The 144,179-nt window shown below is 39.3% G+C and overlaps 3 protein-coding genes across 5 annotated transcripts; 1 reads left to right on the forward strand and 2 right to left on the reverse strand.

The window, feature by feature from the left end:
- Window positions 1–247: 247 nt before the first annotated feature.
- Window positions 248–28,680, reverse strand: MRPL42 (mitochondrial ribosomal protein L42). 2 transcript variants are annotated; one of them, XM_087814494.1, is made up of 6 exons: window positions 28,661–28,680; window positions 27,158–27,241; window positions 24,391–24,454; window positions 22,160–22,244; window positions 16,623–16,786; window positions 248–421 (listed from the first exon to the last, which is right to left on the reverse strand). In XM_087814494.1, the coding sequence occupies exons 2-6, from the start codon at window positions 27,225–27,227 to the stop codon at window positions 376–378; spliced, it is 429 nt and encodes a 142-aa protein (XP_087670620.1). In that variant the 5' UTR covers window positions 27,228–27,241; window positions 28,661–28,680; the 3' UTR covers window positions 248–375. The 2 variants fall into 2 exon arrangements, with proteins under 2 accessions (XP_087670620.1, XP_016070763.1); XM_016215277.2 differs by lacking the exon at window positions 28,661–28,680 and having other exon boundaries at window positions 27,158–27,325.
- An 18,473-nt stretch (window positions 28,681–47,153) lies between these two features.
- On the forward strand, window positions 47,154–89,534 carry UBE2N (ubiquitin conjugating enzyme E2 N). The gene is made up of 4 exons (XM_016215261.2): window positions 47,154–47,257; window positions 86,561–86,807; window positions 86,996–87,136; window positions 87,831–89,534. The coding sequence occupies exons 1-4, from the start codon at window positions 47,228–47,230 to the stop codon at window positions 87,869–87,871; spliced, it is 459 nt and encodes a 152-aa protein (XP_016070747.1). The 5' UTR covers window positions 47,154–47,227; the 3' UTR covers window positions 87,872–89,534.
- A 5,260-nt stretch (window positions 89,535–94,794) lies between these two features.
- NUDT4 (nudix hydrolase 4) lies at window positions 94,795–111,655 on the reverse strand. 2 transcript variants are annotated; one of them, XM_087814496.1, is made up of 5 exons: window positions 111,501–111,655; window positions 102,305–102,415; window positions 101,053–101,097; window positions 97,861–97,945; window positions 94,795–97,600 (listed from the first exon to the last, which is right to left on the reverse strand). In XM_087814496.1, the coding sequence occupies exons 1-5, from the start codon at window positions 111,597–111,599 to the stop codon at window positions 97,398–97,400; spliced, it is 543 nt and encodes a 180-aa protein (XP_087670622.1). In that variant the 5' UTR covers window positions 111,600–111,655; the 3' UTR covers window positions 94,795–97,397. The 2 variants fall into 2 exon arrangements, with proteins under 2 accessions (XP_087670622.1, XP_087670621.1); XM_087814495.1 differs by having other exon boundaries at window positions 97,861–97,948.
- Between the last annotated feature and the right edge of the window lie 32,524 nt (window positions 111,656–144,179).

Consider the following 144,179-nt stretch of genomic DNA (forward strand, 5'->3'; position numbering starts at 1 on the left):
TGAGCCCCACTGCCCAGGGCCTGAGTTTCTTTTTAAAGGCAATTTTAAAATCTCCAGAAGGAGAACCATGCACATTTTTAATCATATTTGCACTACTAACAATATGTGGCTGATAATGTAGAATACTTAACCATATTAGTAACATAAAAATAGATGGAAGACTAAGATTTCAAAGGGAAAATAAATAGGTTTCTCTAAATAAGAACGTCAAATCCAGAATTACTTAATACATATAAAGAAATACACATTCTATAGATGAAAAGACTTTTATTATTACTTTACTAGATAACACAGTAGTGAATATACCTGATTGCATTTTCTTAAATGGCAAATGAGACACAGGACAGCATTTCTCTTTGAAATGAAACCTCAGTATCATCTGTCTTTTGGAGGATTCAGTTTCTTACGGCGTCTATGATACCTTGAAAAGAGGAAAATATTTAAGATGAGATAACTTATTTTAATAAAAGATAACTGTTTTTGATAGAAGTATCAAATTTATATGCTTACTTTGCCATTTATTAGTACTCAATGAAATCAATCAAACTATATACGTATGCTGTTAGATATATCTCAGATAGTTCTTAATAAGCCACATTTCCCCAGAGTGAAATTTGTTTTATATTAACATTCTGGAAAATCTTTATTCAGATCTTGATTTCGATACGATAACCTGGATGGTTGTTAAAAACTAATAATTAACTAATAACTGTCTTTATAATAAAGAAACAACACATTGTCAACATGCTCTATTAAAGTTTTATTTAAAGGGGGATATTTTCTTCTAAAAGGAGGACTCGAGCTGCAAAAGCATGTTTTAATGCACACTAGGATACAGTTAGTAAGATGTTCGGGGTTTTTATTTTGTTTTTTTTAAATCCTCACCCAAGGATATTTTTTCCATTGCTTTTCAGAGAAAGTGCAAGGAAGAGAGAGAGACACATCAATTGGTTGCCTCCCGCACACACTCCGACTGGGGTCAGGGATCAAGCCTGCAACTGAGGTACATGCCCTTGGCCAGAATCGAACCTGGGACCCTTCAGTCCATGGGCCAACGCTCTAACCACTGAGCCAAACCAGCTAGGGCTCCTCACTATTTTAATTTCTTCCATTTTTTGTTACATTGCACATTTTTCCATAAACATATTACTAACTGGCCCGCAGACTGAAGGGTCCCAGGTTCGATTCTGGCCAAGGGCATGTATCTCAGTTGCAGGCTCGATCCCTGACCCCAGTAGGAGTGTGTGCGGGAGGCAACCAATCGATGTGTCTCTCTCTCTTCCTTGCACTTTCTCTGAAAAGCAATGGAAAAAATACCCTCGGGTGAGGATTAGAACAAAACAAAAAAATCAGTGAGGAAATTTTTACTTGTTTTTGCAGTTACAAATATTTTTAAAGTCAAAATGCCCAATCTAAGCACAGGTGTGGTGAGATAAGCAATTTATCACCTGACTGGTTAAAGTATTAATTGGTACAATACTTATGAAAAGCAGTATTAGCGATTTATGCCAAAAAAATTTTTAAATAATCATAACTTTTGATCTGGTAATTCCTCTTCTGGAAATCTATCCTAAGGCAATACAGAAAAATGGCTAAAATTTTAATTGGGGGGGAGAGATATAGGATGCAAATTTAAATTAAAGTATAAATAAAACCATATAAAAATAAGCAAACTAACACAACTTATGTATAAATACAAAGAGAAATAAAATGCATTGGTTTTATTTGAGATTGTAAATGTTATATATTTTATTATTTTATTACAATAGCATAGAATACCTTGAACATATATGCCATTAAAACACACACACACACACACACACACAAAACCTCCTAGTACTTACGCGCTGTTTGAAAATTTTGCAATTTCCCACAGGGAAAAAAAATGGCAAGACTGTGTTGTTACAAGAGGTGGGAAAAAAACACTGTAAATATCAGTTAGGAATTACTAGTTGTTGATGGCCATAGTTTGGAAGTGCATATCTAATCAAATGTGTTCATTTCCAGAGTATCACACTCTTCAGAATGATGTCAATCAATCTGATGAAGACTGAGGCTGTATCCTGACTTCCATTATTAACTAGAGTCATCTCTAAATAAAATGCATTGTTAGCAGTGATCATCTTTGAGTAATTTCACCATGAATAATTTTTCTTTTTGCTTCTCTGCGTTGCCTTATTTTCTTCATTGATTTAAGAAAATTTCTACACAGAGTACATGTGGTTTTTTCAGTGATGAGTTTTCTTCAAAAAATTCCCCTAAGGCCAGATTTTGGCAAGGTGATCTGAGTTAATTTTTTTTTTTAACTTTTTTGCTAATATGGAAAAATATAACTTAAGGATTTCTATACCACAAATGATAATACATGTTATCTTATGCTCTTTAGTTGTTATGATTAAGATATCAAAAGGAGCCCTAGCCAGTTTGGCTCAGTGATTAGAGCATCAGCCTGCAGACCAAAGGGTTGCAGGTTCAATTCCCAGTCAAGGGGCACCAACCTGGGTTGCAGGTTCAAACCCCAGCCCAGCCCAGCCCAGGTCTGAGCATGTGCAGGAAACAACCAATCAATGTGACTCACGTGTCTCTCTAACATCGACGTTTTTTTTCTCTCTCTCTCTCCCCCCACTCCCTCCCTCCCTCCCTCCCACTCTCTCTAAAAAGCAATGGAAAAGTATCTTCAGGTGAGGAATAACAAAAACAACAACAAAAAGATATCAAAAGTATTTTTTGCTTATTTTAAGGCTTCATACAGGCAACTTTCCTATACATTATTTTTTCTGATGTTGATTTTTTAAAAATTTGTGAAATATATCCCTAGCTGGTATAGCTCAGTTGCTGGACGTCATCTGTGCAACAAAAGTTTCCTGATTTGATTCCTGGTCAGGGCACAGGCACGGGTTTCAGGCTCGATCCCCAGGAGGGGGAGTGCAGGAGGTTGTCAACAGATCAATGCTACACTCTCACATTAAAGTTTCTCTCTCTCTCCCCCCTCCCTTCCTCTCTCTCTAAAAGTCAATAAACTATTTTAACAAACTAAAAAATTTTGAAATATAGAAATTAAGTTGAAAAGAAGTGAGTACATCTTTATATACTAATATGGAACACTAAGTTGTAGAATAATACATACTGCATATCTGTGACAACATGGACGGATCTAGAGGGTATTATGCCAAGTGAAATAAGTCAGTCAGAGAAAGACAAATATCATATGATTTCACTTATATGTGGAATTTAAAAAACAAAATAAACAAAACAGAAACACACTCACAGAGAAGAAATGGATGGTTGCCAGATGGGAGGGGGGTTGGGGAGCTGGGTAAAAAACGTGAAGGGATGAAGAAATACAAATTGGCAGTTACAAAATAGTCACAGAGATGTAAAGTACAGCATAGGGAATACAGTAGGTTGAGTACTGCACTTATTGGGAGGAATCACTCTGTAAATTATATAAATGTCAAACCGCTATGCTGTACACCTGAAACTAAAATAATATTGAATGTCAAGAGAAAAAAAATTTTTTTAAATACATATAGCAAATCACTTATGTAAACATTTCTACATGTACTTATATTGGCACAGTACTAGTACAATAGTATCCCCGAAAGGTGTTTGTTCGATGCAGGGGGTTGGGAAGTCATTAACTTTCTGAGATTATTTATAAACTTTAGAATATGTATTTTTCTGAGAAATTGATTCACATATTTCATCAAATTCTCTCAATGAAGTCTGTGGCCCTAAAAATGATAAGAACTATCCTATAAAAATGAGATTTAGCTTTTACATTTTTCAACTGTTTTCATTATTCAAGAGTGACTTCAAAATGCTTGAGAACTTGATAGCCCTAAACCTAACAAAGTCAAGTTCTAAAATATGCTCAATAAATGTCAAATAGCCAAATAGCATTTATAAATGCCTTATTATTCATGGATTTCCAGTATGTGCTACAATCACTAACCAGACGTAAGCACATTGATTTTAGAGTACCTTTATAATTTATCATCCAGAGTAGGACCCTTTAGAGAATAAAACCCACCCTATTAATAACTAACAAAAGAGTTAAACTGAGACTGCTCCTGGCAAACCAATAGATATATCATTACCTTTCTTAAATTACATAATGACTCAGTGGTCTCTGAAATATCTGTCCACAATTTTTAATCCAGAGTAGAACTTTACCTCCTAATTCACATTGCAGCTAATTCCCAAAATGTTTCCTACTGATGATACTAGCTAATTTTTGTTACCTCCATGGGAAAATATTAAGAAGTTCTTTAAATAAAGTTGTTCCTTAAATAAAGTAATACTGCTATTTATACATTTATAGGATTGCTCTACATTTCAGAAATTCAGAATTACCTTCCAGATCCTTCTTATCTTCCATCTAGCCTTCTTTCAATCCTTTCTTTCAACATAACTTTACATTTAGTGGAGCTATGTTCACTTACTACTTTACTTATGAGCACACATGGAGTATACAGTTGTATTATAAAGTACACATGAAATTTATATGTTATTTACCGTTACCTCAATAAATTTAATTTTTAAAAAAGAATCAGGATCATTCATTCATTCATCTGTTCATTCATTTTAAAATATAAGTATCTACTATGTGCCAGGTACTATTTCTAGGTGCTAAGGATTCTGTAGTCTACAAAATAAGACACCGCCCCCCCCATGAAGATTATGTTCCAATGCAGAAAACAGGAAAACAAGATAAATAAGTTGGCCAGGGAAGGCTACAGTGAGTAAAAACCTAAAGGAAGTGAGAGCAAGCTTTGCTGATATCAGCAGGAAAAGCATTCTATACAGAGTGAACATCAAGTACAATGGCTCTGAAGTGAAAGGAAGGACATGTTAAAGGACAGCAAAGAGGCCATGTGGCTGGAACAGAGTAAATAAGGAAGAGACCAGTAGGAAATAAAAGTAGAAAGGTAATGGGGTCAGATGATGTAGGTTCTTGTAGGTAATAGTTAAGGCCTATAGCTTTTCTCTGAGTGAGATGGGAAGCAGTTGGGGGGCTTTCAAGAGAAAAATTATAAGAACTAACAAATTATAACAGGGTTGCTCTGGCTGTGTACTAAGACTCCAAGGAAGCAAAAGCAGAAGCAGGAGAACCAGTAAGGAAGCACTATAATAAGCAGGCAAAAGATGGTAGCATGGACCAGAATGGTGGCAGAGGAAGTGATGATAAATGGTCAAATTGGGATACATTTTGGAGACAGAGCTAACAGGGTTTGCTGATAAACCAGAGATGTGTGAGACAGGGGACAGTCAAGAGTGGCACCAAGGTTTCTGGCCCAAGCAACTAGAAGAATGGAGCTGGCATTAACAATAGATAGGGAAGGCTGCAGAAGCTAGTTTGTGGGGGACCACCAGTAGCTCAGTTAGAGACACATTAAGTTAGGGATGTCTATTAGACATACCGAGTAGACAGCTGATAAACAGGATCAGGGGAGAGGTGACCAGAGATAGATCTAGGAGCCATTAGCATGCTGACGTATCTTAAAAGCCAGAAGTCTGGGTAAGATCATTGTCTTAAAGAATGGGACAGAAAAGAGGAAAGATCCAAGGACTGATCCTTGGGGCACTCAAAAATTTAGATAGGGCAGATGAAAAGGAATCGGCAAGAAAAACTAAGGTAATATATGAACATTAGAAATGTAATAAGAAATGTAATAAATTTAGATAGGGGAGATGAAAAGGAATCAGCAAGAAAAACTAAGGTAGTATATGAACTTTAGAAATGTAACAAAGTTTTTAAGGTTGAATTAATGAGAAAAATAAGAGATAACTCAAATACAATCATCAGGAACTGTGTAACATTGCTAAAATGATGTATTCTGGAAATACTTATATTGGAAGGAATGCTCCATCACTTTTGATTTCTTTCATGCCAACTGAAGAAGACTCTTTGAAGAAATGAAGAACTTGTGCACAAATGATGGCAACACTAAAGGCTAACAAATATCTCAGGGGCAGTTGTGAAGAGCTGTGAAGAGCAAAGAAACTCAGAATCATGTTCTCAAAAACTATTTACAGAGTGGCGATCAAATGCAAATTACTGCAGGGAGTACGAAACAAATGGACTTACATAACTGGTACCTTTCAAAGAATATGTTCATGTTCGAAGTTCCATGACTTCAGGTAAATATAATGTGACAGTTAAGCTACTTTAATCTGTTTTCATTATCTACAATATCAGCAAACAGGAAGCAGCAGGAGCCTCATGGATATATATCCTATTTTTGAAATTAACCTTTGCAGAAGTGAATTAAAAAGAGTAATTCAGGCAAAGGCAGAGAGTAGGAAAGTTAAAGTTCAATTTAACCTCAAACCCAATGTCCTGGGTTTCTTCATTACCCATCTGCCACACTAAGAATTCAAACAGTTCTAGCACTCAGTCTCGGTATAAAGCCCAAATAAATTTATTCTGAATTGCCATCCTAAAATAAATCACTAGAATTAGGAAAAGGCAAAATCCAATTCACAGATTTAGCAGTAACAATTTTAACTTCAGGTAATCTAATCGCCAATGTTTACTGGCCACTATTTCAACATCAATTCTGTACAGTCAATCATACTACTTATACTCCCAGCCCACTCATCTTGGGTGAGGCCACTAACTAGATGCAGATATTTTATGACTGTATAAGGTGGGGCAACCCCTTGGGATTACAAATCTTTTGCTGACCTTGATTAAGAATCTGATAATAAGGAACACCTTTGTGACCTAAATCAAATGGAAATTAGATGAACCCACATAACTTTATAGCTGAACTCTGCAAATAAAACTTCCAAAAATCACTGGGAAATTTACCAGTGGAACAGCCAAAAGACTATCGTAAATAAACTACCATTTCAAAGAGAAACTGAACAACTTCAAGAAGGTGTGAAGATAATTAGGTGAAATAATATTCCATCAGATAGTAACTTAGCACCCACACATTTTATTAAAAACATTGTATTAGAGGCCTCATGGAAAATCACAAAACAATATACATTCCTGATGATGAGAAAATAATCTAGAGCAGAAGTCAGGAACAAGACAACGATGTCCACCTTCACCACTTTTATTCAACATAGTACTGGTAGTAGTAGCCATAGCAATCAGACAAGAAAAATAAATAAAAGGAATCCAAACTGGGAAGGAAGAAGTAAAAGTGTCATTATTTACAGATGACATGATACTGTACATAGAGAACCCTAAAGATTCCATCAAAAAACTATTAGAACTGATAAATTCAGTAAAGTACCAGGATACAAAACTAATATTCAGAAATCGGTTGCATTTTTATACACCAATAACAAACTATCAGAAAGAGAAATAAAGAAAATAATCCCTAAATTTAAAAAATTTTAAATAAAATCAATTAGAAAAAAGGAAACAATCCTACTTACAATTGCACCAAAAAATAAAAAAATACCTAGGAATAAATTTAACCAAGGTGGTAAAAGACTGTACTTAGAAAATTATAAGACACTGAAGAAAGAAAATGAAGATTTTTTTTAAATTGATTTTCTTTTTTTTTTTAGAGAGAGAGGAAGGAAGAGGGAAAGAGAGAAACATTGATGCAAGACAGTTAAGCATCAAATGGCTGCCTCCTACATGTCCTCTACCAGGGATCGAGCTGGAAACCTGGGCATGTGTCCTGGCTGGGAATCAAACCAGCAACCTTTCAGTGCATGGAACGACGCACAACCAACTGAGCCACACCAGCCAGGGCAGAAATTGAAAAAGATTTAAATAGAAACATATACCATGCTCACAGATGGAAGAATTAACATCATTAAAATGTTTGTACTACCCAAAGTAATCTATAGATTCAATGTAATCCCTTCCAAAATACCAATGGCATTTTTCACAGATCTAGAACAAATAATCCAAAATTTATATGGAGCTTCTAAAGAAGAACAAAGTTGGTGGCATCATGCTACCTGACATCAAACAAGGCTATAGTAATAAAAAAAAAGCATGGTATTGGCATAAAAAAAGGCACATAAGATCAATGAAACAAAATAGAGAGCCCAGAAATAAACCCATGTCTATATGATCAATTAATATTTGATAAAGGAGTCAAGAATATACAGTGGGGTAAAGACAGTTTACTCAAAAAATGGTGTTGGGAAAACTGAACAGACACATGCCAAAAAAATAAAAACTAGACCACCTTCTTAATCCACACACAGGAAAATGGATTAAAAACTTAAAACATAAGACTCAAAATCATAAAACTCCTAAAAGGAAACATAGGCAGTAAACTCTGACATTGCCCTTAGTAATATTTTTTTTCTGATATATCTGCTCAGGCAAGGGAAACAAAAGAAAAACTAAACAAATGGAACTATAACAAACTACAAAATTTATGCACAGCAAAGGAAATCATCAACAAAATGAAAAGACAACCCACTGAATGGAAGAATATATTTGCCAATGATACATCTGATAAGGGGTTAATACTCAAAATTTATAAAGAACTCAATACATCTTAACATCAAAAAAACAAACAATACAATTAAAAAATGGGCAGAGGACCTAAATAGACAATTCTCCAAAGAGGACATACAGATGGTCAAACAGACATATGAAAGGATGCTCAAGGTCACTAATCATCAGAAAAATGCAAATCTAAACCACAAAGAGATATCACCTCACATCTGTTAGAATAGCTATCATCAAGAAATCAACAAACAAGTGTTGTCAAGGATGTGGAGAAAACAAAACCCCCTTGTTGTTTGGATTGCAAATTGGTGCAGGCACTATGAAAAACAGTATGGAAATTCCTCAAATACTTAAAAACAGAACTACCTATCAATTCCATTTCTTGATATACCCAAAGAAATCCAACACACTAATTCAAAAAGATATATGCTCACTGAAATATATGTTCACTGAAATATATATGCAGCCCTGGCAGGTTTGGCTCAGTGGTTAGAGCATTGGCCCAAGCACCAAAGAGTCGTGGGCTCGATTCCCGGTCAGGGGCATGTACCTTGGTTGTGGGTTCACTCTTTGCCCCAGGTTGGGGTATGTGCAGGAGGCAACCAGTCAATGTGTCTCACATTGATGTGTCTCTCTCTCAGCCACTCCTCCCTCCCTTCCTTCTACTCTCTCTGAAAAGCAATGGAAAAAATATCTTCGGGTGAAAAGTAACTAAAAAAGCCCACAAAATTCATTGAATTGTATACTTTTAAAAACTGATGAATTTTTCTGTGTGTCAATTATACCTCACAAAAGACTATTTAAGAAAAAATTCTTCAAAAAGAGTTGGGAAGAAACCTATGAGTAGGAGAAAATATGAGTCATTATCACTTCATATTATTATCATTATTAATTTATCTTTATTGTTGAAAGTATTACAGGTGTCTCATTTTCCCCCCCATTGACCCCCTTCACGTCGCTCCCACCCCCTCCCCAGGACTTCACCCCGTTATTGACTGTGTCCATGGGTTATGCATATATGCATATAACTTCTTTGGTTAATGTCTTCCCACCCTCCACCCCCTTCCCTCCTTCCTCTGAAATATGATCGTCTCTTGCATGCGTCAATGTCTCTGGATCTATTTAGTTCATCAAATTCTTTTGTTCATTAACTTCTTCTTAAAAAAGATCCTTTAACATTTCCTGTAGTGCTGGTCTGGTGGTGGTGAACTCCTTGAGCTTTTTCTTATCTGTGAAGCTCTTTATCTGACCTTCAATTCTCAATGATAGCTTTGCTGGGTAGAGCAATCTTGGTTGTAGTTCCACGTTTTTCATCACTCTGAATATTTCTTGCCACTCCCTTCTGCCCTGCAAGGTTTCTGTTGAGAAATCAGCTGACAGTCGTATGGGGGCTCCCTTGTAGGTAACTACCTGCTTTTCTCTCGCTGCTTTTAAGATTCTCTCTTTGTCTTTAACCTTTGGCATTTTAATTATGATGTGTCTTGCTGTGGGTCTCTTTGGGTTCCTCTGTGCTTCCTGGATTTGTAAGTTGATTTCTTTCCCCAGGTAGGGCAAGTTTTCTGTATTTTTTCAAATAGGTTTTTAATTTCTTGCTCTCTTTCTTCCCCTCTGGCACCCAAATAATACAAATGTTGGGCCTCTTGAAGTTGTCCCAGAGGTTCCTCATACTATCTTCATATTTCTGGATTCTTTTTCCTTTTTGCTCTTCTGGTTGGGTGTTTTTTGTTTTCTCATGTTCCAAAATGCTGATTTGATTCTCAGCGTCTTCTACTCTACTGTTGATTTCCTGTAAATTATTCTTCATTTCATTTCCTGTAGCCTTCATTTCAAATTGGTACTTTATTATGTTATCAATTTTTTTGAATAATCTATATTGATATTTAAAAATAAAATCAAAATCAATTATTATTTTTGTAATAATATGCTTGAGCATCCTTATAAACAAAATTCTGAACCCTGTATCTGTTAGCTTGCTTGGATCTATTTCATTTAGTTCCTCTTCTAGAGATTTCTTCTGTTCTTTCCTTTGTGACCTGTCTCTTTGCCTCCACATTTTGGCTACTTCCAGGTGTTTGTTTCTATGTATTAGGTAGAGTTGCTATGTCTCCTGGAATTGGTAGAGTGGCTTTGTGTAGTAGGTGTCCTGTAGGGTCCAGTGGCTCAGCCTCCCCAGTCACCTGAGCTGGGCCTTCTAGGTGCTCCCCTGTGTGGGCTGTGTGCACTGTCCTGTTGTAGTTGAGCCTTGGTTGCTATTGGCCTCATTGGAAGGAATTCACCCCCAGACAAATCAGCTGTGAGGACCAGCTGCAACTACAGCCAAAGGCTGCTGTGCTGGAGACAGCCCTATGGATCAGGACTTACTTCAGTGGGGCTTTGGTGTTCACCAAGTGTGCCCTTTGAGTGTGTCACTAGTGGATGTGGTAGGGTTGTAATCCAGCGTGGTCGAGTCTGACCACCAGGTGCACTGTGTCTGGGGCCTCCTGGGAGGTGCAAAGTCAGCCTCTGGCAGTGGCTTGCCCAGGGCCACCCAGCATGAGCTATACAGCAAACCGTAGTTGGCTGCTATGTGCTGGGCTTGGAGGTGTCCAGGAGAGGCCACGCTATGAGCCAATGCAGGCTGCCGCTAGTGCCAGGCCTGGGGCCACTTATCAAGCCATGCTGCTTGTTTGAGAGACTTTAGGAAAGTCCTAAGCACAAGGCTCGAGAAGCCACTTGCATAGAAAAGCCACTGGAAATGCCCTAGATGAGCTTGCAAGTAGGGAGGGGCAGGGCCAAAGGTGTGAGTCAGGTGCTGGAGATTCAAATATGGTGCCTGCCTGCCATGTGGGGGGAGGACTTGCCAAAGGAGCAATGACCCCTGCCAGTTCTTCTGCCTAGGAGAAAGCTACCCCTTCACCTCTCCCCCAGATTTCAGGCAGGTTAGTTTCTCCCCAAGTGTCCCAGGTTCCTTTCAAGCTGCTGCCAGGCACTGAGGCTCAGAGGGAGCGTGTCTGAGTGAGTCCGTGTGCAGGCCCTTTAAGAGGAGCTGCTGGGGCTCCCGCAGCCTCGGAGACCCTCAGCCACAGTCCCTGCTAGTTTTCACAGCCCGAAGTTGTGGAGATTTCTCTTCCTGGCCCTGAAGCCCTGGAGCCCTGGGCTGGGACCCCTCATTCCTCCGGGAAACCCCCACCGCTGAGATATCCCTCCCGCGTTTCACCTGTGGCACTGGGTGTGGGCCCTCGGCAGTGCCTCCGAGATTCAGCCCCAATCAGCCTGTGTCTCTGCCGCTAGCAGTCTCGGTGCCGCTTCAGTTCCCTGGCTGTAGGGCTTGTGTTCAGCTGGATTTCAGGAGGTTCTTAGTGACAGTGGTTCTGTATTTTAGTTGTAATTTTTAAGTGGTTGCGGGAGGCAGCGGGTACAGCTGTTACCTAAGCCGCCACCTTGATTCCTCTCTCTACATATTATTATTGAACATATATCATAAGCAGGTGCTTAACCTATGTGATTGAAAATAGAAATAACAATGCCTAATTTGCCCATTAGGCATTGTTATTTCTATTTTCATTAACAGATAACAAGATTGAATAACTAGCTAGTAAGTAGTAGACGCAAGATGATTTGAGTCAACCCAAGCCTCATTAACACAAAGTTGTACTCTTTTCTAGTTTTAGTTGACTGGAGTTCAAAAAGCACAAAAGTTATATATCTGTATATACCTGAGGTATGAGTATAATGAGGTAGGGCTACTCATCTAGGGAGAGTTTAATAGTGTTTTTCTATGGGGAACAAGGTATGAGTAGGTATAGAGAAGATTCCTATTTTATTACTTTAAACCCTTGTACATTATTTAAAGTCAGTTTTTTAAAAAACAAGCATTTTATACCTTTTAATAAATAAGTATTTAAAAAGATGTCCTGCCCTGCTGGGTGGCTCAGTTGGTTGGAGAGTTGTCCCATACATCAAAAGGCTTCGGGTTCAATCCTGGGTCAGGGCGTGTACGGGAGGCAACTGATGAATGTTTCTCTCTCACATCGATGTTTCTCTCTCCCTCTATCTCAAATCAATAAACATATCCTTGGGTAAAGATAAAAAAAAGAAAGCTTTTAAAAAATGTCTTATGTCGTCCGGCCGGGCGTGGCTCAGTGGTTGAGCGTCGACCTAGGATCCAGGCGATCGGGGTTCGATTCCCGGTCAGGGCACGTGCCCGGGTTGCGGGCTGCAGCTGATCAATGACTCTCTCATCATTGGTGTTTCTGTCTGTCTGTCTCTCCCTCTCCTTTCCTCTCTCTGAAATCAATAAAGATATATTTAAAAAAAAAAAAATGTCCTATGTCTCCAATTATTAAGTTTATAATGGCTCCATCCTTTTGATTGCCGTAACATAAAAATGATGAAATATTTAGTAAAACAACCTTCTATATACTGCTTGATGTTTTAGGAGAAGAGGTCTTTGACATCTAGACACCAAAACCTGAAAATGGTTTACATAAATCCAAAATATACGTAGATGCTAAATAAATACTTGTTGAACAATCAGTGATCACATATTGCCTTATTTAAAATTCTGAGACATTACGATATATCACAAGAACAATATCTACAGGTAAATATTTTCTTTATATACATGAGGCAGTATCTGGGGTTTTTCTGCTGAGCTCTGTATTAGGATAGATACTGGGACAATTAATTGCATTTAATTAAAGTGTGCTTACAACTGAAAAAGCCTAGTAATCCTGATGGGACAAGACATACCAAGAGATTAAATTAATTAGCAGTCAAAGGATAATTAGCAGTAATAAGATCAAATAAGTAAATAAGATTAAACATAGGTGGGGTGCAATACATAAAATTCTGAAGATAACAGGCTTGGTTTCAAGGCTCCCTAATGGTCTTCTTGTCCTCAGTCTTGCCACCTTCAAGTTAGACACCTTTAGAGGATTTTCATAACTTCAATGATTTGGTTATGAATAAAAGATGACAAAAGATTGCAGCAATATGGAACACACAGGGAGGAAACAGGTATTGAAAGCCACTATAGAAAAACTTCCAGGTGGGGTTTGAACTAAAATAGTTAAATAATGACAAGAAATAAAAGATAAACATGAGAAATTTTATAAATCATGGAAAGAATCTTAGAATACAGTAATGATTTAGATTTGGGGCTATGAAATAGCTTACTAATTTGTTTTCACATACCCTAACTTACAATTACCAAAGTAGGAAAAAGCCAGAGAACATGCATAAACAAAGTAGGTACTAAATAAGAAAGAAAAATCGAGAAAGGGGGCATAAAATAAAAGCAGGAATTGAAAGATACCATGGCGCCCACAAAAATCTCAGATTTTTTACTTGGGAAATTGACACAGAAGTATCACTTTTATTACAGAAAGATTAGTGGAGGGGCTTTTTAAGACAGGAAAAGAAGAGCTGTGTTTTGTTACAAATTTAAAACTGAACAGATATCTAGTTGGAAACATTCTAAAGACAATGATATTGGGAATAATACCAAGAAAATAAAAAAACCCACAGTGTTAACAAAGCAGGTTGCATGTCCTCTATGTAACAAATGTAATTAAAACTCTCAGAATGAATTTCAGCAAAACACAGAATATGAGGTATAGCCCTGAGGAATCTCTATTAGAACTAAGGTTAAGGAAGAAAATAAATACCTTCTAAAGAGAAACAAAAAAAATAAACTGAGCTTCAGATCTATACATCAACCTGCTTTCAGAATTGCCCCCGCCAGATGACCCACAGACCCTTCAGACTTAATGTAACCAACAATGGGTTCATCTTTCTCACTCCTAAACCTGTTTCCCCACTTGTATGAATGGCAGCACCATCCACCCAAACACCTGTCAAAAATGTAAGGTGTCCTATCTCTTCCTTCTCCCTCTACCCACACCCAGTCGAGTCATCTACTGCTGCTAATTAAAGTTCTTAAAGACAGTCTTCTCTTTTATTTTCCCCCTTTCTATTCCCACTGCTGGTCCTTCCACTTAGATCTTCAACATTTTTTACCTGGTCTATTATAATAATTTCCTAACAGGTCTCTCTGACTCCAACCTTTCCACATATCGCCTTATCCCAAATAGAGCCCACTTAATGTATTTTCTAATGTATAAAAGTTGAGCATGTCAGTTTGTGTCTTAAAATTTGGCAATGAAAATATGATATAAGTTCCTCAGCACAACATACAATCCTTCATAAGACCCTTCCTACATTCCTTCCTCATATTCTAGATCCTATCCAAGCAGAACTACTTGCAAATTCCCGAGTACACTCTAATACATGCTGTTCTCTCTGCCTGTGGAGACTTTTTCCCATTCCCCATGGCTCAATTTAAGACTCACTCACTCAGTTTTTACTCTATGTTTCCTCCTTGCCAATAAACAACTTCAAAATAAGAATTGTGTTTCTGGCCCGGCCAGTGTGGCTCAGTGGTTGAGCGTTGACCTAGGACCCAGGTGATCGGGGTTCGATTTCCGGTCAGGGCACATGCCTCGGTTGCAGGCTTGATCCCCAGTCGGGCGCGTGCAGGAGGCAGCCGATCAATGACTCTCTCTCATCATTGATGTTTCTAGCTCTCCCTTCCTCTCTCTGAAATCAATAAAGACATGTTTAAAAAATAAATGATAATATTCTAGATAGGTTAAATAAAATGTTAATAATTTTTTAAAAAAGAAAAAAGAATTGTGTTTCTGATTATCCAGCACTTAAATGTGTATTCACTAATCCCACAGCATGTCCAGCCATAAATGTGCCATGCCAGTTACTGGGGGACAGTGAATGGAACAAATGGTGTTCCATAAACAATGAAAAAAGCAACCTCATAGTTTTGGTAGGAGAGACAGAAAGAGGGAAAATGAAAGAGAAGAAAACATTAAAGCTAGAGTCAGATGGGAGTTAGAATCAATGTAATAAAATGTTAACACTTACAGAGGGGCAATTGTAAACTACTAAAGGAATTGAGAACAATATATACTGCCCGATTATTTGCAGTGTACCCTAGTTTTATTTTTTTGTAATAACAAAATCTGTTAAAAAAATGGACTAAAGGATGAAATCAAGATCAATTTTCAGGAAGATAAACAATATGTTAAATGACTATCACAGAACAAAAAACATTTTTTTCCCCAAATATGTTTTTATTGGTCTTTACAGAGAGAGGAAGGGAGAGGCATAGATAGAAAGAAACATCGACCGGCTGTCTCCTGCACACCCCCTACTGAGGATCAAGCCCGAAACCAGGGCATGTGCCCTGACAGGGAATTGAACTGATGACTTCTTGGTTCATTGATTAATGCTCAACTACTGAGCCACACCAGTGGGGCAAAAAAATTTTTTTTAATCCTCATCTGAGGACATATTCATTGATTTTTAGACAGAGGGGACAGGGGGAGAGGGAGAGGGAGAGGGAGAGAAACAGACATCGCTGTGAGAAAGGAACATTGATCAGTTGCCTCCCGTACTCGCCCTGACTGGAAATCAAACCCACAACCTAGGTATGTGCCCTGATCAGGAATCAAACCTGAGACCTTTCTGTATATGGGACAAAACTCCAACCAAGCCACACTGGCCAGGGCCGAAAGGAAAAATTTTTAAGAATTCTTGCAAAATTCACTGAATGCTTTGGTTAAATTCTTCCATTAAAATAAAGGAAAAAAGAAGTACTATTTAATTTTAGCTACAGTATATGTAGACTTAAAAATATAGCATAGTAAGTGATCTAGTGGGAATGTAAATTGGTGTAACCACTATAGAAAACAGTATAGAGGTCCTCCCAAAACTAACAAGAGATCCTCCCAAAACTAACAAGAGAACTACCGTATGATCCAGCAATTCTACTTCTGGATATTTATCAAAAGAAAACAAAAGCACTAATTCGAAAAGATATATGCACCTATGTTCCCTGCAGCATTATTTTTATTTATAATAGCCAAGACATGAAAATAGCCTAAGTATCCAGCCATGAATGAATGGATAAAGAAAACATGATATATATAAATATCAAATCACTATGCTATATCCCTTACCTAATATAATGTTATATGTCAATTATACCTCAACAACAACAAAAAATATATAGTAGGTACTCTTACTGCATGTTAATTTCCTCATGCAGAAGTTTCTTAATGCAAGGTAAGTTACATGTTCTTTCAGTGTGTCCTGTGTGAGTTGAAGAAAAGAAAATAGAACTTACTGTCCATGAGGATACCAACGGTGCTTAGTAGTAAAGAACATTTTGCTAAGTTGTTCTATCATGGGTCCTTGTTCAAAGTGTCCATCTTTTTCTTCTAATCTGGTTTTTAGTACTTGATCCTGTGTTTCTTCATAATTATGCACAGGATCTGGCCGAGGGATAGGCTACAAAATAATCAGTAATAAACAGCAAAGAAATAGGAATGTTAGCCAGCATTTGATTAAGTTTATGATAAAATAATTACCATTCTCAAGAATTCATTACAGTACCTCAAGGCTGGTAGGTAAGTTATCAGAACAGAGCTTCACTTAGTTGCATTACTCATTAAAGAATAAGAAATATCTTTCTTCTTACATCAAGTTTTGGGTTTCTTTTCTAATAATAAAGTTCTTATTTAAAGTTCTGTTTCCCTCTCAATAATAAGACTTATTACATTAGTTTTTATTTCTCAAAACTATAAATTGTGCCTATTATTTTTTTTAATTAAAAGTTTACAGTCTCTACCTTGAATAAAATTAAAGTGAGATACAATGAAAAATCTTTCATTGAAAAGGACATTTCTGGAGACTTGTCTTGGGGTGAACACACAATACAGATGATGTATTATAGAACTATACACCTGAAACCTATATAGTTTTATTAACCAATGTCACCCCTATAAATTCAATTTTAAAAAAAGAAATGCCAGTAAAAAGAATGGAAAAGGGGTGGGTTTGAAGACTGATTTAGTAAAGATTAAATTTCTTAGGTGGGGAGAGATAGTCTGGACAAGGTGAGTATATACTTGATTTCCTTATGTTGAATAAAAAGAAAATTGTTTTAAAAAAAAATGAAAAATTCTTACATACAATAGAAGCAGGAAAAATTTCAATGTGTTTATTTTAAATGACTGAAATGCCAAAAATGATGCTTTATGGTAATCTGAGTATGTTTTAGCATACAGTTATATTTACTTAGTTTATGTACATGAAACAATAAGACCTCTTTAAAAGGCAATATATAAGTCCATGAAGGTGGCACAAGTACATCAGAAACGCAAAGTAACAAAGATATCAATCAGTGAGAAGTAGAATGGGAGCCAAGTCAGAGACTTGTCAGAGGGCAGAATGTATTCTACAAGGGATAACAAACCTTATGGGTAAAGGAACGCAGGCAAGAACACACGATAAAGAGGTAAGAAATGGTTCTCAGGAAACCAAATTATGAACAGCCTTCAAAGTTAGATTTTGAAGTGAGGAAACATGTAGTGTGGGAGGGAACAAGGAGGAAATATAGTGAAAAGGTTAAGAACTTGGGCTTCAGCCTCTGTGTCTATGACCTTGGGCAAGTTATTTAAGCTCTTAATTTCCCTTTCTGTAAAATCAGAGAAGTAACAGCTCCCTAATAGAGGCTTTATGAGGATTAAGTGAAATAATGATAGTATGCTTAGCTGTCTCTCATTCTCTAAGGTAGCTATTAACATTTCTTTTACATCCTCAAACAGAAAAGTGATATAAATTTATTTTAAAGAAAAAGTGTTCCTTAGGCACTTAAAGTAATATTAAAATATTGTCTCTTATTTGTAAAGTGAAATATTAATAAGTGTCTTTGCAAGTTACTATTAGACCATGAGGGGTACCAGCAAATATGGGATTGGAACCTACAGTTTTCTCTCTTTTAGGTTATTTAAACTTGTTGCTAAAGATTAAATGTTTTAAATATTATCAAAAAGTTAAGCGATTTTCAAGTGTTAATAAATGTTAACGGTCTATGACCCTATTCCCAAGCAGGCTCATTTCTAAAATGTCACAAATTCTCTCTGCTTTGTATGATTAAAAACATTTTGTTTTCTAGGCATATAGATAAAAGACATCGGAATTAATGGATTCTTCGAAGTCTATACCAAGAGCCTCTGGCAGACTCAGAATTGATTATTAGGCAGTATTTGATCTTCTTGATCAACTTCAAAGAAAGAGTACATGAATGTTTCAGTAAAAAGGAAAAACTAAAATAAAACTGAATATCAACTTCATAAAACATTCATAACTGTCATCCTAAATTTTCTGCTTTTCTTAAGAATTGTAAAAACTTGACGTTCAAAATTTTCCACTAAATCAATCACCAAAAAGAATTGCTTAGTAGTTATATTTTTACTTTATTTTTCCAATCATTATTATTTTTGTTTCTGGTGAAATACCTTTACTTTCCTAAATTAGAAATCATAAATTTGGAAAGCATTTTGAGAATATTAGCACTTTTAATAAAACATATACCAGGCAGAAGCAGAAAAGAAGGATCTTTTTACCTGGATCTATGGAAGATAATCAACATGCTTCAGACTCAAATATAAATTCCAGAAAACCAAAGATGCAAATCATCTTAACTTTCTTAGAGCCAGTTTTAGTTGCTATTTCTACATATGACTAGGTTCTTTGTACACAATATGCTTTCCAGGGCCTGAAGAATCAAAGGGCCCACTAGAACTGTAATCCTACTTCCTGGAGAAAAGAGGAAAGTCAAATCTAAATTTTAAGTCATGTTTGAGAATTTTTATTTAATGTTATATACTATCATCATGAGATTTGTAATCTGGATTCAGAAGGAACATACTTTACTCTAACAGTAACATGTTTTCAAGAATGTTTCTTATCGTGGAGCCCAATCTACAATTTATTAGCTGAAAAACAAAAAAAATCCATGCTTCCTCATGTGAATGTTTCTTAGCCCTAAAACAGAAAACCCATAAGCATGGTGAGAGAAAAACAAATTTATTCATTTAATCAATAAACATTCACTGTGAAGCTACCAAGCAGAAGCTGTGATTCTGGTGCTGAGGATACAGCAGGGAACAAAACAGACAAGGCCCTGTCCTCATGGAGCTTACATTTTAGTGGTGTAGAACAGACAGAAAAGTAAGAAAATATCCAGTGTGCAAGAAATGATAAATGCTACTGAGAAAAGTAAAGCAAAGAAAGACAACAGGGGGTCCAGGGGCAGGAGTACTACTTCAAATGCAGTAGTTAAGGAAGGCCTCACTAGGTAATAAATAAGGAAAGATCTAAAGGAAAGGAAATAAACTATGAGAATATCTGGGATAAAAGCATTACAGGCAGAGGAAGCAAGAACTACAGAGGCCCTGAGGCAGGAGCTTGCCTAATATACTTGAAAAACAGCAAGGAGGCCAGTGTGGTAGCAGAGGAGTGATTATATATAAACTGATATGAGTGATCTTCCAGAGACTAGAGAGAGGAATGCTGATGATGTGGGAGAGATGACAAATGTTAAAACAAAGGGAGTGCAACAAAAAAAGAGAAAGCAGGGAGCTGGGCATGCATGCAAGGGAGTGATTATAATGATGTTTCATGAAATCTATTCTGGGTTAGAGAACAGAGAAGTGAGAATGTGTGAGGTACATGAGGGACTGTGAAAAAGTGGTTCAATCCATTGATATAGGTCTCATTGTGGAGATGAATAATTCTTGGACCTAAAAGACTAGGGGCAGTTGGTGGTAAGCTAATAGAATTCTTGACATTGAGACTGGGGGAAAGGAGAACCAGTTATTTGTGATTAGAATATCTCTAGGGTACAACCATGGGAGTAGGGGCTGAGAGATAGAAAAGAGAAGAAGTGAAAAGCAGAAGTCTATTAGATCATCTACATGGATATTGAAGCAACAAAGAATTAGGACAGAAACAGTGTTGGAGAGTGTGAAAGTACATCTAAATCTTCAAAGAACAGTGGAAGGATGGAGGGAGAGAAGTAAACTGCGGGTTGGTAGATGACAGCAACAAAAAAAGGTAGTAGATGGTACAGTTCAGTGATATATATAACAAAGCTAGAAATTGTTAGGGAGAAGGAAAAATGGTTTGAATATGACAATGAGGAACTACAGAGACACCTACCCCACCTCTAGGCCCAGTAATAAAAGGATATAGGAGAGAAAACAGCAACTACTTAAAAAGACTGTTGAGGAAGCACTGGCCCCAGGGTATAACCTGGTTTCTGTTAAGCCAGATGTGAAGGCAACCTTCTGAAATAAGTTTCTGAGAGATTTTGTTGATGATAGTAAGTTTTAAGAGTAGAGTGGAAAAGTTTTGAGAGTTGGGAGGGATAGGAGAAGGGTCAGATTCAGAGATGTAAAGAGCTATATGTGGATGAGAGTCTGGATGCTGAGAAATAACTCAGAGTCTTGGGCATTTTGGTATTACTACTAAAACAGGAGAAAGCATAAACCAGAAATATACCACAAAATAAAAATGGAAGAGAGCACAAAACAGTGTCAGCTGGAAGGTTTATAGGCTGAAAGTCATTAACTTAGGTCTATTTTCTGCATACTGCTCAAAGAAATGAAACGAAAGAGGTATTGAATTATTGACTCTGATATGTGGCTAGAATTCAAAGCAGTCAGACAAAATGGTGAGGTTAAAAAGGGAGTAAAAATTAACAAAATAACAACTTATTTTGTCAAATCAACCAGTACTCTAGACCCTAATGGTAATCTTTAAAAATAGGTACCACTAGATGCATTATGTGATGACTTGAGTTATCTATTTTTTCAAAAAGCAAATCAAACATTACCAAATATAGTAGAAGGCTTAAAGAAAAAGAAGAGACCGGCTGGGCATGGCTCAGCAGTTGAGCATCAACCTAGGATCCAGGAGACTGAGGTATGATTCCTTGTCAGGGCACATGCCCGGGTTGCGGGCTCAATCCCCAGTTGTAAGAGGCAGCCCATCAATGATTCTCTCTCATCACTGATGTTTCAACTCTCTCTCTCCCTCTCCCTTCCTCTCTCTGAAGTTAATAAAAGATATATTTTAAAAAAAGGAAAAAGAAGAAAGCCTTTCAAATATAAAATAATAAAAAGATTTGGGCCAAGCGAAAATAAACTATTAAAAATAAAACAATGCCCTGGCCCATGTGGCTCAGTTGGTTTGGCATCATCCCATGCATCAAAAGGTTCCCCGAAAGGGGACATGCAGGAGGCAGCCAACTGATGGTTCACTCTCATATCGATGTTTCTCTCTCTCCCTCTTCCTTCCTCTCTCTCTTAAAAAATCTTTAAAAACAAAACAAAATCTCTTCTAGCTAGTGCCTGGCATTTAAAGAAATATGAAAAAAAATTAAACAAGGTGACTTAAAACATATGCCCTTGTTGGCCAATTAGAAAAAACTAACAAAAAATTCAACAAACATTAAAAGGATTATCAGACCCAATACAATATAAAAATTATGAACCAGCACTCTAAAATACAAGGTTTTCATAATTTACCAGTTATAATATGGGACAATGTGTTCTGTAAGTTTATATCAGGTGTGTTGACACGTAGTCAGAAATCTACCAAATTTTTTACCAGAAAACTGATGCCATAATTGTGTTTAAATGGTTCGCTTTGTATACTGAAAATAGCCTTTAAAGAAAGATGAAACAGAACTAAGAGAAAAATCAAAACAATAAAATTAAAAAGCCAAAAGGAAATTCTTCTCTTTAGATACTCTAAGGAAGTGTGAATATTTCTAACAGCAAATTAAAAATTCTATGATTTTCTCATACATACTTTGGTGTGTTCATATGGAATATCCACAGAAGGATGGTAGCAAACTATTGTCCTGCCATCAGATGTCAAAGCAAGTTCTACTTTGCTGAAAAAGAATGTTTCAAAAACAAAATTATACTATATTCAAGGCAGAATGATTACTCTTAGAGCTAAAATTAATTAATCATGAATCCCTGAAGAATAGATGCCCTGTCACTGGACTGGCAAACCTGATATGGTACCCCTATCATAGAGAACAACTCAGACCATCCCACAAAATATGTCAGTTTAACTACCACAACAAACCCTTAATGCATTACCCACTATTACATCTAAATTATTTTTTAAATTATTTGTTTTTTAGACTATCCAGATCTTTGGAAGAGGACTTCATGCTTGTCATTATTATTATAACTTCTTTTTCATATCCAAAAACTGCCTTCAAAAAGTAGTAAGGACATTACTTGGTTGAATTATTAAAGCTGAAGATCAGCAAAGTACATAATCTTCCAGGTAAAAGATCACCTGAATTTCTAATCATAAAGATGGAAGCTGAGCACACTGTTTAGATCAGAATTTCAAGTGCCTTTGGCAAAACAGTACAACTATAAAAAGCTTCCCATAAAAAAGGATTCTACGGTCAAACAAATTTGGGAACTACTGAATATTTTCCTTTCCTTCCATCAATTCCCTCAGAAGGAAACATTTTGGGCAATATTCCTCTAAACACTTCCAGGGATGCTCTGACTAGATTTCATTCTTTCAGGTATCAAGTTACCAAGTCTGTTTTTCAAAGACTCTGACAACTAATATTGTACTTAGATCCATATACATTCAAAGGAGCACAGCTTTCAGCTTTTATTAAATGTATGTGTTCTCTAATGTCTATAAACTTAAGTTTCTAGGATTTCAACACCAACCAGATTTGAGCTAGACCAGCAATTAAACTATAAAGTGTATTTTAGCTAACACAGGATAAAGTTAAATACCATAACAAGGCTATAATGAACATTTAATCTATCAAATGATTTTGATGAAGGATAGAGTTTTACATATGCACCTACAAGATTCATTCTTTTCAGGATCAAATTAGACTTTGTCTAATTTCACCACTATCTTAACACTTACTAAATATACCATTAAAACTCAAATTAAAACTACATAGTGTCTCCCTCGCTGGTGTGCTAAGTGATTAGAACATCGGCCCATACACCAAAGGGGTCTCCGGTTCAAGTCCTGGTCAAGAGCATTTATCAGGGTTGCAGATTTGCTCCCCACTCCTTGGCAGGGCACATGCAGGAGGCAATGGATCCATCAAAGTTTCTCTCTCTCTCTCTCTCTCCCTCTCCCTCCCTTCCACTCTCTCTAAAAAGCAATAGAAAAAAAATATCCTCAGGTAAAGATTAACAAAAAAACAAAACTACATAGTGCCAAGAGGGAAAAAAATATATTTTTACTAAAATTTGCAATAAAAAATGTAGCTTAAGAAAATATGTTGGTTTCTGCACATCAGACTCTGCTATAGAGGAAAAAGGCATCTTATTCATATGTTATTCCCAGTTCTTAGAGTAGTGACTAGAATTGAAGAAGTACCAAATAAATTATATGGTTGGATTAAATATTTTTATTTAGGATTATTCAATGTCAAATAAAAGATAAGATAAATAACTGCATAAGCTAAAAGATATAAACCCTAAGAGAAAACTATAAAAACTAATTAAGTTTTTCAAGAAGCTAAAGAATGCTTCAGGAAGAAAAGATAGCATTTGTAACAGCATGCCTATCTTATAACAAATTAAGTATTCACTGAAATATAATGATAATGATTTTTTTTTAAATCCTCAAAGATATTTTTTCCATTGCTTTTCAGAGAGAGTGGAAGGGGGGGGAGAGAGAGAGATAGAAACACTGATGTGAGACACATCAACTGGTTGCCTCCCGCATGTGCCCCAGCCTGGCCAGGGATCAAGCCTGCAACCAAGGTACGTGCCCTTCACCGGAACTGAACCGGAGACCCTTCAGTCCTCAGGCTAACACTCTAACCATGAGCCAAACCGGTTAGGGCATGATTTTTATTTAAAATGTTTCTAAGCCCAGATACTGGGTAAATAAGATCACTGAAATCATTTTTAAAAACAAAACTAAAGAAAGAATAATAAAAAAGCAGAACAATCTCAAACAATAAATAAAATTACATCATTTCAGGTACAGCTAATAGACAGCTATTTTTCCAACTGAATTTTAATACATACCAATTATAGTCATCTGGAAGAGAAGAATATGTAGATTTATGACAAACACAATATAAAGCTCCATCTGGAAAAAACCCAAAAAGTAAAATGGATTTAGTTAATTTGAGGATATGTTCTCATATAAATGTAAAGCTAGTTTCACTCATTCAACTAATATCTACTGTTTACTACGGAAGGGGCATGTAACCAAGGGCCAGGGATTCAACAAGTAAGATCCAGCCCCTGCCCTCAGAAAGGGTTTAAGTCTGGTGAGAGATAGACAAGTGAACAAACAATTCCAATATAAAAGATCAGCCCTGTTAGGTTGGGTTAAAGATCAGAAAAGAGAAGAGGGCACAGAAGAGTTATAAAACAAAACTGTACAACACTGGCCCGGGCTCAGTTGGTTGTAGCATCATCCTGTACACCAAAAGGTTGTGGGTTCGACTCTAGTCAGGGCACATACCCAGGTTGCAGGTTCAATCCCCGGTCGGGGAGTATATGGGAGGCAACTGATGTTTCACTCACATCCATGTTTCTGTCCCTCTCTACCTCCCTCCCTCCTTCCCTTCCTCTCTCTCTAAAAAAAAAAAAAAATCAATAAAAACATACCCTTGGGTGAGGATTAAAAAAACAAAAACAAAACAAAACAGAACTGTACAGGTTCAAGAATTCCTTTCCAGTGGAGATGACGTCTCCACCACAGCACTATATTCCTCCCTATTAAAAAAATACCACATGTGGGTGTCAGACCATCCCATTCCGAGCCTCTGCCCCTCCTATCCCTCTCAGTGTGGCTTCTTTAAGATTCACCCAGATTTCAGGCAGTTCTGAATGATGGTTGTTCTGTGGTTTAGTTGTAATTTTGATATGGTTGTGGGAGGATGCAAGTACTGCGTTTACGTTCGCCACCATCTTGACTGGAATCTCTAAGAACTTACATTAGTTCACTAGATATTTTGACAACTCCCATCCATTCACATTAGTTCAAAACTTATTACTTACCATGTATGAGAGGCACTGAGGAAACCAAAATAAATTAGACACTGTACAAATTTACAATCTAGTGGGTAATGTATACATAGACAATTTTTACTTATCCTAGGGCACATTAACCTGAGTAAGGACTAATTGCTGTTTCAGGACATGAACTAGGTAAAAACTGATTAGGTCTGATTTTCCATCAGCCTTGGGGATGGGGTCCTGTGAGGGCAAAAGGAGGGGGTGCTAAGCTGCAAGGGTCTCACTCACAGTTATCAACAAAAATGCTCCCAGGTAACCAAGCATTGGCTATTGTTTTGTTTTGACTCTGATTTTTATATCTAAAGTCTCTAGCAATCTTCTCCTCCTTTTACTTAGTTCATTATACTTTTACTTATACTTTTAATCCGAGTCTTCAAATAACTCTTTTTCCTTTTAGCTCAATAAACAAATATTCAATTGCAAATGAGAGTAAATAGGAAACATGAACAAAGAGATTCAGGCAAGGCAGAGATGTGTAAAAAGGTTGGCTGTCCTGGCCAGTGTGGCTCAGGTGGTTGAGGGTCCTCCCGTGTATGGAAAAGGTTGCCAGTTCAATTCCTGGTCAGGGCACATATCCCAGTTGTGAGTTACCCAGGTCGAGGTGTGTACAGGAGGCAACCGATTGATGTTTCTCTCTCCCTCCTTCTCCCTCTATAATCAATAAAATAAAATTTAAAAGTTGGCTGATGTAGCTAAACACATAAAAGCAAACCTTTTGGAACCTTCTATGTCTACTTTAGAAATGGGAGAATAGTGTTCACAGTGGAAAAAGAAAATGAAAGTAAGGTTGGCTGGGAAATAAGATTTTAATAATCTACTTACTTATATGGGTTGCTGTTTTGACTCCAAAGATGTATTAATACTTTGAAGAAAAAGACTACATACATAGCTTTAGAAAAGGTAGGTAAAAATTACTTTTTTTTTTTAATTGATTTCAGGGAGGAAGGGAGAGGGAGCGGGAGAGAAATATCAATGATGAGAGAGAGTCATTGATCAGCTGCCTCCTGCACGCCCCTATTGGGAATCGCACCCAAAACCCAGGCATGTGCCCTGAGCCAGGAATCAAACCATGATCTCCTGGATCATAGGTCGATGCTCAACCACTGAGCCACAGGGGCCAGGCCTACATTTTATTTTTTTTAAATTGCTAAATATATAGATAAAAACACAAAGAGAATACAAGAAAATGTTAACAATGATTATCTTTATAAGATGGGATTGTAATTTTGCTGTTTATTTGCTGATGTAAACTACTACTAAAAAAGTAACATGTGGAAATACAGTTAATATGATTCAAACCAGAGAAAGTTTCCTTTAAAATATATATATATTTTTATTGATTTCAGAGAGGAAGGGAGAGGGAGAGAGAGAGAAACATCAATGTGAGAGAGAAACATATATCAGCTGCCTGCTATACATCACCTACTGGGGATTCAGCCCATAACTGAGGCAGGAGTCCTCATCAGGAATCGAACCAGCCATCTTTCTGGTGCATGGGACAACGCCCAACCAACTCAGCCACACCAGTCAGGATTATAAGATACTTTTCCCCTCTTCCATTTGGATATCTTTACATACAGTAAAGATAATCTACCCATCTCCCCTTTGACAGACATTTAGGCTTTATCCCTTTTTCCATTATTGCAAACACTCCTGCTAAGACATATACAGTAAGTAAATGCTTTAAATTTTCCATAATGAATGCATGTTTCTATAATATTTGAAAAAGTTTAAAACTCTTTTTAAACATTAAAAACTCACTTACTTTGAATTGGAAGTAAATGTTTCAAGATAGTTCTGTTTGATATGGCCCATTTCACTGCTGATACAGCCATGGTGAATCAAGATGCTTATCAGGTGGTATGGAAAAAGATTTGAAGAGAAAATGCTTTTAAAATGTGCTTCTAGGCATACCTATTTTCATCCCTGAGTAAGAGATAAAAAAAAAAAAAAAAATCACTGCTGCCTATGGTAAATCAAAGTGACACAATATATTGACCACTACAAGCACAAGATAGGAATCACTACCTAGAACCAGTCACCTAAAGCAAACTTTTAAACAACTTTCCATTTTTATGGGACACAAAAAGAGCAATTTTATCAAAATACATGATCAGAAACCCCAGAACTATGTCCTTTACAATTTCTCTTACATGCAAATTTCTCAGCACCTAGTGTAGTTCTTTCTATTTAATGAGTGCTCAGAAAATGTGTAATTACCCTTAGAAACAGTCACCTGCACATGCTACACTGAGCATTCCCTTCATAATGCTAATATCTGTGTAGAACCTTCCAGGTACCATACACAAATCTTATTCCATCTCTTAAAGTAGTATTGTTTCTGATTAAATGAAATATTAAACAAGGCCTTTCCTTAGCCTATTAAATACTCAGTTAAGATGAACACATATTAACACCCTGAAGTGCCAAATATAATCTCACCGTCTGATATACAGGATGGGACTAAAGTAGGTTAACAGTTGTATGTGAAACAGTTTATTACAACTTGTAGTATTATTTATTTATTATTTTCCATACGAACAACTGTAAACCTACTTCTGCTCCACCCTGTATGTATAAGGTTTTTAATTTTCCAAGGTACTTTCATTACCATTTCATTTCACTCTCATATTAGTCATGAAGAAACTAAGTGCAAAGTTTTAATGAGTAGCCTCCAAGAACTTTTAAGAGTCACTTATAATCTGGGAAACATTGGGCAAGTCATGAACTAAATGGCCCTCAGTTTCTCCCACAGTAAATGGGGAAGAACAACCACAACCTCCATGGCTGTTGTGAATAAAAGAATGTAAGCATTGTTACATCCCTTGTGGAAAGAGCCCTGATGACTATTTCTTCTTTTCCCCAAAGAGACCGACTGGAATTAGCACGCAGTCTTGTTTGCTAGACCAGACTATGCGGGCCGATGCCTCCCGTCAGTACATTAGCCCTCCTACCCCCGAGTTCATACAGTGTGCTTTTTACCGTGTACAACCCACTTTCGTATACGCTATGTGCTCTTCCACACGTCTGTGAAGTAAGCCTCTTCATTTTGTACATTCAGAGAGGCCAAACGATTTACCTGCCCACTGCACCGCAGCTTAGGTGGCCAGGATGGTACGCAAACCCCTGTCCTCTGCGAACAAACCGAGAAACAAAACTTTGGGGGGGAGGGCTTGGGCCCCTCTGCCTGAGGCCCACAGGCAGGCACGCTCACAACCGGTCAGATGATTCACCCCGGGGAGAGTAATTCTGAGGGTAAATCACTTACCCTGGAATTCAACCCCGAAGCAAAACCTGCAGAGAGCCTCGGAGGGCCCTAAATTTGAGGAACGGGCTACCAGGAGCACATGGACTCACACTCGGGGGCAGATCCGAAAGACTTGAACCTGAAGAGGTCCCTGAGCGATCGGCACAGGCACGAGGGGAGTCCCCACGGGAAGCGCGCGGCCACACGCCGGGGACGGACCGAGTGTGGTGATGCAAGAGGTTTTATCCTGCCGCGAACGACAGGTAGGACACCTGACAACTGCGGAGAAACCTCTGGGCCTGCCCAGCTTAGCTTCTAGGGTCTCCTTGGCCCGAGGAAGAAAGGGCAACGGTTACCTTGGCAGCTGCTCACCGCGTGCCCGCCATCTTGCCTCGATCCGGGTCCTAAGAGACACCGCTCCACGCGCCTTCCTGGCCTGCGGGGCACTCTGGGAAATGTAGTCTCGAGGGAAAGAGCCCCGTGCCGCGGGGGCGGGGATCCACCTAACCAGCTTCCACGTTTAGTGATTCGTGTCACTCAAAAAAACAAAATCACCGCCCCACGCACACATCCTTAGAAAATAATAAGCTCTGTTTTTTAAGTTTATATTAATAATTAGGGGACCTCGAGATCGCTCCTTGGTGGATGAGTTAAGGTTTCCTAGAGGAAGAGGTATTTCATAGAAGCACTGAAAAGGAGTGGGGATGGATGTGAAGTTTAAAATGGGGAAGTGGGGAGGGCCTCCGATCCGAAAACCCAGCACTGTGTTCTGAGAACTGTGCTGGCTATTCATTATGGGAGGAAGAAAATGTGCAGAATCCTGGATTTGCCTTTTATCTTGCAGGGAGATGAGGTCTCTGCGCCTTTGCACTTTCTGTTCTCATTGCCATCCCTGCTCTTCCCTCACCTCCTATGACCACTGCCTTATTTTATACAGGTCTTCTTCAAATATCATCTCAGAGAAGGCCACACCATTAAAATAGCCTCAGTCGCCCTTATCCCGTTGCCCTCTTTTAGTTTTCTTCGTAACATTTACCATTATATGACATATTATTTGTTTCCTTCTTTAATGTCTGTTTCACGCTGGAATGCAAACTCGATGAAGGCAGGGATAAGTATCTGTTTTGTTCTATACTGTATGCAAACCCTTCTAAAACTGTGTTTGGCCTCATTGTAGGCCTCCAATATTTGTTGAATGAATGAAACAAATAGCACAGCAGACATCCAGGACAGCAGATGATCAGCTGCTAAAGCAGCAGTTTAACCTGGAAATTCCTTTCCCTCATGGTTTGCAAATTTTGTATTTATGTTCATTTTTCTGAAAAGGATTCATAGCTTTTATCATGTATTCAAGGGGGTTGATAAGCCCCTCAAAAAGTTAAGGGCCATATTCCGGAGTGAATAATATTTAAAATAAGTGAACGTAAATTCACAGTAAGGAAAAATAAATGTGGGCTGCTCTGGTGTCTCTCCTCATTTTCCACAGAATAACAGGCTCCTTCTGCTGCTAATCATTGTTGCTGTAGAAGCCCACAATGAGGGCCCATCTCTGTCCTTTATAATCTTGTCCATCCTTTAAAGCCACTCTGTAATGCCTTTCTGGACTATGCTGTAGGAAGAGACAGAGAGAAGAAATAGACTTGAATGAACAACCGACTGGACTTGTCAAACATTAATTGTGCAAAGTGGAAGAGGGATGGATCAAAGATGACTCCAGAGGACACGTCTTGATGACTGTGAGCAGAATAAGGACCACTGACCAACAGGGAGACTCACTTAGTGGGGCCAGGAAAGGTTTACAAAGCTGAGACCAGAAATGAAACCAATCATGTGCATGGAAAACAGACTAGAGATAGCTCTAGGCTGAGGCAACAACTTAAAAGTCTAAAGGGGGTGGAAATAACTTACCATCTGGTGATGTGTGGAGGAGAGTGGCAGGAGGTGAAGTAAGTAAGAACCATGTCATGTCGGACTTTATAGGCCTTGGTGGAGATAACATGGAATTGGGACATAGGCCATATATATAAATGTTATTCTAAATGCAGTGGGGAGTCACTGAATGGGTTTAACACAAAAGAAGAGACATGATTTATATATATATATATATATATTAATCCTTACCCAAGGATATTTTTCCATTGCTTTTCAGAGAGAGTGGAAGGGAGAAAGAGAGAAAGAGAGAAACATCAATATGAGAGAGACACATTCATTGGTCTCCTCCCACAATGCGCCCTGACAGGAGCCTGGGGATTGAGCCTGAAACTGAGGTATATGCCCTTGGCTGGAGTAGAACCTAGGACCCTTCAGTCCACAGACTGACACTCTAACCACTGAACCAAACCAGCTAGGGCAGATTTATGTTTTTAAAAGATTACTCGGGCTGCACTGTGAGGAGTTGCAAGACTGCAAGCAACTCTAATGAGGCTATTGCTATACTTCAGTCAAGTTAAGAGATGAAGGTGATGATGTGATGGAGGGTGGCAACAGTGGAAATGGAGAGAAGGGAAGAGTCCAGACATATTTTGGAAATGGAAATGATAACCAGACTTGCTGGTGGATTGACTGGATGTAGAAGGTGAGAGAGAGGAAAGACACTTCAGGTGACACTTTGATGACCAGCTTGAAGATGGTGTGGTTCATGAGATAGGGAAGAGTGAAAGAGTAGCAGGTTTTGGGGGTCTGATGAGGGTGGAAATGAATGACTCCACTTGGAAGTTATTGAGTTTGAGATACCTCTGAAATATCCAAGTAGAGATATAAAATGAGGCAGCTGGTTCGACAGATGTGTCTAGAGAATAGAGGTTAGGCTAGATATAGATTTAAAGCCATGGGAATGTTGAGTGCATGTAGGCAGAGAGTGTAGAAAAAAAGAAAAAGGTGTGAGAGTAGTTAAGAGAGGCATGTTATGTCATGAAGTACTTCATAACTTTAGAATTTAGTGCCGGCAAATTTAAAACTATTATTTCCAAAAATACAAACTTGAAATACCAACAAATAACTTACATTAGCCTATATAAAAGCCATTGAAATTCATGCTGGTGAAATTACAAAACAGATAAAATTGTAATGATTTGGAGTTGGCTTCAAATGGCTTCAGTTGAAAAGGGTATTCGCTTTTTTCTTTTCTAACTTCACAGAATAAAGTTACTCTTTATATAAATCAGAGATCAAAGACTTCAGAGCAATCTAACTGCCAAACCATTAGGAAAAATCTTCCTAAAAACTCTTTTTATTTTTTTATAACATAAAATTGGCTACAATTTGGAGCACGTACTATGTGCCAGATATTCAAACACTTTACATGTATTGCTTCAGTCTGTTCCTACTGTTGGCCCTAGGAGATGGGTATAATTACTGTGACTGTCATCATACGAATGAAGTATCAGAAGCAGACTTGTTCAAAGCCATGCAAAGTACAAGTGGTAGAACTGTGATTTGAACCCAGGAACTTATGATACCAGCACCCACTGGGTTAGAGTGGGCCATGCTTATTTCCAAACAGAAAATGTAGATTTTCAAAAAACGAATACAGTATAACAAAACCCCAGAGATCATACCTACTAACATTTTGGTGTGTAACTTTTCATTTTTATCTCTTCTTATATCTATATTATGATAATAACTAACATTTATTTGACACATTATGTGCACTATTTTATTTTATTATTTTATTTTTATTTATTTTTTAAAATATATCTTTATTGATTTCAGAGAGCAGAAAGGAGAGGGAGAAAGAGAGATAGAAACATCAGTGATGAGAGAGTCATTCATTGATCAAGCCCACAACCCAGGCATGTGCCCTGACCGGGAATCGAACCCCGATCTCCTGGATCCTAGGTCGACCCTCAACCTCTGAGCCACGCCCGGCCGGGCATGTGCACTATTTTAAAGTCCTATGGCCAGTGACTGGTGGAGGTGAGATTTGAACTAGACAGCCTGGTTCTCCTTCAATCTCCGACTCTTTCATGCAAACACACTATCTTTAGGTTTTCTTTTATTCCTGTTAATATACATATATAAATAAATACACAAACACATATAGATTTTCTTTTTATAAAACTATATATGTATGTCTTTTTTTCCACTTAATGTAGTATGAACATTTTTCTTATGAGTAGCCTAAGTATTGTCAGTTTCAAACCACCAGCCTTGTGTAGATCATCAGGACTTCTTTAGATTATTAAAGATCCTTACAATATAGTTTTCTTTTTTCCCCTGTAGTTTTCATTTTAAAGTTCTTTCATTATTAGGTGCTTTCCTGAAAGTCCTAAATTTTAATTTTATTCTATACACATTCATTTAACAAATATTTACTGAGCAAGTATTAGATGTACAGGACACCAGAGCAACAGTTTCTGTCTTCATAGATTGTACATCAAGTGGGGATGACAGATATTAAGCATACGATTATGTACTTAATTATTTTATTATCATTGTGCTGAGTGTCTCAGAGGAAAAGAATGCCATGGAGCATATATGACTAGTCTATTGGGGTTAAGAAAGGCTCTTCTGAGCATATGAATTTAGGCAGAAATCTGAAGGAAGGGTAATAGAAAGAGGAAGGGGGCAAGAGGTAACAACCTGTGCGAGGGCCTTGAGATAGGAAGGAAGAATCAAAAATAAGGTCAATGTGACTAGAATACAGAGGGCCAACAAAAACAATGGGGTTGGTGATGGCAGATCTGTTGTATGTTTCTAAGAAATATTTCACATGTGACAGGTAACACTGAAAAAAGGACTTGCTGTGTGTCTTCTTCAGAAAAATGTCTATTCCTATCCTTTGCCCATTTTGAATCAGATTATCTGGTTTTGGTTATTGAGACATAGAGATGGCCAGCAGGCGCATGAAAAATGTTCAGCCTCACTAATTATTAGGGAAATGCAAATCAAAATCACAGTGAGATATAACTTTACACCTATTAAAGTGGCTATTATCAAAAAGATAAGAAATAACAGGTGTCAGAGAGGTTGTGGAGAAAAGCGAGCTCTTGCTCACTGCTGGTGGGAATGGACTTTGGTACAGCCACTATGGAAGACAGTATGGAGATTCCTCAGAAATTAAGAATAACTACCATATGATCCAGCTGTTCCACTGCTGGGTATTTATCCAAAAAATATGAAAACACTAATTCAAAGAGATATATGCACTGCTAAGTTCATTGGAGCATTATTTACAATATCCAAGATATGGAAAAATGCCTAAGTCTCCATCACACACACACACACACACACACACACACACACACACACACACACACACACACACACACACACACTGAAATGCTATTCAGGCATTAAAAGGAATGAAATCTTGCCATTTGTGACAATATGGATGGACCTTGAGGGTATTATTCTAAGTGAGAAAAGTCACATGGAGAAAGACAAATAAATATAAATTTCACTCATATGTGGAATCTAAAAAGTAAACAAAACAATACAAGAACAAACTCATAGATACAGGGAACAGATTTGTGTGGTGATTACCAGAGGGGAAGGGGTTGGGAGGTAGGCAAAATGGGTGAAGGGGATCAATTGTATGGTAATTCATGGTAACTAGACTTTGGTGAAGATCACTTTATAGTGTATACAGATGTTGAATTATAATGTTGTACACCTAAAACTTATATATGTTGTGTATCATTTTTGCCTCAAAGAAAAAAGCTTTCTAGGAGAACATGCCAGTTTGAAACTTAACCAAAACAAAACAAAACAAAACAAAATGCACACCCTGTTTTTCTAATAAGCTTTGAGTGTTCTCCTTAAGAAGTGTTTTCTTTGCTTTGTCAAGATAAATCATATACCTTTAATCGCATTTATAAATGATCCCACTAGAAGCTCTGAGAAACTGCTAGTTATTCCCCAATAGATATTTCTGCCTTTCCTCCATATCAGTAGAACCCCTAATGTTTGACTGGGTGTGTGGCTGCTCAGAATTTAAAAATCCGCATTTCCCAGCCTCCCCTGTGATCACAGGTGTGGCCAGTGAAATGTAAACAAGTGTGTCCTTTCGGCAGCTTTGGGTCTCTCTCTTAAAGACAATTGGTGTGCACTCTTTGCCCCTTTTATTTTGCCCCTTTTATTTTGCCCCTTACTGCACCCTTCCTCCTGGCGTGTGGATGTTATGGTCGTTATCTTAGAACACTAGGAGAAGGACCCTGACTTTGGAATGATGGAGCAGTCAACAGGAAGAGTCTGCGTTTTGTGGATTAGAGCTCCCACTTCTGGAGGTCCTCCTTTTATATTTTTACAGAAGAGAGAAGTAAATTTTTATTGTATTTAAGTCAGTGTTACTTTGAGCCTCTTTTACTGATCCTAACTGAAATGACAGAATGAAAATAATTCAAATCACAAATGAGTCAAGAAAACTGTATCTAAGGGATTAGTACTAATTAAAATATAAGTGCCTCCATAATACTAAGTACAATACAGGCCACAAGTTATAAGCTACTTTTCCCTCAAAGGGCCTCTTAGGAACATTCCAAGTGATTTTTACATTTATTTCTTCTCTACGCATAAGGTCTTCGGCTTCCTGCCTGTAGGCCCCCCTTATTTGAGGTCCAGCATAGTGGCAGGGAGGCAGCAGAGTGCAGAGCTTAACAAGTGGATTCTGAGAATTGCTTTGCCTAAATCTGAATCTTGACTCCCTTACTTCCTACGTTATTTGGGGCAATTTATTTACTTAACATTTAAAAGACGGCATTTAAAAGACAGCATCATACAAACTCCATTTATTTTCCAGGATCAACTGTACAAATAATGGTTTCTTTCCTTTTGCCTGTAAAAAAGAATGTATATGCTTAGGTTTCTGAGTATTTAATATATATATATATATTTAATTTATCTTTATTATTTAAAGTATTACAGATTTCCCCCTTTTTCCCCCCATTGACCCCCTCCTCCCCAGCTCTGCCCCCTCCCCAGGCCTTCACTGCACTATTGTCTGTGTCCAGGGTTATGCATATGTGCATATAACTTCTTTGGTTATATTTACTTAATATTTTTGAGTCTCCATTTATTCTTTGTCAAAGAGGGATAATAATGATTTCCCCTACTTTATAGAACTGTTTGGTAGATTAAAGAACAGAAGGTAAGTAGAATGCTTAGCAAAGGACCAGACATGTAGTAATTACTCAATGCTAGCAATAATTGCACCTTGTGGCCACTTAATAAATACTTGTATAATAAATGTTTTATGAATATCTTGCCCAAAGAGATTACTTGTTTCTTGGACATTAAAATAGAATCCTTTCCTTTTGCCTGTCAGGAATAATCTGATTAATGTAATTAAAAATGAATTTAGTCTAAAAAGTACAGTAATGATTTCTAGCTTTAAGTTGGCATATCAATTAGGGTCTCAGCAGAAAACAGATGACATACTCAAATTGGTGGACTCCCAGGAGGGTTTATTACAGAGGGATTCTTTACAGAGTGTGAACAGAATCACAAGGAGGAGGCGTCTAACCAGAGCTTACTAGCACTGGCTGTTCCTTCTAGGCCACAGGGGACAAAGAGAGGGAGCAGCTGCTGGACCCCAGAAGGAGAGAATCCTGTAGTTGGCTACTTTGAGGGGAGCAGTAATTTTCTGTTGAAGGGCATAGCCAGTTCGAGGTGACTCTGCCAGGAGCAGCCCAGGGTAATAATTACTTGACCTCCACATTCTTGTCTTCCCCAGTTGCCTGTAGAGGTTCCTCATGGCCCAAACCAATTAAAAAACGGGGGGCAAGGAACTCCCTCCATGCAGATCAACATTCTTGGCAGAGAGCAGGGTGGACAAGGTAAAGAGTGGACCTGAAGAAGAGAAAGGGAGATAACTGGCACCATGTCAGAATATGTGTCATTCGCATGCTTTTGGTGCAGAATCCAATTGGGTGTCACTTAAATATAAGCAGTGTGACCCTCCTATATTGATCGAATGTAAACAGAATTCTGAATAGCTTCAAGCAGTAACTAGCTTTATTGACTATGTTGGTAAATCAAATAGTGAAACAACCTGGGTAGGAGGTTTGAAGCTCACATCACACTTAAGAATTAGGTAATATATGTTACCTGAATTCAGGTGACATGGGCGGTGACACCACCCCATTTAGAGGCATGGGCTTGGAATTCCTATTGGCACAGCAACCATAAAAGAGGACTCTGCTTCTCCCTCCAGGTCATGCAGAAGATGATCCTGGAAGTCTGCTCTTCTAGACGTCACCCTCACAACCAACCTAGAAGGCACCCCCAAATTGCTTATGTGGGTAACCTCAGATCACTTGGGGCTTACTTAGTTGTTTCCTTGGGTATAAGTGACTTTTAGCTCCACAAAGGTTTAGAATTAAGTGTAGAAATGAAGTAAATCAAACTCACCTACTAACACTATTTTCCAGTTAGGTTTGAGAATATATTGCACACTCACAAACATGTGTATTCTATGGTTTATATTTCAGTATTTAGGGTATGTAAGAGAATTTGGACTATTAGATTAGCTTTGTGATTCTAATTTTTAAAAACTTTCTGTGAAAAAATTTGAAACACATACAGAATGAAAAAGAATAGTATAAGAAACCACCATGTACCTGCCATTCAGCTTCAACAATTATCAGCCAATTTTGTTTCATCAGTGCTTGCAACATGTACTTTCTCCTATATTTTTTGAAGCGAATCTCAGGTAACCTATAATTCATCTATAAATATCTCAGTAAGAAATGCTAAAAGATATAGACTCTTTTTCTGACATAACCATAACATCATTATAACTGAAAAAAGTTGACAATGATTATTTAACATCATTAAATATTCAGTCAACATGCAACTTTCCAAATAGCTCATAAATATCATATTTTCTTTTTAGTTTGCTTGTTTGAGTCAAGATCCAAATTAGATCCACACCTTTCAATTGCTTAATATCATTTCTAAGTCTTTTTAATTTATAAGTCCCTCCTCTGTTTGTCTCTTTTTTTCCTTGCATTTATTTGTTAAAGTTTGTTTGTCCTGTAGAGATTCCCACAATCTGGAGTTTGTTTAATGCACTCTTGAAGCAAATTTTAATATGTTTCCAAGTCCCTTGTGTTTTCAGTAAATTGTGATTCCAATTTTAACTTGTCATGAGGTAATTGATTTACGCTTGTGATTCAATGTTGAGGGGTGTAAAAGAATTGTCTTAGGTTTGGAAGCAGAATTAGAATTTTTAATAGAAGGCTCACTATATTTAAAAAATTTATAAGAATTATTAGTTACTTGGGAATATTTATCCATCAGACAATTGAAGGGCTGGGAAAGAAAACTGAATATGTTCAGTTTATAAGTGCAATTTAAAAGGCTTAAATGTATTTAATTTACTTTTGTGAAAGGTTCCCTTAAGAGTTTTATTTTAGTTGCTAGCCTTATAAATAGAATAAGAATTGTAAATTGAACTTGAAAGCATAAGGAAAATCTAGACTTTACTGTTACTTAAAAAAAAATTGAATGTTAATTAAAAACTAATCTGTGAATAATCTCCTTGTGCAGGAAAGCTGCCTCAAAGACAGCAAAATACTCATATCAGCATAAAGATGCTTTTGTCGTCTTCTCTCAAAAATCACACCTGCACAGTGAGAACAAGGATGGCAGCCAGCAGGTGTAGGCATGGCACCTGACTTAGCAGAACACAGGAAAGTTAAGCCTGCAGATTCCACCAAGGCTCAAATAGTTGGTGGCAAAAAGTATTTAGGAAGAGGGAGTGAGGAGGGGACTGAAACTTATGGAATGCTTGAAAGTCAGTGTCAGGTATGATTAGACCTGACTCCCATACCCATGAGCCCACCATAGTTAGAAATGGGAATCTGAATCCGAGAGGCTCTGAACTCAGGAACACCATACCTGGAGTAGGGCAGGGGAGAAGTGCTGAACAGAAAACTAGTGAGTCCCCTGACTCCCCTCCTTACCCAGCTCCAGATATGCCAGCACCTTCTGTGTTTGGAGTCTGAACCACCCTATGTCCTTCCAGTGAATTCCTTTTCTGTTTAAGTTAGTCTGAGCCTGTTTCTATGCCTGCAACCAGGAATCCTAAATAAAATGTCACATTTATAAAAATTTTATTAATATATATCTGCATCCATTCTCTGTGAGTGAAATTCCATGTCTGATTTGGTTCATCATTTTATCTGCAGAATCTAGTATTGTGCCTGGCACTTAGTAGGCTCTCACTAAATGCTTATTGAATAATTGAGTGGATGAAGACTTCCCTGTATCTTATATATACTCTTCACCAAACCTTAATATTATATTTGCAGAATTTATCACATCAAATTTATTAATAAAAATGTTTGTTTTGCCCTGGCCAGTGTGGCTAAGTGGTTACAGTGTGGCCCCTGCACCAAAGGGTCTTGGGTTCAATTCCCAGTCAAGGGCACATATCTGCATTGCAGGTTCAATCCAGGCCCTAGTCAGGGCACACATGCAGGAGGCAACCAGTAGATGTGTCTCTCTCAAGTCAAAGTTTCTCTCTCTCTTTCTCTCCCCCTCCCTCCCTCCCACTCTCTCTAAAAATCAGTGGAAAAATATCCTCAGGTGAAGATTAACAACAAAATGCTTCTTTTCCCTATTAGAAAGTAAGTTCAAGATCAGAGATCTTACCTTGCTTATTTTTAAAACCCAGGTCTCAGGGAGGGTCTAGTACATACTAGGTAGAGAATGAAGGAGGCAGGAAGGACAGAATATGTGCCAGGCACTATGTTACTGCTGTGCACACCGCACAAAGAATACGGCGCTCCCTGCCTTAGAAGGGTGTATGGTGTGGTGAAGGAAATAGGTAAACAGATTACTACAGTGAACATTTGTTAGAACATAGTGCGCAAGATGTTTCGGAGAGGACAGAGAAGACTTCTCAGAGGAGGGTGAGAGCCCAGCAGGCAGATGGAGTGGGGAACTGAGATTGAAATGGCAACATGGTGTGAGTGAAAAGGCAACAACAGAGATGTGAGAGTTACGGTGTTAGAGTGGAGGTGTGATCACAGGATATTCTAAGCAACTCGATTGTCCAGACTGTGGTCTGAGGTTGCCTTTGACATGGAAAAGTAAGCAGTAGGTTAAGAAAATGTCAAGTGCTTTTGTGATTAGAAGGTAAGGGGAGTAAGTTTTCTGACTGGTGAATGTAAAATAATGAGCTGGGTTGCTGGGTCTGCTCGGCCTTGTCTCTTTCCCTCCTTCCTTTCATTCTCTCTGTCCCTTTTCCTCTAAGTGACTGGGTGGCTATGCCTGAAACTGGGGGAGCTCATGGGGAGGGGGGATATTAGTAAGCCCAAATTACTGCTGACTTAGAGCCGTGTTCTCCAATCAGCTTTATTGGTAATGAAGGCAATATCTTTCAATTGGTTATAATTTCAGGAGGGGAAAAGGGGGCTACTTATTGGTGAGGAAAAGGTGAAGATAGGGAATATATAAAATGGGGTCACTTTAACCAAGCTGCTAAAATTATTAACATTATGAAGGTTGAGGCATGAGGAAATTATTCTGTTCTTGTTGAACTTTCCAGTCCTATGTCAATGCGGGGATATACATCTGGACATACACCAGACCTCCAGATAACCCTCTGGTTACTCCCCTGAAGGACTCATACATCTAGACCACCTGACATCCATTTTTCAGACCATGGGATGTGACCAGACCTGTTGACACCCATCCTTTGGACCACCTGGCACCCATCATCCAGACTGCCTGACATCTGACTGATAACTGTCCCGAACCAATCCTAGAGCTAAGAATACAGGACTGGGTTCACAGGTGTTTTATTTATTATTATGCTTCACATATTACACATGTACATTTATTTGTGTGAAATTATTGCATAATATAAACATTTTATGCACACACAAAAAAGAATGCAGGACTGATAATTGTCAAGAATGCACTTTTTACTATAAGAACTCAACTTTTCTTTCTTCTTTGGAACACTTCTGGGTTTTTCAGGGGAAACTCTAAAGCCCTCTTAAAAATCTTTTTCATTTTTTTTAGGCAAAACCTCCAAACTCTTTTTGAGTTTGTTTGATATTGGCCTCCTCAAAACCTGGAATACTGAACAATCTGGAATACTGAACACTTGGGCCAGCTTAAGCCACAACAATCTGAAATATCTAATGCTTGGAGCAAGAGAATTAGACTAGGCAGGAGGAAATAAGGATCAAAAGGATCTAGAAAAACAGGAACACGAGCCCTAGCTGGTGTGGCTCAGTTGGTTGGAGTGTTGTCCTGTACACCAAAAGGTGGTGGATTCGATTCCTGGTCAGGACACATACCCAGGTTGCGGGTTTGATCTCTGGTCGGACCTGTGCAGGAGGCAACCCAATAGATGTTTCTCTCTCTCTCTCCCTCCCGCCCTGCCTCTCTCTAAGATCAACTAAAGAAAAAACACACACAGGAACAAGAAAATAAAAGTCAAGGTTGATGTTGCAACTGTTTTGTTTCCTGACACAGATCAGACAATGTAGGAGAGTGACTCTCAAGCTTTGGACACTTCAGTAGTACCTGGGGAGCTGCTAAAAACAGATTCCTGGGGCCTGTGACTAGCACTCAGATCTCCGGTGGGGCCACTGCACCTGTATGTTTAACCAGCCTCTGAGGTGATTAGCACTCCAAAGTTTGAAAACCTCTCCTTAGGAGTATATTTGACCCCAAGTCATTATACTCAAACTGGAACCAGGTGAGCAGTTTTCTGCAGAAAGCAAGTGCACACCTGAGAAGCATATGAGAAATCAACAGGACTTGAGAGAAGCCGGAGAGGTTGTGGGAAGAAGAAAGGTGATGGGAGTGTACTGAAAAGAAATTGGGTGGGGCACACCAGGTGGGAAGGAATGAGCAACAGTGTAGGCTGGGCAGGCTGAATCACAGGTGGAGTTATGTGATGTCCAGCCCAAGGACATTCTTGGAAACCTGAAAGGATGGCACACAGAGTCAGGGAAAAGAGCTTTGCTTTGAGTTCCTGCTCCAGCCAGGCTTCTGGTCAAAAGTCTTGAGTCACCATCTCTGGAATCCTGTTTCCACTGGGAACCGGCCCAGAGAAAATAATACCCCTTCCATCTATACCATTATAGAAACATCATGGAATCAATGATGGGCTCTACAGAATGCCTCCAGGGGTGCATGGACTTAATGACTACATGGATAACATTAAAAAATGCTTTGCAAAGCATAGAGCACTAAACAAAGGTGAGCCTCATTACTCTGATTCTCCTGGGTCTCATCTTTCCAGAGGCTTTCTACCTCAACATAGTGCTCCTAGGATTCTGGATGACCCAACTCAGATCCTTCTTACAGGCTGGTGTTGTGTGGGTTAACAGTGAGTGCTCTGCCATTTACACTGAAGTCACAAGTATGAGGCAGCAGGCGTTCCTTTCTCCTTTTGAAAATCAGTATACAATCTTCCTCCCCTACCCACTTCCTCCCTGAGTCAGTGTTCATGAACCCTCTTCTCACAGATACTTCTGTCTTGATCGCCCACGAAGCAGTTTTCCTATGTTGCAAGAAACAATAAGGGTAGCTGCAAACAAGTACTTTTGCCTGATGACTATTGCTCATGAGTGGAAACAGGGCCTCTATTAAAGGTGACTGATTTCCAAACTGATCTACTCCATGTTGTCTCTGAAAAGCATTAGACAGTTTGTGAAAAAAGCTCTGTTGCTGTACAGGAAGTCAAGTTGAAAAGTTTAGGGATGAACATAAACATCCTATCCTTTCTGTAAGCATTTACTTATGGATCGTGAATCTACATCAGCCGTTCTCAAGCAGGTATTTATTTTCAACCTGCAGTCATTGATTCAATCCCTTGACAAATATTTTTTGGAAGCTCTCATGTCACCGGCCCTACACTGAAGCCCCAGGGGTACAGTGGTGACCATATTGGAAGAAATCCAGGACTCTGAGGAGCTCAAGTATAAATGTTCTAAGATATTACCTGCAGGGTTATGCATCTGTTATTTTAGGGCCAAAGTAAGGAACCTGGAATATTAGGGGGTAGGGGGTGGGGAAGTAGCAGGAGGCAGTGAAATAATGTTCTGAGGAGTAAAATATTTGCATAGAACAGGATTCCTCTGATTCCTCCAACACAGCATTCTTTTTTCTCTTTTTTTAAAAAATATTTTTGTTTTTAATCTTTACCCGAAGATATTTTTTCCATTGATTTTTCTTTTAGAGAGAATAGAGAGGAGAAAGGGAGGGAGGGAGGGAGGGGAGAGAGAGAGAAAGATATATTCATGTGAGGGAGACACATCCATTGGTTGCCTCCTGCATGCCCCCTACTGGGAATCAAGCCTGAGATCCAGGCATGTGCCCTGACTGGGAATCGAACTGGTGGCTTCTCGGTGCATGGGGCAATGCTCAACCAACTGAGCCACACCAGCCAGGGCTCCAACACAGTATTCTTGCTTTCTCTTTCCCTATATCATAGTTAAAAGGTCCTTGTAGTTTGAGTCTGGGAAGGAATGTGGGGGGAAAAAACATGGATGAGAGGCCTGGCAAAGAGCTGAAGAAGATTAATTAGCTAAGAGTTCTGCCTAGCACTGTTCAGCTTAGTGAAGCTCTCAGATCACTATAAATTGCTCAATACCACGGACCAGCATCTTTTTCATAAGTTTTGAGGGTGTAATCATTTTTTATCAGTGTTGAAAGAACTTTGAATACCTCATAGACTTGAAATTAGTGAATTGGATTCTTTTTTTATATTTTGGATAGCCACATGGTTCAAAATAAAAAAGGCACAAGAGTATAGAGTGAGAATTCTTCCTTTTACCTCTGTTCTCCTGTTGCTCAACACCTCTCCCCTGAAGAAATCGATTCAATTAGTTTTGTGGATATCCTTATTTTATCCACATTTTATGGATATAGGACATAGGATTCTAAACCAGCTTTCTAAATTGAGAATAAACTTCATCTTGGCCCCGTGGTAACCTGTCTTTCTGGAATATATCCTGTTCTACAAAACTTTCATGAATCAGAAGTTCAGGTTTTATTTTCCTGATGAGTATAGTGTGAGCTGTTCTCAAGGAGGAAGAGTGGGAAAAGCAACTAGAAGAGACATGAATATATATATGTGTGAATATATATGTATACACACACACACGTATACATATATATATTAGAGTGTTAATACTCTAATAGAATTTCATTTTATCAATCTCTGCCAAACAAGGTTATACTGTCAAGTTTTAAAATCTGGTTTCCTAAGGAAACTAAACCTGGTTCTATCAAGATTACAAAATAATAGCCTTGCTAAGTGCTATGTCATCTTCTATATATATATATAACTGAAACTTCATGACAATCACAATAAAGTAAGTTCATTTTATAGATGAAGAAAACCAAGGACAGGCCAATTTCCAAATCTGGGAAGGGACTCCACTTAATCTGCATAATACTCAATACCCGTTCTGATAGAGAATAGCTAAAAGAAGACACATGACAATATTTTTTGTTTATATAGTTCTCATTTATTAAAAAAATTTCATTCTCAAGTTTTAGGATCCATCAAAATTATTCATGATGTTTATGGACACGGACAACAGTGTGGTGACTGGGGGCCTGGGGGTGAACACAGAGTACAGTTTCAGATGAAGTGTTGTAGAATTGTGCACCTGAAACCTGTATAATTTTGTTAACCAGTGTCACTTCAATAAATTCAATTTAAAAAATTACCCATGATTAAAAGCAGATACCCAAGCCTCAGCACTGACCTAAAAAATTAGAATCTCTGGGAGGGGGTGGGGGGAATCCACACTTGGAAGACTTGGGCCCAAGGGGGAATGGGGGTGGGGTGAGGGGGAGTGGGGGTGGTTCAGGGAGAGTGGCAGCTGCTTTTTTGGCAGGGCCATGGGTGTCAGGTACAGCAAGAGAGCTGGGCCGAGCTGCTGAGAGAGAGCCTGGGGGAACCAACGCTGGTGGGAATTGCATCTCTTTCTCTGCATATATATAAACAAGAATACTTGCAGAATATTTAGAGACAGTCCCTCTGTACATGTATCTAACCATGGGTACACGTGCATGTGTCTGTGATGTGTACATGTGGTCTGCATGTGTATGTGTTTGGGGCAGAGCGAGTGCACACCCAGGAAGCAGCCGGGGCCTTGTTTGTCTCGTAATACCTCTCAAGCCCCTCTTTGTAGTACACTGACTGCTGGCACTTTGGTGAAATTGGAAGCAAAGTCAGACATTAAAGGTCATTTCTCCTATGGAAAAAAAAAGAACTAGAATCTCTGGGAAAAGGGCTCCAGGAACGCTTATTTTAACCAGCACATAGAATCACAGGCAATCATTCTCAAGGAGGTGTTTTGTAAGCATACTCTGACCAATGTTGTACACGTGAATTCCTGTTTTCCAAAGTAGGCCCATCACAAATACTCTGCTAGTTTCTAGAATCTTTCCCCTCTGCTTTTAAGAGGTAGAGTCTATGCCCCCTACCTTTGAAACTGGGTGGGCTTTTGTAACTTAGTTAACTAGTAGATTACGGTGAGAGTGATGCTAAGTGACTTCTAAGGCTAGGCCAAAAAGATGATTCAGCTTCTGATTCTGGTTTTACTAGCTAGAACACTCACTCTTGGAACCTAGCCACCATGCAGTGAGGAAGCCCGGGCTGCCCAGGGGGAGGCCTACTTGGAAAGGAACTAACAGCCAGCACCAACTTGCCAGCTATGTGAGCCACTGTGGAAGTGGACCTACCCCCAGTTAAGCTGCCCAGACTAACGCAACATGGAGCAGAGATGTGTCTTCCTGCCAAGCCCTGCCCAAATTTCAGATTCAAGAGCTAAATAAATGATTGTTGTTATTTTAAGCACTGCGATGGTTTATTAGGCAATAATACACTTCTCACCCAATAGTCACTCCGTCTTTCTTCCTATCAGGGTGAATTCTCCTGGGCTGCATCTAAATATTCTGCAAGTACCTTGTCCGATGTCATTTACTTTCCCAAATTCGTCTAATCACAGGAGCACACAGTTCGGACTTCTGGTTATTTGAAGTTCTCATTGTTACCTCTAAGATTTGGTTTCTCATCTAAAAAGCACTGGTAATAAGAAAGCCTACCTTATATACTTTATAATTGAGATAATCCATGTAATCATTTAGCATTGTGCCCAGCACAAAATGTTTTCTCTTATTATTCTTACTTGGTTTCTTGCATTCAGATTCCTCATTTCTTTAATGTCCTTTTTTTTTCTTCCTTATAGCTTAATGCCATTTTACAGGCTATTTCCTATGGCGGGCATGCTCTTCCCTATCAGGTCAGCTAGACTTTCCTCATCCTTTAGGACTCCACTTCTCCTTTGGGAGGCCTTCTCTGACTTCTCAAGCAATTAATGCCTCTCTGTGCTCAAGTAGCCACCTTGGAAGAACCTCTATTATAGCCCTCAACACACTGGACTGTAATTTTTTACTTGTCTCTCTTCACTGGACTCGGCAGGGTCAGAGTCTTTGCATTCATATCCTCTAACGTAACACCTGGCTCATCTTCAGTCGTTCACTATGTCTGTCTGTACTACTACGCTAGGAAACGGCAGGTAAGCAGTTAAGGGGTCCATGTTTTGGCAGGCCTGCCTGAGGACAAAACATCTCCACTTTCTCCTGCACAACTTTGGAACATGTTAGTTAACGTCTCTGAGCCTCATTTGTCAGGTGGAGACTACACCTTCTTAAGATTGCTATGAAGTAAAATAACATTTGCAGAAAGTCCACCACATAGCAATCGATCATCAGGATGTCACAAAAGGCATCCCCAACAACCCTTTTTCGGGCACCCTCACTCTAATCCTCCTTTGACACACCCCGCCCCCCGTGGGTAATCCCTCTAACGGATTACTCTGGGCCATCTAATCCTCTCCTTGCTTTTCCCTCTAGCTAGCAACTCTGTATCTCAACCACCAGTCCAGGCCTTCAGAAGCCATTCTTCCTTGCTTTCAGTTCTCTCCAGACCCTTCTTTTTGTTTTAGCCTTCCTGTTTAAGGGGTGTGCCAGAGGCCCGATTTTTGCGAACTTTAAACATAAAAACTCTCTGGGTAAGGTTTTCCTGGATAACTTGTGAGACTCAGAAGATTTGCGATCGATTTTTGTTCTTCCCTTCCCTGTGAGGAAGGAGCCGGCGTTTCGACGAGACCGCAGCCGTCCCCGGCGGCGCCAACCCCGGGCGCGCTCGCTGAAGGAACGTTGAATGAACGAAGGAACGAATGAATGGGCTGCGTCGGCGGCCGGGCCTCTGTTACGTCGCCGCCGGCACGGACGTGGCAGCGGATAGGAAGCCTGCGGGGCGCGGGCCGCCCACCCAGTCTCACCGCAGCCTCGCTCACGAGCGCCCGAGCACCGCGCCTCCCAGCGCCCCCTCCCTCCCCCAAATCCCTGCCCCATCACGTTGCGTCACTTCCGCCACCTCTACGCTGGGGTTGGGGCGGGGAGCGCGGGGGAGGGGGCCAGGTCTTAGGGAAGCCCGCCCGCATCCGCGCCCGAGCAGGGACTACATTTCCCGAGGGGCCTCGGCGGCGGTGGCGGCGGGCGCGGCAACGTCCCCCGGAAGTGGAGCCTGGGACTTCCACTCGTGCGTGAGGCGAGCGGAGCCGGAGACTAGACGGGAGGCCGAACTTGGGATCTGACAAGATGGCCGGGCTGCCCCGCAGGATTATCAAGGTAACCGCACAAGCCAGCCTCCGGCTCCCTCCTTTGCTCTTTCCCGCTCGGCGGGCCGGACGGCGCGGTTGCTCTCTTCCGCCAGCCTGCGCGAGGAGGCCGGAGGCAGCGCGGAGAGGGTCTGGCTTCGGCGGCGGGCGAAGTCTGGCGCTGGGGAGGGGGCGCGGGGAGACTTCCGGCCGCGGTGGGGCAGCCTGGCGGCTGAGACCCTAGGCTTCCAGGCGACCCCTGGAGAGCCCGGAAGGCCTGGCCCGCGCCTTCGTGGAGGGTGGGGTTGTGGGGTTCTGGTCTTGGGCGTGGGCCTCCGCGGTCATTCAGACCACCCCCGGGCGGAGGCCGCGGGCGCGCGGGAATCGCGGCGGGGCCCGACCTCCGGGTGGGGGTTGTGGCCCGACACGGTCCTTCTGTCCGAAATCTCCCTTCTCCGCCCGCGCGGAAGCGCGAGGGTGCGGCAGCCCCAGGTTTAGAATGAATGAACCAAGAGGGTGAGGCCGGGTCGGGCCCTGTACCCCCGGAGGGCCGCGCGTCCTGCTGCCGTGCGCACACGCTCGCCCCTGGCATCCGGGGTCCCGGGACCTGGGGGCTCTGCGCCCGACCGCCCTAGCTTCCGCGATCTCGTCTTTAAATACATTTCCGCTCGTTGTCTCCGCAAAGTGATTTTATTATGGTTTGCAAACTCAGAGATGTTTCTGTTCAGAAGAGATAGTTTAGTACAGGACTGGGGGGCTCAAGTATAGAGGACCTTGTGAAATCTTTTTCCTATCGATTTTGTGCGCTTTAATTATTGGACGTTTTTCTACTCTTTATTAATACTTGACTTTGACAAGTACATATGGAACCATGAAAAATTGGGAATCTTGGTTTTGTAAATTCTTTTACATAAGTCCTTTACACAAGTCGTCAGGTGTGAAATGTTACTTGCAACTCACACAAAAAATCCTTCAATATTTTGGTCCGTTTTAATGAAGGAAATAAGTTGAATCTCGGTGTTGTTCAATACTAGGTGGGGCAAAAGTAGATTTACAATTGTGAGGACGCGAAACACTTTATTCTTGTATTATTATTTATTATGTTTTTCCATAAGAACAATTGTAAACCTACTTTTGCTCCACCCTCTATGTAAGTTAAAGTGACTAAATTGCAGCATCACTTTCTTGATAAAACTTGGTAAACGTATTTACTCTAGTTTGTTTCAAAGTTTGGGGGAGATTACTAAGTGAAAGACCTGTTGTGTTGAAGGATGATGTATTGGACAGTGCTTCGTGCACTTGCAGTTAAGTATATCAGAGATTGGGGAGGGATGGGGGTTGTCTCTGACCTAAAAGTGCTTGATTTAGAGAAATAGAGGACATTTTATGAGGGAGAAATTCTGTCTCTAATAATGTGGACCTTCATAGTGCGAAATTTGTTGTACTGTATTACAGATTTGTCTTGGACTTTGTCCAAGGAAGTTTAATTGCTGTATGCATTGAAAGGGCCTTACAGCGTGGTTTTAGTTGTAATACAGTCATTTGGCTCCAATGGTCATGTTTATTGAGGGCCCAGTTGAAAATGAGAGGTGGAGGATAGAGTTATACACCAAATATCCTGGAATTATTACTTATACTGTTATTCAGGTTATCGACTAAGCACATAATATAAACTGACATTCAAGAGATCTCCAAAATGCATAATGAACTAAAGACTTAACATATATTTTTCCATTTTTGCTTAATTCTGGAGATAACTGCAGTAACATGAAAGCCTTGGATGGAAAAATAAATTCTGTGTAGCCTTTTTTAAAGTGATAATGATTTAAGGTAATAAGCTGAAGTTTTCATAATTCATTTGTCACACCATAATTTAATTTACACTAGGCATTTACATTTTACTATTTAAACTAAGAGAGTGATAACTGATAATTTTAATTTTACGGTATTTTGTTGATAGCATCTTTTTAATGAAAGGTGCTGTGATTTGGGTTTTATCTTGTAAAACTTAGGTGGTTCTACTTTAATGCCATTTATAGTTTAAAAGAACTGCTTTCTCCAATCCCTAGGAAGGATTAAAAGATTATGCTGTGTTTTGTTTTGTTTTTAGTGCCCATGCTTGTATTATGTAGTTTTTTCCATAATCAGTGAAAATGTCTATTTTTAAATATCAAAAATTTTTTTAAAAGTTTGCCTCTTTGACAACTGCAATACAAGTTTCTTTGTGGAATATAATGATAGTAGTTGTATGGGTAACTCTACTGTCTTGAGTGATAGGAACATACTATCTTTCACTGGACAACTATGATATGTTGCTGTCTATCTCAAATGGTCATTATTTACATTTGCAAAATTCTTTAACCATTTGATAACTGCAGGAATCTTGTGAAGTAGACAATACATTTTTATAGTCTAAAAACCCATTGAAATCACTTTTGGCAAGAGGAACAATTTGGATCTTGATTCAGTGTGACCTTCCCCAATTTCTTGTTACTATGAAGTGAAATAATGTATGTAAATATACTTTGAGATCTGTAAGTAACTATACAAATATATTCACCCAGTTGGATTCCCGTTTCCAATCCAGTAGCAAATTCTGTAGGCTCTACTTTCAAAATATATCCTGAATCAGACTCATTTACCCCATCTCTCTGAAACCATTGTTCAAGTCCATCATTTGTTGCATGGCCTACTATATTGGTCTTCTTTCAGCTTAAAAGGAGACGTTTAAAAATATATATCATGTCACTCGCCTGCCCAGAACTTTACAAAGGTTCTCCATCACACTTAGAATAAAATCTTGACTTCTCCTACCTACCTACCTACAAGGTCCTTCATGGCACTGGGATCTGCCTACCTCTGAGATTATCTCCTGTACTTCTCTCATCCTATTGCTCCACTTCAACCACACTGTTGCTTTGCTATATCCCGTACACTGGAACCTTATTTGTTCCAGTCACAGGGCTTTCCTTCTGTTTATTGCATTGCTTTGTCATATTGTTCACTTCTTGGCTCACATGTCATATCCTCTGAAAGGTTTACCTTAAGGTTCCTAAAACACAGTTTTCCTCTCCCTCTCCCCCTAGTTTCTCTTCATCCTCGTATTTGCCTTTCTTCTGTCTAGCACTTACCACTACTCCAAGTTATATTATTTACTTTTTATCTCTGCTCCTTCTAAAAGTTCCATGAAGGCAGGACTCTTTATTCTATGTCATAATTTGACATTTTTACTGCTTAGCAGATTCTATCTGAACCAACCACTGAGGTAAAAACTAGTCTCTGTTTCCACTCATAAATTCATTAAAAAACAAGTCAATCATTTATTTTCTTGCCTAGGAAATACGTAGAGCACAACATTTGAAAGGTTCTAAAAGGTACATAGAGGAAAATTTAAGACTCTCTCATCTGTCCTTCAGCATTCTAGTTTTCCTCCTCAGACAACCACTAGTTTTATTGTGTATCCTTCCAGAAAGACCAGAGAGACTTAGTGCATGCATATATGTTAGGCCTGTTTCCCTCCTCGTGCAAATACCTTAATTCCCCTCTCTCTTCCACAGTATATCTTTGAGGTGAGTAATTTTTTTAAGGGCAGTTTTGTGCAACCTTGTGGTTAGACTTAATTTAACTAACTGCTTGTCGATAACTTCTAGATTGTTCCCAAAATTTTGCTATACAAATAGTGCTGTACTGAATAGTCTTATGTGTACTGGTATTTTGCACATGTGTGAATTAATACTGAATATTGGCAGTTCTGTGTTCAGCTAGAAGTTTTAGACTTTTCTTTTTTCTTTCTTCCCTCCAGGGCCAAAGCTCATTTAGTCCCTAAAAGTGACTGAGCAATTAAAACTTAAAGTCATATTAGTTAAAGAGTACCTAAAATAAGAGGTCCTCCCTAATCCCTCTGTTATAAAGAAGAACCTGGGTTATCTTAGGAACAAATAAATGAGATCAGTAGTTGTGGCTTTAGTCAAAAACAAATTTATTTTAGCTTTACATGTTGTATTGACAGAGTAAATTCCTTTGTCTTCTCAAAATTAATCATGAAAACAATAAAACATAACCATAGGAAACTGTAGTTAACTTACTCAAGGAGTTGACTGACTTGATTAAAACCTAGCAAACTAATCTGAGATTAGAGTTTCACCAGTATTTCCTAAAACTTACTTTTATGTTTGATGAGGTGTAGTTTCAAATTCTTAAAAACCTGGTATGATCTGACTTTGCATGGAGACTTGAGTTTGTTTATTTTTTATTTTAATAATTTTGATTTTAAAAATACAGATAGCACTTTTTCCTGTCCCTATTTAATATATATTCTAGTATATAAGGTAGTTTTATAGTAAGAAAAGTGATTCAGAAGTCTGCACCTTTTTTTTAAATCCTTACCCAAGGATATGTTTTTATTGACTTAAGAGAGAGGGGGGGAGAGAGAGAGAGAGAAACATTGATGTGTGAGAGAGATCAGTGGGTTGCCTCCCGTATGTGCCCCTACCGGGAATCAAACACTTGACCTTTCTGTGTACTGGATGATGCTCTAACCAACTGAGCCACACTAGCCAGGGCAAACTGAGCCTTTAAAATATATATATGTATATTTTTTTGATTTCAGAGAGGAAGGGAGAGGGAGAGATAAACACATAAATGATGAGAGAGAATCATTGATTGGCTGCCTTCTGCACCCCCCTGCTAGGGATCAAGCCCAAAACCAGGGCATGTACCCTGACCAGGAATCAAACCTTGATCTCCTGGATCATAGGTCAATGCTCAACCTCTGAGCCGTGCTGGCTGGGCAAACTGAGCCTATTTTAAGCCCTGAAAATCTTTGGCAATGAATGTGTGCCCCACCTCCTCTCCTCTGCTGCCTCTCCCCCCATTTAAAGAATGGCATGAAAAACTTACCGTGATGAAGATGGACTTGTTATAAATTGTAATTAAAACATCCTTAGGAAACAGATAAACTCATAGTAAAAATTTGACTAGAAACAGTGTGGTTCTTAGCTCTTTTGGTTGTCCAAACTTAGTTTTCTGACCTTTTTAGGACAGTAAACCATGGTTTTTTCATATGACTTCTAGGGATTCAGGTTCTTGACGAGTTTATTTGTGAATTACCTCTGTCTCCATGGATTCCAGGTTAAGAATCCCTAGACTGCTTTTGGTAATGATTAAACCTTAAAGCTATTAGGATATTATTTAATATAATACCTAATATTTTGATTATGAAATGTGGGCATAATTGAAAGTAAGTTAAAAATAGTAGTCAGTTGAGTGTTATTTTTTAAGCTCCTCTGTGCCTCACACTTTCTTCAGTTCAGATTGATCAACTCTCACACTATAGAAATTGAGTTTTGTCAAATTATCAAGCACTTTCTAAGTGTCCACCATGCTAAATGATGAAATCAGAAATGTTATGTGTTTGTTTTGTGGAAATTCTGAGTTATTTTGATGATTGTGACCATTTACAGCCATATAGATTTAACACAGTAAAGAACATCATCCTTTTTCTTCTCTGATGAGTAAGTAGGCCAAAGAAGTTGGATCACCAGGAGTCCCCACTTGCAAGTCTGTACCTTTGCCTTTTTCTTATACCTACTATTTTGGTTTACCTGTGGGTAAATGGTTTTTAGAAGAAAATAATTTATGTTATAGATTTAAATAATATGGATTTTGAACATACATTTAAATCTGTTACTTCTTGTGAGTTATGGGTGCATATAATACCAGAAATGAGAAAATGACGTTAGCGTCCAGGAGGGGCTTTAGACATTACAGTTGTAGTCATCACAGTTGTGATGTGGGTGCCTGATCACTGTTATATAATTTCATTTTCTAAACACAAAATATACCTAAAAGGCATAGTATATACAGTAATGTGATAATCAAGAAATAAAAATTATTGTGTGTGAAAGAGGAATCAGACTAGTATTTTATTATACAGTTGAAATATTCTGTGCATATGTAATGTATGAAGGACATCAGCATGGATATACAAATTAGGAGATGGAATAATAGGGAGTCAGTTAACTTCAGCTGAAATCTTAGCAGCTTTGAAAAATATATGTATTTGAAAGAATGAGGAAGGGAGGGGGAGGAGAGAAAGAGAGAAAAAAACACCTATGTAAGTGAAACATTGATGGGCTCCCTTACCAGGAACTGAACTGGCATTCTTTGGGTGCACAGGATGACACCCAGCCAACTGAGCCACACCGGCCGGGGCAGTCTTAGCAGCTTTTAAAGTTTTTTCTCAAGCCCGACTGGCATCGCTCAGAGGTTGGGCATCAACCGAGGATCCAGGAGATCGCAGTTCGATTCCTGGTCAGGGTACATGCGGGCTCGAATCCCCAGCAGGGAGCATGCAGGAGGCAGCCAGTCAGTGACACTCTCAGCATTGATGTTTCTCTCTCCCTCTCCCTTCCTCTCTCTGAAATCAATAAAGATATTAAAAAAAAGTTTTTTTCTCAAGTGGTTTTTTTCTTTTAGATGTTAAATACAGTCACTTTTAATTTGTAGATTAGATAGGATGTAGGATCACTATAGTCAGAGAGAACTGTAGCCCTAGCATCTCTGGTGGCAGAAGCCATTAATGTGTGGTTGGAAAAACTGGATAACTGGTTAAGAGCCCTCAGAGAATCAACAGAGATAATTCTTTATTAGTCATCCTTTCAAAAGCTATACCATGTCATTTAGGCATTGTATATTTGCTAAAATCCTGGATATAGCTATTCTAAACTCTCCTAAGGGTACTTAGACATAGATATTTTTATAATTCTGAATTGGCCTGTAAGTCAGCTATTTCTAAATAATTAGGATGCAACTATAATTTAAAGTATTTTACATATTGGTTTCAGAATCTAATGTTGACATGTATATTTTTTAAATTGGCTATTTCCTCTTCAGGTTTTTAAACTCTGGTTTCCAGTACCATCACAATATGTCACTATCAGAGGTTTGGTCTGTTTTGGGTGAATCAGTTTTTATTTTCAAAGGCTTTACAATCTAGTAATTGAAGGCACTGTTATCAAGGGAATACTAGAAAGAAATATAACATGTCTTTGTGTCTTGAGATGATGGGTGCTTTTTATCTCTTTACAACTTTCTAAGGAAAATGTTCCTATAAAGTTGGTATGTTTTTACTGACCCTTAAGGATGATTGGGATTACCATTCCTTATACCCCCTTACTATGGGGCAGGGCAAAAGCGGCTTTAGTAAACTAGTAAGAGCCCAAGGCCAAATTTCAGTCTTTCATAACATTGTGATTTATTTGCCTTTTCATTATCCATTCATAAGATGCATTTCAGTTCAATTAAATGAACATTTATTGAATACATAATATGTATTCAGCACTAAACCAGGTGAACAAGATAGGCATCCCTGCGTAGTAGAAAACACAGTTGTGAAACAAGTTACAGTGAGGTGTGTTATGAAAGAAGATATACATGGAATTGAAGGATGTCTAAGGATGAAGGAAAGGTATCTGTTGAGCAAGTGTTTTAAATTTGAAGAGGAGGAGGGTGAGTGAATTTTAGGCAAAAGGAATAGCAGATGTAAAAGTTGGAAGGAGAGAGCGAGAGAATGAATAAATGTGAATAAGAATATATATATAAATGCATAGCATATTCCAGAAATCCAGTGTGTGGTGCCTACTGTTTACTAGCTTCAGAGAGTTTGCATCAAGTACTGTTGGGCAAACAAAGCATTGTTGCGTTTTAAATTATTAAGTTAATACTTAGTCTATGAGTCATTTATCAGAGTGTGGTGTGGCAGCTTTTTTTTTTTTAAAGTTTTTTTCATTGATTTCAAAGAGAGGAAGGGAAATAGAGAGAGTGATAGAAACATCAGTGATAAGGGAGAGTCATTGATTGGCTGCCTTCTGCATGCCCCCTAACTGGGGATCGAGCCCAAAACCCAGGCATGTGCCCTCACCGGAATCGAACTGCGACCTCCTGGTTCATGGGTCCACTCTCAACCACTGAGCCACACCTGCCTATTTTTGAGGTGAGATTGGTCATACAGTTTTTATTATGTAAACAATAGACATTTTTTAATGAGCACTTACTGTGTTCTAGGCATTGTTCTAAGCATGTTACACGCACTGATTTATACTTAACAGCAACCCTATGATACGGATACAGTTTTATTTCTATATTACAGATATGGACACCTGCACAGAGGAATTAAGTAGTTGGTGGGGCTGTGATATGAACCCAGGCAATCTGATTTTATAGACTGCGGGTATTGTAGGTTGAATGTGCCAGAACATATCTGCCCCTATGTAATAACTGAATGCATGTATTTTTATATTTTATCATTTGGACACATGAAGTGAAAACATTTTCATGTGCAAAGTCTAAGTGCTTATTTAGCTTTTTCTTTTTTAAATCAAAAGTCTCCTTATCGTAGTTTAATTGGAGGCTTTTGCACAAGTGAGTCCTGTTTAGTAATACAGTTTTCCTTAAGATAGTATGCCCCTGGTCTGTGGTGGCATATTTCTCACCTGCCCTCCTGGAAGTCTGGATTTGTGGAAGTTTGGGGTTCCAGTGAGAGGGAACTAAAGAGCAGTTGTTCCTCTCTTCTTGCTATTTCTTACCAGCAAAATGCATTTTAGGTATCACTGTGTCAGACCATAACCGCTCTAATGTTAATTGTAGACAGGATTTTTTTTTTAATCAGTAAGCCTAAAAATAGATTAGAATTAAATTGGATTCTACTACAATTACAGCACTTTGTCCATCCTCATCATTGATGTTTCTCTTCTTCTCTCTGAAATCAATAAAGATATATTTTTTAAAAAATAAAGATATATTAAAAAAAATTCTTTTAGCTGGTGTTTTCTAATACTTTTAAGAAATGACAATTCTGAATGAAGCAAAGCAGAAGTTTCAGCAGATAAATAATACATATTGACTCTCATAATTCTAGTTACATTTGAAACCTGCGTTGTTTTAGAAAATGTCCTTCAGCCTGTGAGCCCCCCCCTTTTTTCTCAGGAGAAGACTACTTTATTATATGGAAGTGGGGATTTTAAACACTGGTTTAACCTGGTTCTAAGAAAGCATCTGATATAAGAAAGGTGTGCCATTAATACACTGCATTTGTCGTCATCCCCCTCCCCCTTTAAAAAATTGTCAGCAGTAGTAAGTCTTTATCTTTAAAGATTAGACTTAATTGCTGGACACTGAGAAATTCGAGCCAATTCTGGTGAATAAAATTGACTTTTATCTTGAGGATTAAGAAACTTGGCTACCTTGGCTAAGTCACTTTCCCTGGGCCTCAGTTATTTCTAATTCCTATTTTAACTTGGTGATTATATGATCCCTTTGACCGGAATTTAAAATAATGAGAAGCCATTATCATACAGTCCTGGAACTGAATTTCCCTTTTGGATTTTAAACTGGCCCTTAGGCAATTCAAAGGGGGGAAAAATTACACAAATATTGAGCAGTAGAACTATAGCTTTCCAGTAGAAGGTCTGTGTCGTATCTGCTGCAATAGTTTTAAAGCCTTAAATGTTCATGTTCTCTTGGGGTTCAGACCTTGGACCTTTTCTCGTTATGTATTCTCCTGAACACATTTATTATATCAACATTAACCCAGTTTCCTGAGATTTACTCTTCTTTATTCTCTCCTCCCCCTCTTCTCTCTTCCACTTGCAGTTTATTACTAAGTCCAATTGATTCGACCTGAGAAATGCCTCTGCTTCTCCTAACCCACTCCTGTCTCCCTTTCTCCCAGTTATCTTTGTATATGGGCTTGGGAATTTTTTGCAGTAATTTCAGAATGCATCTCCCTGTCTTCACTTACACTGTAGTGTCTGTCTGTCTGTCTGTCTGTCTCTCTCTCATTGTCCTCCCTCCCCATCCCCTTCCTTCCCTTTTTTGCTTTCCCACACCCCTCCCTCCCCTTCATTCCTTTCCCACCTCCCTCCTTAATTTTTCACACTGCCACATTACTCTGAAAATACAGATGCCATCATGTGGCTCTCCACTGTATGTAGGGTTGAGTTCAAATTCATTAACTTGGCATATAAAGCTTTTCACAACCTGGTCTTTTCACTGTAATTATTTCATTGACAGCTCCTTCTTTGTCTCCCCTCTCATATACAAACTTAGAAATTGATACTGTTTACCAGACAAAATGATGTGTTTTCTAACTCCTGAATTATGCCGTGTTTGCAGAAGAACATTTGTCATATGAAATGTGACTGCCTAGTGCATACTCTGTTGGTTGGGTTTGTTTCCTCTGCTCTTCTGGGAGAACCTTGATTGTAGTCATCTTGTTTGTATCTCTAGTATTAAGTAAGTTGTGGTTTAAGAACTAGAAGTACTATATTTTATTATTTCTACAGGTGCCATGGAAAGAAAATTAGGGGTAAAATTTAAGTCACTTGCTTTAGTTTCTAGGATCCTGTTAAGGCACTCTGGGAAAGAAATGTTGGTCCTATTGTTAATTGAGTCATTAATTGTAGTGAAAATCTTAAAAAATTTTTTATTTATGACAAAAATTGTACATAGTTAAGGGGGACAAGGTGATGTTTTGATACTATATGTATACATTATGAACTAATTACCACAAACTAACATATCTGTTATTTCCCATAATTTTTGTTAGAACACTTGAGATCAACTCTCATAGCAAATTTCAAGCATGCAATACATTATTATTAACTGTAGTCATCATGCTGTATGTACATTAGGTCTGCAGAACTTACTCATCTTATAACTGAAAATTTGTACCCTTTGATCAATATCTTCTCTTTTTCCTCCACCTCCAAGCCTCTAGTAACCACTATTCTCTCTGTTACTAAGAGTTAGATTTGGTTTTGTTTTCCTTCTGAAGAGTTCACACATAAATGAGATTATGCATATTTGTCTTTCTGTGTCTGGTTTATTTCACTTACCATAATTTCCTCCAGGTTCATTCAGGTTATTGAAAATGGCAGGATTTCCTTTTTTAAAGTTGATGAAAAATATTTTTATTCGTTCTTTGTAATCATCAGAAAAATAACATATTTGTCACTTCCTGGGTCAAGGTTTTGAGCATCATATAAATCCTAGAAGAAAGCCTAGGCAGTAAAATCTCAGACCGCTCATGTAGCAGAATTTTCACCAATATCCTAGGGCACAAGAAACAAAGGAAAAAAATAAATGGGACTACCTCAAACTAAAAAGCTTCTGCACAGCCAAAGAAACCATCCTCAAAATGAAAAGGGAACCCACTATATGAGAGAACATATTTGCCAGTGATACACCTGATAAGGGGTTAATTTTCAAAATATATAAAGAACTTATACAACTCAACAAAAGGAAGGCAGACAACCCAAATAAAAAATGGGCAAAAGACCTGAATAGACAGACACTTCTCCAAAGAGGACATGCAGATGGCCAAGAGACATATGAAAAAAATGCTCAATGTCACTAATCAGAGAGATGCAAATTAAAGCCACAATGAGGTATTACCTCACACCTGCCAGAATGGCTACCATCAACAGACAAGTGCTGGAGAGGATGTGGAGAAAAGGGAACCCTAGTACACTGCTGGTGGGAATGCAGATGGGTGCATCCACTGTGGAAAGCAGTATGGAAATTCTTCAAAAAATTAAAAATGGAACTTCATTTTACCCAACTATCCCACTTCTGGGAATATATCCTAAGAATCTCAAAAGACCATTCAGAAAGAATGTATGCACCCTTATGTTCATAGCAACATTGTTTACAGTAGTTAAGGTCTGGAAATAGCTCAAGCGTCCATTAGTAGATGAGTGGATAAAAATGCTGTTGTGCATTACACAATGGAATACTATGCAGCTGTAAAAAGGAAGGATCTTATCCTTTGTGACAGCATGGATGGACCTGGAGACTATTGTACTAAGTGAAATAAACCAGCCAGAGAAAGACAAATATGACCTTACTTATATGTGGAATCTAATGACCAAAATAAACTGATGAACAAGTAGGTACAGAGATATGGAAGCATGCAACAGACTAATAGATCGGGGGGGGGGCGGGGGGGCAGTTAGTCTAAGAACTTTTTATACATATATGCATAGCCTGTGGACACAGGAATAGAGATGTGAAGGCCTGGGGTGGGGCCAGAGCTGGGTGAAGGGGGAAATGGGGGACATCTGTAATACCCTCAATAATAAAAATAAATTTAAAAAGAAAGCCTATTGACCCTTGCCCTCATGGTTCACACACATTCATACTAGCACTTTGTTTTCAACTGCTTAATTGATAACTGGATTAATCATAACAGGGCCATATGGGAGGGGTCATTGGAGAACGCCAATGTCATTTTCCTTTATTGTAAGGATTGTCCTACCAGGTTTTCCTGTATTAGGATACAACAGGACCCTACCACAAAAGAACACAGTCCTAGTCCATGAGCAGGCTTTAGTTTCCTATGCCCCACAGGTGTTTGTTTAAAAAATGTAGATATTTAGGATTACTATCAATGAAAAAAAGAAAGTAAAACTAGCATATGTTTCCTCTTATGAGTAATTAGAACAATTTTAATATTCTGAGAGTGTGCACACACACTTCTTCAAATACTTTATTTCTTGAGTTGGATCATCAAGCCAGTTATGGGTATATATTTATGTGTGTAAATTATGACCAGTCTGTTTTAATCTTTTAAACATTACAAGTATTAATGTTGTTGAATATTTACTGTGTTCCTTTATACTGATTGTACACAGTTACCCCTATTTATGGCAGACTGGAAAAAAATACTGAAGTTAATTCTTTCTGTTTGGTATATATCAGCCACTTCATTTTACCATTGGTTGACATATGTAGTCACAGAATGATTTAAATCAGGTATTTGGTTTTATTTATTTGTTTGTTTCTATTTATCTTTGTTGTTGAAAGTATTACAAATATCCCCCTTTCATCCTCATTGATCCTCTCCACCCTGCACCCCACCAGTAGGCCTTCACCAGACTATTGTTTGTATCCCTGGGTTATGCATATATGCATGTAAGTTCTTAGGTTAGTGTCTCCCCCACCCCTGCCTTCGCTCTGAGATTTGTCAGTCTCTTCCATGCTTCTACGTCTCTGGATCTATTTTGTCCGTCAGTTTATTTTGTTCATTAGATTCCACATATGAGTAAGATCATGTGACACTTTTCTTTCTCTGACTGGCTTATTTTGCTTAGCATAATACTCTCCAGGTACCACCATGCTGTCTCAAACAGGAAGTGATCCTTTTTATAGCTGTTTTCTTACCCATTCAGCTACCCTGTGCCTTTTGATTGGAGCATTTAACCCATTTATATTTAAGGTTATTATTGATAGGTTCTTATCTATTGCCGTTTTATTTCTCTATGCGTATGTTTCTCATTCTATTTCAACTTACTACAGTAGACCCTTTAACATTTCTTGCAATGCTGGTTTGGTGGTAATAAACTCCTTTAGCCTTTTTTTGTTTGGAAAGCTCTTTATTTCGCCATCTATTTTGAATGATGGCCTTGCTGGGTAGAGTAGTCTTGGTTTCAGATCCTTGTTTTGCATTACCTTGAATCATGCCATTCCCTCCTGGCCTGTAGAATTTCTGATGAGAAATCAGCTGACAGCCTTATGGGAGCTCCTTTGTAGGTAACGGATTTCTTTTCTCTTGCTGCCTTTAAGATTCTCTCTTTGTCCTGAATTTTTGGCATTTTAATTATGATATGTCACCTGGCCGGGCGTGGCTCAGCGGTTGAGCATTGACCTAAGATCCAGGAGATTAAGGTTTGATTCCTGGTCAGGGTACATGTCCAGGTTCTGAGCTTGATCCCCAGTTGGTGTGCAGGAGGCAGCTGGTTGATGATGGCTCAGTAAATCTCTCTCACTCCCTCTCCCTTTCTCTCTCTGAAATCAATAAAGATATTTTTCAAAAAATAAATTTATGATGTGTCTGGCATGGGCCCCTTTGGATTCTTCTTACTTGGGTCTCTCTGTGCCTCCTGAACTTGTGTAACTTACTCCTTCACCAGGTTAGGCAAATTTTCTGCCATTATTCCTTCAAACAGGTTCTCTAACCGTTGCTTACTTTTGACTACTTCTGGCTTTCATATGATGGGAATATTGTTACATTTCATGTCCCACAACTCCCTTAAACTGTCCTGCATTTTAATTTTCTTCTTCTTTTTGGTTTTCTGATTTATTTTTCTAACCTGTCTTTTAATTTGCTGATCTGATCCTCAGCTTCCTCTAATCTGCTGTTTGTTCCTTCCAATGTATTCTTTATTTCTCCTGTGTCATTCTTAATTTCTGTCAGTTTCCATTTCTTTTCTCGTGCTATTGAGTATCCTTACCATCAGTATTCTGAACTCTGTATCTCTTAGATTGCTTATCTCCCTTTCATTTAGCTCTTCTGGAGAATTTTTTTGTTCTTTCATGTGGGACTTGCCTTTTGTCTCCCCAGTTTGGCTGCCTATTTGGATTTGTTTCTATGTATTAGGTAGATCTGCTAGGACTCCCAGTCTTTCGGATGGTCTCTGGTGCAGGCCAATGTCAGATGCTGTTTGTGATTGGCCTTGAGTACCCTATTTGAAGCTTTCCCACTTAACAGCTTGTGGTTCCCTCTGCTGGGGCTGGATGCATTTGGAAAGGACCAAGATGTGCACCAAGGTCTACTTTTCCTAGCCCAGGGTCCAGAAGCAAATCGGGCAAAGACTCAGAGCACCCAGAGGCTGAATGTTACTCAGTTTCTTAATGAGCCTCAGGCTATAGAAACTCCACAGGGTGGGGTGAGAGGTTTTTCAGTGGGTGGGGCAAATGCTTCCCCTCCAGAAAACAGCTGCTTGGTTGGTAAATGTCTGCCTGAGAAAGATGTCCTCTGCAGTATGGGGGAATTACTCAGCACAGGAATCGAGATAGCTGTCCTCTGAGTTGTATCCCCCAAGCCAGCATTCCTGGATTCTCCTCACACAGCCCTAGTCCACTCTGCCCTCCCTCCACCCGAGTCCAAGGTGAGTGGCTGCATACAAAACTTTGTGTGTTGGCCCTTTAAGAGGGTACTTGCATTTCTAGATGTCTTTCCTTGGAAGACAGAAACCCTGCTGCTTTTCATAGCCAAATGTTATGTGGGCACTTTTCTCAGAGTTCAGGTGCTGTGGCTGGGAAGCCCAGCTTGGGGCTTAGACCCCAGAGTTCTCAGTGGAAACCTCCCACAACTGAGATAATCCTCCGGAACTTCAGCTGCTGCTTGTGGGAGCTTGGCGAGCCCTCTTGAGCCTTTGTACTTCCTACCAGTCTCTATGTGGTCTCCACTTTAGGTCCCTGGTTATTAGGGTGCTTTCCAGGTAGTCTTTAGTTGATTATTCAGGATGGTTTTTCTATATGTTAGTTGTAATTCCAGTTTGGCCCTTGGAGAGTGTTAGTGTACCTTCCACTCAATCTGTTGCTATTATAGAATCAATCTAGGTTTTGGTTTTAGTAAGGTGAAGGCAAATGTATGCTTGGAGTAAGAAGGGAGGCATAACGTAGAAACGTACCAATTTTAATTTAAGAGAAGATTGTAATTTTTTTTTAAAGAGTAGTTTATTGATTTTTTAAAAAATTTTCTTTTAGAGAGATAGGAAAGGGAGAAGGAGAGAGAATCATCAATATGAGCGCGCAGAATTGATGGACTGCCTCTTACATGCCCTTGCTGGGATCAAGCCCGAAACCCAGTCATATGTCCTTGACCAGGAATTGAACTGGCAGCCTCCTGGTGCATGGGAGAGTGCCCAGCCAACTGAGCCACAATGGCCAGGGCAAAGATTGTATTTTCTTTTAAAGCCCTAAACAAATGTTGCATGCCAAGTCCAGAGATTCACTTTATAATTATAAAATCGTAGTTCTTTTTTATTATCATGCTGTTTATTCTCTCTTTTATATCATAGAGTTAATCATACAACTTTTCTTGGAAAATGGAAGTGTCTTGAAAAAATGTGTTTAATTGCAAACAACAGAAATTTTGCTCAGATAAGAGTCATACTGCCCTGGCCTGGTGGCTGGGCTGGAAAGTTGTCCTGTACACCAAAAGGACAACTTTCCCTTCCTCTTTCTCTGAGATCAATGAAACATATCTTTAGTTGAGGATAAGTAAAAAAACAGTTGCCCAGCTGGGCGTGGCACAGCGGTTGAGCATCAACCTAGGATCCATGAGATCATGGTTCAATTCCCAGTCAAGGCACATGCCCGAGTTGCAGGGCTTGATCCCCAGTAGGGGGCGTGCAGGAGGCAGCCAATCAATGATGATTCTCTCATCATTGATGTTTCTATCTCTCCCTCTCCTTTCCTCTATCTGAAATCAATAAAGATATTTAAAACAACAACAACAAAAAGTCATGTTATTATCACATCTCAGTTGAAAAAGTTTTATAATGGAAGTGAGAAAGATTGAGAAAGAATATTTATATCCTCTGGCAAGAAGAACCCAGAGTTCATCTTTTAATTCTAATTTTTGCAGCTTACCTTTTTCTGCATATTCATATATGACTCAAATATGTGAAGGTATTACCTCAAAGCATTACCTAAGCTGTGTGTGTAATTGGTGTGTCCTAAATCTTTTATCATGGGTACAGGAGAAGTATGGTTGGGTGAAGTTGGTTGTGTGGTGGTTGGGAGTCTCAAAAATCTCCTCAGATTATGAAATTCTGTTTGGGTCATTCACGCCTTGGGTATGGCTTACTTTGACCATAATACCAGATTCTCTGAAGAGCATCTTTCGAGGTATGCTGCTTTGAAAGATGAGGAAGGGTGGATCGTAGTATAGGATTAGTGCTGACTTCTGTGAAACTCACATATCACACTGGTAAACCACCTTTTGAATCCTGAATTTGATTATTTTCTAGTTGTTGCATCTGGGCATTGTAGCTTCTGCTCTTGTGAAGTGGAAGAGCTCCCAGTTGTCTGGGGACGTGAGGTATTTGCATGGACACCTTCTAGGTTTGGCATTTCTTTAACTGGCATAACTGTCTTCTACTTCCCAGCTGTCCTTGTATCCTTTTGTGAGTGGAGGTCAAGAGGGTGGGGTAGTACTAGATGGTGTGCTGCCTGCCCTCTGGGCTAATTCTTGCTTTGGCAGTTCTGCAAACATGAGGAAACTGTCACATATATCAAGTTGTTACTTAAGTGATAGAATGGCAGAAAAGAGAACTTTAAGGTGTTTTGGAGTTAGTAACTAAGTTTAGGGGGAAAAACAACAAGAAAAAGGTTGAAATTACTAAAATTTAGAAACCTTGGAGAAGTAGCCCCAGCTGGGATCCAGACCTTTAAAGAGAGTGTGATCCTCTAGGGAGTTGGATGATGATTAAGCTGGTTTTCTTAGTGTGAGATAAACTGCAGTTTGGATGAATGTGCTACAGGGATGTTGGGTAATTTTCACAGGCATCTCAGGGGCCCAAGGAGCCCTGAAGAGGCAAGTCCCCTCTTGCAGCTTTCCTTTAGCATCCCCACACACATCTGCAGAGTTTTATGAGGAGTCCATGGCAAAGCAGAAGTGTGGTTTGCTGAGTACCCCAGAATGAGCAAGGTATAGAAGAGGATAACTGAGAGGAACTTGTGTTACTTTACATCTGCCACAGATATAAATTTCCCAGTATGGAGGTTTTAAAGATAGAAAGCTGTCTGACCACCTGACCCTTGACATGTGACAGTACTTGGCTTGACTTCATTCCTGCAGAACTAGAAATTTTTTAAGGTTTTAAATAGTGTTTTTGTTTTGATTAAATTTAGGGGAAGGACTCCCTCCACATTCCCTTGCTTGACTGTTGGGTGGTGGTGGGTTTTTTTTAAAGTGAACTTTAGTGTGTACTATAAATAAATGCCTTTGTTCTAAATCAGTTGAATCTTTCCTCTATTTTATTGGGCCAACTTTCCCATCTCAAGACACAACTCTGTGCCTTTAAGCTAGGGTGTTAGAGAAGAAAGTAGGATTAGAGAGAGAAAATGCCAAGCAATTCAGGCAAATGGTGCTCCAAGAGTTTACCCTTTCCCCTATCCTTGGTGGCTCCCTCTGCTTCAGCTTTAAGGACACTTATACTATCAGAACAAATTAAGAAACATTTTCTATTTTTAGCTCTCACATGCCTTTTTTAGTTACAACCCTTGGTCACTCACCTAACACGAATACATAGGTACAAAGCACTGTTGGATGCTGAGGATTCCAAGCTCTAGCTGTGAAGTGTGAAAAGAGCCCTTGACTCTAGAGTGGGGGCTTCTAGTCTATCTTCTGCCACTTGAGAGTTCCTGTGCACATTTCTGTAAAGTGTTTTCAGAAGTGGTTTTGAGGATTAAATGAAACAGGTATGTAAACATCCAAGGCAGTTTTAAGGATTAAACCACATGTCAGTCTTTACCTTGGAGGAGTTGTTTTTTGTTGTTGTTTTCAGTATGTTTTTATTGATTTGAGAGAGAGGGAAGGAGGGAGAAGGAGAGAGAGACATCGCACAGGATGACACCCAACCAGCCAGAGGCCAGGGCCTTACCTTGGAGTTCTAACTAAATTTGTCTAACTTTCCAATTTATTAGCCTCTGAAAGGCCATTGTCCTGCCCAAGATTTAGCCATTTTATCAAGTAGTTTAAAGTCTTGAGGTTTCCTTTTGACTATGGTTCTAAGATTGTAAATGCTGTTCACCCAGACACACAGCTCAGCCCTTTCAACAGTTTCCACAAAAGAATCCACTAATTGCAAGCATTTTGCAAGTTTAGTGATTTTTTATTGAAGAGTTAGGAGTTTAACAACAAATGGCCATAGCCATTTCCTTGGCTCTCGGTATTTTTTCCTCCTAATTCTTTCCTCTTGCCTTGCTCTGTTGCTCAAATTTACAAATACCTGTTCAAACAGTATAGCTCCTGCCCTCAAATCCCAAGTATTCTGATCAGTAAAAATCCCTGCCTCCCCAAATTAAGACCCTAATACCTGCCCTCAATAAGCTCAAGATGCACATTGCATTTTTCCTTTTAAATTAACTTAATATTGAGATATAATTTACATACAATTAAGCATATCCGTTTTATATAAACAACTTGAGTTTTGACAAATGTGTACAGCTGTGAAACCATTATCTCAGTGAAAATTTAGAAATTTCCATCACCCTCGCACAACACTAATTAAAAGATTATACTGTTTGAAGTGTGTTTGCACTTTATATAGAAGGGATGTTTTTCTGTAGTGTTACATATTACACTTAAAGCATCTTTTTCCCATGGGCTTTGATATGATATTTCTGGAGGCGTACTTTTGAGCACATACCTAATTTTTCCTTCAAATAAATACAAAGAGGTGGAATTGTTAAAGGTTAAGCCATCTTGTAGTCCCAACCAGCCATACATATAGAGTCAGTTTTCTCCACAGCACTAAATAGCATTGTTTTTTTAACTTTGTTCTGAGTTTTAAGGATTGTCTTGATGATGAGACATTGTACCTTTCAAAATAAGGTTACTTGAAAATTCTTATTCAGTTTCCTTAGGTGATTTACTTAAAAACACTTTTTGTTAATTGTTTGGGTAAGTAGTACTTGCATATGTTACAAAATTCAACAAAAGTATACTCATTAAAAAATGTCTTCCTCCCTGGACAGTATGACTCGGTTGGTTGGAGTGTTGTGCTGAACGTTGAAAGGTCTCAGATTCAGTTCCCTATCAGGGCACACACCCAGGTTTGCAGGTTCAATCCCTGGTCAGGGTTCGAATGGGAGACGGCCAATCAATTTCTCTCTCTTTCTCTCCCTCTCTCTCTCTTCCCCTCCACCTTCCCTCTCTCTTTCTCTAAAAAAATGTTTTCCACTTCTGTGTCCCAGTCACTTAATTCTTTATCTCAAGGAAACCTCTATTTACTTAGATAATTTAAATCAGTTATTTCACAATTTTGTAACCTATTATTTTTGTTCAGGTGCATCAGCTCACATTGCTGGCAAGCCCAAATTCTAGCATTCATGTTATGTAAATGTATTGTTTCAGGGACTCCGGCTCTCTACATGAAGTGGATGAATTTGACCCAGTATTATTATACACAGAGTTCTATCACATAATACGTCTGCCTCAGTATGTATATTTGTGTTTATTTCAGTTATACAGGCATACCATGTTTTAATTGTGCTTTGCTTTATTGCACTTACAAATCATAGTCATTGTTTTTAATAAATTGAAGGCAAGACCATCCCAGCAAAAAGATTACAACTTGCTTTTTTATTACGAGATTCACTTTATTGCTGCAATCTGAACTGAACCCAAAATATCTCTGAGGTATACCTGTATTAAAATCTGAGTTGTCTGGGTCATTTCCTCCTCTGGTTCAGTAGCACAGGACGAAATAATCATCTGAAATTACAGAAGAATAAAAAATCTACTGAGTTATATACTCCAGCTGGATCTTTTAAGATTATTTAACTTTCAAACCAAATTGATATTCTGAATTAGAAATACTAATTTCTAATCACGTGTTAATTTGGTTTTTTGAGCAATTTCATTTCAGATTCTTCTAAAAACTTTGAGGTAGAGTACTGAATTTTTAATAATGTAACCAGTCGGTATTGAGCAAATAATCATTATTAAAATAGAAGAAAATGGCTATTATTCATCAAAGCTGCTAAGGGGCAAAAGAAACTTAAGCCTGATATCTCTGGTGCTTAGTTTTTGGTCCTTTAAGTGCACAACCAGTATGGAAGGCATCAAGGCGAAGGCTTTTGAGCAAAAGTATGAAGTAGTTTGTGAAGATTGGGTTTGGAATTTTAAAAAGTCTTTTTTTCCTGTATACTCCTGCCATTTACAGCCACCGTCTGGTTCTTAAAGCCTTGGGCCTAGTATTTTTGGAAGTTCTTGAAGTTACATCTGTTCATTCAACTAATATGGAATGTAAGACACTCTAGTGCTCAGTGTTGCGGCTGCAAACATTAGACCTGGGCCTTCGCCTATAGGAATTAGAATAGACAGACAGTAGAGTGACAAAGTGTGTAAGGGATGTCTTTCTACAGAAGGTGCATTCCTACTTTCCAACAGTGTTCAGTAGCATTTAGTCAGTTGCTTACCTTTTAACTAACAGCTGACTTTCAAAATGGTAGAAATGCTTTGTGGGCGAAATAATTTTTTATGGCTTAGGTCTTCTAGTTTTCAAGCGCAAAAGAACTTAGGGTATGTGGATGGATACTTGTAGTTACATGTGGTAGGAGCACAGAATCTGGGGCTAGGATTTCTGGGCTTGACTCCTAGCCAAACACTGGCTCGGACATCCTCACTTGACCTCCCTGCTTCTTTATCTGCTTAATATACTAATCTAGCTCTACAGTGGTTGGGAGTTTTAATGTTCAGAGAATAAATAGGTTTTAACGTAATACTGAACCATATTTAATATTTGATTTTGCAAAGATACTGCTTCACCATAAATCTAAAAAGAATTAATGTCTTTCTAGCATGGATGTATTCATTGATGTATTATTCCCACAAAATAGATAAATGTTAAACATAACCCTCACCCTAGCCAGTTTGGCTCAGTGGTTAGAGTATTGGCCTGCAGAGTGAAGCATCCTGGTTCGATTTTGGCCAAGGGCACGTACCTCTGTTGCGGGCTTGATCCCTGGCCCTGGTCAGGGCACGTGTGGGAGGCAACTAATCAATGTGCCTCTTTCACATTGATGTTTCTCTCTCCCCCCCTTTTTTCTCTCCCTCCCCCCTTCTCTCTCTCCCTCTCCCCCTTCTACTCTCTCTCTCCCACTCTCTCTGAAAAGCAATGGAAAAAATATCCTTGAGTGAGGATTTAAAAACACATGCAATATAACACTCTGAAGTGGAGCATAGATTTTTTAAAGCACAGTGAATGCCCATTTATCAACAGTGGGTTGGAAAATGGAATGTTTGGGGTAAATATATTTCAATTTTTTTAGAATTATCATATGTAACCCATTTTCCATGAGTTAGACAATAATAAAGTTGATTTTTATAGCTCCTAGACTGAAGTTTTTTTAATACCAAGTATTTTAGGATCTTGCACTGTCAGGGGGTGTGATTCATGCAGACAGTGATGTGAATGGTCCATTCTTGGAGCTGTCCAGTTTGGAAGACTTGTTAAAGGAAGCTTATTTTGGAGGAGACAGGAACCCTGATATGTGATTGTTTCCCAATTTATCTCAGTTACAGAGTGTGAAAAAACTAATTCTTCCTTCCTGATGGCTTGGATTTTGGACAAAATTATGTTCTTGGCACAATTGGATTGCAAATCTGGAACAACTGTAACTTTTTTTTGCCTCACCAAAAATTTCAACTGCTCTGCTTCCATCTCTCTTGTCTGTTAATATAAGTAAGCATAGGCCTTTCCTATGGACTGCTCAGGCATTAAGCACTTAAATTTGTTGTGGAAGCCTAAAATAACTAGTGATCAAGGAAAAGGACTAAGATTACATGGTAACTGTAGAAGTGTAGCCACTAGCTTGTAGGCCCAGAAAAGTGCCTGTTTATGCCATGTGGTCTGCAAAGCATATTGGTTAATTTACCTATAAAGCAATCAGGAAAGCAGAGTGCAGTGACAAAGTAAATGAAAAATATGTGAACATGTTAAACTTTTTAAGGACTTTTATCTTTATTAGAACAAACATACTAGAATGTTAACCAGATTTTGGTTATTAGGAGTAGGGCTAATTTTAAGTTGATTGTATATTTTTCTGTAATAAGCAGGTGGGGAAAAAGCAGGTACCATTAGCAAAAATTTCTTTCTTATTTAAATATTGCACATTAACATAGATGCTGGGGATACAGTCTATAATATTCCTCCCCTTGACCAGGAAGCCGAAATATTAAACGGTAATTACAAGGTTAAAGAGTATCACAAAAGGGCACCTTTCAGTAGAAAGAAGCATATAGCACTAAGGTTTAACTCATTCCAGTAATAAAATGTTCAGTCACTTTTATTGCTAGAGAGAAGTTTTGAAATGCTCAGGGGACTAAATTTTAGAAGGCTGGGGAGGTAAATGAGTTTGTATGGATGGGTAACAAATTGGTACAATTAGAACTGAGATTAAATTCAGATGCCCTAGCTCTGACTTTTTTCCCTAGTAGGTACACCAGGCTGCCTACTGGAAGTTAGCCCTCTAATGTGAAATTAGCTCCCACTTTAAAGGCTCTTAAACTAGGTAGAAGTTCTTTGATAAAGAGGTTAGATGACTTTAGTGCTCTCCTCCTTTGACCCTGTTTAATCCCAAAGAGATATTTAGCTTCTTAACCTCTTCACACACACATACACACACACTTCTCTCTCTCTCCCCCCCCACTCCTCCTCTTACTGTTTCTTCACTTTCTTTCATAACTATTTCAGACTTTGTGTTTTTAGAAGGCAGTGGAAGCCAACTTTGTAAGTAGAAATAACACTGAGTTATAAGGTACCTCACACAATCCTAAGGAGTGCCAAAGAAAGAGGCAGCCAGGAATAAGGCTCAGAATCACATCATGGAGACTTTACTACTAGAATCGCAGTGTGATTGCTAATGCCAAGTAAAGGTTGCTTCACTAGAACCTCTTCCATTGCTGTCTTAAGGTTACTACTACTCTTCAAAATAGATCCTTCTTTTGTAGTTTAGCTTCTGGTGCACAGGTTTTGACTGAGCCTAGATCTCACATGCTTAGCTGCAAGAGAATTAGGAAATAAGACTAAAGCTTCTAGTGGGGGAAGTGGGAATCCATAAAGGTTGGAGGGAAGGCATTGTTTCCAAACAAGGGTGTTCTAGCTGTAGGGTGGCCAAAAGAAATGACGAATGTTCACTTCGAACCTCATTTTGCCTTATGCTGCCAGACATCCCTTTTCTTTGACCATAGATAAGTTTTTCTGATCTACAACAGTTACTTCAAATTCTTACATTCTTTTTTTTTCTTTTTAAATTTATCTTTATTGTAGAAAGCATTACCGATGTTGCACGCCCCTCCCCCCCCCCCCCCCCCCCCCCATTGATCTCTACCTCTTGTTGCCTCCTTTGTCAAATATTAATTGAGCATAATGGCTTGGATCAATTTCTGGGTTCTCTGTTCTGTTCCACTGATCTATATGTCTGTTCTTGTGCCAGTACTAGACTGTTTTGATTACAGTGGCTTTATATAAATTGATATCTGGTATTGTGATCCCTCCAACTTTGTTCTTCTTTCTCAAGATTGCTATGGCTATTTGGGGTCTTTTTTGGTTCCATATAAATTTTTGAAGTATTTGTTGTAGATCTGTGAATATGCTGTTGTTATTTTAATAAGGATTGTATTGAATTTATAGATTTCTTTGGGTAATATGGACATTTTAATGATGTTAATTCTTCCAATCCATGAACACAGTATATTCTTCCACTCGTTTATATCATCCTCTAACTTTTTTTGCAACGTCCTAGAGTTTTCCAAGTTCAGGTCTTTTACCCCCTTAGTTAAGTTTATTCCTAAGTATCTTAATTTTTTTTGTTGAAATGGTAAATGGGATTGATTTTTTTATTTTTTTAAGTTTCTGAGAGTTGATTATTGGTGTATAAAAATGCCATCGATTTCTTGGTGTTAATTTTGTATTCTGCTACCTTGCTGAATTCATTTATTAAACCTAGTAGTTTTTTTGATGGAGTCTGTAGGATTTTCTGTGTGCAATATCATGTCATCTCCAAATAAGGAGTTTTACTTCCTCCTTTCCAATTCTTGTATGCTTTCTTCTTGTCTGATCGCTGTGGCTATGACTTCCAGTACTATATTGAGTAAGAGTGGTCAAAGTGGACACCCCTGCCTTGTTCCTGCTCTTAGGGGAAATGGTTTTAGGTTTTGCCCATTGAGTATAGCTGTAGGTTTGTCATATATGGCCTTTATTATGTTGAGGTATGACCCTCTATTCCCACTTTGCTGAGAGTTTTTATCAAAAATGGGTGTTGGATTTTGTCAAATGCTTTTTCTGCATCTATTGATATGATCATGTGATTTTTGTCTTTCAATTTGTTTATGTGATGTATCATGTTTATTGATTTGCAAATATTTTACCGGCTTTGCATCCCTGGAATAAATTCCACTTGGTCATTATGTATGATCTTTTTAATATATTGCTGGATCCTATTTGCTAGTATTTTGTTGAGGATTTTAGCATCTATGTTCATTAGGGATATTGGCCTGTAATTTTCTTTGTAGTGTCTTTATCTAGTTTGGAATTAGGCTAATGCTGGCCTCATCAAAAGTGCTTTGAAGTGTTCCTTCCTCTGGGATTTTTTTGAAATAGTTTGAGGAGGATAGGTGTTAGTTTTTCTTTGAATGTTTGGTAAAACTCCCCTGTGAAGCCATGTATACCAGGGCTTTTGTGTGCTGGGAGTTTTTTGATTACTGCTTCAACTTCATCAGTAATTATCCTATTCAGGTTCTCTGTCTCTTCTTGATTGAGTTTTGGTAGGTTGTATTTTTCTAGAAATGTGTCCATTTCATCCAGGTTGTCCAGCTTGTTGGCATATATTTGTTCATAGTATTTTTTTACAATCCTTTGTATTTTCTTACAATCCAACTGTTGGGTCAGTTGTTACTTAACCTCTTTCATTTCTGATTTTGCTTATTTGGGTCCTCTCTCTTTGTTTCTTGATGAGTCTGGCTACATGTTCATCAATCTTGTTTATCTTTTCAAAGAATCAGCTCTTGATTTCATTGATCTTTTGTATTGTTTTTTTAGTCTCAGTGTCATTTATTTCTGCTCTGATCTTTATTATTTCCTTCCTTCTACTTACTCTGGGCTTTTCTTGTTGTTCTCTAACTCTTTAAGTTGTAGGGTTAGTTTATTAGAAGTTTTTCTTGTTTTTTGAGGTAGGCCTGTAAGTGCTATGAACTTCCCTCTTAGGGCTGCTTACATTGTGTCCCATAGATTTGGGGTTGTTGGGTGTTTGTTTTCATTTTTTTCCAAGAAGTTTTTGATTTCTTCCTTGGTCGCTTTGGTAACCCTTCATTGTTTGCTATTTAAACATGCTACTTAGCCTCTATGTGTTTGAATGGTTTTTAGTGTTTTTATTGTAGTTGACTTGTAATTTCATGCCATTGTGCTCCTAGAAAATGATTGATATGATTTCAGTCTTCTTGAACTTGATGAGACTTGTTTTGTGTCCTAACATGTGGTCCAGCTTCGATAATGTCCCTTGTGCACTTGAGAAGAATGTATATTCTGCAGCTTTGGGTTGGAATGTTCTGTAAATGTCAATTAAATCCATCTGATCTACTGTGTCATTTAGGGTCACTGTTTCTTTGTTAATTTTTTGTCTAGAAGACCTATCCAGTGAAGTCAGTGGGTGTTAGAATCCCCTACTAGGACTGTATTGCTGTCAATCTCTCCCTTATAAAAGTCTTCCAGATTTTTAAAAATAAATGTAGGTGCTCCTATTGGGTCCATATATGTTTATCAGGGTTATATCCTCTTGTTGGGCTGATCCCTTTAGTATTATGTAGTGACCTTTCTTCTCTCTCATTATGGTCTTCATTTTGAAGTCTTATTTTGTCAGATATGAGTATTGCTAGCCTAGCTTTTTTTTCACTTCCATTTGCATGGAAACAGTTTTTCCATCCCTTCCCTCTCATCCTACGTGTGTCTTTTGTTCTGAGGTGGGTGGGTCTCTTATAGACAGCATATTTTTGGGTCAGGTTTTGTTATCCACTCGGCTATCCTATGTCTTTTGACTGGGGCACTTAATCCATTTACATTTAAGGTTATTGATAGTTACTTATCTATTGCCAGTTTAATTCTTTATGCCTATGTTTCTCTCTGTATATATTTTTCTGCTTATTTACAGCAGTCCCTTTAACATTTCTTGCAATGCTGGTTTGGTGGTAGTAAATTCCTTTAGTCTTTTTTTTGTCTGGAAAGCTCTTTATTTCACCATCTATTTTGAATGATAGCCTTGCTGGATAGAGTAGTCTTGGTTTCATATCCTTGCTTCATTACGTTGAACACTTCAGGCCATTCCGTTCTGACCTGTAGAGTTTCTGATGAGAAATCAGCTGACAGCCTTATGGAAGCTCCTTTGTAGGTAACATTGCTTTTCTCTTGCTGCCTTTAAGATTCCCTCTTTGTCTTGAAATTTTTGACATTTTAATTATGATGTGTCTGGGTGTGGGCCTCTTTGGGTTCTTCTTGCTTGGGACTCTGTGTCTCCTGAACTTTTTCCTTGACCAGGTTAGGGAAGTTGTCTGCCATTATTTCTTCAAACAGGTTCTCTATCCCTTGCTTGCTTTCTACCTCTTCTGGCATTCCTATGATGTGAATATTGTTACATTCCATGTCCCACAGCTCCCTTAAACTGTCCTGTTTTTTAATTTTTTTTAATTTTTGGATCTTTGATTGAGTGATTTTTTTTCAGCCTTGTCTTCTAATTAGCTGACCTGATCCTCAGCTCCCTCTGATGTGCTGCTTATTCCTTCCAATGTATTCTTTATTTCTGCTATGTCATTTTTAATTTCCTTCATAGTTTCCATATCTTTTCTCATGCTGTTAAGCATCCTTACAATCAGTGTTCTGAATAGATCTTCTCATTTCCATTTCATTTAGCTCTTCTTCTGGGGAATTCTCTTCTTCATTTGGTGCTTGATTTTTTTGTCTCCCCATTTGGCCGCCTATTTGGATTTGTTTCTATGTATTAGGTCAATCTGCTAGGACCCTAATTTTTTTTGGAGGGTCTCTGGTGCAGGCCAGTGTTAGACACTGTTTGTGACTGGCCTTGAGTTCCTTGTTTTGAGCTATCAACAACCCACAGCTTGTAGTTCACTCTGCTGGGGCTGGATGCATTTAGACAGGACCAAGATGCACACCAAAGTCTGCTTTTCCAAAGCTGGGGTCCAAAAGCAGATCAGGCAGAGACTCAAAGCACCCAGAGGCCTGCCTCTGACTACAGGCTGATTAATCTGATTCTCTTAATGTGCCTCAGGCTGTAGACCACAGCAATGCATAAACTCCACAGAGTGGGGCAGTTGCTCCCCACTCAGGTAAAAGCTCCCTAGCTGCTGGCAGTGGTCTGTCTGAGAAAGATGTCCTCTGCAGTATGGGGGAACTACTGAATATAGGAGTCCAGATGTCACCCCTTTGAGCTCTATCTCCAAAACCCAAAACCCTTGATTCTCCTCACACAGCTCTAGTCCACTCTGCCCTCCCTCTACCAGAGCCCAAGATGAGTGACTGCACACAAAACTTTGTGTGTTGGCCCTTTAAGAGGGTGCCTGCATTTCCAGCTGTCTCTGTCAGGCAGAAACCCTGCTGCTTTTCAGCCAGATGTTATGTGGGCAGATGTTATGTGGGCACCTTTGTCAGTTTTGGTGCTCTGGGCTTGAATGCCCAGCTTGGGGTTTAGACCCCAGAGTTCTCAAGGGGAACCGCCTGCATCTGAGACATCCCTCCAGACCTGTAGCTGCTGCCTGCGGGAGCCCAGCGTGCCCTCTCGTGCCCCCACACTTCCTACTACTAGTCTCTGCAGTTTCCACTTTAGGTTTTTGGTTATGAGGGTGCTCTCCAGGTAGTCTTCCAGTTGATTATTCAGGATGGTTTTTCTGTAGTTTAGTTTAATTCCAGTTTGGTCCTGGTAGAGTGTCAGTGTAGCTTCCATCTTGGAATTCCTCAACTTTTACTTGTCACATTCTTAAGTTCCCAACTCCAACATTATACTAAGGGAGGGGAGGGAAGATATAAACATATGGGGGAATTTTTATCATTGCTTAATCGTAGACAAATTTATAAACAGATTACTAAAATTACACATAGAGCCTTATCAACTTCAAATAACCAGTTAAAATTTTAAGGAAGAAAGAAACCCAAAATCTAGATAATTTCTAACTTAAAAGCTGATATTTTAAAGTAAACTCACCTGGGTGTTTGCTGATGCATCAACTCATAATTTTAGTGTATACTATACAGAAACAGGCATTGAAACATTTCCCTAATTTTCATTCAGGATGAATACAAAAGATTTTTCCTCACCCACCTTTTAAGTTATATACTTCCTCCCAGAATCCAGCATATGCCCGTTTATGTTTTGTTTTGTTTTTGTTTGCTTGTTTTTTATGTGTGGGGGGTGGGGTTTGTTAACAGTGTGTTAAGGATCTTGGCACAACAGCAGTTTCAAAGTGTTGCTAAGCTAGGTCCTTTCTTCATTCAGAGTTCTAAGACATTATTCTTAAGATACAGAATTCATTAAAACAGTAGATAGTTACAGTATTCAGATCACTAAAGGCTTATTTTTATTTTTTGAACTGGTGCTAAAGGAATTCCCAGCTATGAAGTGTTATATCATCCATCAAATCAGAAACCAAGAGAAAATGGAGAAGTTTAGTTTTTAGTACTAAATAGAGAGCTGGGTATTCAAAAGACATTTTAACTATCAAGACTTTCATGAGTGTGTTATAAAGTAGTAGTTGACACTGTCTTGTGATTCCAATATTTTGAAATCTTTCAAAAAAGAAGAAAAAACGATGGAGTTGTAAGGTCCTTATCTTTCCGGAAAACTTTTAACATGTCTTTAGAAATAAGAACATAATACACCCTCAGTCTAGTCTTGTTCATACAGTGTCCCTAACGCATACCCTATACCTTCTCTAGGACCTTGACATAACCCTTTCTAAAATTACCTTTTAAAAACTTTATGTATACTTTATATTCACAGTGAAATAAATTCCTGGGGGAAGGGACTCTGTTTTACTCTTCCTTTCAGTTACTTCATACCACAATGCTATGTACAAAACAAGATATTAATGAACATTTGTCAGTAAATTCGTATTTCAAAGTCACGATAACATTTTAGAGCACAGTGGTTTTGTGTAGTACCAAAGATAGGCAGACGGCTTACCATGTAATAGATAATTCCAGGTCAAAATGGTATATACCAATTCTCAATCAAATAAAGCAGAATTTTTTTTTCTATTTTACTTACCTTAATAAGACTATACTTCTTCAGTTGCAGTCCCAAAAGAACAACTTTAAAAGAACAACTTTCTTAAAGTTGTTCATCATGATTATGAAGGACTGAAAATAGCCCCTTCCTTAACTTCTGTGCTATTACTGTCCTGCCAAACATTTGACATTTATTCTCTTTTTGTTAATTGTCTTTCTGTGTCACATTGAGATTAAGAAAACAAGCTTGGAAGCCAGACTGAATAGAGTCCAGTAGCCTGGGTTTCATTCTTGGCTCTGCCACATGCTAGTTTTGGTTATACTCTTTAAGTGGTCAGGTCACTCTTCCTCATTTTCCTCATTTGTAAATTGGGTATGAGGATTAAAGAGTTAATGATACATGTTGAGCACTTAAGTCAGTATTTGGCACTGTAAGTTTTTGTTGTTACTTGAACTTCTGTTGATTTTCTGTATATCTGGGAATAGTGCTTGATAGTTGCATAGAGTCCCTGACTTAAAGGAATTTACAGACTAGTGGTGGGAAGGGGAGGAAAAGAAAGAGTACAATATAACCTGATTGTGTATGTTGGGCAGAAGAATTGGGATGGTGGACAAAGAAATCAAGGAATTCAGCCTAACGGTTTTCTTTGTTAAAGGCACAGTTTGTTAATAGGATTTTCAGATTTTTGTCCATTGTTGGTGATTGGAATGTCTTAAATGCCATTCCTGGGGTGGAAGTTAACCAATTAACACAGCAAGTATAGTATTTCGTCTCAACTGCTCTGTGTGGTACCTAAACATGCATGCATTTACTCATTGAACAAACAATTATAGCATTTATCACTACCATATGCTAGCTGGAGTTGCCATCTTCAGATAGTTTAGTGTCTGACAATTAAACCAACAATTATTGTGCTAGTTATAGTAAGAGCAGTGATGGTAATGCACAGTAAACTGGAAGGACAGGGGAGACACTTCCAGACTAATTCAGATACGAGAACCAACTTGCTTCCAAGTCTCCAATCTTTTCACTGAACTTCACAGGAGCATTGATCTGGTCTTGGGGTGAGGGGCTAAATTAAAACAAAGATTTATAGCCCAGTTGTCTTGCCCTATCTCTTGGAATACAGAGTACTTTCCTGTTACTTATCAATTCAATTGGAAATAAAGAGATACCTTGGTCTAAAATCTTAAGATTCTTAAAATCTTAAGATTCTTAAAATCTCAGAGACTTTGAAACAGGTTTCTCCCTTTTTCCTTCTCTAAATCTGCCTGCCACTTAAGAAATAATGAGGGCCCGGCCAGGCATGGCTCAGCGGTTGAGCAGCGACCTAGGATCCAGGCAATCAGGGTTCGATTCCCGGTCAGGGCACATGCCCGGTTGCGGGCTTGATCAATGACTCTCTCCTCATTGATGTTTCTCTCTCTCTCTCCCCCTCTCCTTTCCTCTCTCTGAATATATTTAAAAAAAAAAAAGAAATCATGAGGGTTGCTTGGCCATTGTGGCTTAGTTGGTTGGGCATTCTCCAGTATACCTAGAGGTCGCCAGTTCAGTACCTGGTGAGGACACAGCCTGGGTTGTGTGCTTGATTCCCCAGTAGGGGGCGTGCAAGAGGCAGCCCATTGATGTGCTTTCACATCGATGTTTCTTCTCCCTCTCTATAAAAAGTTAATAAAACTCTGTGTGTGTGTGTGTGTGTGTGTGTGTGTGTGTGTGTGTGTGTGTGTGTGTGTGTGTGTGTGTGTGTAAAGAAACCATGAGGTTTAAGTGTGTGGGAGGGAGTAAAAAGAAAAAGGAGCCCGGCGGGCATGGCTCAGTGGTTAAGCGTCGACCTAGGATCCAGGCGATCAGGGTTCGATTCCCGGTCAGGGCACATGCCCGGGTTGCGGGCTGCAGCCGATCATTGACTCTCTCATCAATTGATGTTTCTATCTCTCTCTCTTCCTCTCCTTTCCTCTCTCTGAAATCAATAAAGATATATTTAAAAAAAAAAAAAAAAAACTAAAGAAAAAGAAAAAGGAAGGTATGCCTTGAGAATTATTATTCTCATCTGACTTTAGGATAAGCAATTTTTAAAAAGTGAGTTAGGGTAAAATAATTTGAGAGTCAGTTTTTTTCATTTGCAAAGGAAATGGGGTTGAAATATATCTTATGTCCACTAGGGGGTAGTGTGAACTGTAAAAATTAAAATTTTCCTCAACTATTAAACCTTATTTTACCATACAGTTGCCTTGTTTGAATTAATTTTTGACCATACATTTTTTGAAATTGCTACAAATCATTTTCAAATACATTCTTGTGACTGTAACAACACATGTGAATTCCTGTTATAGTGATTCAGATGTGCTGATGTTACTTTTTGTGTAGAATTTTTTGAGGGGACAATGATACTTTCAAGTTTCACTACCAAATTTTAAATTATTAAGGAATTATTAAAGTTTCTCTACCAAACAAGGTAAATTTTGATTTTTTAAAAATTTTTTTAAATCCTTACCTGAGAATATTTTTTCCATTGCTTTTCAGAGAGAGTAGAAGGGAGGGAAGAGAGAAAGAAAAAGAGAAACATCAGTGTGAGAGAGAGACATTGATTGGTTGTCTCCTGCATGCAGGGATTGAGCCTACAGCCAAGGTACGTGCCCTTGGCCGGAATGGAACCTGGGACTCTTCAGTCCTCAGACCGATGTTCTAACCACTGAACCAAACCAGCTAGGGCTAAATTATTCTTAATGACCTCTAAATAACATCATTATAGCAGAATTGTTTTGTGTTTTAACTGTCCTATAGTAGCTACTAGCCCCATGTAGCTACTGAGTGGTTGAAATTTGGTTAGTTCGAATTGATGTGCTGTAAGTATAAAGTACACACTGTACACACTGGATTTTGAATACTTATATTGCTTCCATGTTGAAATGACACTTTTTTAAAAAATTTATTTTTTGTTACTCCCCACCCAAGGACATTTTTTTCGATTGCTTTTTAGAGAGAGTAGAAAGGGAGTGAGGGAGCGGGGGAAAAAGAGAGAAACATTGATGTGAGAGAGACACAGGGACCACAATCAGGGCTGGGGATTGAACCTGCAACCCAGGTATGTACTCTTGACCGGGAATTGAACCCATGACCCTTTGGTCTGTGTGTGTTAATGCTCTAACCATTGAGCAAACCCGGTTGGCCAGGGCAAAATACTATTTTGAATTACCTATTCCTTTTTACTTGTTTTTGTTGTTGTTCTAGTTAATCCTCACTTGAGGATATTTTTTCCATTGATTTTTTTTTTAGAGAGAGTGTGGAAGGGCAGAGGGAGGGGTGGAGAAAGAGAAAGAAACATCAATGTGAGAGAGACACATTGGTTGCCTCCTGCGCATATCCAACCAGGGCTGGGGAATGAGCCTGCAACCTAGGTACATGCCCTTGACTGGGAATCAAACCCGCAACCCTTTGGTCTGCAGGCCAACACTCTAACTACTAGCATGCTAGCCGGGGCCCTTTTTACTCTTTAATGTGACTACTGGAAAATATAAAATTACATATGTGGTTTGCATTATATTTTTGTTGGATAGCACTGCTATAGAGGAAAGCATTCATAAACCATTTTTGTCATAGTGTACCTCTAGCTGGCCTTGTGATTTGTAAGTAAGTAGTATAGTTAGGAAATTGAGCACAATTTTGATTCTGGTTTTTTTGTTTGTTTGTTTGTTTTAAAATATGTCTTTATTGATTTCAGAGAGAGGAAGGGAGAGGAAGAGACAGAGATAGAAACACCAATGATGAGAGAGTCATTGGTCGATTGCAGCCCGCAACCCGGGCATGTGCCCTGACCGGAAATCGAACCCCGATCTCCTGGATCCTAGGTCGACGCTCAACCGCTGAGCCACGCCTGGCTGGGCTTGATTCTGTTTTTAATCCCAACCAGAATACATGCAGTCAGTTCTATAATGAGACATGTGTTCCTAAAGTTCACCGTTAAGCAAAATTGTGCTACAAAAACCATACGGTTAAAACGTTAGGGTTGTAACACTCAAAAATGTTGGTAACATTTTTAAAATTCCCACTGGCATATACAGGGTGAACTTCTAGATGCCCTCAAGTAGTTTATAGTTGTGTATACAATGAAACATTGACTTTTGCTTCATTTGTAAACCCCCAAAAGGAGTCCCTGTTTGTTAATATTTTAGAATCACTTACAAGATGTACTCCCAGAGGTTGGAGTAGACAGAGTAGGCATCATTGAGTCATCTCTCAGTTTTATGACTTAAAGTCATGATAAAATTAGTAGTTGTTGCCCTAGACAACTGGTTTGGCTCGGTAGTTAGAGCATTGGCCCTCTGACTGAGGGATCCTTAGTTCGATTTTGGCCAAGGGCACCATACCTCGGTTGCAGGCTCGATCTCCGGCCCCAATCCGGGTGCATGTAGGAGGCAACTAAACGATGTATGTCTCTTATATGAATGTTTCTCTCCCCCCCCCCCCCACTCTCTCTGAAAAACAATGGAAAAAATATCCTGGAGTGAGGATTTTTAAAAAAAGTTATTGAGTCAGCTGTTGCGTGAGATGAACGAAAACATCTAGAATTGACATTATTAGTCATACACTGCAGTTTTGTTTCATAAAAATGTTTTTTTTACTTGATTTTTATTACTGATACTATTACAGACTCCCCCCGCCCCCCGGGCCTTTGCCCACCTCCATCCAGCCTGTCCCCCTTTCTCTCTGGCCATTACCACACCGTTGTCTGTGTTTATGGGTTATGCATGTATGTTCTTTGGCTAATCCCTTCACCTTTTATCAGAGAATATTCTAAATGGAGAACAACCTAATTTCTGTATAGATGTGTTGGGTGTATATAGATAGTTACAAACTGGACCAGCTTTTCTTACACAAAAATGACCACTCTTTCTAAGACTACTCTTTATTACCTAAAATATTACTGTACGTAATCAATCATTATCTTACAAAGTGTATGAGAAATTTATTTCTCACAGCTCTGGAGGTTGGAAGTCTGAGATTATGGTGCTTCACCACGGTTGGATGGGGGCCCTCTTCTGGTTCACAGATTTTTCATTGTATCCTCATGTGGCAGAAAGGGCCACAAATTATTGATGAACTTAAAAATGGGGAAAGTCCTAGTTAATGGAGTTTAGTTGACAGAATGCCAAGTGTTATAGTTTACTGTGGTATAATTTTAGGATTTGTTTTTGTAAAGTATTTGCAGCATTAACACAGTCTGCAAGATCAGACAGTTTCCTTGAGACTTAATCTTGTTGCCACTTTAATCCATACTCTGTGTACTTCCTTTTCTACTTCTTAGTAGAAATTTCCTTAACATACTCTACAGTGCTTTCTGTTCTGCATGGTTTATGCTAAATTCTACCTGGGATTCAGTTTCTGGATTAAAACTGTTTGCTTTTAAACAAGTAGGATCACGAAAAGCAACTAAGGGTTATTCTGTTTTCATTTAAACAAACACTGTTACTTAATAAATCTTGAAATTTGTTACTATGTTTTATTCCTAACCTACATGGTTGGTTAGGTATGACTATGGCCTTCTTATGTAATCCATTTGTCAAGCCCTTTACAGTGTATCTCATTTGATCTTCGTAGCAGCTCTGCATGAGAAGTAATGTTAACTATATAGATGAAGCTGAGGCTCAGAGCAATGTAAATTACTTGCTCAAAAATATAGTTAAGCAAACAATGCAGTAGGAATTTGAACTCGTTACTTCTAGACTTGAGGAAATTGTACTGTATTACACTGTGTTTCTACCAAAGAGAACTATGAAACCAGAAGGTGCTTTACAGTTAATCTTGTGTGAATAGTAGCAGGAAGGATTTTTATTTCCTACGTAGTTTTTACCTTTTTAGGGGGGAAAAACATCGACATCAACTTCTGTGGGTGAGACTTGTCCATTTGGTTTGGATTTTATTCTTTTTCCCTCCCATAATTTATGCTATGGGCTATTTGACTACAATGCCATGTAGTCAAATAATTATGCACCTCTTTATTATATCAAAGTTCATTCGAACTTGAGAGCATATGAAACTATTTCAAAAAGTCTCCCGTACCTGAAAGCTTATTCTAGAATGTGTTCTGATTAAATCTTACAGTTTGATCAGGCCACGTGAAATGTTTAATATGTACATTTTTTTAAGAAAGACTGATTTTTGAGGGTGAACTGAAGATGAGGAAATGATTGCTGTATCTATCTCAGACAGTGTACTGAGAGTGGTGTTGAAGCTATTTTGGGATATGATCTTGGAGGCCCTTCTGGCAGCTTTTGATAGCTTTGAATAGAGCTGCTACTATTTTGTGTAATCAGGGAGTGGTGTTTCAGTGCTCTTGGACCTCAGCTTTGTCTTTTTTCCAGTCTTCCTCTTCATGGCATTCTAAAAATATGAAGGCCTGGGGCAAAACGAGAGGAGGATGTCGGAGGTGAGAGGTCAGAATTCAAGGAAGTTTAGCACCCACTTCTCTCATGCCTTTACTCCTACTGTTCACCCTTAATATCTTTACTTTTTTTCTAAAATGCATGCCAGCCTCTTTTCTAGTTACATATTGGAGGACTTCCCAAGATAAGAGAGGCTTTATTATTGCCTCTTGAGGTTTTTAATGCTCTAAAAATGTTTTACTTTGAACCTAAAGAGCATTTTGCTGAAAGTAGTTTGTGGCATTTTAGTTTTTCATTTGATCCTGCATTGCCACAATTAAAACAAAACAAAATCTAGTCTTGAGTTAAAGTATTAAATGCATTACTTTAAGTGGTTATAGGTTTAACACATTTTGAGGAAGGAGTTGACTTTGTATCTGCATCTTACAACTTTCAGTATGTGACTGCTGACAATTTTTTTTTAGTATATGAACTGTAGGCTATAGAATGAAATAGTTGTATAATTGTTTTTAAGTGAAAGTGTAAATACAGTATTCTCTCATTCATTGTTTTTCATACCTAAAAGCTTAGGTATAGCAGTGTTCTAAATGTTTATTACTACACTTTGCCTATTCAAAACATTGAAAATCTATTACTAATATACATAATACACATACTGTTGTCAATTTGTATATTGAATATTAACACTTTTCTGGATAGAAATAAATTATTAGTATAAGTTAGATTATTTCTTCCCACACCTGAAATGGTCTTTTTGTTTTCTTCCTGTGAAGTGCACATCCTGCTTTGAATAACACTGTTTTAATTGTTAAAGATGAAATTCTGACTTTATTCCTTGTTCTTTGTAATATCAAATAAATTCCTAATTCAACAAGTATTTATTGAACATCTATGGTGCCAGGCACTCTTTCAAATGCTGAGGATGTAGCAGTAAATAAAACAGATGCAAATCTCTCCTTTTATGGCACTTCCATTCTGATCTAAGTGACATATATGTGGTATGTTAGTGCTGTGGAGATAAAGTAGGGGAGCAAGGATAGGGAGAGTGTGGGATAGGGTAGCATGGGGTTTGCAGATTTAATAATGGAGGCTTCTACTGAGAAAACACATTTGAATAAAGATCTTAGTTGCTGAGGAAGTGAGCCATATAGAAATTTGGGGAGAAGAGCAAATGCAAAGCCCCTGAGGGAGGAGTGTGCCTAGCAGGTTGAAGAACTACAAAGAAGCTAATCTGGCTGAAACAAGTGTGGGGTGAGGGTAGGGTGGGGAAAGCATAGCTGAAGATGAGTGAAAGGATCATATGAAGAGGGGGCATTATAAGGACTTTGATTTTAAAAGGTCTTTGGAACACAGACCAGGGAAGGGGAGGGGAGCAAGGTCTGAAGCAGGGAGAACTATTTAGGAGGCTCCTTCAGTATGCTGGGTGAGAACTGATGGGGGCTTGGATCAGATGTGTAGCAGTGGAGTGATAAGAAGCACTCCAGTCATGGGTAGATTTCAGAGTTCAAGATAACAAAATTTGCTGATCAGGTTAGATGTGTGGGGTATGAAGGAAAAGGTGGATCAGTTAGAAGGATAGATCTATGGTCAACTGACATGAGGAAGGCTTTCGGGGTAGGAGCAAGTTGAGGGTGAACAGTTGTGCTAAGTTTGGGATGCTTATTAGACACTCCAGAGGAGCTGTCAAGCAGGCAGTTATGGGTAGAAGAGACACAATTGGGAGAGATCTGTGCTGGATATGATTTTGGAGAGACTTCAGCATGTACAGAGTATATTTAGTATAAATTTATTGTGCTCTAGGAGATCACTATGGAAATGTATAGACAGGGAAGAAGCCCTGGGACAGAGCCCTGGTACATGTCTGCATTGGGGTGTTGGGGTGATTAGGAAGGAATCGGTTAGGAGGTTGCCGCCAGACAAATTGGAAGAGAGAGTCCAGAGAGTGTGGCTGTAGGGAAGCTGGATGAAGCCTTGCAAGGAGGAGGGCTGGCCAGCTGGATGAAGATTAAACATTGGCCATTCAATTTAACCACCATATGGGAATCATTGGTAACTTTAACAAGCAGGTTAGTGGCTAAGCCTGATTGGAGAATTGTATTCAAGATTAGGAGGGGGAGGAGAGATTGGAGACAAGCAGGTATAGATAACTTTCAAAGAGGAGCAAAGCCATGGGGCAGTAGCTGGTGGGGAGTTAGACTAAAGTCAGATTCTCCTCTTATTGGGAGAAATTACAGCAAGTTTGTACAGTTCAGGGTAAGATCCGCTAAAAGGGGGAAAATGTGATTCAGGAAAGGAAATAGATACTGCTAGAGCAGTGTCCTTGAGTAGGTGAGGAGGAGTTAAGATCTAGTGCTCAAGAAGAGAGGTTGGCCTTAGCCCAGAGTGACAGCCATTTCATCCACAGTGGCAGGAGAAAAGGCAGAGCACAGATGAAGGGAGGTGTACAAATGCTACAGTGGGAACTTCAGGAAGTTTTGGTTTTCTCATGAAATATTGAAAGCAGAGTCATCAGCCAAAAGTGAAGATGAAGATAGAGATGTCGGAGGTTTGAAGAAAGAGGAGGAAGAATGTTACATTTTTTTAGGAGAGAGGGAGGAAGATGGAAAAGAATTAACATGATAGTTGGGGAGCGGTAAGGGTCCCTTTAAGTTTCATCGTCAATCTTAGAGACTTAATCAGCATGGTTGTATATTATATTTCTGTAGACCTGATTAGGAGGGGAGATTTTCAGTGACTTTAAAACTAATTTTACTTTTTTAAACAGATTGGTTTTGGTAGAGTATTTAACAGGACAAGTTGCCTTAACTATGTGGTAACTCTAGTTTCCTCTTCTCCCCTCCCCTCCTCCTTTCTCTCTTCCTTAGTATAAAACCAGTTTCATTAGCCTAATTTATCACCAACATATTTGTAGACATTGTACCTGGAATGTATGTCACCAGCATTTGCTTGCAGTTGCATTCACCTGGCTGATTATTTAGAAGGCCTTTTCTTTGAGCTTTGTGTTTTATAAGCTACATAAAAACCCCATCAGAGGATTGGAAAGGTTCAGTTGTGTTCAATTTTAAGAGATGAACTTTCTAATTTTTACTTAGAGATTTAGCAAAATAACTTTTGTTTCACAAATGTGTTATGTTTTACTGTTGTAGGAAACCCAGCGTTTGCTGGCAGAACCAGTTCCCGGCATTAAAGCAGAACCAGATGAGAGCAACGCCCGTTATTTTCATGTGGTCATTGCTGGCCCCCAGGATTCCCCCTTTGAGGGAGGGACTTTTAAACTTGAACTATTCCTTCCAGAAGAATACCCGATGGCAGCACCTAAAGTACGTTTCATGACCAAAATTTATCATCCTAATGTAGACAAGTTGGGAAGAATATGTTTAGATATTTTGAAAGGTAAGTGTTACCTTTATTGTTATACACTGTTAAGATTCCTTCAATTTCCTCTTATGTATTCCATATTGAGAATCTGTACGTTATAATCCTGCCTTATCTAAATACCACAGAGGTCTGTGGGAGGGCAATGTAGCAGTTCTAGGGCTGGTTTTTCATGTTTGATCATTCTGGGCCTATTGCCTTCATAGATAAGTGGTCCCCAGCACTGCAGATTCGCACAGTTCTGCTATCGATCCAGGCTTTGTTAAGTGCTCCCAATCCAGATGATCCATTAGCAAATGATGTAGCGGAGCAATGGAAGACCAATGAAGCCCAAGCCATAGAAACAGGTATTTAATATTCATTCTCTTTTACCCCACCTCCACTTTTTAAAACGTATCTGTGCTACCTTTAAAAAAAATCTTCTTTTAGAGTCTTAACAAGAAAAAGAACAAATATATATTAAAAGAAATAAATAGATCCTGTTTATAATATGTAAATAAATGCCTCTTAAAAGATCTTCATGCTCCCATCTTATGACCTACTACGTGATCCCGAAGTTTAAAGACAACATATAATTGGGAGAACTTGGACTCTTGTATAACCACACCTAATGTAACAAATACTGAGTGTCTACCATCCATCTAGCAAATAGGTAAAGGTAATGGAAAACTTTTGAACTCTTAAATTGTTTTTGCAATCCATTTGATAAAGTTACATCAGTTTATATAGGTAGGGAGTTTGAAATCAATAAGCTTTTTCTACAGATTATTACAGATGTAGTGAGGGGCACTATATATCTAGAAAGGAAGATGACGAAAGGAGACAACTCTTTTCATCCTGTTAACGTTTGTAGAACTTTTGATAATTAGACATATAGACAATCTTTCTGTCCTGATCCAGATTATGGAAAATGGCATGAATTTAAGAGATAACAGCATGACATTTCCATAATTAACGTCATAGTTTTTGCTGACTTTTTATAGAGCTTGGAAAGTAACATTGAACTAAGTAAAATAATTGCATGTTTGTTTTTGTCTACAGCTAGAGCATGGACTAGGCTATATGCCATGAATAATATTTAAATCGATCTGATCATCAAGTGTGCATCACTTCTCCTGTTCTGCCAAGACTTCTTCCTTTTTTGTTTGCATTTAATGGACACAGTCTTAGAAACATTACAGAATAAAAGCCCAGACATCTTCAGTTCTTTGGTGATTAAATGCACATTAGCAAATCTATGTCTTGTCCTGATTCACTGTTATAAAGCATGAGCAGAGGCTAGAAGTACCATCTGGATTGTTGTGAAACGTTTAAAAGCAGCGACTCCTTTCTGCTTTTATTCATTTCCACCATCATGGTTTAAGTATAAAGCACTGTGAATGAAGGTAGTTGTCAGGGTTAGCTGCAGGGGTGTGGGTATTTTTCTTTATTTTATTTTATTTTTTTGAGGGGGGAGGTAGTTTAACTTTAATTTTATGGGCTCCTTTCCCCCTTTATGGTGGTCTAATTGCATTGGTCAAAAGCAGCTAACCAGTTCTTTAGAATGTGCTCTCTAGCCAAGTCTAACTTTATTTAGACGCTGTAGCTGGACAAGCTTGATTGTTTGAACCAAAATGGGAACATTAAACAAACACCATGGCCCTCACTAATAACATCGTGACTTCGCTGTCAAATGTAGAATCCTCCCTTCAAGAAAGAGCTTGTGACCGTTTTGTATGGCTAGTCTGGAAATTTCTGTAAATCTTATGTTTTAGTAAAATATTTTTTGTTATTCTACTTTGCCTTTGTACAGTTCATTTTACTGTGTTTAGTTCATTTTCCCAATGTGACAATCGTATTTAAAAATTAAAACGGATGAAACATTCTGTTTTGATCTTCACCATCTGACAAGTTGAATGGCAAGAGGTGGATTATGCCAGTTTCTTTCACTGATGCAAATTTGTGTTACTGTATCACTGAAAGGAGTATTTTAAACTTGGCCCTGAGCATGCGTGAAGCATCCACGTCAAACATTTTTCCACCTCCTCAAAATTCGAAATAAATGTGTTTCTGTTGTCTCATTAGCTGGATGAACATTGGTGTCTTGCCACAATGTTTGAAAAGTGTGACTGACTTTGTGTGTAGAACTTTCACATGTGCCACATTTGTGACAGGCATTTGGGTTATGACCCTTTTCTTAGTTTTTGTCTGAAAAGTTCATGTGACCACTGATGGGTGTTATTAGGAAACACCAGTCTGATAACCATTTGGCGTTTGCTGAGGCATTTGAGTCTATCTTACAGACTCAAGCAAATCTCAAGCTACCAGCTTGCATAAGTGTCATCAGAAAGATTTCATTTGAGAGCATCATATCCTCAATTACTGATTATTTTCATCCCTCAAATATTTGCTATGGGAGCTCCTTTTATTCTCTAATTTGATATTCAGTATTTCTGCATTGACAGAGTCGTCCTCCCCCCCCCCCCCCCCCCAAAACTGTTCTTTCCCATCCTTCTCCATATCTAATTCCTGGTGGTTATATTTTTAAGTCATCAATGTAGCCAATCCTAAGTATGTAAATGTTAACCTATGGGTTGGAACCTTTGTCTCTTGCAATTTCAAGGTAATGGATATTGTAGCCCATCTGAACTTCCCCCACTTTTAATCTCGTAACTTTTGGAGTTTCTTCAGAATGTGGTGTATTTTATTGTGCTCCTATGTAAGATGAAGAATTATCTATTAAAATTACATTTTCAACATACAAAAGTTTTTGATGACTGGTAACTGGTATCCTACAAAAAATAAATGCATTGCTTGGAAACAAATATAAGTTTAATTCAGAATAAAATTATTCATAACCCTAATATTGTAAATTTAAAAACTAACAGCAGTTGTCATTTATAACAATTCTTAGGCTGTTTAGAGGTGTGTTAGAACTAAGGAAATCTTATTCTGGGGCCAAAATGAATGAACATTCAAGCAATTAAATAGAGATCAGTTTTATTTGTTGCAGGTGGCACTGCTCATGATGATAACTAGTCTCATCTCACATAGTGATTTATAGTTATAAAATTACATATTTAAATCTTTTGCATTATAAAAATCTGTCTAAAATAGGACTGATGTCTACTAAATTTGTGATAGAACTGAAATGGAATAATTCAGTTTTTGTTTCAAATATATAAATTCCTAATTTTACAGCATCATGTTTTTTTCCTTTGTAATTTTGATGAGTCTGCATTGTTTGGTAAAATCTCCTTTCTCAACCATTGGATTGAAATGAGCCAGTGTGTTCACTGAGCTTTCGTAGGATTTAAGGGGTTCTGGGAGAGGCCAAGGGAGAGTTCGCAGCTGTCTGGCTTTTGGGCCTATTTTTCTTGGCCCACACAGTGTAGTTGGTTAAACATTTTGAATTCAGTGCCAACATTTTTAAAAATTGGGAAGATTTACATGAAAATCCAGAATTTTGGTAACTTGATCTACCTGGCAACAGAGGACATGACCTGCCTTTGCTTGTCATCTGCTGGGAGGAGCTGAGTGGCAACCTCCTAACTAGGGCTTGTCCTTCTCTTACCCAGTGGCTCTGCAGTTGGCTAGAGTCTCCCCTGCCCCACAGCCCACCTGCTCCTTTATATAGTCCTGTTTCCTGGTGAACCTTTGACTTTGTGAGTAACTCCTAAGCTTAAGAAAACAGTCCATTTATTTGACAAAAGTTTAGTATGTGCTTAAGACCGTACTACTAGTTGGGGATGATTAGATGAATAAGATTGACTTAGGGCTTTCTTTCCCTCTGGGACTTTCTGATCTAATGAGGGAAGGACATGGATAAACAGTAGTAGTAATACGGAGAAGGGAAGGAAGTGCTTGGGAGGGTTGCTCTTCTGAATTCCAGCCCGATGAACACCTCCAGCCTAGGGGAACAGCATGTGCAAAAGCCCTGGGAACAAGGAGGAGAATGCAGATATTGATAAGTGGCTTCTTGAGAGTTAACTCTGCCCAAACCCTGAGGTGTTGATCTAGGAGCTTTGTGTTACTTGATTTTTAAGTTTTGTAGTCTGCTGTGATTTGCTTCCACAGTAGTTCTCTCAGAGGCAGCCTAATAAGGTCTTTATCTGAAGTTTGTAGAACTTAAACCATGCTCTAGATCAAGAACAGACTTTAATGCAAAAATTTAGAAGCATTTAAAAATAAGGTTAAATACAAATCAATACAAAAACCACAGGTGCTATGGTTTAGCACTAAGGAGTAGGGGGAAGGAAATCTGCTATTCAAGATATTGAAAACACAATTTTAGCTAAATGGAACTAAATGGTGTCATGGGAATGATAGGGATTGGCTTTTTCAATTTGATGGCCCAGGAATCTTTTGGCTGCTCTAGTCACACTCATTTTTGTTGCAGTAGCAGAAAGTTTAAAAATACAGCCTTTTCTGGAAAAACTGCCCCCCCCCATGCCATGATTCATAGAGCAGCTAATTCATCAGTCTATTTAAGAAAATGTAATAATTCATTGAAATAATGTATTTTGGGACCTGGGGCAACATTTCATTTAGCTATTTGGCATGCTGCTTAGTTCAAGGAATTAGATCAAGTTTTTTAAAAGGTTTGATCACAAAAGCAAAACATGTTGAATGTTATACCTTGAAAGAAATATAAAGAATAGAAACCTGTAATCTACCACCAAGACTGGTGATATATCTCCTGCATTAATTTCCATTTTATCATTGAGGTGGTAATTTGGGAGGGTTGGTTCCGAGTTCACTTCACGGCAAATGTTACAAATTGGGTAAGTTCCCATTGGCTGCAAAACTGGGAAGTGGACTAAAGTGTTTCCTGTTAAGTGCAGAGCTCAACAGAAAGAGTTTGGGTCCTCCCTCTCCCCCAATTTCACCTTGGCCACCCTTCAGCTGATCTCATTTCATGGGGACCTGAGACACACCGAGTGTGTGAATGTAGACTTGCTACCAAGCAGAGCTCTACTGACTTGATGTAATTCTTCCTGTTCCTGGTTGTAGAAACATAGTAATTGACTGAACCTTCAGACCTTGCTTATTGTCTCCAGTTAGCGTAGCAACCGAAATCCCATTGTCTTGTAAAAGTACATTTTATAGTAGTCATTAAGGAGCTTTTCCTTTGCTAATCCTTTGTATCTGTGGGACAAAACATGTTTTAAAAATTATAAGATTGATAACCTCGTGTTCCTACCATGTAGACTAAGTAGTATATTTACTTTTTACACATTCCTAATCCATTATCACCGACCACGATTCCTTTTGAAGTTACATGATCCCAGTAACTTCAATGTCATCATAACCTACAAAATATGCCGGTTTATGTTCAATAAGACTACTTAAGACTTAGACCAGTCAAAAACAGCTTAGACACAGGTTGGTTGCACTAGATTTGAACTTGTGTTGTTTTCCTTCAGTTTTGGCAGGAAACGGCTGGGTAACCAAGAGCCACCTTCTAATCCGATTTTCCCTTCTAAAACTAAGTATTTGGGGCGTTGCAGTCCATGGATCTGTCTCCAGTAAATTATTCAACTCTGCCATTGTAGAGAGAAAGCATCCATAGACAATTTTAAACGAAGAGGCTTCTGTGCTCTAATGAAACTAATCTTCATGGCACAAAGTATTTTTTAAATCACTGTTAAAAACACTCTAAGCTGCTGGGTTGCACAAACAGGTTGGAGCTAGGTTTGGCCTGTAGGTTCCTTTCCTTTCCCCTTGGCAGTGATTGACAGTTCACTGTAGTGTCAGAAGCAAATGTGTCAATACTTCTCCTTTTAAAAAGTAACACATTTTTAATCCAGTAACAAGAGGAAACATTTGTACAGGTTTCTTCTTTCCCCTTTGATGTTAATGTATATGTATGTATGTATGTACATGTATATATATAGATAAGTTATGTAGGGATTGAGCATTTACCAAGCCCATTTTTTCATGTAAGATTATTGAACATTCATTCTCACATTGAAAGTTTCTCTGAATGTTTAATTTTAAAATTAAAATTATACAGTTTAAAAGAAAATCTGAAATATGTACAGGCTCCTTTTTAAAAAGTAAGCTTTAACAGGTAATGCTGTGGTGGAGGTGTTTAAAATCAGTTACTAAAAGGACCTCCACCTGTGGCAGTGTAATCCTTTGGTATATCTATTGACTAGATGACTGTAACTTAAACTTCACCCCATTTGTAATTCAAATGGATGCGTTTTAGAAATCCTGCAGCATACCTTTGACCACATCTTGTGCAACTTGAAGTATCTCCCAGAAATGGAATTGTTGGGTGAAAGGGTTATATTTTATGTCTATAATAGCTGTATGGACATATTATTGGTAAACCATTAACACTTTAGGCCCGGGCATTTTTTTGTGTGCCTTATCTTAGTACATAAATCTTTGTCCACATTCCTGGAGATTCCTACTGTAGTTACTTCATCAAAGGGTATGTTTAAGCCTGGCCAGCGTGGCTCAGTGATTGAGCATCAGCCCATGAACCTGGAGGTCACGGTTCGATTTCCAGTTGAGGCACAGGCCCAGTATGGGGCATGCAGGAGGCAGCCAATCAATTATTCTCATTGATGTTCCTCTCCCTTCCTCTCTGAAATCAATACTTTTTTTTTTTTAAAGGGATGTTTAAGTTTCTTGATACACATTGATAGGCAAATATTTTTATTTCACTAACTTGAATGAGTAAAAGTTGAGAAAATTAGGAAGACTTACAATACTTTTATACGTGCCTGGCACAGGAAATGTGTGTTGAGAGGGTAATAACCCACATATTGGGAAGAGTAACTTTTGGGATCGTGATTAGTTGAAATTACATCAGATAGAGGAATTTAAGACTAGTTTCTGGCAAGAAGACATGGAGCCTTTGAGTAAATTTGGGGCTTTGCTATGATAGGCCTTAAGGGCCTTCTCATCTTACTCCTAGAACTTGGCCAATGGCACTAGTTAGGAAGGTATTGAAAGAGAAAGGTAGCAACAGGAATGAAATCTTTCCAACCGGATTTTTGCTCTACAGCTCCATATAAAATGTTGCTAAGTATTTGGTGAGGGGTCCTATTTTTAAAATTTTGCTTTTGAAAGATGGTGTAAGTCTAAAAAACCTTGAAAGACATTTTAGGAACTTCTGATGTATAAACAAACACCTAGCTAAATATTTACTCCACTAAATATAAGTTCCTTGGGGGCAGAAACTTATTCTGTGCTATATCATCAATGCCAAGCATAAAACATGCCGATTATTTGATAAACACTATATTAAGAATTTATGAAAGTGTTGGTTGGAAACTTTGAGACAAAATCAACTACACAGAAACAATCCAGCTATAACCAATTCGTTAAAAGTTGTATTTCAGTAAACTATTTAGTCCTGTCACTTGCTCTACAAAATTTTGCTTAGACTTTTATTCTTGTATTTCAATGTAAAAATACTGTAAAATGCTTTCTTTTCCTACAATTTAAATGAGATTCGAGTAGAACTTTCATGTAAGGATTCTAAAGTTGGTCTTGGGTCAACAATATTTGGGGGAAATATCGCGGCAGGCAGAGTACCTGTAGCCAGTTACCCTGCAGTTTAAACAGAGCTGCAATAATTAAAGTGATGGTACTGTGTAGAAAGCATCTGTAACACCTTACAGGAAAATTGAGAATAAGAGCTCTCAAAAATTGTAACAGAACCCCATTAGGGTGGGATAGGGGCACAGCAGTGCACCTTTAGACCGCTGCCTTAAGATGGGAGTCGTCATTGACCGGCTGCCTCCTGCACGCCCCCTACTCGGGATCGAGTCCAAAACCCAGGCATGTGCCCTGCCCGGGAATTGAACTGCTGTCTCCTGGATCATAGGTCAGTGCTCAACTGCTGAGCCATGCCAGCCGGGCACCAGTTCCTTTTTATAACCCAGTTAATTCCGCTAGTAACAATCGTAAGTGTATAAAGGTACGGCTACTGAGATAACATATGACCATCATTGGGAGTGAAGAGTAAGGTGTGGAATGCCAGACTTTTCACTTGGATGGTCTTACATTTAAAAAAAGAAAGAAAATTTATTTCCATTTTTATTTGATGTTTCCAAATATAAAAAAAGTCAAGATTCTTACACCAATTATCTCAATGAGACCATGCAAAGCAATTCAAGTGTATACAACAATCACACACACACCCTTGCTTCAGTTTTGCTGCTTTATACAACTGTGTGATCAACATTGGAAAACTGAATGGCATGTGTCTGGTTGGAAAATTACACCCGTTTACAAAAAAACAACCCAACAACATGCAGGATAGTTGCTACTTTGTGTCTGCAAGTCAATTTACAAACTTATTTGATTCAGGAGGCACATGGGACTGAAAATTTTAGCTGTCCAGTTTTATCCAACTACCCCACAGAAAGCACAAATGACAGTCCCAACACTAATCTTTGGAGGGTTGAGATAGACACTTTTTGATATCTATAGTAGATTCAACTATTGAGCCGGAAAATGTAGGCTTTTCCTCTGAACAGAAATAAATCCTTGGGGCCCCTTCCTCTAATTTTGTTACACTGGGTTCCACCAGAATAGTGGAGCATCCCTCGTTTGAAATTTAGTGTGACGACTGTAAATATGTTGCATTATACAAATTCTTGCTAGTTGCATAGACTAAAGACAGTTTGCTAAATGGCACTGAAAAAATCCTGACTTAAGTGGCACTACTTCATCCAAATATTTCTGACCAAAGAATATTATACAACAATATTTATAGGCTCACTTTTAAGAGATGGCTGACATTAATACTGTACATATTTTACAGATCAAATACATAGTCTAAGAGTTTATAAAATAAGTTCATGCATTGTTAACTCTAAGAATGTCATGTACAAGATACCCCCCCCAAGTACTGTGACAGCATTTCAGGTGGACACAGTCCTATATACAAAAACAATCCAGTTTCTCTGCTGTGTTAGTATGTAATTTAAAGAAACTTCAGAGATTACTGAGAATAAAAACCAGTCCATTGAAGATTGATAGAAAGTGTCAATCTGTGGGATTTAAAATGTGGTTTTTCTTAAACACCCAGAATATATAACCTCTGTACAAAGAAAAATATAAAAATTCTGGATGATCGTGTTTGATCACACTACATAATTTAGAATGAAATGTCATTGGTTAAATTACTCATTCCATTGACAGCATTAATTTGTGAACTAATGTTTACATCTAGTTCAGCTGCATTTATGGCACAAGATCTCATATTTTTTAAGTGGCACCAATTTTCCTCAAGTGTAACAGCACTCTATTTTTAGCAGCAATTATATTTTTAAAGGTTAACAATTTGTAGAACAAATGTGCAACTATACTTATTTTCTACTTTTTACTCACCAGTTACAATATTTACAAAAGGCTAATGTCTACATAAAGAATGATCTTGCCCTCATGCCCCACCCCACATCTTATTCAAAGGTTTTCCTTCTCATCTCATTTCTGGCCTATTTGGGGGAAGTACAGGAGTTTCAGACAAGGTACCTATGTATTTTAGAGAGGGTTCTTGATTTCATATGTATAAAGACCAGTATAAGACAAAATAATTCTTAGTTCAGGTATGTTCCAGTGCCCCAAAAGTTATATGATAAATAGTACCTATTGACACCCTATAAAAGATGAGACATCCTAAAGGTACCCTAACAATCTAAGTCTGTAACAGCTGATCAGCTAGAAGGCCATTTTAATTGTGAAGCAGTCATCACTGACTGGTGTTTGAGGTTATAGACGCTACACCTAGATGTGGTTATTGGTAACCAACAAGTTTAACTGAACAGGTGCCACTAAATTCAAAAACTGAAAAAATATTTTTAAAAAGCAACTTACATTGAGGGAAATTTGGTTCTCAGGTATTCGGTGTAAAGAGAGATTATAGATAAAGGGAATTGGCAACTGTGCTTGCTAAAATTCCATGAATCCAGATTTCATGATAAGTATTTGCTACATGCATTTTGCTTACAATCCCTCCCTAAACATTGCCAATTCTAGAGTTAAAATTTTGTGTTAAAGAGCTATTGAGGAATAGGGGAATTATGCTAGTGACATAATACCCGTTGTGAAAATTGAGACGGGTTGACAAATGCCTGAAAATAGCAAAATAGGTCCTTTGTCAAAATATTGGGCCATACAGAAATAGTCGAAATATGGAATTTATGAATTAAGATTGTTATCCTATGAACAAGTTTTTCTTTAACGTCAAGAATTATTTTTGCTAATTCCTGTAACAGAAGGATTTTTTGAATATATTAATGCTGTGAATGAGAAAACAATTTGGGGGGGGTAAAACATAACCTCAAGGTGATCTGACAGAAACCACAGACTGGTATCAAATGGACGAAAAACTGAAAAAATGACAAAATAACAAGGAGGGCAGGATGGGGGGCACAGTTAAGGCATCTAAAAAAAATTCCACATGGCTTTGGCTTATTAAAGTATTTTACACTATAAAAAAAAAAAAGATTTGAAAGCATCTGGAAAACATGCAAATTGTTTGAAAACCTTGCATGGCAAATTCAGACAGTTTGCAAGCGTCATTCAGATGTTTGCCAAAGAAAAGAAAGAAGCCTCTCCCCACGAGACTGCGCATGGTGGGAGATGACCTCCCCATTCTCTCTATCTTCTAGTAGATGGCAAGCCGGAGGTTTGTGCAGCAGTTACAAACAAGGTGTTGTTATCAGGAAGAGAAGGTACTGTGGAATTTCCATTGGACGAAGAACAACCCAGCTTTAGTTTTTCCAGATACTCTGCATGTACAGGCTTATGACACTGGAGAACTTTGATGGCATCTTCTACTTTGAACCACTCTCTCTTCCTTCCTAGAAAACAGTAATGACACTGGTCACTATACAATAAAGTCAAGTTTAAAAACACTGTTAACAATGCTCCTCACACTCTTCCCTCACAAATGACTGTTTTTGGAATGGCTTAGATAACAATATGTTAAAGAATTTAAAAATAATTTGAATGTCGAGACGTATATTGATCTTCCTGTCTCTAAAAGGAAGGTCACCAGAAAACTGGATACAAGTATGCAGTATCTGAATTAAGAGAATTCTGACAGCAAAAAGAAACTTACCTATATTAACAGAATCCTCCCAATCTTCTAATATTTCAGTGACAGTAAGAACATAAACATATGTTCTGTGCTTTCGGTCTTGGTTCTGCTTGAATATAAAAAGAAAAGCATTTTAACCTAGAGGAGCTACTTGTGTACGTATTAAGGGAAAAAATTCAGCTGTGGCCTATTACTGATTAGCATAGCCTATTTACCAACGTGGCCAAGTATGCTCAATTGTATAATCCAGCACAGAAGTGAGTTTATGTAAGACAAAATATTTAAAATGGTGAAATTAGCTCCCAATACTAAACTTTTAGCACTGATTTCTGTCCATCAGATAAGTAATTAAGACTGGAATGGAATCTATATTAAAAGAACTGCATTCCTGTCATTTTTAAGGTCCTATTCCCTGGAGCTAATCCCGATAGCCTTTCAACACCATGGAAAACTGCTTCCCTGAGGACCTGTAGAGAGCATCCACAGTTAGTTTCAGAACATTCCCCTTAGAGGATTATAAGACACACAGTGCAGCCCTACTAACCTAGACTAGGACTTCTCAACCTTCGCTGCCGATTACATCACCCAGGGCGAATGTTTTTTTGAGACACCAGTTAGTTTGAGATGAGGCCTAAGTATTGATATTTAATTTAATTAATTTTTTTAAATGTTTTTATTGATTTCAGAAAGAGGGAGAAACATCAATGATGAGAGAAAGTCATTGATCAGGTGCCTCCTGCATGCCCCCTACTGGGGATTGACCCCAAAACCTGGGCATGTGCCCTGACTGGGAATCAGTTACCTCCTGGTTCACAGGTGGGGGCTCAATCACTGAGCCGTGCCAGCTGGGCCTAAGTATTGATATTATTTTTTTATCTTTATTGTTGCAAATATTACAGATGTCCCCTTTTCCCCCTCATTGATCCCCTCCACACCACATACACTCCCACCCCCAGGCCTTCTCCATACCAATGTCTATGTCAATGGGTGATGCTTATAAACATACAAATTCTCTGATTAATCTCTCCCCACCTACTCCCCTGTTCCCACTGAGACCCTCAGTCTGTCCCATGCTTCTATGTCTCTGGATCTATTTTGTTCATCAGTTTATTATATTCCACATGAGAGAGATCATGTCGTATTTGTCTATCTGGCTTATTTCACTTAGCATAATACTCTCCAGTTCCCTCCATGCTGTCCCAAAGGATAAGAGATCCTTTTTTATAGCTGCATAGTATTCCATGGTGTAAATGTCCCCACAGTTTTTATCCATTCATCTACTGATGGATACTTGGGCTGTTTCCAGATCTTAGCTATTGGAAATAACACTGCTATAGACAAAGGGGTGCATGTATTCTTTCTGAATGGTGTTTTGTGATTCTTAGGATATATTCCTAGAAGTGGAATAACTGGGTCAAATGGCAGTTCAGTATTTAATGTTTTCAGGAAACTCCATACTGCTTTCCATAGTCGTTGCACCAAGTATTGATATTTTAAAAGCTTCCAGATGAACTATACGCAGCCAAGGTTGAGAATACCTGGTTCTTCCAATTGTGGAACATTATTTTTAGTCCTACATTCTAACTCAACTTTACCCATATTAAAACTGCCATCTATTCTCGTCTCTCGGTTCAAAACTAAACACAAGGTGGCCTTAAGACAAAGGGACTCACCTTCAACTCAATTAAAGTTAGCCTTGTTTGGTGTAGTCTAAGACTACAGATAATTGCCCTAATTTTTTCTACCACAAATAACGTGAGTAATCCACTCACTGGAACAGTGATTTTGTCTGTAGGAAGGAGTAAGAATAGTAAAGTAGAGGCATCTCTCACTTAAACATTATTGTTCCTTATTTGTAAGAACTCGTTATCTCCAGGCCTAACAAATGAATATCTTTATATGCTATTATGCTCACGAATGCACTGAAATCACCAGGATGAATGAGTAGGGCAACTCTAATTTTCTTTTATATTTTCTAAGGGGGAAGTTACATTGATTACCATTTTCTGTTCAAATTCTATAAAGTTTAAATTGTACTCTATAAAAATTAAATAGTAAAAGCATTTAATACTATTATCTTCCCATGTTATATAAACTTTATTTAAAATGTGAGAAGTTTTCTTGAAAAATCTTGTCCACATACTGACAAATGTGTTATTTACACCATGGCTTCTCAGAATTGCAGGAAATTCTCAATGTTTTTTAGCTTAACCAGGAGATGGTGCTGTTTAACTGGGTAAAGTGAGTGCTGAATTCTGGGAAAGTTTGAATACTATATTAAGAACTTTACTCTTAATAATTACTGTATTCTGGGAATCAATTCTATCAAGTGCTGCATAATCAGAACTTTTTCTCAATTCCTGTAAAAAGGCTTAAAAACAAAATTTATATGGTTCTATCAGAAGGACTGAGCTAACCCTTAAATAGTGTCTTGAAAACAGTCATACTGTATCTGGTATACTATGTATCTAAGGGCCTGAATCTATTTGAGAATAGTTTGGGCCTCATGATTTGACCTCATTTCTCCCTATCTTCCACAGACTACCTACCACTTCCAAATTTCCTCCCCACAAATTCCATTCTGCATTCAGTGATGAGAATTCTATGCTTTTAGCATCTATTCTATGTATCTGAGCTTTGTATCCTCACACAGCCCTTTAAGGATAGTCATTATGTATATCATCTAGGGTACATTTCCAGACAGTATCCACAAGAGACTTAGGCCCTTAGGTGATACTGAGGATACTGTACCTCCTAAAAAAGTCTATACCTAAACAGCATTCAGTGAATCAAGAGAGAAGTCTATCTCCATCAACTTCACTGTATTGTCATATAGAAGTAATTACTACTGTAACAATGCTTGTATATAACTGACAGTACAGGAAAATTAAGTGGTTTTTACTTCCTTCCCTCCTAATTCTTATGGCTTACTTGCCTAGTGATAGTTTTAGAGGAATGTCTACTTTAGTTTAGGCTGCTGCCAGATTATCTGGCTCATTAGGAAGGAATGATTAATTCTCTTATCAGCAAACCAAGGATTACTTTTCTTGAGAGAAAGACATACAGACAGACACAGAAACAGCTATGTGAGAAACACTGATTGGTTGCTTCCCACATGTGGCCCAACCAGGGATCAAACCCGCCACGGTGCAAAGAACTACACTCCAACCGAGCCACACTGGTCAGGGCCCAAGGATTACTTTTGTAACTCACCTCAAATATGCCCAGGAGTCTGCCTAATTTTCCTTTGACTCCAGCCTATTAAAAAAAGATGAAATGTAAAAATTTTACCCTTTCATAACAAAATTGATATGAAAATTACTTTCTGGCTACTTCAACTTTTAAACCTGAACACAATAGGTCCTCCCATACTAAGTCTGTTTCTGTGACTTTGGGGGGGGGGGGGGGGGCTGTGCAAAGATTCACGATGTGTGGTTTGCTATAATACACCACTTCATTCACAACTTCCTGTTGATCAGACTAATTGTCATTTATTTTGTAAGAAATGGCAAGGACTGACCAAAAATTAACTTCCTATAAATTGGGGATAAACTTCCTGAATTTTGGAAACAGAATTTTCTCTGAACTGATAAGTACTCTTCCCCCTTCTTACTTCAAGGCCTATCTCTTCCTTTATCCACACATCTCAGGAGGTACAATTTTTTCTACATGCTACTTCTACTGCAGAGTCCTCATTACGCTTACCTAGTAAAAGACTGGATCTTCAATGTGCCCTCGATTCAAATCCACACTGTGAACTAATAGACTGGTACATGCTTATCTTCTCTATCTCAGATGTGTTCTTCCCTCAAGAAGCCACTCATCCTTCAGGACCCATCTCTATGAAACCTCTCCAGCTACACACCAAGGCCCAAAGGAGAGCTTTAGTATTGCTTTCCCATTTATACTCTGCTGTTCAATAACTTTTTATGGCACTTACTACGCTGTTTGGCCTGTGAGTAAAAGCAAGTTGTATATCATCAGGTTTAAGAAGTAGGCCATGTTTGCTTTTGTGCATGTGTGTACGCATGTGTTAACTTTCAGATGAAACAAGTAAAATAAAAGCAATTTGTTTCTCATTCATTTGAAAAAGAATCATACCACATGATTAATGTCTCTGTATGTATTCACTCAGTGTAATACTAACCTTGCTCTGGGCAAGGCCATCATGTTATATACTGATCACTGATCGGACTTATTGTTTGTTACTCAATTCCATGTTCCACACTGAGTTTAGCTCTATTTTACCGGGTAGGAAAAATATCTGCTTAGCAAAATGCTAGATAAAGTCATGTGCTTAAAAATGTTAAACTAGGCAACAAAAAAATCACTCATGTGACCTGCCTTCTTGCCTTCTCCTAGTGTATGTAACAAAGTGCCTTGTTTGTGAACCAGAAGACTGTCCTGTAAAACCCAAAATACAGTCTGTGTGGAAGGAGAAAATAGACAATACTGTTCACCTCACCTCTTCATAAACCTCCCTCACGGCAGCACCGCCAGGCTCCTCCTCAGGCTCCATTCCTCCTCCTGGGACAATCCATTGGTCTGGGTACCGACTGCTGCTCACCAATAGCACCTGTAAGACCCATGGTAACCTTATATTCCCAGCCTAAGAAGAACTATCCATATAAGTGACATTCTCAATCCTTTACAAGATTGTAAATCTCTTCTAGATTAACCCACTTTTAAATTTCATTAACATTATTAGGGGTACACATTATACCACAAGAAAAACAGTTGACAGCCTTTGTAAACACTGTCTCTGTGAATTTAAACTAACAGATTCAATTAGTAAAACTCTAATTCTTAGATATTAACAAAGGATAAAAACTGAGACTTGGTTTAATAGCCCCAGAGCTATATACACTGAGCGCTTGTGGTCAGATTCATAATTCTTTAGTTACAGAACCTTATTATTCTTCCAAATTTAAGGATATGTAACCATAGGCAGGTCACCCTGTTCCTTCATCTATAAAATGTAAGAATACTCAGGAGATAACACGTGCTGTGAGAAAGGAATAGGAATATTCATGTAAAGCCAATGCTGCATACATAAAGAATTCTTGTCATTTTTATACTTAAGATTAGCCGGAAAGAGGCACCCTTCATATTCTAAACCTATATAAATTAGCAGAAGTTGCTCCATTTTGATAATAGGCAGTTTTGTTTTCTTTTTTTAAATATATCTTTATTGATTTCAGCGAGAAGAAGGGAGAGGGAGAGATAGAAACATCAAGGATGAGAGAGTCATTGATCGGCTGCCTCCTGCACGCCCCCGACTGAGGATCGAGCCCGCAACCTGGGCATGTGCCCTGACCAGGAATCGAACCACGATCTGCTAGATCCTAGGCCAATGCTCAACCGCTGAGCCATGCCCAGCTGGGCAAGAATAGGCAGTTTTAATTTATGTTCTAGCAAAGAGTTGTCAAGCTATGGCCTACTGCCTGTTTTTGTACAGTCTGTGAGCTAAAAATGGTTTTTATATATGTTAATAATATGAAATTCAAATTTCAATGTTCATAAATAAAATTTTAGGAGAACCCAGACTCATTCATTTTTTACGTATCGTCTGTGAATGATTTTGTGCTACAACTAGAGTTGAGTAGTAGTGACAGTGATAATATAGCTTGCGAAGCATAAAATATCTGGCCCTTTACAGGAAAGGTCTGCAGTCCCCAATCAAGAACAGCATTAAGCTTGAAATGTGCAAACACTTAAAACAACAACTGTTATCACAGAGTATCCTAGAGGTTCACTTTTTTAACAGTACCTGAAACAAGCTTACATATTCATCTTATAAATGAAAATTTGTGGGCTAGGATAGATTGAAATTCACCCAAGTTAAAAAAAAAAAAAGTCTATGATAAATAACCAAATGATGTTTATGAAGATAACAGATGTCTTAACTAACCTGAACAAAAATGTTTGTAAAATTACCTTAGTATATTGCCTTCAAGTAAATGTAAACAGTTCTCACCAGATAAAGAAATCAATTTAGGGCAAAGTTTAATCTGCTGTGTGGGTCCTGATTTTTTTTTTGACATACATGCCAGTAGTTCTATCTACCCAGTTCCCTCCCTCCTGCCAGAGGAACTGCTGACCTGAAAAGTTCACAGACAGCACAGGATTCACCTCCTACTTGAGTAAGCTGCCAGGAACTCAACCTGCCCCAACTGGAAAGTTCCAGGCTGACAGCAGTTTGGCAACTCCCAGCTTTCCCCCCAAACCTCTAAAATGTTTGAAGCAGAAGGTATGGTAATACCTATTCAGGCACATGGTTTGAAAAAAAACAGACACCTTTGCCTATGGACACACCATCACCCCAGAACAGTGATCATTTAATGTTCAATGGATCTGAACATTGTTTCTTTCATTCTTTCTTTTTTTGCCTTCAGAGATTAGGAGAGTGAGAAACATAAATGTGAGAAAGACACATCGACTGGCTGCCTCCCGCACATCCAGACTGACCGGGGCCAAGCCTGCAACTGAGGTACTCATCCTTGAGCAGAACTGAACCCAGGACCCTTCAGTCCACGGGCCAACAGATTAACCACTGAGCCAAACTGGCTAGGGCTGTTTCTCTCATTCTTGATCTGAATAGGACTCTGTTGCTCTCACTAGCATCATTCCTTCAAGTGTATATATAACTGACAAAACAGTGGCAAGTCCAGAGACAGCACTGTAGATTAAGACAATGGCTGACAAAGCCATAGCTAAAGTACTAATGGCTGACATTGAGGGTACCATCAAGTCCAAACGCAGCAATTTGGGTAAAATAAAAAGGTCTTAAATTTAAGCTTTCTTAAGTATTAACAAATAGGGCTTGCATATCAAAACTGGAAACTAAAGAGCCAGAATAAGCAAATCTAGCAAGAATCTATGGTATACAAAGGCTTTGGCCCTATATTAAGACTGGCAAATGGCCCGGCCGGCATGGCTCAGCAGGCATGGCTCAGCAGTTGAGCATCGACCCATGATCCAGGAGATCGCAGTTAGATTCCCAGTCAGGGCACATGCCCAGGTTGCAGGATCGATCCCCAGCAGCGGGCATGCAGGAGGCAGCCAATCAATGACTCTCTCAACACTGATGATTTTTATCCCTCTCTCTCTCTCCCTGAACTCAATAAACACATATAAAAAAAAAAAAAGACTGGCAAATGAACCTAAGTTTTTAAGTTAAAACAAAAATGTTTAAGGTACACACAAGTATTATATCTTGCAACAAGGGAAAAGTACTGGTCCTGATTGCAGAGTTGGAGGCCTCTTCCTGGTCACTAGGTGTGTGTTAGGGATAACCTGGTTTCTATTGCCTGAATGAAATTCTTACTACACAATTCTATGCTCTCTAAGCAACTTCCTTGATTACCTTCATAATAGGTCAGAATGATGCAGGTAGCTAGCCACCGGAAAAGTACATCTTCACTTAGTAACTAGACAGTTTTAAAACCATAGATATTCATAATGTTTGAGTTCTGAAAAAAATAAAGTTCAGTGTCATGTATCTAGGTCAATGACAGTTATATTCCCATTTGTCCAAGATAAAAGCTAAATTACATAAGGTTAATAATGTTGAAAAACCCATTAATATAGTCTGTGCCTGCTTTTCTGAAACTAATACTTAAGCTTCCAATTTAATAGCAAGTCTTTATCTACAGGACTTCATTAACATATGACTAAACTTCTCTTCCAAAGTCAGTGACATGGAGCTCCTGCATGGTTCAACATCTCCCTTCATAAATTACTGTTTAGAAAGCATCAAGAAAACAGATCCATATTAGTTTTGGACAAATGATTTAGCTGAAACCAAGAACTTTTTGTGTGCTGACATCCCAAAATGATCAAATTGGATTAAACTATTAACTTGACATGCATCTTTCCAAAAATGATCAACTTAAATGAGTTATTAATACCTGTGTACAAAAATAATCAATGCCTCAACTACTAGCCTAAGAGATGTGATAAGGAGACTTTGGTGATGGTACAGGTTTGAAAACCAGTATGTTTCATCAAGTACTTGCCTACTCATCTTCAGCAGTTCATTCGGGGTTCAAATGAGGTCATGGCCACATCTGTGTGTGGAGCAGAGGGCAAGCGAGGGTGGTAATGAAAAAGCAAGAACCGAGGGATATACTCCATAGACAAGAGTAGACAGAACTATGGCATGGGTCTGCCAGGGCAGAAGAAATGAATCTGAGTAGCATAAGCAGAGACAAGAACAATTAAAACCCCTCCAACACACTGAAGAGCCTAAACCTATAGAACGACATCCCAAAGTATTATTCAATTGTCACTCCCAAAGCCATCTAAACATTTCTAGAACATCCTCAATCTACTAGGATCTATAATATAGCATTAGGATGCTAACTAATGCTCTGAAAATGATATTACTGAAGTAACAAAGGCTATAAAAGCTTATTCAGTAAGGATAAACCAACAGCTAACAGAACCATATATGGTCATTCATAGGTTTTTAAATTCCCTCTCAACTACCTTATTGAGTATATTAAACTTTGTATATACAAAAAGATGGCAGTCTGTCACTTTAGTGACAAGACAGATGAAAGTAAGCGTTCAATGTTTCGGATAAGCCAGAGCTGAGACCAAAGAAAAGATTTATAAAAGGAGGTTAGTCCACCCACCAGGCTGCAGAATTAGGCTGGAATCACACTCAAACTCCAAAGCCAGTGCTGAGTGTTGAAAAGGGAAGACATTCTTCTCTGGTCCAGCCTGACCACCTTCACATAAGCACTCCTGCTACACTAACAGACCTTGCTCCTCTTTCCATATGTTAGATGTTTATTAGAATAAAACACCATTTACCTGGCATTGTTGAAAAGCCATTTCTCAGACTTGTTTTCTTAGATATTAATGTTTCAAACATTTGGAATAGAAGTATTTCTCAAATCCTTCCCACTGGGGAGATGTAAGAGTGTGTAAACTAAAAATGCTGTTCAAATTCTATGCAATTCAGTTATGCCTTTGGAGGGTGGAGGTACATAGCTAGTCCCCTATAGCCAGTGGCCCCAAATTGCCCTTTGTGTTTCACCTTTTACCCTTAAAACTGCCCTTGGCTAAGGCCTGCTTCTGGGAACAAGTCACTACAGATGAACACTTCTCTCCTGGTAAAAACAAAGTTATCCAGAGAACCTCTCAAGTGGTCCCTAAATCTAAGAATGAAGAGTTTTATTTTGTGAATTGTATTTTGAGGCTGTTTTGGAGCGCTTGTTCCCCCCCTCCATTATCATGAACTAGGATCACATGAATGGCTAAACTACCTCTACCATAATTAACTATTCCATAGGCATTTAGCCAAAATTAGGCCAGCAGCATATTAGAAATACCCATTATGCAAACAGACATTTTAAAAGCGCACAGGTTACAACAATGTAGAGGTTGGTGACATTTCCCTGTGTATAGAAAAGGCTAACTTTGGATATTTATTTCATTTCAATGAGTGGTTCCATTTGAACCAGGTATCTGAGGAAGTAGGAGCCCTAGAACATGCTTGTGAAAAAGGTGGTCCACCTGATGACCCTATGTGTAAAAATGCTGGTAGAGACTCAGGTGCACTAATATTTGTTATTAGAATTGTTTTTGTTTATTAGAGTTCTGGTTTTAGAGTTCCATAGGTTTTAAGACTTATTTTTCCCATAAGCCTTAATTTTATGCATGATTTTGTAGAACTCAAGACATTTTGGGGATACATATTCAGGATTCTGGAGAACAGGGCCCCTGGTTCAGGAAGCTTAAAAGCTATTTAGAACAGTAAGTCAAAATGGAAGTCAGCCCAGAGGACAGGGTGAGCCTCCTCCCTACTCTGTGGGAATATAGTGTATGTTCTTGGGGCATGGGGGTAGTAGCTGTGCATCCCTCCTCCCTCAGCTCTGGCCCCCTGAACAATAAACTGCACTGTCTTAAAAAAAAAAAAAAAAAAAAAAAGTCAGTACTTACGACTGTTTTGTCAATGTTTCTCACTAACTGTGCCTGGATCCCACCCAAGATCAAGTCATTTCTATTTCTCCCTTTAGCACTGTATCCTATTTTGCTGCCAGGTCATTCTCAAAATGGAATACATCTAAAATCTAAATGTTACTTGTTTGAAACTAAAAGTTCCTTTCTTGCCTAGATAGTCTTCAGACTTACATTTAAGGTGCTCTGTTGTTCAACTATTATTTGTCCTATTCTGTCCTAAGCTGCAGCCCAACCACACCACAGCAACAACCAAGCCTTGCTCTGTGATGCTCGGTTCTTACTTTCCCACTCACTGAAATCCAACTCCAAATGACTCACCCTGGGCCTTAACCCTCGAGCAGCCAATGGCAGGCACTTTTGCCTTACTTTCCCCCTTTTTCATCAGTCATTTATCTTAACCCCCTGCTATAGAATGTTCCTTAGGAGCTGACACTATCTTTGCATCCCCATTAAAGTTAAAAAGTATCAAGTATGTGCCCTAGCCGGTTTGGCTTAGTGGTTAGAGCATCAGCTGGCGGACTGAAGGGTCCCGGGTTCAGTTCCCACCAGGGACACGTACCTCAGTTACAGACTCGATCCCCGGCTCTGGTCAGAGTCTGAGCAGGAGGCAACCAATTGATGTGTCTCTCTCACATCAATGTTTCTCTGTCTCCCCCTTCCACTCTCTGAAAAGCAGTGGAAAAAATATCCTTGGGTGAGGATTAAAAAAAAAAAGTATCAAACATAAGTATGTTCAAAGGAATCCATTTTTGGCTACATTTTGTGAATGTATGCCTCCTTTCATTGCACAGGCACAGTATCCTATCCCAGCGACTCTACAGGATGTATATTTGTGGGCTTGTCCAGAATCCCAACTGCCAAAACTTAGGGTAGTTCCACACCAAAGTAACTAGCTGACAAGAGAATGATCAAATGAACACAGACTTAAAAGAACCTGGGCCCAAAATGATCTGCCAGCTTCTTTGACCTTGATAAATTACTTCTGCTGCCCAATTTATTTCTATACAAATCTAATGCTTGTTACTTAGCTCACAGGACAGAAAAACATAAAATGGAAAAATACATAAAAACACCCCAAAAGAATATAGACTTGTTAAAACAGCCTTCTTTCCTAGAGCAACCTGTTCAAAAGTAAAGGGTACTACTTGAGAACTCTTTCAGCACAGGGACAGCCAAATAACTGCACTGCATAGCTTTCTGGGTTCATACAGCAATTACTATTTTATTTTGATTTACATTCTGTAAACATTTCATCATAAAATTAAGCATACATTTAAATCTCCCAACCAGGATATAAGTGTTCTTAACCCAGTAAGGGGAAACAAAATCTTACCTATTAGCTAAAGAGAGGTGGAAAGTCAGCAGTGTAATTTCAACAGAATGGGAAAAATTCATAGCAAAACACCAAGATGTCCAGGAAAGCTAACTAATAGGGTTCATTCTGTAATTATCGTATAATAGAGCCCCTAAATATACACAACTACAGAAATGAAGATGTTCCTGAAGTGCTAAAGCAGCCATTAAAAGTGGCTGTGCATTTCAGAGAATTCAGACCCTTCCCTCAGAGCATATTCTCTGATTCACTTGGTTTCTCAGAGGTTATCAGATTTACAAAGTTTTATGTAATGGATTTATCTAATAAATTCTCCAAATCTTGTTCCTTACTTCATTTTATCTAATCGCACTAGTCTCTTGACTCAACTACAGGCTAGTAATTTAGCATTGATTACAGTAGAAATAATTTCCCAGCACAAAAAGACCTCATTTATCGGCTAAGGCAATTTCCGAAGTTCTCAGACTTTGCATTACCATTCACACAATACAGACCATTTCAATTTCCTCCCATTTCCCATATTTTCCCCTGGGAACTTGTGTTTTACAAAGCCTGGATTCCAAGTTCACATTATGGCAAGACTTCAAAGTCATTACTTTCAGAAAGGCCTCCAAGCTCAGCCTCACAAAATCTCACTCATTCAGCAAATAGTGTGCACCCAATTGCTATGGGCTGGGCCCCATGCCAAGAGCCCAGCATCAGGAGCAGGGACCAGAGATCTGACTTTACCACTTCTTAATTATGTCACATGTCAGTACTTATGTTCTGCAATTGTCTCCTCATCTATAAAATAAGAGGATTAAATGTAACAAAGTTAAAGGGCTTCAGGCAATGCCCCTCACAAGATAAGCACTCGACTAAAAATGTGGCTACACAATAGTGAGCATATCAGACAAGATCCTTGACCTATCTAGATCACTTTTGGCTATTATGCTTTGTCCTCAAGCGGTCCTTCCCTCAAGGACCTTCTAATTTTTTTTTTATTTAAATAGAATGGAATTCATGCTGGTTGACTTTGTAAAAGTTAAACACCTTTCCACTTCTACTTTCTATCTCTCCTAAGTAGGCCCAGCTCAGAGAGACCAATTTTTTCTAAAAATGTAGGTTTAACACTTAAAGATCCCCAGCTGTGCACTGATCATTACTAAAAAGCTTGGTTTCTTTTCAAAAAAAATAAAGACAAATCAAGAGTTGGAAGAGCACCATTTTGAAGCACTGTGATTTGTTAGCATGCTAAGAACTGAGTGTACACGATGTCATACTCAGCCTAACTACAGGGACTAGCAATAAGGAAGCCATTAAATTCCCATCTCCAGCTTTAGCCTGTATTTTATTGTGTAGTTGGTTATGGAAGCGGAACTCAGAATGCTATTTTTCCCGTCTAATCATTTTAGGTAGTGCCAATGCTAAAACTTCTCGGACTATTATTGCCCTAAGCAAATTTAAAGCAGTGAGCCATTTTTAAATTAAGTAGATGTAACCGAAATAAGTAAAAACTGTTCTCCAGGGAAACCTCAAGGGCCTATCAACCCAATGCAGTCGGATAAGTTACAGATTGACTGCTTACTCTCAGAATAAGAAAGACGGCTCCTCTCCAGATGTCAAGCCCAAAACAGCAAAGTAAAGAAGCTTTGATGAACATGCTGAGAGCCAGAGATTACTGCCTGGAAATGGCAACTTTGCCCACCTCTAGTTCATCCCCCTTCTGGCGTTGTTCCGCATGTTTCACTAACCATTTTTCTGCAATTAGAAAACTTTAAAAGGAAGCTTTAAAAAAAATTCAAGTATAATTATGACAAGTGCGTGTGAGTTCAACAAGCCACTTAAAAGTGGGACTAACAGAACTAGACAGAATGGGTTTTTATTTTAAAGCACCGGGGCTGTCGGCTTTCCCACAAACCAGCCTAGATCGAATACGAGACCGCCAACTGTTGTAACATAGAAGGGAAATGTAAGAAGAGGCAGAAAGGCGAGGGCTGCAACGCTCACGCCATTTCCACTCCCTCCATTAGCACTCGAGATCTGTCTGGCTTTACGCTCAGTTCGCACGTTAAGATGGTGACTGGCGAGGCGCGACCCACACGGCGGGGGCCTTCCCGGGGCCCGGAGGCGTCTCGGCCTCGGTCTGCACCGCGTCCCCGTTGGAGAACGTTAGGCTGGGCGAGCCCCTTTGTCTCTTCTATCAACCCCGAGAAAGAAAGGAAGGAAGGAGGCAGGGAGGGAGGGTGGGAGGGAGGGAAGGGGGGTCAATCCCTCCCAGCCCCGCAGCCGGGCGGAGGGGCGGGCGGGCCGAGAGCTGGGGCCAGCGCCCCGACCGCCCGGGCCCCGCGGAGGGCCGAGCGCGCCGGCCCCTCACCTCGTCCTCCTGCTCGCTCCGGAAGCACAGGCACGCCGCCCGCTTCTTGAAGCCCTCGCGGTCGTAGGTCCGCGTCTGGTTGGGCTTGAACTTCATCATAGAGGCGGGCTCTGGCTGCCGCTGCTGCTCCGGACGCCGCCGCGGGGGCCCGGCCGCCGCCACCCCGCCGGGGAGTGGGGGCGAGGGCGAGTCGGGCGCAGGGGTGTCGGGAGGCGAGGCGGCGGCGCGGGGAGGGCGGCGAGGCCGGTCAGTCCCGAAGCCGGCGGCCGCTCCGACGCGGGGCAAGGCGCGAGCGCGGGTCACTGGAGCCCGGGAGCCGGGGAGGAAGCGCCGCCTCTGCCTGGGCTTCCGCCGCTCTCCATGGAGCCCGCCACCCGCTCGCCTCCGCTCCCTCCCGTCGTCGTCGCCGCCGTCGCCGCCGCCGCCGCCGCCAAGGGGAAGAGCGAGGCTCGAGGACCGCACCACGAGGAGACAGTTGCGGAGACTCGCACTGACTGGGTAGCAGCGCCGCCCCCTCCGCCCTGTTTAAGCGGCCGGGCGCACGCCCCGCCCCGCCCCGCGCGCTCCGCCCTGCGCGCCGAGCGCCTGCGCGCGGGGACCGTTGCGGCGGGGGGGGAGGGGGCAGAGCCGGCCTCGGCGCCGGGGTCTGGCTGCGGCGGGCGCGCCGCCGAGCGCGGGACGGCAGTGCGGCTGCAATGGCAGGGGCGGAAGGAAGCAGGGGCCCCTTCCTCGGGGTGATAAATCCTGCGACTCTCCCCGGGGGGCCTTGAGCCCCGTCTCCGCGAGCGGGGCTGTGACCGCACGCGTCCTGGGGAGGAAATGCCGGCGCGCCTCGCAGGGTTGCAGTCTCCGCAGTGGCCGTGTAGACGCGTCCAGAATTCGCCCGTGAAGTGAGGGGAGAGGAAGACTGAAGGCCTGGAAGGGTGAAGGCGTTGGTTAAGAGGTTTTATTATTTTTGTTTGTTTTCCAGAAGAAAGGGAGAAGGAACTCCCCCCCCCCTTAAAAAAACAAAAACAAAAACAGAACTGTGGTGAGGAGTCCTTTGTGTTCTTTCAGGAGCCGGCTCAAGCTTAAACGTTTCTTCCAATTACCCCCCCTTTGGCCCACCCCCCGCAGTGTTTCCTTATTGCCGGCAATGGCTAATGTTCCCTAAGCGGCTTTCTAGTGTCTTACTCTGAGGAGCAGGCGCAGCTTGGTGCTGGGGCCACGGCGCTGAATAGAGTGGGGTGCCTGCTATTTGAGAGCTTAAAGCCCCCCAGGGACTCGGGGCGAACCGCCCTTAGATGTCGGAGTGTCCCCGCGAGGCCCGAGGTTAGGGACTAGAGCGCCCCACCCCGCGCCTCCCGCGGGCGCCTGGGGCGCACCTGAGGGCTCCGTTTCCATTCCTGGACGGCCTACTGTGTGCCAGGCGCCGACACCTAACACCGGCCCTCACCCTTCCAGGATCTTAGACACCTGAGGGCAGATGGTCACATATGAAACAATCACATGAGTACGTGTAAAACCACGAAGGTGGTAAGGTTGGAGGTGGTGGGGTGTCATCGGGACCCCGACCAGGTCTGCGGGACAGAAAGGACTCCCTGCGGCGCCCGGCGGCGGCCGCGGGCTGCGGCGGGAGGAGGGCCCCAGGAGACCTAGGAGAGCCTGGGGAGCCTTCAAGGCCGAGGGAAGCGGGACTTATGCAACGTCCAGTGGAGGAGGGAGTGCGGGGAGTTTGTAGAAATGAAAGAAAAAGTCAGCAGACAAGGTGGGGAGAGCTGGGGTCGTCTCTGCCCAGAGGGGCGGGAGGCCTGACCGTCCAGAACCTGGAGGCTCTGAAGAGCCCGGAGCAGTGCATGGGGCTGTCCTGTCCTGGACTCCCACCCCCTTTAAGCTCAGGACTGCTGAACTCACTCAGTTTCTAACCCCCAGAGCCTAGCAGATACAACTTTGTAAAGTGAGTTAATGTCGAATAAGTGATTTAAGAAATGAAGTTTTACCATGGCACACTTAGAAATCTTATCAAGTCTGTGCAGACATTTCCTAAGCCTTAGCTTTCTTCTAGAAAACCCCTGAAGTTAATTTCCATATTTACAAATAGGGACAGAACACGTCTAGCTGGGGACTCCAGGACAGCTAATATGCCAATATTCTTTTTTAGATAACTGGTTCCAACTGATAAAGTAATCAATCTCACCGTAGTCTTTTTTAGTGACAAGATAAAGTTTCTCCTTAAAACTCTTCAAAGGTCTGGCTTCTCGTTGACATTTGGTGGATGCTTGCTAATTGAATATTGGTTCACTCAAGTATTTCCCATTTAGCAATTACACGAGGTGAGGCACAAATTGGAATTAACTGAAGGGGAAAGAGGAAGATGCCTGGAACCAACTCTGTGAGCGGAGGAAAAGCAGCAGCACAACGCCAGTGAGCGAGAGCCTGGGGCCACTTGCTTCAGGTTCCAGACCATTGGGTGGTGTTGAGAAGATCCTGAGTTCAGTTCCCACCTGTACCAATTACTATATGTAGCTTTTCTCACCTCTCAAATAGGTGTATGATTTATACCACCTGGTATAAGAACACAGTGGGTCTGAAAGTGCTTTAAAAGGATCAGGCATTTCAAGCAACATTTTATTAACAAAATTTTCATTGGAGACTTCTCCCTTTTCTCAAGGAGTAGAGAGAGTAGTGGAAAGGACCAGGTGCTTGGGGAGGGCTATGAATTTCCACACGTGAGGGAGGAGGTCTTAATTTAAAAGGAATTCTGCTACAGATGATTTAAACTAAAGAATGCTTTGATGCTATGAATAACCACTTTCTCCCCTTCCACGTTTTGGTTAATTGACTAATTTATTAGATTTTTGCAATTATTTGAGAGGGACCCAACAGAAAAGGAAAGTCATGTGACCAAAATGAGAAAATAGAGAAAGGCCAAATTATCAATGCTATGTCTTCATTTTCCTGTGTCAGTTTCTCAGTATTAGGGTATGCACCCCAACCTCCCTGCTTAGTATTGTCAGACATGTATTATGCATCAAAAATGCGCTTAGGCACTGTTCAAAGCTTAGATCATACCCAGCCAGATCACAGTTGAGATAGACATAGATGCAAGCTTGTTTTTTCTCTGCAGGGCTGGTAAGAACTGGGTTACACTCGCCAGTTCCCTTGGGGATCAGAGTCCAATTTCAGGTTAATCTCTGTTTAGTTCACTTACCCCACAGTATTGTCTTACCTAGAATTTAATATACACAGTCACTTCTTGTACTTTTCTTGAATATTTGGAACCTCAGCGAGGGAAACTGTTTAATAATGCCCATGCAGGGTACTTCTTTTCCCAGGTTTCTTTTAACAATGGAGCAGAGTCTAGGAGGCTGTGTAATAGGCGTAGGTATAGGGAGCTTGCTGCCTTCTTTTGAAACTGACTCATAATGTTACCATAAAGTAAGTTCCTTCTCTCATGGTAAAACTGGTGATGACAAATGATCTCTTCTTATGTCTTTTTAATGATAATAACAGCTAGTCTTTACTGAGTGTTAGCAACTGCTGGGTGCTTTTCTCCATGTCATTTAAATGATCCCACAGTAGCCCTATGAGGTAGCTACTATTAAAATCATCCCTATTTTACAGGCAAAGAAACGGGACAGAGATCTCTCTTTGCAACCCACATTCTTAACTCCTGCACTGTGTCACTGTGAGCTCCTCCTACTTCTTCTGTTACATGGCAATTTTATTGTGTATGTGTATATATTATTATCATGTGTATTGTGTCATATTCTAACACCGGGGTTTCAGTTTTGAAGTGAAAAAGAAGTTTTGTTTAAGGTGGGATCCTTAAGAGACGTTCCTTACTGTGAGAGTCTTGATTAATTTCCTATCACCTAAAGTGATTTTTTTCCTTTACCAAAGGTGCAGACTAAAATGGAGTAAGCAAAGTTTGAAAAATTTAAAAACCTTAAATTAAAGCCTTATGATTAAAAATCCTAAACAGGGTTCATCAATCCAACCAGCATTTGCAAAACTTTAAAAGCTGACTGTTTGATTTGGCCATTTATAAACTTCTCTTTCATTGAAATGAATAAATGATTTTCAGGTTTACACTCATTTTCTATTTCCTCAATTTCTATTTACTGCAGAGCACTTTGTTTCACAAGCATCATGTGTGTATGCAGTTCTCTGGGGCTAATAAAAATGTTTACCAGGAAGCACAGTTCCTCCTTCCCTTCGTTATCATGCAGGGAAAGGTGTCTGCTGAGTGGTTATCTCTTTGGCAAAGGCAATGACTTGACATTTCACTGACATCTTCAGCACAGCATTTTGCACTCCTGCTTCATCCAGAGAATGTTGCTTTTGCTACATAACAATTCTGCATTTTTGTTTGAGAATGAATAAGAAAAAAAGAATGTTTGTAAGACATGTTAAACAATTGCAATGCGTAGACCTTGTTTTGATCTAGATTCAAACAAATAGGAAGGATATAAGACAATCAGGGAATGTGAACTCTGACTGAATATTTTATATGAAGCAACTCTTGTTATTTCTTTTGGGGGCTGAGATAATGTTTATAAAGGGGAGTCCTTACCTCTTAGAGATATCTGCTAAAATATTAAAAGCTGAAGTGATATGATGTCTGAGATTTCCTTCAAAATAATCTGGATTGTCGCAGCAAGGAGGATGGGTGGGAGTGTGGAGGAAACTAGATAGTTCTGAGTTGATTGTTATTGAAGCTGTAAGCAATTAGAATTGAAGAGATAAAGGAGAGGAAAAGGAGAAATGTTCCACATTTTATGAGGGCATGGAAATGAATCTCCTCACTGTTAGAATATAAGTTGTGCACACTCATGATACAAGCATTAGAGTCTAGAATGGTTGGAATAATAAAAAATGCAGTTTGTGAATTATACAGTATTTTCATAAAATATAAAAATATGGCATACATATAAAAATCACTCACACATTCCTAAAGTTTTATTACATTTCTTAACAGTCATTTCTAAGTGCTTAAGTCCCATTAAATATTACAAGATAAATATTACAAGAATCCCATCTTCTTTGCACCAGCAGTAAAACATTACTCAAAGCACCACTTGGTAGAGAAAGAACTTGCATCAACCTTTTGTTTTTTTCAGATGTAGTTTAGGATTTTTGCTTCTTGACAACATTAGAAGCAACCAGTTAGAAGCACACAAAGTAGCATGGGTTTTTTTAAAAAAAAAAAAGCAACATGGATACATCTTAAAAATAGAATTCTTTTGAGAAACCTAAGAAGGAGATAAGATATATAATCATCAATTGCATGAGTTAAAAATTATATATACATAAAACAGTAATATATAGTTTGCAATAATATGTAACAAAACATATACTCTATGCCCAGAAGAATGGCCACTATTTGGGAGGGAGAAATTTAGAGTGGGTTATGAGTTCAAAGGGCCATAAATTAATGGGGCCTCTCAAGGACCAATGATAAGAATGTGCCTGTCTTAGTCTGTTCAGGCTGCTACAACAGAATACCTTAAACTAGGTGGCTTATAGAAAATAGACATTTATTTCTCACAGTTCTGGAGATTGGAAAATTCAAGATTAAGGTGCCAGCAGATTCGTTATCTGATGTGAACTTGCTTCATAGATACTTCCTGGTTCACTGTGTCCTCATGTGGCAGAGGAGTGAGAGAGGTCACCCAAGTCCCTTACAACAGCACTAATCCCATTCATGAGGGCAGAGGCCTCACGACCTAATCACCTTCTAAAGGTCCACCTCCTAATACCATCACATTGGGGGTTAGGATTTAATATGTGAACTTGGGAGGGACACACAAACATTCAGGCTATAGCAGGTATCTACACAAAGGGCTTTAGAATTTCTCTTTAGGTGGGACTCAGGTCTGATGATCTGGTTGGAAGAGGGGACTTTTAGAAGCAGAATTTTTATAGCATTTGACATAATATTGAGAAAACATCAATTGTATGAAAGAAGGCAGTGTGGCTGCTTTAGTGCACATTAGTGGCAGTTTACGTTCCCTCTCAGACTCCCCATTTTACTTCCTCCAGCTAAACCACATTTGGCAGGATTGTAGGCTTAGGATGGACTTGGCGGGGTGGGTCAGGTAGATTTCACAAATCAGATAGACAGCAGAGTCCCACAGCTTTGGAACTGTAGGGCATCTCAGAGATCACACTCAAATCCACAGTCAAAATTCATATTTTACAAACATAACCTCTCTCTCTGGCTCTTACCCTCTTTGGCTAACCCCTGAATCGACTCAATTTAGAGACCCTTCCTCTGGGAGGTCCTACCTCCCTCCCTACAGAGTCTGATCTAGGTCCCCCATTTAGGTACCCTGTGCTTTCTCTATGGTCACACTAATCACTTGGTATTACCAGTACTCTCTCAATTTATTTCTTCTTGGTGTTGCTTCCAAGAGACTAAGAGACTCGAAATATTTGAGAGCGGAGTCTCTGTTGTTTCCAGGGACAAGTGTATGGCCTACACATAGTCATTGTGAAAAAAAATCAATTGAATAGAGAAATGCACTTGAAAAAATCTGAGGCAGAATCAGTTAAGTGTAGGGTGAATTTGCTGGGGTACAATGGACTAGGTGTCCAACAAGGACCAACAATGACAACAGAACTAACAAAGCAGAAAACCTCCTGGGGAATGATAACAACAGCTACATATAAACAATAATGATGATAGCTAGCCTCTACTGAGTGTCTCCATACTTTACAGGCATGAGTTACCTTATTCTCCGTCGCCACTCCCACTTTACAAATGAGAGCACTGAAGCGCAGATGGGTTGAAGCACAGATGGGCAGCGGACCCGGGAGGTGAACTCAGGTGGTCAGAATCCAGAGTGTAATTATCATCACAGAGACAAACACGGACGCAGAGCTAACAGCCAGCAGACACAGTGGCAATCTCTGATGGATGTCTTGCCTCCAGCTGGAGTCCAGACCGTGTACAGATGTAGAGGCTGGCAGGTGAATTTGCAGCCAGAGCTCAAAAGTGCGTAGGCCTGGACTGAAGTCCTAGGCAATCTAGAAGATCCTTTTACCCCTGAAAATGGAATGAAGTCTTTGAATGCGCAACAGGTTCATTTAATAAAAGTGCAGGAAAGAGCTTCTGGAAATATAACAACTACGAATGGGAAAAGACTGGAAATTTTTATTGAAATATTGACAACTGGGTATCTTTAGGGCTGGAAATGTGGGTGATTTAAAAATTCTTATGTAGCCCTGGTCAGGTAGCTCAGTTGGTTACAGTATCATCCTGATACGCCAAGGTTGCAGGTTTGAACCACGGTCAGGGCACGTGCAAGAAACCAATAAATGCATAAATAAGTGGAACAACAAATCGATGTTTCTCTCTCTCTAAAATCAATCAATAAAAAAAATTTAAAATTAAATTCTTATGTGTGCTTTTCTATACTTTTCAACACTTCTACAGTGTACATTTATTACTTTGGGGATTGTTTTATTTTAATTTTATTATTTTTAAAAGAATTTATTACCTGGCCAGGCGTGGCTCAGCAGTTGAGTGTCGACCTAGGATCCAGGCGATCGGGGTTCGATTCCGGGTCAGGGCACATGCCCGGGTTGCCGGCTCAATCCCCAGTCGGGGGCATGCAGGAGGCAGCCGATCAATGACTCTCTCACCATTGATGTTTCTCTCTCTCTCCCTCGCCTTTTTTCTCTCTGAAATCAATAAAGATATATTTTTTAAAAAAGAATTTATTGGGGTGACATTGGTTAATAAAATTATATAGGTTTCAGGTGTACAATTCTATAATACATCATCTGTATATTATATTGTGTTCACCACCCCCATTTTGGTGTTTTTTTGTTTTGTTCTGTTTTGTTTTGTTTTTAAGAAGGAAAATCTTAGAAGTGATAAAGACAAGCACTAGCTTTTCTCAAACCCCACTAGGGCTTTATTATATCTGTCTGTAGTGACTAAAACAGAGTGGGTCTTTGGACTTTTCTGAATGTTCAGAGACTTATTTGATCAGGATTAGGGGAAAAAAAATCATACAAGTTTATTAATTTGGTTCTGGTTAGCTGAGTTTACCTCTTTCTCCCTTCTATGTGAAAGCTGAAAGATGTTATTCATTGGTAGGTATAAAAATTGATCCAAGAGTCTTATAGATGGGCATTGTTTTGTAGTTTTTTATTACACTATAGGCTACTACTAACAGAGCGCTCTCAAAAGGGGTCTCTAAAGGATCATGAGCCTCTTGAAACTGTATGCAATTTTTTTGTGTTTGTGTGCATACATACAATTTTGGAGGGAATGAGTGAATAACTTTCATACATATTCAAGGAACCCTTCAAAAGAATTAAGAACCACTATCTAAAATGGATTGACCTGTAAATCCCAGACAAGGCCAACAGGAGTCTGCTCTGCTTTTAGGGAATTAGGGTCAAAGTTGGAATCAGGTGATGCTGTCAACAATCCAGGTGCAAGGTTCAAGAATAAGATATTATAGTCATGGAGCAGGTCATAAGCTTGTAAGTCAGAATCCAGATGCAGGGACAGGAACAGTTCTGGAAATGGGAAAGAAAAACAGAAAGAACATAACAAAGATAGTACTAAAAACCCATTGCTTGAAAAGGAATTCATTTTGGACTTGGGTAAGACAAGAAGTTTTCTAGTAACAATTATGTGTTCTGGTATTCTGGTATGAGTTAATATGCCTGAGGTCACACATAACTAAATATGTGATGACTCCAACTCTCTTTCCAAAGGGATCTCTCCTTACCCTTATAGTCAATCTATAAGAGACTCAGGGATAATGAAGGACTCCCTGCTTTCTATTACCCCTATTCACTACATTTATAAAATTATATCTGAGGCTTTAAAAATCTTCAGGGAACAAGCACACAAAAAAACCAGGATTGTTTTTCATAATGATAATATTTGCAACTATATCATACAAAGGAAGGTTATTGTAGGGTCAAGATGTTCCACAAAATAATATTAACATTTGGTTTTATAGTTTAGAGAGTGAACAGTTTATTTCAAAGATTGGATGGTTAGTAGAACTGGTTTTCTTGAAACATTGGATGAATTTCTTTAAATTCAATATAAACATTGTGGCAGGCACTGTGGAGGATGCAAAAGAAATACAGGACAGAGTTCTTAACCTCAAGATACCTACCGTCTTTTCAGGAAACAACAATGCAAGGCTGTGTAACAGTCTAAAATGTTAACTCAGTGTGGTTAAGTGCCAAATTGTAACCACAATCAGAGGCTGGTTGAAGATTCTTGGAAACTGCTCTTCAATGACAATCACACAAGTGCATATGTTGGTGCCCATGGACGCGCACACACACACACACACACACCCCTAATGAAAATAGCTTTAAAGATCACATTTTCTTTCATTTTCAAAAAGAGAATAATACATTAAAGTATGGTATATAGAAGATATGTTCTATTTCAGTTGTATGTTCTCCAAGAGTCTTATACATTCCAGTTCTGTAGAGAAGTCACGTTACTTAAAAAGGCAAGTGTCCATATACCGATGCATTTTTCTATTGATAAATTTTTCAAGATGAGCCCTTACATATCTAGTCATCAAATCAAGTATTTTTCTACTTTATTTGACAGGGTTTGGTAATATTAAGATAAATATTCCCTTATTTAATGTAAACCACGCGAGTGTAGATTTTTCTGCATTTAAGAAACACTTGCATTTCTTAGATTTGTTTGTCATTTACATCTCAACCATATTTTTTCAAATGTATTATTGTAGGTAAACATTCATCTTTATTCCTTTTAACTGGAAAAATGGATGCTAAAATTATTTTTGATTTCTACTTCTATGTGTGTCAGATAATAAAATTTAAAAATCTATATTTAAAGAAACTTGGAGATACTTTAAGACACATATCTATGTGTGATTCAGGAAAACACTCAGGGCCTATATGTCAGATATGAAACAAGTATAAGACTACTTTGAGATGTCTGGTCACAGAAGCACAGCCATGCCTCGGTAGGCTCTCTAACAATGTCGTCTGCCAAAGCCACTGTGACAGTCTGCAGGAGAAGGCACACTGGGCCTAAAGACAAGACATCTGGATGCTGGTGGCAGCATCTGAACTCTCCATCTGTTTTCTTGTCTCTGAAACAAAGATAATAATAGCTACCTTACCTATTTCTCAGGGTTTTGGGAAGACAAACACTGATCACAAATAATTGGAAACACTTTGGCCAAAGCATGTAGGGCGAATTCAAAATTTTAAGGTAATTTTTCAAGAAAAAAATTATACTTAAGTGAGAATCAAATGAAAGTATATAGATACATAGCATTGTGTTTTCCCCAGATTGCCATAAAAGTCCAGGGAAATCGTTAGTAAGATTCTAAACTCTCTCTCGCTTTTTAAATATATTTTTAAATTTTATTATTTTTAAAAATATATCTTTATTGATTTCAGAGAGAGGAAGGGAGAGAGAGGGATAGAAACATCAATGATGAGAGAGTCATTGATCGGCTGCCTCCTGCAAGCACCCCCTTTGGGGATCAAGCCCAAAACTCTGGCATGTGCCCTGACTGGGAATCGAACTGAGGTCTCGTGGATCATAGGTCGATGCTCAACTGCTGAGCCACGCCGGCCGGGCTCTCTCTCACTTTCTAAGCATTCCCACCTTGAGGATCCCAGCCTGGGGGATTCTGTGAGAGAACTCTGGCCACCTACTCTATTGCTGGTCAAGTCTAAAGAGCATGGGAAAAGATAAAAGAGTTGGTGAAATGGCGCTTAGTAGATAGGAGATGACTGTTAACAACTGGCTGTTAAAGCTCTTTGTTTAAGAAAGTGTTCCTCTGACACCTGTAATACTTTCAACAATAAAGATAAATTTTTTAAAAAAGCGGTCCTCTGAGATGGAAGGACTTGTGTTAAGTTTGTCAGGCAGAACCTAGTCACCAACGAAAGCTGCAGTGGGTGGGAAGCTGCTGGTGTCTCATTGAGAACCCGAGTCTTCTCCCCACTTTGGTTCTTTATCCCTCTTCACAGATATCCTTATTTAACTCTCTTCTGTTCCCCCAAAGTCTTCCTAGAACCGGTCCCACCATCAAGCCAACAGAGTCTTAAGAAATACATTATTCCTGAGGAAATTTCAGAGTGCTTCCCGCGTTGGTCCATAACTCAGGGGTGCTGTGCCTGTTTTTCTGGGCTAACGGAAACCGGTGGCTAACGTGCTTCCTAAGCTTTCCTCCTGCTGCTGCTTGCACCTTTTCAGGGCGTTCTCATCCACTCCTTGCTGGGATTGAGCACTTTTAAAAGGTTTAAGTCCATATTATTTTTCCATAATATGTTTGATAAAAACTAAATACCTTTAGTAGAGAAATGGTTCTATAAATTACAATATACCCACATAAGAGTACTGTGTAGCTATAAAAACAGTGCTTGCCCGTCTGGCATGGCTCAGCGGTTGAGCATTGACCTAAGATCGAGGAGATGGAGGTTCAATTCCTGGTCAGGGCTCAGTCCCCTGTGACGGGCAAGCAGGAGGCAGCCGATCATTGACTCTCTCTCTTCATTGATGTTTCTATCGCTCTCTCCCTCTTTTTTCCTCTCTCTGAAATCAATAAATACATATTTAAAAAACAAAACATCCCAGCCGGCGTGGCTCAGCGGTTGAGCGCTGACCTAGGATCCAGGCGATCGGGGTTCGATTCCCAGTCAGGGCACAGGCCCGGGTTGCGGGCTGGATCCCCAGTTGGCGGCGTGCAGGAGGCAGCCGATCAATGACTCTCTCATCATTGATCTTTCTATCTCCCTCCCTCCCTCTCCTTTCCTCTCTCTGAAATCAATAAAGATATATTAAAAACAAACAAACAAAAACACAAAACAAACAAAAAGAGTGCTGAAGCAGTTTCTACAAACAAGACATGAGCTTGTTACAAAATTAGTTTTTTAAGTGTAAAAAGTAAATAAACTACAGTCACAATTAAATAAAGATCCTTGAGTATAGGTAGGCTTTTTTCTTTCTTTACATTTTCCTGTATTTTTCCAATTTTCTACCATGAGCGTGTTCATTTTTAGATGAGAACGGAGTCTCTTTGTGAGTTTTTTTCCAGTCAATGTCAAGTAAACTGTTTTCATATCGGCTAATAAGAATAAAAACACTTATAATCCCAAAAGAATGGTAAAAAATATATAATTTTCTAGGAGGAACTGGTGTATAACCAATGAGTTCACCCTGGACCACTCAAGTCAGACCTAGAGCTCAGCCAGTTAGTGTGCAAAGTGGGAAGTGGTGAGGTTACTGTAACTTTGTGGTTGACTTATTTAACCTCAGCCACTACAGGCATAGATACCTCGACAGTCCCACTGACTGCCCTCCCCTTCATCATTCGCTATCTCTTCTCTTTCCAGCTCCCCATTGTATGCCCATCCCTCCCCTACGGCTTAAATCAATGGACTGGAAGGGAAGAAAAAATGAGGCAGGTCAAACTTAAAGGTATAGGAAAGATTCTTTTTTCCTCACTTCTATCTCTGCAGGCAGGAAAGGTCCCTTTGGACAAGTTCTGAGAAACAGAACTATTTCATGTGACTGAGCACTCAACTACTTCAGCCAATGAAGTTTGTGACCCAGTTGTGGGAGAGGAGTTGAGTTCCCTTTTATTTCTTAGAGTGACTTTTTAAAAAGGCACTGGAACATGTAACAGTTTCTCTCCCCCCCCCTTTTTTTTCTTTTAAACACTGAAAAGTCATGATAATGATTAATATTACCCCATTAGCAATTTTGTGAAATTGATCAAGGCCCAAAAGTAGCTTTTCTGGCATAAGATTGTTGCACTATTATATTCAATAAAAGTTTAGTGGGCAGAGGCTGTCTAAGGACATAGAGTAGTAACATATTTGGAGGCCCCCCTCAATCTCCGTCAGTTCTTGAAGGACAACCAGAATTTAAAATAATTGTATTTTGGGATGCAAACAATATTTTCTCAATCTTAATAAAAATGTTGGGGAGGAAAACTGTCTCTGTGAAATTTTGCCTTTGCTGTTTATTTTGTAACATATAATTTGTGAAATTATAAGACAAGTCCCCCAAGTACTATCTAGTACGGAAGAAAAAATAAATATCTGCAAGCCAAAAAAGAAGAACAATAACAGATGTTATGTTCAGGGTACAACTCTCTCGGGGGCTCTGGGAAGGCTCCCAGTGGAGGTCTTGAAAGGAGAATTTCCACACAAGGTACAGAAAGAAGGAGAAAACCCAGACTAAGGGATGATCTTGTGCAAAGGCACTGCTGTGTGAGTCTTCAGGAGAACAAATGAAAGCTGCTTGGTAAGAATAGCTGAAGATGAGACTGAGGAAGCAGGCACCCTCTACTTCACCGACTTAGAGAGAGAGTTCAGGCTCTACTGTGTGAGCCGGGAGTATCCAAATGGCCTCAGAACGAGTTTGACTAGGCTGGTGCAGTTGTTTTAAAATAGTTTTAGATTTGAATGCCTTCATTATTTATTTAGTTATTTAGTTTAGTTTTGCTTTTTTATTGTTGACAGTATTAGAGATGTCCCTCATTTCCCCCACTTCGCCCCCCTCCACCTGGCCCTCATCCCACCCAAGGCTTCACCACACTATTGTCTGTGTCCACGGGCTATGTATGCTATATGCATATAAGTTCTTAGCTTAATCTCTTCCCATCCCCCCAGTTCCTTTCCCCTCTGAGATCTGTCAGTCCGTTCCATGCATCCATGCCGCTGGACCTATTTTGTCCATCAGTTTATTTTGTTCATTAGATTCCACACATAAGTGAGATCATGTGATATTTGTCTTTCTCTGCCTGGCTGATTTCGTTTAGCATAATAATCTCCAGGTTCCTCCATGCTGTCACAAAGGGTAAGAGATCCTTCTTTTTTTTATAGCTGCATAGTATTCCGTGCTGTAAATGTCCCACAGCTTTTTTATCCACTCATCTACTGATGGGCACTTGGGCTGTTTCCAGATCTTAGCTATTGTAAATAACACTGCTATGAACATAGGGGTGAATACATTCTTTCTGATTAGTGTTTCAGGTTTCTTTGTATAAATTCCCAGAAGTGGAATCACTGGGTCAAAAGGCAGTTCCATTTTTAATTTTTTAAGAAAACTCCATACTGTTTTCCACAGTGGCTGCACCCATCTGCATTCCCACCAGCAGTGTCTAGGGTTCCCATTTCCCCACATCCTCACCAGCACTTGTTTGTTGACTTATTGATGGTAGTCATTCTGGCAGGAGTGAGCTGATACCTCATTGTAGTTTTAATTTTCATTTCTCTGATGATTAGTGACTTTGAGCATTTTCTCAAAAGTCTATAGGCCATCTGTCCATTCTCTTTGGAGAAGTGTTTATTCAGATCTTTTGCCCATTTTTAAATTGGATCGTTTGCCTTCCTTTTGTTGAGTTGTATGAGTTCTTTATATATTTTGGAAATTAACCCCTTATCAGATGTAGCATTGGTGGATATGTTCTCCTAAACAGTGGGTTCTCTTTTCATTTTATAGATGGTTTCTTTGGCTGTGCAGAAGCTTTTTATTTTGATGTAGTCCCATTTGTTTATTTTTTCCTTTGTTTCCCCTTGCCCTAGGAGATCTATCGGAAAACATATTGCTATGAGAGATGTCTAAATTTTACTGTCTATGTTTTCTTCTAGGATTTTTATGGTTTCATGTCTTACATTTAAGTCTCTTATTCATTTTGGGTTTATTCTTGTGTATAGTGTAACTTGGTGGTCTAGTTTTATTTTTTGGCATGCACCTGCCCAATTTTCCCAACACTCTTTATTGAAGAAACTGTCTTGACTCCATTGTGTGTTCTTGCCTTAGATATATATATTTTTTAAATATACCTTTATTCATTTCAGAGAGAGGAAGGGAGAGGGAGAGAGAGATAGAAACAGCAATGATGAGAGAGTCATTGATTGGCTGCCTCCTGCGCTCTTCCTACTGGAGAGGGAGCCTGCAACCTGGGCATATGCCCTGACTAGGAATCAAACCACGATCTTCTGGATCTTAGGTTGCTGATTAACTGCTGAGCCACACCTGGACCGGCTTTTGCCTTAGATATTAATTGACCGTAATGGTGTGGGTCAATTTTTGGGGCCTCTGTTCTGTTCCATTGATCTGTATGCCTGTTCTTGGGCCAGTGCTAGGCTGTTCTGATTACAATGACTTTGTAGTATAGTTTGATATCCAGTATTGTGATCCCCCCAATTTTGTTCTTCTTTCTCAAGATTTGAATGCCTTTATTTATTTTTTATATATATGTATCTTTATTGATTTCAGAGAGAAGAAGGGAGAGGGAGAGAGATAGAAATATCAATGATGAGAGAGTCATTGATCGGCTGCCTCCTGCAGGCCCCCAACTAGGGATTGAGCCCGCACCCGGGCATGTGCCCTGACCGGGAGTTGAACAACTGTGATCTTCTGGATCCTAGGTCGACGCTCAACCTCTGAGCCATGCCTGGCCAGGCAAGATTTGAATGCCTTTAAATGGGACGAGTCTTTCTCAGGTCCATACTGCCTCCTACTTCCCTACATTAAACCCTGTGACTTAACATATTTAAATATCTGGTAGTGAAGGCATTTGAGATTATCTCAAGAAACCTCTGGGTTGACAATGGAGAATGGAAGGAGTACAATAGGCCCCCCGGCGTGATCAGATTTGCAATCTAGGAAGTTCATTCAGAGAGTAAAGTGGAGAATAGGTTTTGTGACTGTTGTTGGCACGAATTGGAGCAAAAGGCTGATCAGAAAGATATTTAGAAGGTAGAGCCTACAGGACCTGGTAACTAATTGTATGTGGAAGATTAAAAAGACGGAGGTCAAAAAGGCTTCTAGGTCTTGCTCCAGTGAAGGGTGGATTGGTGAGTCACTACTGAGATGCGGTCTTTGCTAAAGCCTGTGAGAACATTTTTGGCAAGCTGTCCAGTGGGTTGGAGATATGGATCCCATGAGCATTTGGCTTCACCCCTTATCCAGATCCAAACCAGGTTTTTGGGTTGGAGCTTCTCTTAGCACTATTTATGTTCATCAGCTTCTTTGGCTGTATCCCAAGGAAAAGCTGGATATCTGTTCTGACTTGTTCCCACCTACCTCAGTTCTCAGTCTGCAACCATCCTGAGGGGGTTTAAGAAGGAGGAGTATAATTATGTTTCATCTTGTAACTACTCCCTTCCCCTCCCACCCGTCACCTCACTGACCCCTGCTTGTTTGTGTTGTTAGAGTCAGTAGGTAATTGTGCCTGCATGGCTAACCACCCAGCAGCCCATACTGAGATTGGAGGGCTGCATGTGAACATGAGCTGCTACCAGCAAGAGGTGGCAGGCGCCCAGCCTTGGCTGTGAGCTCACCTGGCCCAGCAGGCTTTCTTATCCCATGAAAACCAGCTGACTTATCTGTAATAAGTCTGCTGAAGGGAGCGGGGCTCAGGCTGGGCTTGCTTATGGGCAAAACCTTTCTTAGAAACTTGGCATGACACGTGCAAAGGAACAGGTACCTCTCAGGCCATAAGCATGTGCATTGCCTTCGGTAACTTGAAACTTTCTTCTCTGGACCTGAGATGGGTCTGTGTTCCATAATTAAAATCTACTTAAAGCCATGCCTGAAAATGACCAAATTCTTGGTGTAACTTTGAAGGACCTCCACAACCCCAGTTACATTCCTCCATGGAAATGTGGGGCACTGACCTAGGTGGTTCCATGATGCCTGGGCCATCCACACACTAACCTTTGAGGAGGGGGAGGGAATATGCAGATTAAGAGCAGGAGAGGCTCCTTGAAGCACATTTGGGTACATTCATATATTTGTGTTCGTTTAAATTATTACAATGCTCATTGACAAGTTAAAAAAAAAAAAAAAGGAAAAATACCCATAATTTCACCACCTCTAAATCCTCTCCAAATTTTTCTCTGCTTGTACATATACAAACATTGTTTTTATATATAAAATTGAGATCATATTGTACATTTAAGGCTTTTGTTCCTAATTTAAATTGAGATACAATTTACGTAAAGTACATTGCTACAGGTGTTGGGTGTACATTTTGACGTGGTTGGACAAATGTGTACCTACCCTGTCCCTCTACCTCCCTTTCAAGCCATATTTTAAGACTAGAACATTTCCATCACTCCAGAAAGTTCCCTCACCTCTTGAAATCTTCCCCTGCTCTCCATCCTCCCAGGGAAGCACTGTTCTGATTTCTATCACTACAGATTGTTTTTACCTGTTCTTGAACTTCATATAAATGCAAGCATACAGTTATAAAAAGTTTTGTATTTTTTTTTAAAAACAGCCTAGTAACATATGTGAATGATTTCCGTTTCAATAATACTTATCCACAACATCACTTTTAGTGGAAAAATAATATTGCTTTTTATGAACACACTGTACCATATTTATTTATTTAGCCCATTCATAGTGATGGCCATTTTGATTTTTAAAATTTCCTCCCTTCCCCACCTCCCTCCCTTCCTTCCTTTCTTGCTATTATGAACATTCCTGTTATCAATCTCATTATAGGTAAGTTTTTGCACATGAGGTAACACAAGGTTACATACCTAGAAGTGGAATTGAAAATGCTCATTTTGCCTTGGCAGGGTAGCTCAGTTGCTTAAATCATCATTCCCCTACTCAAAGGTGGTGGGTTTGATCCCCGGTCAGAGTACATACAAGAATCAATCAATGAATGCATAAACAAGTGGAACAACAAGTTGATGTTTCTCTCTCTCTCCCTTCCTCTCTCTGTCTGAAATCAATTTAAAAAAATAAAATCGGTAAAAAAATTTTCATTTTGAGTGATAGTGCTAATGGCCTCCAGAAAGACTGCCTTAGTTTATGTCTTAGTATTGTGAAAACATCATATAAACTTCTTTTCTCCCACCCAACCAACATTGAGAATTGGGGAGAAAAAGTCTTTGATCTTAGTCAATTTCATATAAATGTGATCTTTTAAATCTGTATTTATTTTATTATTAATGAGACTGAAAACTTTTTCTTCTGAGGAAGATTTTATTTTGTCATTTTACAGTGGAAATAAATGGTCATTAAAAAAGAAAAGTCCAGTCCTGGCTGGTGTGGCTCAGTTGGCTGAGCATTGTCTGGTGAACCCAAAGGTGCTGGTTCCATTTCCAGTTGTGGCACATGCCCAGGTTGTGGGCTTGATCCTCAGAGAGGGGGATGGGGGTGCAGTCAATCAATGTTTCTCTCTCATCACTGTTCCTCTCTCTCTCCTTCTCCCTTCCTCTCTCTCTAAAAGTCAATGAAAACATTTTAAAAAACAAATAAATAAATAAAATTTCCAAATGATCAATAAACTGGTTATGGAAAACATGACCCTATTCAAGAAGAGAGGGTAAAAATAAATCAATGAAAAAAGCCATAAGCCAAACTTTCTGTTACTTTTAGACAATGGCTTTATTTTATAATGGTTGACATTGGTCTTATTCTATAATTGATTTTGCCTAGTTTTTGCTTTTCTTTTCCCCAAATAATTTTAGAAAGATTTTACTTCTGCTTGAGGAGAAAATTAAATTCAGTTTTGGATGACCAGGTTTTTGAATAAAAATTAATCCACTAAGGATACCTTTAAACCAGGACATATCTTTGATTTTAAAAAAAATATATATATCTTTTATTGATTTCAGAGAAAGGAAGGGAGAGGGAGAGAGAGAGTTGAAACATCAATGATGAGAGAGTCATTGATCGGCTGCCTCCTGCATGCCCCGGACTGGGGATCGAGCCCGCAACCCGGGCATGTGCCCTGACCCAGAACTGAACTGAGATCTCCAGGATCCTAGGTCGATGCTCAGCCTCTGAGCCATGCCCAGGGGGCTACCTTTGATGCTTTAAGAATGATTAAGGAAGAGCCAAATAGCCAGTGTCCAGGAAGCTATTTGCTTTTTGTCACATTGTCCAACAACAAAGTTAGTGAGGTTTGAAAACATCCCAACCTTTTGTGTCAAATCCCAGAGTAGGCTGATACCATTTTCATAGTATATGATCATTTTATTTCAAACTGTAATTATCACCATCAGCAGCAAATATACATAAAGAGGTCCATTTTGTCTAATATTTTTAAGAAGATCACTGATATTTTATTTGAAGCTCACTTGAACTTGAAATAGCTCAGTTCCTTATCTGTAGAACTGAGGGGGTTGGTTAAGTTTAACTGAAAGTCCTCTTTGGGATGCAGAACTGTGATAGGCAGTTAGGAGCAGAGCAAGGACGATGGGCTAGGCATAGAAGGTCATCAAGGTGGAAAGCCTCAGGTGCCTAGCAAAGGACAATTGTAGGGTGGGATCTTGCCCCCAGGGTGGCCCTTTCTCCCCTAGCACATCACTGGCTCTGGGGTGTGGACCCCCTGACCTTTCTCTCTAGAGATATCATCTAGGCCTCAGTTGTATTTTAGCTCCAGGCCCAGAAAAGCAACAAAACCGGCCATAGCTGACCTCAGAATCAGCTGCATCGGATAATGACCCCTGCCCTGGGGGTCAGACCAATCAATCAGTGGAGACCCTGACCCTGAAAGTACACACCTGGAAAACTGCTGAGTATTTTATTAAGATCTTCTCCTGGGCCCGGCCGAGCACGGCTCAGCGGTTGAGCATCAACCTAGGATCCAGGAGATCACGGTTCGATTCCCGGTCAGGGCACATGCCCGGGCTGCGGGCTCCATCCCCAGTTGGCGGCATGCAGGAGGCAGCCGATCAATAACTCTCATCATTGATGTTTCTATTTCAATCTCTCTCCCTTCTTCTCTCTAAAATCAATAAAGATAAAATTTAAAAAAAGAGAGATCTTCTCCTGGGACCTCCGCTAAAATCTCCTCCCTTAAAACTGTTAGGAGGAAGGACTCCTCCCAGGAGTACACCCATGTCTTTCCTCCCCACCCCCCCCAGGAATATTAGCATTAGCATTAACGTTAGCATTGGCTTCCTCACTCCCAAACTCTAAGGGCCCTTCCTTTGTCTCTATAATTTGTTTCCTAAACCCACTTCTTCTAGGAATTACTTTTTCTACCTCTGTGATTGACAAAATAAATGTTCTCTTACAGTTTGGATCTTGGCTCTGAATTCTTTCCTAGCCAGAACCCAAGTACCAAGGCTGCTGAACCCAAGTCCAGTCTGACCCCACTGGGCTAACATCCAGTGCTGTTCCCACTGCCTACAACAAAACTTTAGATGTAGAAAATTATCATTGTTATAGTAAATGTTAGTAATATTTTTACGATAATAGAGATTAATAAATAAATAGCACTTTAATAAGTTTGTGTTTTTGGAATGTCCACAAAGCTATTTAGAGATGCAGTAAGTACGTAGGCATAGGAGAGAATGCGAGTTCTGGAGTTGTAGGCATTTCTGAGTCTGAAACTCAGCTCCACCCTTACTCTCTATGTGGCCTTCAGCTAGTTAGTTAACCTCTCTGTTTGCTCATTTGTAAAGTGGAGATAATAATACTGTCTATCTTGTAGGTTGTTGTAAAAGTTAAATGCTAAACCCTTAAATAGTTGTCTGACACATAGGAAATACCCAGGATATAGTAGCTGCTATTATTATTATTTATTATATCATCATCATCACCACCACTACCGCCACCACAATCAGGAATGTGTAGAACCAAACAGAAGAAGGCATCACTTTATTATTCATCAGTCTACTCTATATTAGAAAGTTTTAAACTGGGTATTTGTATTATCTAATATACAATGAATCTGATACCCCCATCCCATCCAGAAGGCTATATTAACAGAAAACTTCCTCTACTCCCTGGCAGGTTCTCTTTTCTAACTAAATTGCTCTCTTGAGTTGGTGCTATTTAAGGCCATTCACGTTGTAAAGGTCCAGCTGGTCTGGAAGGAGGCCTGGAACCCCCTGTGGCCTGAATGCACCCATTCCCCTTCTGAGTCCTGGCCATGAGGATGGCAGATCTCCAGAGGGTGTGCAATTGTTTCCTACTACATATTCCTAAAAAGACTGGTATGAACCAGTCATATGTCCCTGAAAATCCCCTGCAATGTCCTTCTACTAAACCTTCTCTTACCATATGTGACTCAACCTGAAATAACCCCTCTTGTTTTGGGGAACTTGCTGTCATCTCCAACCCTCCCTTAATTCTTTCACCAGAGCAATAGCACTGTGTCTTATAGTTAGAGTTTAGTTACATATACGAGTCTGTCTCCTTGCTGGCCTAGATAAGAAGCTCAGCAAACGTGATAAATGAATGCATGAACAAAACAGTTCCCATTCTTGGTAGTGATGTTCTGGACTTGCTCAAGACAAAGTTTTCAAAGATTTCATAAGTACTTCCTTTCACTTCAAGCACTGGAATGTGTTCTACCTCCCCCACCAGGAGGATTCCCTCTTGCCTACGGTTCTCTGTCATCACTCTGCCTGCAGCTTTACGCCTTATCTTATCTTCACTATCACCCTGGAGGCTGCTTTTATTTTCCCTGTTAATGAATGAGGACACCTGAAGCTCAGAGAGCTAAGAATCAACTGGCCCAAGACTAAATATTAGCAAATTGATTGAATTCCAGGTTTGTCTGACTCCAAATCCCCATGCTCTTTCCACCATACTATACTGTCCCCAGAGAGGCCGACAGGTGGTGAGGTCTGTCATCTACTTGTCCCATCGCCTCAGGTGTATACAGGTAGAGCTCCAAAGCTTTCACAAATAATGCAGGTTTGGACAATGACATATACATAATTCTCAATCCAAATAAAGAGCTAAACTGAGGCAAGCTCAAATGACCAGAAATTGAGTTTATTTGGGAATAGCAGAGGAATTGCAAACTGGGAAACGCATGCTGTAGCATGCTACGGGCGGGTCTGCTGAGGGTTGGCGTGGCTGTATTTATGGGCAAGAAGTGCAGGAAGGGGGAAGTCTAGCCAGAGTCCAAGCAGTGAGTTCATTGGCTTGTGATGGGGAGGGATTCTTAGCAGATGTTCTTTAGTCAGCAGATAATCTTGGTCTTCTGTAAATCAGGCATTTAATGGAAATCAGTCTCTTGGTTCTAAGTTCTGTTTTAAAGGTGCATGTGTGAGATTCTCTGTTTTATATCCTCTGGTTCCACTTTAGTTTGAAATCCTTTTGATGCCATTGTAATACCCTTGTTATTATTTAACAGGAACAGATTAAAGGGAAGACTAGATAATGTAGGCATGCCATTTATACAGCTTTGCTAATTTAACACTCTCCGAGTCTGTTCCCCTTTGATCCCTGGGGGAAGGGGCTGGACAAAGGTAGTTTAGACGCATGCCCAGTAAGGCCTGAGCGACTGGGAAGGTGCCTACCAGTCTGTCAGTCACACTTGGGAACAAATTAGTGGCCAGGATGGGCGTGGCCCCTGCAAGCTAGTTGAACCTGAATATTTAAACTTCTAGACTAAGGAACACGCTCTCTTCTTTGCCTGCTTGCCTGGGCTCCAGTGACTCCTGTTGGAGGGGATGTGCTCCCCTGTGCCCATGTGGCTCAGGGCATGTGGGACTCCACACAATGGACTTTAATTAACCTAAATACTGAACTACACCCTGCTGTAACATGGAACAGAAGCTCTGGACACTGGCCTTGCTTTTGGCTCTACTGGGACCCCAGCTGCACCTTTTTCACGACTAGTTTAAGGGGAACCTGAGGAATGCAACTCCACGCAAATAAAATCTTTTACTACATTTCATTCTTGGTGGGGGGAAACACGACTTCTGCAAATGTTTATTTCAGTAGTACCCCAAGGACTCCCACTCTTACTCATGTTGGGGAAATCTGGGCCATTAATTCCTCCTGCAACACTTTCACTTACTATTATCTACCTATTTATTTATTTATTTATTTATTTATTTATTTATTTATTTATTTATTATTGACTTCAGAGAGAGAGGAAAGGAGAGTGCGAGATAGAAACATCAATGATGAGAGAGGCATTGATCGCCTCCTTCCTGCATGCCCCTTGACCCGGAATCAAACTGTGATCTCCTAGATCATAGGTCGATGCTCAACCACTGAGCCACACCAGCCAACTCTATCTAATCTTTTAAATTAAGACAGTCTCTCTTGGTGTCATTCTCCTGGACATGTGTTATCCAGAGATGCATTAAAATAGCATTTTGTGAGTTTTTTTTGTCTTTTGGAGCAAAATTTTAATTGTTCATAAGTCATCTTTTAAATATGAGAAGAGATTGCTATTTAAAGGAATCCAAAGACAAATTTTAGTATTTTAATTTTCTAGAAGATTAGTCTGATAGGTGTATATTTTGGTAATTTTATGAAGGCTGCATTTGCATATTAGAGTAGTTTTTAAAAATTATTATTATTTCCATTGCTTTTCAGAGGAGGGGGTGGAGAGAAACATCGATGTGAGAGAGACACATCAATAAGTTGCCTCCCGCACGCACCCCAACCAGGGCCCGGGATCAAGCCTGAAACCAAGGTACATGCCCTTGGCCAGAATTGAGTCCAGGACCCTTCAGTCCATTGGCCGATGCTCTAACCACTGAGCAAAACTGGCTAGGGCTAGATAGCTTTTTAAAAAATATTCTAAAACAATATATTGGTATTAAGTTAAAGCAATGAGATGTTATACTTTTCATTTTTGCCACTTAAGAATGCCCAGCAGTCTCAATGAAGTATTTCCAGAAAATGTAAATACTATATTGAATCTTTCTTGGTATTGTCAAAGTTTTAAAGTTTTTAAAAGAATTTATCTTTGTTGTTGAAAGTATTACAGATGTCTCCTTTTTAAAGTTTTAAAAAATTATTATTATTATTTTTAAAAAGAAATACTTTAATTAATTAATTAATTTATTTATTTATCCTCACCTGAGGATACTTTTTTCCATTGTTTATCAGAGAGAGTGAAAAGGAGACAGAGAGAGAGAGAAACATTGACGTGAGAGACATTGATTGCCTCCCACATGCCCCCCAACCAGGGCCAAGGATTGAGCCTACAACCCAGGTACATGCCCTTGGCCGAACTCGAACCTGGGACCCTTCAGTAGGATGGCTAAAGTTTTTTTTTTATAAAAAGATCAAGATAAGAGCAAGATTATATAGAATAAAGAAAATAAAAAAGCAAGATTATTATTAAATTTGCATTTATGGAGAGAGAGTTATAAAGGAGTTAATGCTGGGTTTAGTGGTGTGAGGCTCCGAGAGAAAGCGTCTGATATCAGAAATAGCCCACAGGAGAACAATGCCCGTCTTTAGATGCAATTGCTACATAAGTGGTCCTTTTGTTTTAGAGAGTGCAGTTTATAGCACTTGGAAAAAAAGTCTTTGTGCCATTTACATTGTTTGCTCCATTTGTTTGCTTTCTATGTAATTGAATTTCACACAGAGGAGAGAATGAAAGCTATATTCAGGTGCATCGTTGTATTTTCTGCAGACTCTTTAATTTTAGGGCTTAGTTCTCTCGTTAAGTATTCTCCAGTGAGTGTGTGTGTGTTTTATGAGATTCAAAGAAGAAGAATGATATTTCTTTTGAAACCAACCTCTAACTTGATTGAATGTTACATTTTTTAAAACAGAAAAAATGGGCTTTCAATCACATTTTGGGTTTATTTCTAGCCATTTGCCAAAGCAAGCCTTATTGAAATTAGGAGACGTAATTATATTTCACATTTCCTAAGTCTGTGTTTCCAAAAACACAGAAACACAGATATATATATCACTCTGTCTCACAAACATAAAAAAATATTAGATGCAATTCTCAATCACACTGCATTTTCTCATGTCTTTTTGTCAGCATTTGGGTGTTTATACCTGGGTGAAATGAATTTGGGGAAAAGTCAGTATGTCCTTATTTTGAAGCAGTAACTCTTTACTACTGCTTCATTTTATGCATGGTGCATGGGATTGGCACACGGGAGTAAACAGGGGACTTATAAGACTAGAGTGGCATTCAAAGGATTTAAGGGAAAGACAATGAAAATGTTTTGTATGGAGTTCAACCATAAACGCATGGATGTGAGGAACAGAACTGTTTGCTTCTAAGCGTAATTGGTCATTTTAATTTTTGTAACTTGGGACCTACTTCCTAGAATCACAGCAAACAAAAGAAATAGTTAAAATACATTTTCTGAAGATAGATCTCTGGATCTCATTATCTTAGCTTTTATTATTAAAAAGTGGTTCTGTGAGATTAGTATAGTCTTATGAGTGAGGATGACATTGATGGATTAGAGGGAAACAAAACAGTCTTTCTTGGGGGAAAATGGACTAAGCAAGGTATGAGTGACAGAGAAGTGTGTTCATTCACTCATACATTAATTCATTTGTTCATTTACTCATTTAACAACTATTTTTTGTCTATTATGTGCCAGGCACTTTGCAGGGTTGTAATAAGTCTGGGAGAATATCAATGGGACTGATATGCATTGTATATTACTATTTGTTTACAGATTCCATTCCATTCTTATTTTTACTTTTATTTATTTATTTTATTATTATTTTGTAAACCTCACCTGAGGATACTTTTTTTTCCATTGCTTTTCAGAGAGCGTGGAAGAGGGAGAGAACAAGAGAGAAACATCGATGTGAGAGAGACACATCAATTAGTTGCCTCCTGCATGAGCCCAACAAGGGTCAGGGGTAGAGTCTGCAACCGAGGTGCGTGCCCTTGGCTGGAATCGAATTCCGGACCCTTCAGTCCTCGGGCCAACACTCTACCCACGGATCCAAATTGGCCAGGGATCCATTCCATTTTTAAAAATTGAGATATAATTGGCATATAAATTTATTAGTTTTATGTGCACACCATAATGGTTTTATATATATGTATATATATGAAAATATTACCACAATAAGGTCAATTAAAATCCATCACTACACATAATTACATTTTTTTTCTTGTGATAACTTTTAAGATCTATTCTCTTAGCTGCTTTCAAATACACAGTACAGTATTATTAGCTATAGTAACCATAGTGTACATTGCATTCCCAGGACTTATTTATCTTATGACTAGGAGTTTGTACCTTTTGACAACTGCCTGTCTCCACAACAACCAACCCATCATTTCATTCCAATTTTAACATGAATGTGCTATGCACAAAATTTAGTTTGACTTGAACGCAACTAAGAATCATCATTATTTTACTCAATTGGACAAATGTACAATCTCATAATTTTGGTCTATGGTAAAGGAATAATATGTTAATAGTGTTATTTCAAAAGTACTAAGTGTAATGATTATAAAATGCAAGTCTAATTTCCCATTCAAATAGAGGGTAAAATGGGGAAATATGTCTTATAGCTCAAAATTTTGGATTCTTATTTAAAAAATGGGTCCTAAGGAAGAAAACTCTTTTTCCTTTCAATTTCTTTCTCACAAGAGCTATAGGATATTGTATTTGCGAGACTTATTAGTGTAAATGCCTACAGTGTATGTTTAGAGCATGTTACCTTTGGAATACTCTAGGTCAGTTCCCATACTGTCATTATATATGGGTCTCCCCCAATAGATCATGAATTTGCAGTGGGCAAAAACTCTGAGTGTTCCTGGAAAACACACCCCTTGGCTCCCAACACCCACAGCAATCGCACTGCTATTGGCCCTGGAAGTCCTGCACTACGCCCATCATGCTTTTCTCTCCATTTATGTCAACCTTGGTCTCCCAGGTCATCTTTCCTGTTTTGGACTCTGATCTCCATGTGGCTTTGTATATCCTTTTACTGACCCCATGTCTCACCCTTCCCTAACTTCTGAAACCCTTCCACTGTGAACTCACTGCATTCCCTCTTTACCTCACTTTTCCAAATATTATCTTCAACTTCTTGCTACAGTGAAGACCTGGTTTTCCCAAGGACATGACTTCCTTTGCAGGTAGTGACCATTTTTTCTCCATCCCAGCTCATACCCTGGGCCTACAAGCAGAGAGGGTACTGTTGTGTACCCCAAACTCGTATGTTGAAACTTAACCCTCAATGTGATGGTATCAGGGGGTGGGGCCCTTGTGAATGAAATTAGTGGCCTTGTAAAAGAGACCTCAGAGCCCTAGCCAGTTTTGCTCAGTGGTTAGAGCGTCAGTCCTGCAGACTAAAGGGTCCAGGGTTTGATTCTGGCCAAGGACATATACCTTGGTTGCAGGTTGATCTGCTCAGGTGAGGATTAAAAAAAAAAAAAAGCTCTTTTACCCCTTCTGCTTGGTGAGGACACAGGAGAAGATGAACATCTGTGAACCAGGAAGTTAGTTTTTACCAGACACTGAATCTCTGGCACTTTGATCTTGGACTTCCAGCTTCCAGACGGTGAGAAATACATTTTGTTGTTTATAAGCCATCCAGCCTATGGTATTTTTGTTATAGGAACCTGAACAGACTAAGACAGAGATATCCTCATTATTGTTTCCAGACCATTTTCCCTCCCCCTCCTCCTCTCCTCACCGACTCTTGACTCTCAAGTCATCAGACTATACCCCACCTTGTCTTCCACACACACCCTTATTCTCTAAGATTTTAGCTTCAGATACCTCTTCCCCTCACTACTTCTGTCATGCCTTTTGACCATTGTTTTATCCTCATAGGTTATTTTTTCTGGTCTTCGTTTTCTTTGGATTTCTGTCTCTAATGACCTTGCCCAGACCTCACCTCATGCCACTCACTCCCATGACCAGTCCTTAGACTTGGTCATTAATAATAACCGTAACACTGTAACCTGTCCCTAATCTCAGTCTCAAGTGCTAGCTATTATTGTTAGTATTATTATTTTTAAGAATTTTTTGAGTTGGACTGCTCACAAATTGGCTTGCCACAGACAAATGAGTTACATTCTTTCAGTCCCTTTTGGGTGAGTTTGGTGATAGGATATCTGGGAATGGAAGCAAGAAGAGCTGAACAATGAAGGAATTACGGACTTTGAAGTAAGCCAGGAAGGAAGAGGTAAAGTTTGGGGCAAAGGGCAGTGTAGGACAATATTCTATTCTGGAAGAAAAGGATGGCCACCTACATGTCAGAAGGTAGGACATCACAGTAAACAGCCCTGGCCGGGAAGCTTGGTTGGTTAGAGTGTTGTCCTGATACGCCCAGGTTGTGGGTTCCGTCCCTGGTCAGGGAACATACAGGAGTTGACCCGTGAGTGCATGGATGGGTGGAACAGCAACAAACTGAGGTTCTGTTTTTTTTTTTCCTTTCTTTCTCTCCCTTCCTCTCTTGTTCTAAAACCAATAATAAAAACAAAACAAAAGAGTGAACATTATATAAACTAGAGGCTTGCAGGGCTAGCGAGGGTGAAACAGAGAGATTAAAGGCATCTGCAGGGATCCAGGGAGAAGAAAATGTTCCAGAGCACACAGTAGGGGCTAAATAAATATTTGTTGAATAAATGAATAAATGTATGCCTCTAGGCTTAGCGTTTTGTTGTTTTCTCAACCTGTTTAGCACTGAGAAGTGCAAGGGTGTCACATTTTAGGCAGGTATGGGGGTGGGGAAGGGCAAGGCTTCTGCAGGCATATTTCTTGTGCAAATTAGAAGCTGCTCCAGGTCTGGGCAGATAGGTTAGAAAAGGGCTTCCACTTTTTCAGGCTCTAAGCAGCTTTGTGCCAGCAATGTGTGGTCTGGATTTTAGCACCTCCATCTTTGTGCCTAGGTTGGAGGCTAGTGGGTAAGATGATAATGTGGCAAGGGTCTAAATTTCACTCTTGACCCCCTCCCCCTCCAGTAGTCATTATACTGCTTGGACCTGAGCTACTGCAATCTCTGAAGCCCCAATTATTTCCAGCTTCTCTGCTGTGATTTTCTTTTGCTATAACAGTGAGAACAAGGTCTAGTTTGAAATGAAGAATTGGGCCAAAAAAAAAGTATAAAGAAAAAAGAAAACAAAATTGGTTTATGATGGGACTCCTCTTTACTTTCTGTGTAAGACATCACTATAGACACCTAATTTTCAATCCTCACAACAATCTTTCCAAATATTAATTGCCATATTCTTACTGAGGCCCAAAGAGAGCTACAACTTGTGCCAGGTATGGAGCAAGGAGTGGGGCTGAAATTCAAACTCAAGGTGCTCTACTGTGCCACATGTTTGCTGTATTTTCTTCTGGTAGAATACACTCTTAGATGCAAGCTCGTCGAAGTTAGGCATTGCTTTATCTTTTCACCTTCGTATCTTTCCCAGAATTTATTTATTTATTTTAATATCTCTTTATTGATTTCAGAGAGAGGAAAGGAGATAGAGAGAGAGATAGAAACATCAATGATGAGAGTCATTGATTGGCTGCAGCCCGCAACCCGGGCATGTGCCCTGACCGGGAATCGAACCCCGATCCCCTAGATCCTAGGTCGATGCTCAACCGCTGAGCCACGCCCGGCCGGGCCTTTCCCAGAGTTTAGCATCATCCCTGACACTTAGAAAATGCTAAGTAAAGGTCTGCGGGTGGAATTGTATGAGGCTGAGCAAGGGCTGCTGACGACCGGCGCTCACCCTCTCCATGTAGCCATTCTCACCCTGGGCACCAGTCTTCATGATTTGGCCCTTCCACCTTCCCCTCCTAAAGAAATGCTTCTCCTTACAGGAATCTGCCTGGTCCAATGAGCTATAGTCATTTGACCCCAAGGGAGATGTGGAAACACTTTTCCTGGTGGCTCCCACAGTTGCTGGGGGCTCACAGTTTCCCTCATTAGCGCTGCTTGCTCTTATTTGGCTCTTGTATCCAGCTAGAGGTGTATCCAAGGACTCTTAAGAAAGGTAATTTTCAGCCCTTTAAAAAAATTCATTTCAATACAGCACTATATAGCCTGGGCATTTTCAAATTATTGAATTAAACTTAAATTCACTGCCTGATACTAGCTTTCTTTTGATTTTCAAACGTGTCCAAGTCATGGAGTTAGTAAATGGCAAGACTGGGATTGGAAGCCTGTTAGGTTTGGATTTGAATAGTGACTCTCTTGACAAGCTGGGCCAGCTTCTTAGCCTCTATAATAAAAAGATCTAAGTTTGATTACCTACGGGATTCTAGGAACTATTCTAAGGGCTTTTCTCATCTGTAAATTGGGATAATAACAGCACCTACTTAGTTCATAAGTTTTGTCTTGAAGATGACATGCAGGCAAGTGTGTAATGTCCTTTGAATGAAGGATGGATTATTATAAGTGCTCAATAATGTTGGTCATTGTGATTGTCATTAGTAACAATCTTGTCTGCCAAGAAATATAATCAGCCACAAAAATGCAATGCTACCCTTGCCATTTTCATTTTAAATGGTACTGTTCTGAAGAATGTTTGTAAATATGTCACAACTACTCTTTTGTTTCTAAAAACAGTTTAAGTAACTTTTTGATTTTAAAATAAAATAAATTGATTTCAAGTTTACAGAAAAGTTGCAAGATGGTATGGAGAATTTGCCTCTTTCCCTTACCTGCATCTCATATTTCTATGGTACATTCGTCACCACTAAGAAGCCAACATTGGTACATTTCTGTTAACTAAACCCCAGACTTTTTTCATATGTCACTAATGTCCTTTTTCTGTTTCAGACTCCAATACAGGATACCACATGGCATTTGGCAAATGTTCCTTTTGCACTAAGCAATCGCTTCTGTTAGCCTTATCTCTGCCTGCTCCTAGGAAGTGCCACAGGGAAGCACCTTGTATACTCTAACTCTGGCGTTTGCAGCTCTCTGCCTTCAGTTTTCTGACCAACTGCTTTCTTACACTCTGACAGATCCACAGAACTGGTCCATAACAGTGTTCATAGCTGTGTGACCTAACTTAAATCCTCTAGGAATCCTTAGTTTTCTCATCTGATCAATAGGGGTAATGATAATTCCTACAGGGCCTGGCATGTAGTGACTCCTCCTCAAAAAAAAATGTTAATTACAGCTTTTGTTATATCATTGTTTTCTTTTTCAGATCATAAGTCACCCTAGCTCCTGACTGTCATACTTTTTCAATATTCTAATGTTATCTCAAATGATACTCAGTTTATTAGATGAGTTTGTTGACTCAGAGGCTGCTTTTTTACCAGAGAAATTTTAAATGCTTCTTAAAAAAAAAAAAAAAAATATATATATATATATATATATATATATATTTTTTTTTTAATGATTTCAGAGAGAAGAAGGGAGAGGGAGAGAAAGAGATAGAAACATCAATGATGAGAGAGTCATTGATCGGCTGCCTCCTGCACGCCCCTGACTGGGATCAAGCTCGCAATCCAGGCATGTGCCCTGACCGGGAATCAAACTGCTATCTCCTGGATCCTAGGTCGATGCTCAACCTGCTGAGCCACGCCTGGGTGGGCTAAATGCTTCTTTTTAAGTGCTTTGCTATTTTCCTTCCCTCATAGAAAAAATTTGGGAAATACATGGTACAATCAAAGAGAATCTGCAATACCAGATTCCCAAGCTCTCTTCCAAATCCTCTCCCACCCTTTATTTTGGTCTTTCTTAGCCCTAGAACTCCCACCATACAGCCTACACATAGAGGGAGGCCCACTCATCCATCTGCTGTGAGCAGGAGGAAACAAACTGGCAGCTGTGGTCTAGGGTAAGCGATTTTTGAATATTTGAATTATTTTCAGTGGGATGTGTTTGGGTCACATGGTCTAATCAGGAAATTTCATGTAATCTGACATTTCCCATCAGGGTTGCTTAGAAACCTAAGGAAGGCTCTGACTCTTAATGGCAGGACAGTAATAAATTAGGCAGTAGTGGGTCTAGCCATCTGGTTTAAGTAAATTAAGAGCATAACCCATATGGGATTTATCTAAAATAGTGACTTATACTTTTCCTCTTCTCATTTTTATTCCCCTTTATCTGGGCTCTTTAAACTGGTTTAACTTTGCATGGAATATCCCAGCTGTCTCTATCCTGTGCTTTATGAACCTGCCACCCCTCTCCTCCCCATTCAGGCCGCTGACCTCAGATTCTGACAGCCCACTAAGCAGGGCCTCGTTAAGGCTGAGACTTTAACGTTTCCTTTGGAGAACTGCCTGACTGGAGGCTGATGGGTTCGCACTCCTAGCTCTTTATGCCTCTGCAGTGCCGTCCTCCACCCCTTTGTCTTTTCTCACTTATCACTTTCCTTTGGTCCCTTCCCTTCTCAGCCTAATTAACCTCTCAGTTTTCTCTCATCTGTCTTATTATCGTTGTTTTACATTTTCACTCTTTGAGCACCAGTGATCTTGAGGAACCATTTTCACCAAGCCACTCTCTTGCTCAACAATCTGTTCTGCTTATAGGATAAGCCAGTGTTTCCACCTCAAATTTCTCCATCAAATTCCAACCTGCCTTTAAATCTCTACTTCTGACTAGCTCTTACCCTCACTTCACACAGCCTGTTCTCTTCACTTCCTTCAGAGCTCACCTACTTTGTCCTCCCTCATTTCTTTTGGTATTTTAAAATGACAGCCTGCTTTATATCTTTGCTTTCCTGTTTGATGTTTCTAATTCAACTGGAAGCTCCAGGAAAGCAGCCTTTTTTGCCCCCCACCCAGTGCTCATCACAATTCTGGATACCTGGAGGTATTCATTAACTACTGAAGGAAGGAATCAATGAACTGCTCTGTCATGGTTCTGCTCCTAGTGTGGTGAGACAGACAGTTAAGACAAATATGTAAAATATATAGTTGGTGAGATGGTGATAACTGCTATGAAAAGAATTAAGTAGAAGAAGGCAGGTTGCAAATGTAAATAAGATACAGTAGTCAGGAAAGGCTTCCAGGAAAGTAATAGTTGGGTAAAGATGTAATAGTGGTGAGTCTGAATTCTGTAAGACAGAGTTTTAA

The sequence above is a fragment of the Miniopterus natalensis genome, chromosome 2, assembly GCF_054644295.1.
Source record: "Miniopterus natalensis isolate mMinNat1 chromosome 2, mMinNat1.hap1, whole genome shotgun sequence".
Classification (NCBI taxonomy): Eukaryota; Metazoa; Chordata; class Mammalia; order Chiroptera; family Miniopteridae; genus Miniopterus; species Miniopterus natalensis.

Coding starts and splice junctions, on each gene's coding strand:
- MRPL42 (XM_087814494.1), bottom strand. CDS start 27,227: ATGGCTGTATCAGCAGTGAAATGGGCCATATCAAACAGAACTATCTTG. Junction 24,455..27,157: donor ACATTTACTTCCAATTCAAA/GTAAGTGAGTTT, acceptor GGTTTTTTCCAG/ATGGAGCTTTATATTGTGTT. Junction 16,787..22,159: donor TTCCATATGAACACACCAAA/GTATGTATGAGA, acceptor ATTATTTTGTAG/CCTATCCCTCGGCCAGATCC.
- UBE2N (XM_016215261.2), top strand. CDS start 47,228: ATGGCCGGGCTGCCCCGCAGGATTATCAAG. Junction 47,258..86,560: donor TGCCCCGCAGGATTATCAAG/GTAACCGCACAA, acceptor TTACTGTTGTAG/GAAACCCAGCGTTTGCTGGC. Junction 86,808..86,995: donor ATGTTTAGATATTTTGAAAG/GTAAGTGTTACC, acceptor TTGCCTTCATAG/ATAAGTGGTCCCCAGCACTG.
- NUDT4 (XM_087814495.1), bottom strand. CDS start 111,599: ATGATGAAGTTCAAGCCCAACCAGACGCGGACCTACGACCGCGAGGGC. Junction 97,949..101,052: donor GACTCCTGGGCATATTTGAG/GTGAGTTACAAA, acceptor TTTATATTCAAG/CAGAACCAAGACCGAAAGCA. Junction 97,601..97,860: donor GGAGGATTCTGTTAATATAG/GTAAGTTTCTTT, acceptor ACTGTTTTCTAG/GAAGGAAGAGAGAGTGGTTC.